General features: G+C 42.8%; 4 protein-coding genes across 9 annotated transcripts; 2 read left to right on the top strand and 2 right to left on the bottom strand.

The window, feature by feature from the left end:
* Positions 1-23029: 23029 nt before the first annotated feature.
* POLR1D (RNA polymerase I and III subunit D) lies at positions 23030-38142 on the bottom strand. Of its 3 annotated transcripts, none has more exons than XM_084539375.1 (4): positions 37951-38074; positions 36937-37200; positions 30229-30303; positions 23030-24393 (listed from the first exon to the last, which is right to left on the bottom strand). In XM_084539375.1, exons 2-4 carry the CDS (start codon positions 36972-36974, stop codon positions 24108-24110), a joined length of 399 nt encoding a protein of 132 aa, XP_084395501.1. In that variant the 5' UTR covers positions 36975-37200; positions 37951-38074; the 3' UTR covers positions 23030-24107. The 3 variants fall into 3 exon arrangements, with proteins under 3 accessions (XP_084395501.1, XP_084395502.1, XP_084395503.1); XM_084539376.1 differs by lacking the exon at positions 37951-38074 and adding an exon at positions 37728-37828; XM_084539377.1 differs by lacking the exon at positions 36937-37200 and having other exon boundaries at positions 37951-38142.
* Positions 38143-38170: 28 nt separating this feature from the next.
* LNX2 (ligand of numb-protein X 2) lies at positions 38171-97436 on the top strand. Of its 4 annotated transcripts, XM_084539208.1 has the most exons (11): positions 38171-38335; positions 63798-64952; positions 70745-71236; positions 79723-79958; positions 80798-80997; positions 84197-84592; positions 86127-86273; positions 88361-88538; positions 90194-90425; positions 92082-92240; positions 95001-97436. In XM_084539208.1, exons 3-11 carry the CDS (start codon positions 70836-70838, stop codon positions 95134-95136), a joined length of 2085 nt encoding a protein of 694 aa, XP_084395334.1. In that variant the 5' UTR covers positions 38171-38335; positions 63798-64952; positions 70745-70835; the 3' UTR covers positions 95137-97436. The 4 variants fall into 4 exon arrangements, with proteins under 4 accessions (XP_084395334.1, XP_084395332.1, XP_084395335.1 ...); XM_084539206.1 differs by lacking the exon at positions 63798-64952 and having other exon boundaries at positions 38178-38335; XM_084539209.1 differs by lacking the exons at positions 38171-38335; positions 63798-64952 and adding an exon at positions 55358-55522.
* A 28543-nt stretch (positions 97437-125979) lies between these two features.
* MTIF3 (mitochondrial translational initiation factor 3) lies at positions 125980-131285 on the top strand. Its single transcript, XM_084539350.1, has 4 exons — positions 125980-126058; positions 128351-128814; positions 130014-130159; positions 130998-131285. Exons 2-4 carry the CDS (start codon positions 128352-128354, stop codon positions 131208-131210), a joined length of 822 nt encoding a protein of 273 aa, XP_084395476.1. The 5' UTR covers positions 125980-126058; position 128351; the 3' UTR covers positions 131211-131285.
* Positions 131195-135841, bottom strand: GTF3A (general transcription factor IIIA; the record flags this gene model as incomplete). Its single annotated transcript, XM_084506436.1, has 9 exons — positions 131195-131492; positions 131744-131803; positions 131879-132108; positions 132514-132597; positions 133758-133831; positions 134694-134782; positions 134976-135072; positions 135437-135537; positions 135644-135841. 9 exons carry the CDS (start codon positions 135839-135841, stop codon positions 131331-131333), a joined length of 1095 nt encoding a protein of 364 aa, XP_084362562.1. The 3' UTR covers positions 131195-131330.
* Between the last annotated feature and the right edge of the window lie 7402 nt (positions 135842-143243).

Below are 143243 nucleotides of genomic sequence, written 5' to 3'. Positions count from 1 at the left end.
ACAAGGTGCATTTCTCTCCATTGTCCAACTGTGACTCTCAGAGCAGTGTATATAGCTGAAGATGTTGCCTTCTTGAATCTTTTATCATTCTCCTTCCTGATGGATGCTAGGATAAACATAATATCCTGTTGTCTGCAGTCCTACGTGATACAGGTGCTCTCTTGCTACCATACTTTGGCTGAAGTCTCCTTGCATGCATGGATTTGATAGACATACCGTTATCATCAGAATGAAAGATATTTATATTCTTAGCATTTTAAACTACTGAGTTGTTAAAACCTTCGGGTTTTATTGCATGGTTTGTGTTTTGTTTGTTTGTTTTTGTTGTTGTTTGGTTGTGGTTTTTGTTTTTTTTTTTTTTTTTTTTTTGGAACTTAAACTTGTGAATCTAACATTTTTGGAAAAAGCTCAGATTGTTAAGGAATCAGCAGGACACATCACCAAGCTACAATAGGTTCACTTTCATGTGGATGCTGTAGCAGGCAAGCCTTCATGGAAAAACTCTGAATGTGAATTTAGCTAGTTTTGGATAAAGACGCCTTTCAGCGTCAATAAACACCATGAATGCAGCCACGGTAGAGTTACAACTTAATGAGATGAGGGGAAGTGCACAGGGTCAGGCCTCATCTCCCGGCCTCTGTCATGCTAATCAGCTGGGCAGCCTGCAGCTGAAAAACTGCTGGAATTTTTATTTGCATTTCATTTAGTTGGAAGGAAATTGACCCAGATGGTCCACAAAGGCAATAGAAGGCTGGCAAGCAGTCTAGTGCTGCACACTTTTCAGAGGGGCTGCACTTGTCCGCCCGTCCCTCTTGGAGCCCAAAACATAAAAGATTAAAACAGCGTAAGGGAATTGATTTCATGATTTTTAGATAATTTCCCTAAGATTTCAGAAAAGACCTAAAAAAACTAATTTAATCAGCCAGGAGCTCAATAGTAATTAAAGAGAAGAAAGGCTGAGATAATGAAAGAGGTGGTAGGGATTTTTGCTGTTGCTGGTGGGAACCTTTCTTAATTAGAAAAAGTCTAAAATCTAAATGATGTTAATGATGACAAGCATGAACATTTACCGCAAAGACACTGTATCCTTGGTCAACTTAGATGATTGATTGCCAAATTTGATAAACTTCCTTAGAAAATGCTAAAATGATTTGCTATGCATTTGTCCAAGCCAAGTATTTCCATGCATTTGCTCAAATGAACAATATTGGTGTCACTATTGTTCATTGGGCCAAAGCTTAGATGTTTGTGCAAGTGATGTGTGGTTCCACACCATCTGCTCGTACCATCTCCTACTTTGCTTGGAAAGCTTAGCTAAAACTCTAACTTAAAAGCACTTTGGACTCCACCTGCTTTTGCCCTGTAGTCTTAGAAATGATAACATTTCAGAACAAGTGGAGCAACTTCCTGGAGGACCAGCCAATGGCATGTCTACTTAATTGGAAGATACAAAACCTAACTGAATACACAAAAAAAAGTTTTCAGCAAGCACTCTTATTTCGTGTAGCTTCTCCAAAAGGAAGTCAAACACCATGGAGACGGAACCTAATATAGAATGACGAAATGGTAATCACATTAAAAAGAGTATTTTGTAAAGGCAAAATTTCAGCCATAAATGGTCATGGCATTACAGAATTGTATGAAGCTGGAGTAAATGGCTGGGGATCCCTTATCTTCTGGTTACACCCACAGAAGTGCTGCCCTTTACCTTCACCCTGCTCTCAGAGGTTGGAATCTACTTTGCCCAGAGAAGCTGTGGATGCCCCATCCCTGGAGATGCTCAAGGCCAGGCTGGATGGGGCTTTGGGCAACCTGACCTGGAGGGAGGTGTCCCTGCCTGTGGCTGGGCATTGGAACCAGGTGGTCTTTAAGGTCCCTTCCAACTCAAACCTTTCACTGATTCTATGACTATAACTGGTCTTCATTTAGTGAAGTCAGTGTGAAGCTTCATCTCCTTGTACAAGCTGTCCTTCCAGATAGTTTCATTGCCTCAAACAGCAATGTGCTAATGCTTCAGGTTTAGTTAGTTGTTGAGCACATCCAAACTAGTGTTTCTGATGCAAGTCCTAGGAACCAAACTCTGCAAGGTCAGTGGAATTGCTTCTGATTTAGACTCGTATAAGAGCACACATAAATCTATACTAGTTCCCTTGATTTCTGGGCTCAGTAACCCATATTAGAGCACCTTACAAAGGCTACATTTTTCATGACAGGAATTCTCTCTCTGGGGAAATGTGATAAAGGGAGCTTGAGGTAGCCACTAAACCACACAATGACACGGGCAGTATGACAGGACTTGTGGGAACTGAATTGTATGGGATTTTTCAGCTCCTGGTTCTCTGAGGACTTCAATTGGTTCAACATGTGGCAGCTCACATGCTAAGCAGTGAGGGCTGCATGAGTACACCACCAAGGTAGCCCAAATACTCCTCCTGGTGCCTGCTACAAAAAACAGGTCTTTGTCTTCCAAGGTATCAGTGACTCCAGCACAAGCTATCACAAGGATTATTCCCTCCCATGGTTATGACAGTAACACTTGAGCTCTGCCTCTATAAAGCTTTCCTAAAGCACTGTCATCTTCATTGACTAGGACAATTTCTAGAACAAATATATATAAGAGAGTCAAGCTCTATGTCATTCTGAAGACCTAATACTCAAGACATAACACTATGAAATCATATTTAAGCACCATAAGGCAGTATGAGTAGCCACTATCCACACTTTAGATGCCTGAAAGAGGTCATCTTCTGGCACTGAAAGCACTTGAATTATCTTCTCTGAAAGACAGGAAGAGACCAGTACTTTCTATGTGGCTCATCACAGTACAAAGGAAGGATGTTGATTATGTGCAATGTTCTTCAATGAACATTAATGTTCTTCAAATATCCCTTTATATATATATATATATATTTATATATATATGAAATAGACTCTCTCTCTATATATATAATAGAATTTCTATTCTATTCTATTCTATTCTATTCTATTCTATTCTATTCTATTCTATTCTATTCTATTCTATTCTATTCTATTCTATTCCATTCCATTCCATTCCATTCCATTCCATTCCATTCCATCCTATCCTATCCCATCCTACCCTATCCTACCCTATCCTATTCTGTTCTATACAGCTCTTCCCATTGGGATTAGCAATGGCATCACTGCAGGATGCTCTCTTGGAAATAGCACTGGGCTCAGCAGTGAAATGGCATGGGGAACTTAGGTCTGGACGGATATTCAATATCAATGGGACAAACTTACAGATTTGTGTGGTTCTGTCAACTCCAGAGTCTTCAGTGAAGATGCAATCCAACTTTGAAGCAGAATATAGGCTCAGCACTAGAAGTGAGTGTGATAGCACCTAGCACCAAAGTTATGCCTAAACTTCTTTTTGACTGGTACCTGAAACCCAAATATAAAAATAAAATTGCCTTATCTTTATACTGACAAAACAGAATAACAAAGATGAAGGTCAACGTGCACCTTTTTCATGGTATCTGTACCTCTGCTGACCCAGTGCTGTCCCATCTGCAGAGTGGATGAGGTGCTTGCTCCCTACCAAGCTGCATGTTTCATATTTCAGCATTGCATGAAATTGTCTTCTTTCTGCACTCTCTGGGGGTAGCTGTTGTCTGTAGATAGACTGAATTTGATGTACTATATAGGAGGGCAGCAGTATGTTGTGCCTCACAAGTCCCACTCGTAAGTCCTGCAGAATGTCCACAGCTATGTGGGATGATGGACTGAGCTTGCTCTGTGGCCCATCATCCTCATAAAGGTCATTCTGGAAGAGTTTGGATGAGTGTAGTAGAAATAGAAGTTAAAATGAGAGGAAAAGAAAAGAAAAGAAAAGAAAAGAAAAGAAAAGAAAAGAAAAGAAAAGAAAAGAAAAGAAAAGAAAAGAAAAGAAAAGAAAAGAAAAGAAAAGAAAAGAAAAGAAAAGAAAAGAAAAGAAAAGAAAAGAAAAAAGAGAAGAGAAGAGAAGAGAAGAGAAGAGAAGAGAAGAGAAGAGAAGAGAAGAGAAGAGAAGAGAAGAGAAGAGAAGAGAAGAGAAGAGAAGAGAAGAGAAGAGAAGAGAAGAGAAGAGAAGAGAAGAGAAGAGAAGAGAAGAGAAGAGAAGAGAAGAGAAAGAAGGAAGGAAGGAAGGAAGGAAGGAAGGAAGGAAGGAAGGAAGGAAGGAAGGAAGGAAGGAAGGAAGGAAGGAAGGAAGGAAGGAAGGAAGGAAGGAAGGAAGGAAGGAAGGAAGGAAGGAAAAAAAGACATTTGTGAAAAACAGCAATTTCTTTAAAAGTTTTTAATATGGTTAATGAGATGGACTATCTTCTTGGTACACTCCTCAGCATCTAGCTGAGGTTACTAAACAGGGGTTACTAAAGCATAAGCAGTAACTGCTGCTGGAGGAAAAGGAAAGACTCAGGTCAAAGTATGAAGTGTAGCCCTCTGAAGAATGGTGAGGATTAAAACTTAAAGCCATCAGGGCAATTCTGGGACTTAGTGAGTCAAGTTGACTCACTGCAGGACCTTTATCAGTACTGTTTTCTGGATAGTCCATTTCAAAGCATTTAACACATTTTCCTTGAAAACTGTAAAAGCCAAAATTTATTGTTTGTGCTGAAACCCTGAGAAGGTCTTCAGCAAAACAAGAATTGTTTATTCCAACATCTGGCAAGGAGAACTACAGGCAGAACCGGACCCCGGCTCACTCCCTCCCTGCTCTGCACTGGTGTGTGCTCTGCTGGGGCTCAGGATCTAGCCTGGACCTCGCATATTTGGGGAGCTGGCAGAAGAAGACAAGATGAGTGAGAGTACATCCAGAAAATGTGCTGTACTGTGAAGGGACTGGGGCTGTTCTGGTGTATGCTAGGGATTTTCTGATATTTTCCAAATACATGTATGCCAAGAGCTGTTGCAAAAAAAAAAAAAAAAAAAAAAAAAAAAAAAAAAAAAAAAGGAGAAAAATACCCTTCATGCTCATACAGGACAAGCTGCAGTGAGGAGGTTCCAGTAAGACACTAGAAACACTTGCTAATAGGATGGGCAGTGAAGCAGCAGAGTTGTGCTAGAGATGGGTGTGCTCTCCATCATGGGAAGTGTTTAAGAATGGCTTGGAGAAAACTCCATCTGATGTGAAGGTGATCAGATCTTGTGGCAGTGGTCTGGACAAAAAGATGACTTCAAAACCCTTTCCAGGCTTATTCTTGTACTTGGCTTTTTTTGCAACCTTCAAGAGTGCATTTATTTAGTTTGATGACTTCAGTTCTCCAGATAGTTTTGTGTTAGTTATGTAGCATCACCTTATACCATGCATAAGGATATCTGCACTGGTTCATCTCTCTGAAAACAAAAAAAGTTCAGTCAAATGCAGAGCTACAGCGCATGGATACTAGTCAGCTGAATATAATGTCTGCAAATTCTTGTTCTAAGTCTGAATTTGATCTCTGTAAACCCTATAGAAAAAAAAAATGTTACAGAACTAGTAGATTAAAGGGAAATCATGTTAAAAAGCTAAAGGATTTTAACAGGAGAAAATATGTGCTACAGAACTCTGCAGATTAGTTTGAAATTCAAGAAAGTGAATTCATTAGCAAAGTCACTCATGCTTGACTAATAAGAGTTTGAGCCAGAAAATCTAGCAATTTAGAGTAAACCTTTAGTTGGGAGCATAACTTGATACATATGATGCCAGCTGCAGAAATTGCCATTTCAAACCTCACTCGGGTTGGCACAAAGGGAACAAATAGCTCTCAGCTGCAGGTGAAGCCTACCAGACCTTTCTCCCCAATCTCTGTATAGTGCCAGTTCTTCTCAAAAAACAGCCATTAAATTATCGCCATTGTTTTGGGGGAATGGTGATTGATGCCTCCTCTTTTATGCTAACTCAGCTTGTCTCTCTGCACTAAATGGCCTTGTCTTTGGCGTGGGTGTTGGTAGTACATCATTAGGTCGTGGTGCGTGCCGTGCCGCCCGCTCACAGCTTGGCAAACAAGGCAGTCGGACAACGTGGCATTAAACAGATTAATACAGCTCTCCTGAACCCCTCGGTACAAAAAGCTGTTGGCTCCCACCTGTTGGGGCTCGAACGGGGTGCTTTGTGCAGGGCGCTTTTCCCCCGTGGTGCTAAGGTGACAAGGTAGAATTGCTTCGCTTTGCACTGCTGCAGCATCTCTGGGGCTTCATCCCAGCTGCTGCAGGTGGACAGGGAGGATACTTATGGGGGAGAGAGCTCCCCAGAATGGCAGCAAAGCCTAAAACAGTCATTTCAGGCACTCGTGCTCACTTACAAGCACTGCTGCTTTGCTGTCGCACTGCAAATGTGAGCTACTCCCTTGTGTTTCAGTACTCTGCAGAAGATGGCCCTTTCTTCATCCACAGCTGGTCACAACCATATCCAACCATGCATCTTTGGAGAGAGAAGGACAGCAGAGAGAAGTGAAGCCCGATGACCAATCCTCAGCACCTAAATGAGAAAGCTGTAGGGGTCTGCAGAGTGCTAAAAGCCTGTTCCACTTGCACCAGCCCACAACAAGCCCCAAGGCACTGGTGGTGCATTTATTCCCATGACCACTGCCACTACATCTGGATACTCACTAGGTGATTTCTGAAAGCAAAGGAGCATTTCTAAAGAGCTGTGAGATGCTTTGACCAGGAGACTAGAATGGAACAGGGAGGAAAAGGTACAAGTGTTTATAGATAATTTTCTTGTGTGAAAAATCTTCCTTCTCCAGACTATAAACTTGGAAATTAAAGAGACTGCATCAGCATCTCTCTGGTCCCCATATATCATCACCCTTCACTTCTCTGCTCCTTTTCCCCTTTTCCTTCCCTGCCTATGCTGGTTGCAAGTTCTCTGAGTAGAGAAAACTTCCTGATGCGTTTGAATTGGTGTAATTTGTGTTTCGTGCTGACTGTGTTTTGTAAATATAAAATGAGTCTTAAAATGATTTAGCTTTTCCTTTCTGGTCCTTGATCAGCCATAGTTTGAATTAGCTATAATCTTCACAGCCTGTATACTTCAGGCTTCCAAGTAGAGATAGAAAATACTGAAATGAATATACATGGTTATCTTAGGTAGATAAAGGGTGAAGAGAGGCCTAAAACCTTATTTTTCCCATACCTTATATATTGGGTGTAGTTTGGGTCTCTGCATCTCAAGAAGGACGTAGTAAAGTCAGAGCACACAGAAAAGGACACTGAAAATAACTGAGGGGAATTGATGTGACAACTGTATGCGGAGAGTAAAAAGACCCTTCAATTTACAGAAGGATATGTACAAAGTTCGTAAAAGTTTGAGGGTGGAGGGAAGGCAATTGTGGAACTCTTCTTCACCAAACCCCTCCACACAAGCACTGGAGAGCGCTCGGTAGAACTCAAGGTAGATCGGTTTCAACAGTCAGTACATAGCTGATGGTGAATGTCTGGAAACACCATCCTGGGAAGGCACAAAGACAGGTGGTGTCAGCAGGTTCACAGGGGGTTTAGACACATTTGAGGAGAGCAGGTCCACGAGATGGTACCCAGAAGCCTGCTAGCAAGCTTCTCATCAGCTATAGGGCTGGGGATTCCCAGCAAAGCAGAGTGGTGAAACCCCTGTGCTCCCTCTCATAGCAGATCCTACCAATGCAGAGTATGAGGTAGGTGACCACTGCTCTGACCCAGTAGGGTGTTTCTCAATCTCAGCTTCCATGGTGCTTCCCCAGCAGCTGCTTGCTCTGCCCAGTCCCCAGAGAAAACTCTCACTGCAATGGGACCACCATGGGCTGGCAGGAAGGGGGAGCTTGCCATGGACTAGATGGTTCCCACACCACTGAATGTGGTCCTGGGGTTACTTTTATTCTGCTTTGATGGCCAGGAACAATACCCCTTTATTGGAGACACTCTAGTTTAGAGTGACTCTGTTTACAGCCAACTCCAAACAGATTTTCACAAATGTTTTCCCAAATATAAAATAATCACTCTGCTTTGGTGGCATTCAACTCCTTCATCTCATTCCCTTCCAGAGATGTGAGAGGATATGGTTTACAAGGATGCTCATGGACACAGAGCCTCTGGCAAACATGATCTTCCATGAAGAGTCACAGTAGGAAGGGATCATCTGGTAAATCTTCAAAGCTTCAGGAATTGCCCAATTTGACATCAGAAAAGAAAAAAAAAAAATGTTTCTCAGTTACCAATTATAGCTCAGTCACAAAACGTTAAAAAACATTTCAGGAATGTAGAAAGCAGTAGACAAGGAGTCTGAAAACAATCCAGAGATTGCCTAACTGCTGAGCAAATCACTACAGGTGAATAAGAAATAAGACAAATAAAATCCTTTTACAGAAAATTTTTCAAACAAGAAAAAGTCACATAAACTATCCTTGGCCAAGGGTCTTGTTCTAGCTTTCAAAATTTAATTTTTGCACAAAATCAGAATCATGGAAAATAATGGCACAAATGTCTGTTTTAGATCTGTTTTTCATTTTATTTTGGTCTGTTTTTTCTTTTTTTTTCGTTATGTTCTCTTTTGAATAAAAACTACGATCTTGGTCGATGTCAGACTGACCTTTCTCTTCTTTTTAAGGACAATTCACCCAAAAGCTAAAGAAGCCCTCATTTCCTACATTTTTTTCCAGCCAGCTTTTTTGTATGGTGACCCAACACTGAAGGCTTTCCATATGTCGTTTCTGGTGCATCTTCTCATCTACATCTTTTAGTTGGTGAGATTTGTAAAATCATAATTACATGAAACTAGAAATTATTTATATTTTCTTACAGACCTATTGCTAGGTGACAATGACTTTACCTGTTTCTGGACTTTAAAACAAAACAAAACAAGACAAAACAAAACAAACAAACAAACAAACAACAACAACAACAACAACAACAAAAACAGTCCATTGGAACTGCCATGTTTATGGGGTTCATTGTCTTGTGCTTTAAAGCACTTGGATTACCCTGCTTCTGCATCAGTTTGGAGCTCACTAAGGTATTCTGGAAGCACCTGAGAAAGTGTCTTACCCACTTCAAAGCTCCTGAGAACATTGATGCTCCAAGGGGAGCTTTAGAAGGAGATAACAATGTTCAGGGAGGAAGAGAAGATAGGATGGGACGGCCAAAGTTTCATGGAGAAGAAGGAAAGAAGGAAGGAAGGAAGGAAGGAAGGAAGGAAGGAAGGAAGGAAGGAAGGAAGGAAGGAAGGAAGGAAGGAAGGAAGGAAGGAAGGAAGGAAGGAAGGAAGGAAGGAAGGAAGGAAGGAAGGAAGGAAGGAAGGAAGGAAGGAAGAAAAGGAAAATTTCTCAACTTTTTGCAAAATAACCTTCACTTTGTCTCTCTGTCCAAAATTTGTACTTGGCAGCTACTGTTAGACTTGTTGAAAAGCTCCAGAAGGGATTTCTCCAGCAGTAAGGATCACCCACGTATCTTACAGGCACTCATCCCTGCTCGTCTTTCCAAGCCATTCCCACAAGGCGCTGTGTGCAGCTCCGTGCCAGCTGCTGGTGCTGACCTCCATGCAATGCACAGGAAAGTGGTTGGAAATGGGGTTTAAGGAGAAAATGGGACAGATGTCAGGATCAGACACACATACCAATCTGCAGATTCTTTACACAAAACCAGCCTTTATATTGTCTTTCCTTCTGTTTTCCCACACTTGTTTTCCCAAAGCACCTTGATCCATTTCTTTCCCCAACCTTTAGTCCTTCCTGCAAAGTCCCCATGGCAAAACTTGTACAATCCTAGGATTTTCTTCCCCCTCTTCCCATAATGAGTCCCATATCCACGTTGGCACTACTCACCCTGCAGTCTATAAAGTGGTCTGGGTTTTGTCCCAGACAAAACTCAGTTTTCTCCAAATAGCTTATTGGGGTTTCCTCTCCTGTCACTGTTCCTCTGTGCTTTTATGTGTTGGTGGAAATGAGCCTTTAATCCCATAACCTAGCACCTCTAGTCAGCCATTCCTAATGTTGGTCATGAAAATAACAGTTTCTGGAAAGCTGTACCAAATACCTGGATCATTCATGATCCTTATTTTTGAAATTGTACGTTTGCAGATCATCTCAAGGCAAGCTGTTCATTTTGAAGATCTGTGTGGCCTTTCTTTTGGCTAATATTTACTTTCATATTTGTATTTTTTTAATTCCACTGACCAGTGTGTCTCTGTCATACGTGTGTCAAGATAAAGTCACCAGCCTGCACCCACCTTGCACGAGTGCATCCCACCATCCAGGAGCCCTTGGACTTCTTCTTCTCTTCCCCATCCCTGCAGGGTAGGACTTGCCTGCCCATTCAAACTGGCCTGCCCCTGCTGTCTGACCTCCAGCCACTGGCAAGTTAAAAGCTTTACTAATAGTAAGGGAAACCCATCTCACACCTGCTACATCAGCTGGGTCCACCACAAGTAGAAACACCTCCTGCACCAAGACTCTTGACTGGGGATGAATAGAAACCCCAGGTTTTGAGCTTTTTGATGTCTAAATACTGGTTTAAAACTAAATTAAGGCTTAAAACACTGTTTTGTCTCTAAAGGCCTTGGGGTTTCTGCTGTATTCCAAGGAAGAGTACACGCTAGTTCTGAAACTTGGTCTCCAAATGCAGAAGGTTTATTCCTTCACGCATAAAAGCTCCTTACCCCCAGCAGTTCAAGTGACCACAATCATGTCAGGAGTCTAATGTATGGCACCAAACCTCATCTCTGTCTGTCATTGTGCTAGAGATACAAATAATATTTATCTGAACATTGCTACGCCCTGTTAAAAGATGACTCCAAGCAAGAAAAAACAGTAAGTCTGCAAGCCTCAAGTTTTTTGTCCTCATTTAGGAGAGAGAAAGCTCCGATGAATCCCTTTAATGCTCTTGAAAAAAAAAAAAAAAAAGTGGACAAAACTGCCACTCCAGCTATAGCCCACACTTCAAATGGCCATGCGATGGCCTTTTCTAAACGTTACATAGTTCAAGGAGGCAGTGAAGTGCTCGGTGGAAGATTTTGTATGGGAACTTTAACTTCCCATTCCATTTGACTTTTGGTCTTTAAAATACAGGTCAAATCAATGAATTTAATGAAGGCCGTGGAACACAAAGGCTTTGCCTTGCATTTTGACCTAGATAAAGGAGAGTCAGTCCAGGTCAAAAGGCTTTAGCAGCACTTTAAGTGGTTAGTACACAAATGTGACAGAATGTTTAGACTCTCGGAGACTTGCAAGACCCAGTGACAAGCCGTTAAAAGTATTTGAAATAGCTGCTTGAATGAACTTTGATAAGGTAGCGCTATTGTCTTCCATTGTTTCTTTCTTTTCATACCAAAACACCCCCAAAAGAACAAGAGTCAATGAATGTATAATGCAGTCCCACTTTTACTGGATTTGGGGCTTCTTTCGGCCCTTTGGACTTTTTTTGTGAACTGTTTATGCCATTTTCATTCATTTCCCCACATTAAGCCTTTCTCAGATGCTGGTGATTAATGTGACTTGTCAGTAAGAGCTTTTAAAGTGCAATGATACTTTCAGAAGCCATAATGTGTCAATCGAACCCAAGATTAAGATCAAATTAAGATTGAATTTACTCTTACTGAACCTTCTTGTGAGTTGGAGCTAACGTACGTGGAGGTGGTGGTGGTGCCTTCAAGCTCCCACGCTGCACTTTCCAGACATGTCAAGCAAAACAACCAGAGAGTAAAAAATTTGTATATTAAATTCTGGACTCACACCTTTCTTCTCAATGGGATAAAACATCCTTGAGAGACCGTCAGACACTTCGCACATGTTCACATGCTCCGCACAAGCATCTAAATTAGATGGTGGAAATCAGCTTGTTGGTAAAGGTAGATTTCTAGTATCAACAATAAACATATTTTAATGGTGGAAAGCATACTGTCAGAAAGCCCAAGATTGTAACATCTGCCAGAAAACAAATCTCCATTTAAATACATAATTATTCCCCATTACCAGAAAGCATTTGTCTAAGGAATACTGGTAAAATGTGTAACAGTTCATTATGCAGGGCTAAATTTGTGTAGAAAGACACAAATCCTGGTTAATTTGTGCACAGAGGGAAGGTTTAGTTTTGTTTTGCTTTTCAATTTTGCTGTAAAAAGTCTGCTTCTTGAAAGCTTTCCAGGCCAGAGATCAGGTTCCCCCTTTATAATGGGAGCTATTAATGCCTGAAATGGGCCGCTCTAAAGAACCACATGGCGGTTTCACATGGTTTGATAGTTCCAAGATTTTGCTCACTGTGCTTTTGGGACTTTTCTCAGTATTCTCTATAGCAAGATTTTTATTGTATTTTACTCTTTTGTCTGGTTTTTGTGTTTGAAAATTTTCCCTTATTCATTGACCAGTAACTTTCTGTCACCCATCTTTGACTTTTCTTCTTACATCTGCATTAAAGCTGTCATTTACTTCTGCTTTTTCCCCTCTCTCCATATTTGACAGCAAAAGCCTTCATCAGCTTTTATCCCTTTTTGTTCACATTATGACATAACCTGCGCAAAGTGGCACAGCTCCCCAATTCTTGTATATAAAATTTGCAACATTTTTTGAGACGGGTCAATGCCCATTTTTGGGATCCTTTTCTTTATCTGAGTACCGTGTTAAAACTTTTTGCAGATGTGAGCTATTCAGGAGCAGCCTGCGGCTGCATGCAGAGATGGGGAAAAGAAGAAAAGGCCTTCCTATTTTGTGATTGCCATAGTAACTCAAACATTGCCAGTGTGTTTGTCGGTTTGGTAGGGCACAGCCAGTGAATTTTATTTCCTGTGCAATCAAGCCCTCTACTGGAGATCATGGCTTGTATGACACAGGGTTACAGAGAGGACAGTGTGCTTGTTAGGCCCGGTATTAAGCATTTCACTTTAAAATAATACCCATTTGTATCCATTTTGTTCAACATAACAACAGCTGCTGTCCTTGGGATGACAGGCTTGCCTTTTTAGCCAAAGTCGTATGACATTTATGAATGAGGCAGGCTCCATTCATTTTCACTACGAATTTGCAGTGGCTGTTTTGGGTTGTTTGAGTCTTTATTTTTTTAAAGCATGTGGTGAGAGCCAACATTATCCCAAGAAATTATATTCACGGTTTATGACAGGGGAAAATTCAGATTTACTTTTTTTTTTTTTTTTTTGAAGTGTCAAGTTATCACTTTAATTTGCGCGGAACCAGGTTAACAAAGAAAGGAGAAAGAAGCAAAGAAAGCATCCTAGGTCAGTAGGCTGGAAGTCCTTCATCTGGCCAATAGATAAGGATGGAGAAGCCATACAAAAACCCCCAGGTCTGAAGCAGGAGCTATGGACATTTGGTTCAGCAAGTTTCTGCCTCCTTTTGGGGTCAGAAGGAGGATTTGCTGTTACAGGTGCCTGCTTGTGTTCCCTGGTTTGGCAGCCAGCTCCTCTGCCCCTTGAAGCAAGCAAAAGGGCAAGGACCACGCTCACCCTGGCAATGAGTTTTCCACACGGAGCTCTGCAGCTCTGTCTCTCATGGCCTTCAGCCCCAGTGAGCACTCACACTGCTGTCAGGTAAGTGCAGGACATTCATGTTTTTGTCAGACAGCAATTGCACTCCTACCTGAGACCATGCAAAAAAGCAAGGCTGGAGTGAATGATGCCAGAGGTTGCATTTTCCTACCATAGCTCCTGGTTGCCGCCCCTCACAGAGCAAGTCCCAAAGCTGAGGCTGCCCTGAAGTCCTGAGGAACTCAAGACATGGGCACAAGCCCCACATGTCCCACCAGCTCCTCTTCTGACTTCCCTGCTCCTGCAGCAGGGCTTCCAGAGGCTCCCAGGCCTTTCTTGACTCATCTCTGCAACCTAGGACTCTCCATTCCCTGAAGACTTCCAGCTCCACTTAAATACCCCAAAATAGTCAAAGTTCTTTTAATCTGGCACATCATGAAGGTGTAAGGAAAGACTCCCTTCTATAAAGCCAGAGGTGAAACTTGGCTTTTCTTTATCTTTTTTTTTTTTTTTCCTTTTTTTTTTTTTTTCCATTCACTCTGCACTCCACCTTGTAAAGCTGCCCTTTTTACAGACTAGACTTTCCTCAATGCCATGTCCTAATGTCTTCAGGATCCAGTTCCTGGATCACTAGTGAGATGTAGAGAAAGCCAGTGAAGACTACAGTTATTTTTCTGTCAAATATGGAAATGAAGTAAAATCTTTTGCTTTCATATAAAGACTGAAACAATGACGTAATACACCAAGTCATTATTAACCAAATCTTCTGGTTCAAAGAGGGATTTTTCCTGCAATTGTAAAGTTGTTAAGAGATTCGAAATCTGGTTTGTTTTGCTTTTCTATTCCAGAGTTTATTTACAACTGTGAGATTTGTAGTTACATCCCATACTTCCACATGGCTTCAACCTTTACCAGGTGGGAGTGCAACCACAGCCATCACCCAGATGAACTTTTGACAGTGTAAATGCCTGGACTGAGCTGACGTTACCCACTTGCTGACAACCTCTGTGGTTATTTACCCAAATAAACTCCAAGAAATACAGCACCACGTGCCACATGGTTATCCCCAGCTTGCCCTGCAGCCAGTCCTGAATTAAACTGTTGTAGAATGAAGGGGAAAAAAAAAATAATCATGTACATTAGATTGATGGAGTGGCTGATCTCCTTAACTCTCTTTCCACAAAGTGTCTGCTTACAGGTTGTAAAGGTTAAGTAAAATATTCAGCTATCTCCCTGAAACAAGCAGGATGTATTAATTATGGCCTTTTTCCAGCGTCATCAGAATTTTGAAGTCTTTGCAAACTATTTCCAAAATATTTAATCAAAACTAGATATTGTAATGAAAAAGAATCCTAGAGCAATCAGCAGATTTGAAGCATTCTCTGCTGTGGGTATGATGAGTAGGTTAATTCAATTTCACTAGAGATGAGGAGCACACTCAAGGACTAGAAGGACCATGGCAACACGGGTTTTGTAGAGCAGCCTGGAAGCTTTCTGGATGACAGGGTCATCGGTGGCACTGCACTAAGTCTGTGCTGGATTGCAGCACCCCTGCATCCCTTGCCCATTGCACTGTAAGGCAGGAGCATGCGAAAACACCACCAAGCTCACCACTATGACTGATGGCAGGATCTATGCATCTTAGCATCCAAATTCTGCCCTGGGAGAAATTCAGTTATCTCAAGAAATCTCATAAATAACTCAGATGCAGACTTTCCTCATTGACAGAAAGCTGTCTACATTTTGCTCTCCTTTGACCTCTCCACTTTTTTAGTACTTTCCATTTTCGTCTTTCCCTTTCCTCGCCCCAAACATGCAATCCCTGTGAGAGCCACCATTCAGAAAATAAACTTCATCATGTTATCATAGTTGACATTATTGTATTCTTTAAATGTTTCTCTGTTCCCACTTCCAGGAATTCTTCCTCCTCCCTTACTGCAGGTAAAAAAAAAAATAAAATTTTTTTTGGATTTGTGGTATCCATTGTCTACATTCAGTGAAATCAGTCCTATTGTTATCAGTACAAGTTTCACCTGTAATAAATCATCACAATATAATAATGTAAGACTAAGATGCTTGAAGTTACTCATATCTCCTTGGAAATACCCATAAGACATCTGGACATGGTCCTGGACCACTTGCTGAAGGTGTCCCTGGTTGAGCAGTGGGATTGGACCAGGAGACCTCCAGAGATCCCTTCCAACTTCAGCCATCCTGTGATGCTAAGTTGAATGCAGGCCATTATAATAATGCTAAAATCTCATTATGACATCAGTACACTACAGTAAACAGACTTCAGAAAGTAAAGATAGCAAGAATTGACAAAGGATAGTGAACTTTAAGTATAAGAGAGACTATGGAACTGCTTCACTTCTAATTTTCACCAGAATGAAATCCGAGTACTCTTCTGATGTCTATGGATTTGCTAAGATGTAGGAAGGGAATCATGCTCAACTCCCATAGTTCTCTGAAATAAGAATGCTTTTTAAAGGCCAGGAAAACACAGAAATTCATGAAAACCCATTGTTGTAGAAGATTTCACTTGCATGCCATGTCATGCCATGCCTACTTGCATTATTTGCAAAAGAGCTTCATATTTTTTTCATATAGGACTTAATTTACAAGGCCAAGAAATTCCAAATGTTGTGCCTAAATGCAGCTGCTTTCATCATGGTCAGACCAATAAACATGGATCAGGTTTGATGAAACCCTTTTCCTTTCTGCAGGGGGGTCATGATTCACTGGCCAGCAAGGGGTGGTGGGGCTGGGCCTTGCCCTTCTTCCAGGAGGATAGGGGTGTACGTCTGTCTTCAGAAATAGGTTAGAAATACTAACATCCAGAGGGTGGTGACCTCTGAAACAGTGATGTAATATGTCCTTTACACGATGTGATTTATATGTAGTGATGTAATATGTCCCTTTTTATGTCCTTAATACTTCACCATTGCTACTGAAGTAATATGTTCTTTTTTTTTTTTCTCATGACACCCCATCTGGAGTGCTGTGCTCAGTTCTGGGGCCCCCAGCACAAGAAGGACATGGACCTGTTAGACTGAGTCCAGAGGAGGGCCATGAGGATGATCAGAGGGATGGAGCACCTCTCCTGTGGAGACAGGCTGAGGGAGCTGGGGTTGTTCAGCCTGCAGAGGAGAAGGCTGCAGGGAGATCTTATAGTGGCCTTCCAGTACCTAAAGGGGGCCTACAGGAAAGCTGGGGATGGACTTTTTATCAGTGGGCACAGTGATAGGACAAGGAGGAATGGCTTTAAAGTAAAAGAGGATAGGTTTTGATTAGGTATTAGGAAGAAATTCTTCCCTCAGAGGGCGGTGAGGCCCTGGCACAGGCTGCCTAGAGAAGCTGTGGATGCCCCATCCCTGGAGGTGCTCAAGGCCAGGCTGGATGGGGCTTTGGGCAACCTGGTGTGGTGGGAGGTGTCCCTGCCCATGGCAGGGGGTTGGAAATGGGTGGGCTTTAAGATCGCTTCCAATCTTAACCATTCAGTATAAATTCTCAGATTTGCTCTGGAGGAACACCTCTGCACTGTCCCCAGAACAGAGAACTAGGAAATACTGAACTAGTGCATGGCAGGCTGAAGCCACTTCTAAGGAGGGCACAGGTGTGGTGCTGTGTTTGCCATACAGGTATGCATGTCTGAAATACTGGTGAAATCTCAGCCTTTTTCACTATGGTTCTCCTATGAAGATTATTACATGACACCTAAAATACTGCTACAGGGAAAATCAGCTCAGTTAAGCTCAAAATTTGTAAGACAAGATATCAGTCTAAGCTACTTCCCTCAGTTTATCCTTTACAGAGAGAGGCTGCAGTGGAACTTAACATCAGTAAAATTCTCCACTGGTATTGCCTAGCCTGATACGTTACATGATATAGGCACAACATAAGCAAAATAAAACCTGCAGCCAGCTCCTCGGTGAGGTCTACGGTGCACAGCTTCACTGCCCCTGCTTAGGAAGGATGCTCAGACAGGATGCCTAACGGCACAGGAGAGAGGAGAAAACAGCCCTCAGCAGCCATGGCATTTCTTTAGCTGCATCCAGCCCGGGAAGGGTTAAACGCTTTGTGGTGAGGTGGGACAAACTTCCCTTACGCTCAATTCTGTGTGGAGCAGCGATTGTTTTGACACCTGCACTATGTGAGGGATGGCATGGGCTCCTTTGTGGCGCATAATGGCACATCTTCATTATTGTTCTAATACTCTTAAAAAAAAATCCCTAATCTTTCTGTGGTGCCAGTGACTGTAACAATGCTGGGACGTTTTATTTTCTGCTTGCTCTCTCTTTCCCTTAACCCGCTATTGTTGCCATAGCCACGATGGTGCAGTACTGCTGGTTCGGGGAAGTTTCTGTACTGTACCGCCCTGAGCTTATTGTTTAAATCTTTATTATTCAACTGTTCTGAAGATTTACATTTTTAATGGCTCATTTATGTAATCCCATAAATAAAGTAGCAGAAAAGCATCCCACACAAATGAGTGAATTGGGGTTTGAAAAAAGCTGCTGAAGCAGGTCACTCAGGGTCTCAGCTGCGGGGCCTTGATTGGTATCAGCGATATAGCCACTGTGGCAATGGACTTAAGACCACCCAGTCAGCCCCAAAATGGTGCATTACCAAGGAATAGTGGAATGGTGCTATAGTTCAATCTCCCCTATTTATCAGGGAGCAGAGTTCTGCCGCAAAAACCATTTCAGTCCCAGACTCATTTACCTTATTGCTTTGACAGCTGCACCTCTCCCGCAGCAAAGTTTGGATGATTAGCTTTTCCCTGCTAGCAGCTGATGTTGATAGTTTTTTCTTTTTTTTTTTTTTTTTTTTCTTAACCAGTATATTCCTGGGGCTGATAAATTCTCTCTAAAGAGACTGTGAATTCAAGCACCTGCCCGAAGAATTTGTTTTATAAACCGAGCGCTGAGATGGAGATATGTCCGAACAATTCACTTCTAAAGCTTCTCCCAGCACTCCCCTCACAGCTCCCTCCCCACATACAAACCCTTGGCAAACTGCAAATCCTCTGAGAGGGTCCAGCACTCTTGTAGCTGAAGCCCTGATAATGGCACATGGGGAAAATACACTGTTTCTCACTTAAAAAGTAGATTTTTCATCGCTAGCTCCAAGAGAGGACGTACAGCCACTGTGCCTCCCGAGGCATCTTTGCTGTAGGACATTTACCTTCAATCTGGAGAACAGGGATGAGCAGGGAGCTGATGCCCCACACCTCACACCCTTACATGGGCTCACTGAGGCGTCCCACAGGAGAAGCCCACTCAACTGACTACAGCCAGCACTAGCAATTAGTCAAAGTAATTAAATAAATGCCATGCTGCTGGTATGTCATTTGTCTTAGGGTGGAATTTAGGAAGGTAAGGGAAAGCAGGATGATAACATCTCAGGTGCAGAAGCGAGGAGACGCTTCCAGACCTGGGGACCTGCCTGGTGTCCCCTCTGCTGGGACACATCGCCGCTGCTGTGCCCGTGCACGAGGGATGAGCATTTTAAGTGCAAAGACCTCGTTCTGCCCGGCTGCGTGGCGCAGAGTCAAAGGGAGCTGCTCGGAGGCAGCCAGCAGGAGAGGAGACAAAGGCAGGAGAGCACCGGCCGGCCCAAAGGAACAGTGGGGAAGCCGGTAATTGGGCTGCCTCTGCTCGGCTTTTGCCAGGCCGGCAGGTTTGTTTTTCCCAGGCTGGAGCCCAGGCTGAAAGAGAGGCGAAATTATTAAAGATCTCAGCCTAGAGAAGTGTCTAAAAGGAGGGGGAGGCTGGAGGTGGATCTGGTAACGAGAGCGCTGTGGGGGACGGCTGCTCTGTCCCGAGGGCAGGGGTAGCTGGGAAATTATTTTCAACAGGCAAGGAAAGATGAAGTTTGGGTAAAATTTATCCCTGTGGACTTTTATAGACAGTTTAACTCATTTAAAGTTAGTAGGAATCAACAGGTCCTGCTGTGGAAAGGTGGAGCCGTGCCTTTCCAGCCCCTTCCTCACTGCATGGAGCTGGTTGCAGGGATCCAGGTCCAATGGGACCGGCTGGAGAGACAGACCCAGACATCCCCTCATGTCAGGCCTTGCCCCAGGCAGACGAGTTTTCCTTTATCATTCTGGACACCTGAAGCCTGCTACAACCATCAGAGTCAACAACTGAGTTTCAGGGCCTGTGCCTTGAGGCTGACAGGCATGAAGGACCTTTGCTACCTCAGCACAGAGCGAGAACAGTCAGGATAGATGGGAAACATGGGAGATGGGCACCTTGTGCTTTATCTGTCCCCCCGGGAGAGCTCGAACTGGGTGGGATGTGGTAATTTGGGTTCCTCCCACACAAGGTGGAATGGGCAGGGGGGTGGGCAGGAGGCAGGCAGCAGCAGCATTAACTTGCAGCTTGATAGCAGGAGGCCCTTGGGGCTCACTGGGTTGGACTTTCAGCGTTACAGTCCAATTAAATCCTGTTACATTGGTTTTCTACCATAGTCTTCTCATTCCTACCGTTGAAGATAGCATTGCCTTCACTTTCTGGTGAAGCTTTTATAAGGATTTTTGCCTTTGTGACTGCTGTGTCATATCCCTGTAACACACTTCCTGGGACAAGTCCCAGCCCATGATGACACTAAAACAGCAAGAACACGAGTCTGTTTGTCATGTCATACCCCAGACCATAACCCCAAACCACAAGTGATACAGAACGCCTGAGATCATCAGCATGAAGCCGTGTTGCAATTTTCTGAAACCATCCCTTAGTAACTATGTTGGGTATTCTTACATTTCAAATCCCCATTTACAGAGAAGAAACTAAGCCCAGGATCTGTCCTGCTCACTGCCAAACCCACTGTGGCCCTGGCTTGCCCACATCCATAGTCAGACTCATAGCAGTGGTGGGTCTGGAGGAGAAAAGGCTGCACAAGCCCGTAGGACTTTGTTGCACACCAAACAGCAACGCTGGCAGGCTGATGGCCATCTGCAGAGCAGCCAAGAGGGCTGAAGCAGGGTGAGGAACACAGCGTACGCTATTTATGATCCTGCAAAACCTATACTCATCTTGTTTTCCCTTACAAAAGTTTATTCTTGTTGCATATAGGCAGAGATTCAGTTCTTTCAGTTTTGACAGATACAGCCTTCTGGAAGCATTTTAAAAGGCACAGGGTAATGGCCTGGGAGTTACTAAAACCATATGTGATAAAGACTAAGCAATACCAAACTGATATATAAATTTTTAAAAGACATATCTACAGCATTGATTTGAGACACTGAGAAGCTGCTAGATACTTTTCATAGAAGTATTTTTTTTTCTTGTATTAAGACTATCCTCTCTAGAAGTCTAAAAAATGAGAGTATATATATATAATTCACAATTTTTTAAGTCTTTTTTAAAATTATTTGGAACTATGCCCTCTTTAGCATTTACTGTTGACTATTTCCCATTGACAGTCAATAAAACAAAGACTGTATATTAAAGCAGAAAAGAGTTTCATTCATAGAGTGTGAGCTACAACGGGATTATTTGCAAGTGCAAAGATCACTCACATGAATAAAGATTTGGTGGATCAGTTACTCTACTGATAAAATGAATGAAGTCCGTCTCCAAACATAATCCAAATATGTTTTCTTGCTACTTATTCAAGCAAGTCTACTTTCATGTTGTTCCAGTTTAATTAACTGAAAACATATAATTATTAATGAGAGCTCTGATGGGACAGAAGCGGAAACATGCTTCTCAGTGATGAACTTGCAGCCAAAACACAAAAAACAGTTCTGTTTGTGCAGGAAAAGCAACCCCCTCCTGCTACATTATCCCATTGATCTAAAAACATTTACATCTCCTTTGTTAACTAGTTTTCAGTAGAAATTTCATAATCACTAAAGAACACAGTTACAAGTGTGCCTCAAGAAACTCCTGTGAAGTAAACTTCGATCTGTCTAAAAACAGGGTCTATTTTTCCTTCTAAGTTTTATACATCAAATCTCTTAGGCTTTTCTTGTACATTCATTGCTTTCCTGATTCATCGTAAATAATTCAAACTGGACTTACAAAAGAGATGAGGTTGTACAATGAACATAAGAGCTGCATGTTATATCCCTGACTTAGTCAAAACTAATAAAAGTACATCATAAAATTCGATCATAAAATGTTTTTTCCTCTTTTACACTGCTTTGTGATCTATATTCAACATCAGCTTGGTGAAAATAAGCCTTTTTTTTGAGGATTTCTGTCCAACATAATAATGAAATCTGATTAAACAGCTCTTGTGGCTATGGCAAGAGCAATACTCTCACCTGAATAAACTCTGTTATCTGTACAATATGCACTGAAACTAAACAAAGACAACATTAACAGCTCGCAGATAAACAAGAAACACCTTTGAAGTATTATTGCAGCAGCATTAACATAAGGTGCATTCCCCTCCGAAATGAGTAACTAGACTGCAATGCACTACTACAGGAAGCTGAGACCATGAATACACAAATGTATTTATTTTTTAAGGACCAGGGACTTCTACAAGTGTTCAGAATTACAGACGTTGAAAAGCCACGTTCAGCTTTACTCTTCAGGCTTTAAATCTTGTCTTTAACATACCTTATAAATGTAATGGTCACGGCACACAATACGAGCAGACACTTAATGCATACCTGGCCCTATATTTTAATTTTTGATTTAAAAAGCAATCAATAAGTTAAGATTTGCCTTGAGAACAGTTCATGAACTGCATTTTTTTTTTTAATTTGTGCATTTAGGAAAGGTATTGCTGAAAAATGGTGTCAACCAATGAAAGACTCACGTATGTTCTCTAAATGAGAAAAAAGTGGAATTGCATCTGAACCTACCTCTGCTGATGAAGACATGTTTTTTATCTGTCTGGTTTAGGTCGTGTCAAATCCTCTAGAACAGCATTGGAAGCACTGTCTATCAACTAGCCAGATTAGTTTTGAATGCACACATTCAAAATATGGAGAGGAATTTGCCACTGCAAAGCCACATATGCCATCACTGACATTGCAGCAGAAGCTGGCTGGAACTGTAAGTGCAATCCTTCAGATAAAATTATTGAGGAGAAAACAAGCAATGTCCAGTAAAACAAGGACTACAAATGACACCTGTTTATTTAAATCAAAGATAGCCCTAAATTTTCCGAAGATGCTACTTCTTCTTTGGTCCCACTTAAATCATTGGAAAATTTCTGAGAGGGTGGGACTTCTAATATAGTGCTATAGTTCCTGCAGGGAAATAGAGAAAAATAGCTTTGCTCTTCAGTGGAAATGTGGAAGTATCCCACTTCCCTGGATAATGAGCCTGGCAGCCACTGCTGGCCTCACCACCAGTTTAACTACCTCCCCATTATTCAGAAGAGTAATTCTCCGCTGCTAGATCAAAATTCAGTCACAGCAATCTCCACTTTGGTCTCCCCATCTCCTAGCTCACACGATCTTCCCATGAGAGACGACAGGTAAGTATAGCAAGACGAGGTAGAGCTGTGCCTATAGGTGGCACTCTTGCCCTGACACAGCATTGAAGGACCATGAAGTGCTCCTTTTCTGTTAGACGACAGAGACACGATTCAGATAAGAAACCCATTAAAAGCAAAACAGAAACAAAAACCACAAAACACTTTTAATGAACATTTCGGATTTTATTGTCAACACACATAAAAACTGAAACCTACATTCAAAACAGTCACTTCTGAGAACACCGAAATACAAAATATTTCACACAGAAGTTTGCTATCATAACATAAACAGAAAAAAAAAGGAGAGAATATGCTGATGTGGATTATATGTGCTCAAGGTCACACGTTTAAGAAGTGTACCGCTACAAAATCATCACATAGGTTTGGGAAGTGAGCATTTGATTGTGTTTAAGTATCTCCGCTGCATTTCTAGTATTACACGTTTACTTGGAAACTTCATAGCAGTGGACAAAAACATGATAATTGTCTTCAAGGATTGTTTTGAAAGCACCATGACAACAGACTGTTCAAACTAGTTCCTTACAGAGGGAAGTCTAAACAGAGACAATTATTGCAGTTATGGCTTCTTAGGGGTAACGTTTAATGTTATCTGTGACAAAATTGTGAATATACTACACGCAAAGTTGGTATTTCCTGGTAGCTCCTCCTGAAAAGTAAAACCAGCATAGCCCATTTTAAATTTGTTCTTTTTATACTAAAGAAACCAAACTCTTACATGCTATACAAAATAGATGTGCATTGACCAGTCTTCCCTTCTTCCAGATCCTGTAAAACTAAACTAACCCAAACAAGCAAAACTTCTTCATTGGTTAAGCAGCAAAAATAAGTTCTGCCAACTTTACACAATAAATAGACTTCTGATTAAGTTAAATTTATTTCCAAAAGGGTGACATGACTAAAGAAGTTGTATTGGACAGTGACGCACGTATCACGCTCCATTACCAAGACCCTAAGCTTAGTCAGAAGGGGAGTGAGGAAAGGAGCAACGGGAAGGGAATGCCTGTTCTCAGACAACTGAAAGATTTATGCTGCACTTTGCTCTTCTCTTAAAGGTCCCGAAGAAACGTTTTATAAAACTACCTCTAGCTACTTCTCACACAAGCAACTCGGTTCAAAAATCAATTCTGAACAGCATCTCTTTCTGGAAAAAAACTAACGTCCCTGCAGTCTGATGTCTAATGACATTTCTTGGCTAGTAACAGCACATACCCATCTCTCCTCATCGTTTGCTAGATCGCTTTTCATACTTATCCTTTGTGTGCTGGTTCCTGTTTCGGTGCCTAGGAGGAGAGTAGCTGACTCTCCTTCTGGACTGAAAGCTGGGTGTGTATGGATGAATTCTGCGTTTCTTTGGTTTTTCTTCTTTCCTGCTTTTGTTTGGCTCCGGCTCCTTACTGACTTCCCTTTGCTCACGTTCTTGGTCTTGTTCTTTTTGAGATGGTAACGTGTTTTTGATGGTATTAATAAGAAATCTTTTATTTGCACCAGCAAGAGGACATTTCAACCTGTAAAGACATTTAAGAGTAATCAAAATATGGGATAAAAACATCCTGAAAGAAATGTGAGAGTTTAACTTCAATAATTTTAAGACAGTTTTGTGTTTTTGGCTTTCCTTGCATGCCACCTAGTGTAAACTCTCAGTACAGAAAGATATGCTCAAGGTTGTCTTCATTCTCCTTTTATCTTACTCCTTATAGGATAAAAATTATTTTACTTTAACGGAGTGAAAGTTCACGTGATTTTCACAAGGCAGTGTGCAGGGAGAAGCAGATAAGGCGAGACTCATGGTTAACTCACTCTGTGTAAAGTGACGATATATTTTAAGTTTGTCGGTGCTTAACTTTGCTATTCAGGAATCAAATATTTAATAACACATTCTGAGTCATATGAGAATGGTGAACATGACCACAGTGCTGACCATAATAGATTATTTAATGAACTGAGATACTCATAAAGTAAAGGATACACTTGCATGAAGAACCCAAACAACTGTAGTAATAAATCAAAGGAGGCATACCAATTTTAACCTATGTTTAGCAACCACCAAATAAAACCCTTTTTCTTTAATAGAAAGGATACTTGATTAAACTTTTTTGTTGTTTCTGACTTTCCCCTCTTGCAGCTTAATGCTTTTGCATGTAATTTATCAGCTCCTCTTAGTAAACAATTACAGCGTGTTACATTTATCCTGTTGTTACCAGTTGTACTAGTTACTCCCAATTTATCATCTCTTAGGGAATGGAATGAAAATAACAGAAGTTTGAATACATTCCTTCAGGAAGCCAAAATCATTCCGAAAACTTCGTTTATTGTGGGAGCTACTGTGAGTTTGCCTGCTAGTATAGGACCTAAGGGATTGCTCAAAAAAAGCAGAGATGTTGGAAATCACAGTACCTCTGAATAACCAGACTAAGCAGAAAAAGAAGAAAATAGCATACTTCATGACATTGAACTGTACATGGAATTTACTTCAGATCTACTTATTAAGCATTAGTGATAATTGTTCTTGTTATAAATCCTCCAAGAAGTTAGTCATTTTAGAAACATACACTAAGCAGACACACTGTTTTATTTCTGCTATGTATTTCTTGATATTTCTATAGCATAATTACTGTTTGTAAACTTCCTGCATATAAATCTACAGTGTTTTACTCAAACCCAGGTTAAAAAAAAATCAAATTTAAAAAAGTAGATGTTCTGTACAGATGTTTTTTTGTAAACTAGGGAGGCACTCATGCATTAGCTCTATTTCTGAGTGAAAGTGCACAGCTAACATTTGTCAGTAGAATAGGGTTTCCATTTCAAGCTACACCAGCTATGAACGTGGCAATGAAAATGCCATGGCACAGGCTGCACTCGAGACAACACAAAACAGCCACCATTTAAGTCCTCTGTATGTCATAGGCCAGCATTACGCTGTTGTACCTCAACACTTCCAAGCAAGGAGCCCAACTTTCCCTAGGATGGATCCAGGTACAAACTATTTTATGTTCGTATTCTTCCTCTTGCTTTTTCTTAAAAGCTAATGTATTGATTAAGCACTTATATATATAGCACCAGAATGAGACAATCTGCCCTAAATAAATACACCTTGCTGAAGTATTTATTTCTTTTTGGCACTACAAGTGGTGCCTGAGCTATACTGAGAATGAAAACTGATGAGAAATGCAGGGCTTCAGAGTCAGCTAAGAGACGTCATTAATTCACTATCACACAGCAATAAAAGCGAGCCCCCGGGTTTTCAGGGAGCAGCAATAAGTCACGGCACCGAAGAGAAACGTCAGTCCTTGGTTTTATTGACTTCGGACTTCAGCAAAGCAAATTCTGCCTTTCAGTCTTGAAGGGAAATGAGATGTATGGCATACCCGCTACATTACACGTGCACACGCACAAATTCATAATGTTTTCATGTGTATGTGGCATATCTGGAGCTGTGAGGATTCAAAGCAAACTGTATTATTAATTCATTGATGCCTTTTTCAGCATTTCCAGTGGCGAGAAAAACTTAGGATACTTCTATAGCTCACTTCCCTGAAGGCAAGCCTTTGGCTTGCTGTAGGTCTGATCCTGAGATGGATCCTGAGATTGTTCACCAACAGCTGTGCCCTCGATGTGAATTCTGAAAAACTGCAAAAAAAGCTCAGTCTGCAAGGTGGATCACAATCCGCAAACCAGTGAACAGTTCCACACGACAGAGTGCAAATGCCTTGTTTGTTTTCAGAAGACATGTTAGGAGAGCATTACCGTTTCCAAATCAAGTGTGCCTGAAGCAGAACTGCAGGCACGGCCAAAGAAAGCAGCCTACCTGCAGCTCTGAAGCAATCTAGTTTAGAAAACTGACTCCAGTTTTGGAGTAACCTTTTCATTCAGTGTAATAGTTCGCTTTGTTTTGCATGTTTGGACAATCTAAAAAGCTATTTTTTCACGTAGAACCCCTTCCTCCTCCAAACACAGCCCCCCACCCCCACCCCAAAGTTCCTCTGCTGTCTAACAATGAAATGCCAACTCACCAATTTGAGCAAGAAAAATAACTAGAAACCATTCTTGCACACACAAATCAACGCTTAATCCCCCTTGTGTTGCACAGAAGTGGACTTAAAATATCAACCCTTTTACTCTCCAGCAATGCCTGCCACCAGGTTTGGCACTGTATTTCAGCACAGCAGTGCACATTAAGGCTTTTTATCAGAAGAACTCGCTGACACTGTGAAGACACTGGCGAACAGAACCACGAACCACAGTCTTTGAGCATGTCACACAGGGCTGGCACTGTCAGCCTCGGCACGCAGAGCATATCAGATCTTTCCAGGAAATGGTTTACTACTTACAAGTACATTTCCAGCACTTCCAAACTGCCACGGAAAACAGGGTATTTAGCAGAATAACGGGTGAAGGCACAAAAAGCAGCTACAGGTTGTTTTGCCAAGTGAGCGGCTGGCACAGCAATGCATGGAAACCTGTGCTGTGATCACTCTGCTTTACCATACTCACTTTGCAGTCTCTGTACCTCCTTCCTCCTGCTCCTGACATCCACAGGAAAAAGATGAAGCGGAATCACACTGCAGTGCCTGCCTAGCGATGCAACATCCATGCAAAGATGAGACACAACACAGCGTATCGCAGCTCCCATGCTCTCAAGGCTTTCTGCCTCACCCTCCTCATTTCACATTCTGCAGTGCTTCTGACCAGCAGGTTCGGTATTGAACAAAAAACCATCTACAGGCATGAGAGCAATTTTAGGAGTGCTTTGAAAGAAATAGGACTACGAGTAATTTAATGCTTCTAACATTTATCTGTTGTTTGCAACTTCATCTGCTCTGACAACGCAGAGCTGAACAAACTGTCCTAAAATATGCTGTTTTCCATAGCTTATTTTGGGTAAGCTTTTAAAGTAAAGCAGAAAAGACTATGTTCAGTTCAGCCCTAGCTCACTTGCTACCTGGTCGCAGCATCTACCCGTGCCGTCCACAGCAAGCTTGTAAGATAATGTGACAGTGGCAAAAACATTGCCAAACTGGAAAAAAATAAATACTACCAACACTGTTCTGTATTTCAAGTCTGAATCTCTGTGTTGGAGACCATGGGCTGAAGGATGACCACCTGGTACATGACTGTCAGCCCTGCGATGTTTGTGTTTGCAGTACAAGCCCAAAGAGCAGCTGACTATCCATCCCATGAGACAGGACTGCAAAAAGCTAGGCAGGGATGCGTGGGGAACTTCTTCAAGCTGTGCACTCGGGCTATGGAGAATTAATCACGCTGGAAAACAACGGAGCAGTGGCATGAACCTGAAAGCAGTCCCAGAACAGCGTTCAGAGGTTTGCTGGAGAAGGTTTTGCTGCCATCAACACCCACCAGGAGACTCCACTCTTTGTTACGGCACGCACAATATAGCTCCCTGTGAATGACGCCTTCCCACACACCTCCCTTTATTAACTAATTCCTGTCAAATACCACTGACTCCAGACATATTTTGCAGCATCAACTACTGCTGGAGAGCAACACAAACTGGAATCTGCGAAGTATGAGCAGTAGCAGCCTCTGCCTCTCCTCACCCAAAGAAAGATCCAAAGAAAGATGTCAAAACAAATCACTTTTCACAGGTCAAGTTACTTTCTCTACCTAAAGCCAATACAGGATTGATGGCCTTATAGTACTTTTCCAGGGTTTATGCATCTCTCCTCCCCAGCCCTCCTCTGACAAAGGGTTGAGGAGATCCCACAAGTCCTCATGAAACACACCTGTAAGCATTCTGAGTTTGGCAAGCAACGGAGGCTTTCAGTTTTACCTGTTAAAACCGTGCTTTAGTCAAGTAGGTGATGATCTTTGGTGGCAAAATTTCAGCCATAAATTGTCACGGCACCACAGAAGTCACACAGAAGAAGGAGCTGTAGTAAATGGCTGGGGATCCCTTACCTTCTGCTTACACCCACAGAAGTGTAACCTTCACCTTTTACCTTCACCCTGCTCTGAGAGGTTGGAATCTATGTTGCCCAGAGAAGCTGTGGATGCCCCATCCCTGGAGGTGCTCAAGGCCAGGCTGGATGGGGCTTTGGGCAACCTGGTGTGGTGGGAGGTGTCCCTGCCCATGGCAGGGGGTTGGAACTAGACAGTCTTCCAGATCCCTTCCAATCCAAACCATTCTATGATTCTGTACTTGTAGTTTGAGTAAGTAAGGTTATTTCCTTGTACTCTTCTGACTCCACTTCCTTGGCTATTGCCCCCTGACAGAGACAGAGTTGGATGGATCCCACCTTTGAGCCAGTACAGCTATTCTCATGTTCCTCTGCAGTTAAAAGGATCCTTACTTCAACAGTCTCAGTTCATAATATCACTTTTCCAAATCCCCATGTCAACCACCTTTCTCTTCCTGAAGCCTTCTCGACCATCTCTTCTTCTACATCTTTATCCCATCACAGCCAGCTGAGTGGGACCACTGCTCCTGCACAGACAGGGAATAAAAAATAGCTGGGAGCAGAAACCCATACGTGCTCCTGGAAAGTATTGCAGACTGCACAAGTGGCAGAGAAGTTGCACAGGGACACCTGGGTATCTTCCAGCAGAAATTTTTGGTTTCCACACCTGGAATTACCTTGCAAGTGCTCAGTAACAGAACACACACAACACTTCATGATGCTGATTATCTGCATTGGTTTACCTGGCCATTTTGCAAGGCTTGCAGAGAAAAAGCCTGCTGCATCAGTACAGCTGTAAGCACTCTAGGAGATTAAACCAATTTAATTATTTTCACATAAAGGGTATAAATTGTATCCCTAGCAGAAATACTGGGTAAAATATACACAAAAAGACCCCTCAAGTCTTGCTTAAAAAATATAAAAGATTAACTTTTTAGAGCAAGACACCAATTTCATCTCTTCAGAGCTACTAAAACAAACATAACTGAGAAATCAGCTGAGAACTTCATAAAGAGCACAGGCTTATCTTGTAATACTGCTGGTGAAAGAAGCCAGACCTTATCTACAAATGAGTTTAACAGAATGAATTGGTGCACTACTTGTGTGAACATCCTTGGTTTTGGGATGCTTCTTATCAGTCATATACATAATTGTGAGATGAACGACTCTACTCAGCATGTTAGTTCTCCAATTGCTTTGCCTTCTACACATTTGGTCAAGCAATTTTATGCAGGCAGAATTCTCTTCAACTTCTTTCTTATCTGGAGTTAAATTTTTGCCCAGACAAATTAATACCTGGATGAAGACAAATTATTTAAACACAACGCAAGTTAAAATGCAAAGACTTCTGTCACCCATTAAATGGGTGACAGAAATTTACTTTGGCATTGGTCGTAGAATTCATTTCCTCTTGGCACAACTTACCAACCCATCGCTCCCATTGTTTCAGCTCTGGTTCTCCCACGTTTTGCTTCTTTAAGCAACTCTTCCACAGCCTTCCTAAACATGAGAAGAGGAAAAAAGTTAGCACTTGAGGAAAACAAGAACTTGCCACTTTACACACTTAAATAAATAACGTGGAGAACCAATTGCTTAATTCATTACAGGGAATAAAGAGGAAACGTTGCAAATACAATTGTGATACTAATTTTCATTGGAGAGTAGAAATAAAGTGTGCAACACTGGTACACTACACTGAAAAGCACAATCCCTGTGCTTTTGGGGAATGCTCTCCCTTGCTATCATTTAGGTTCTTCCTAAAGTCCTTCAACCACAGCAGATCTATTCTGAGCACAGCCCAACAACAGTAGCAAACTACCAAGCAGTCAGTTGACAGAACTTCTACCACTGCATCCACCAGTAGTTAAACTGCCCTAGCTTTGGTTTAACAGGGGAAGAAAGGAGCTCATCTCTGTGGTTACGAAGCACTGTCGTTCAAAATGACTACATTACCAGGATCTTCTATAAAAAACAAAAACAAAAACAGCCACACTCACATGAAAGCAATTAAATAACTGTGTTCACTTAAAAAGTCAGAGAGTGAATTATGCAAATTGTAGATAATTCCTACCATGTTGGTCTTTCAGTTCTCTTTAGACATTAATTTCAATCTCAAGTAAAACTTTAATAACTCCTCTACAATATGTGGTTGAAGTTAATGGGAAAACCAATAAGCAGATAATGGGAGCTATTTATTATAGGAATTGAACGCGGAAGCTGACAATTAGGTTAGTTAACTGTAAGCAACTATACACGTCAAGCAACAGGAATTGCAAGACAGAAAAGGGAAGCTCTGCACCTGGCTCTAAACCCAGGACACAAAGCTCAGCGTTAACACTGACATGGGTAAGATTGAAGGCTCGGGGAATGGAAAGCAGGGGGTGACGGAGGGGGGCACGCGTCGCTTTGCTCTCCCAGCTGTGATGTGCCACGAGGGCTACTGGTGTTCAGGCTCCGTGAGCAGGACTGCCAGCATCTTGATAATGCAGAAAGGTAGCAGGTAACAGCTTTCAACCTGAAGGAAGTCGCATCCCATCGTGTCACGGTGTTATTAGCATAGCAGGGTTTTGCTGCTGTGCCACAAGATTACAAAAAACAACAACTGAGTATTGATCCTGGTGTCAAGCCAACATTGAGACTAGAGAAGCCAAGGCTCATCATTTAATGGAAGGAGCAGAAGAAAAGCAAGCAGTTTACATAGCAGGGCCACGTGAAGACCTAAGGAGATAATGCTGGGCTCTAAACAACCAGCAGTCATTTATTACCATTTCTACATCTGCACAGAAAACACCAGAGGTCTTAGCTTTAATTGCAGTCACTACACTTGTGTAGCAGGGCATGAACACGAACAGTACAGAATTTCTGTCAGTAGCTAATGAGAAAACTTTATGCTGTTACCCAGCAGCTTACATCTGTCAGTCAAGATCTAACCCTCTCCAGTTAATGGTCTTAACACGAGAATATTCTGTGTATATATCCCTTGGTTTCAGGGGGAAACCATTCCAGCCAGAAGTGAAATCTATGCCAGGCAGATGTGCAAATGCTCACAGATCATAACTTCTTTGATAGTTTGCATTTGAAGGGCTTTGAAAAAAGAAAGCATCCACAGAAACAACAGAAGAGAAATGCACTAAAATGTTATCATTATTTCTCCATTCTCTAATCTAATGGCACATCGGTTTAAGGTTCCTTTCAGAAGTGTCTCTGAGGTTATTACTATGATCTCAGCTGTGCTTGGGATACTTCAATTCCTTTTTTAAGCATTCATCCCTATGCCAGGACATTTTACATCTCCAGTCATTCACAAAATTGAGCATTTGCACAGGTAAGCTTTCATTTGTTAAGAGTTACCTGCATGCTAAGTACTGCTTTATCAACCCAGCCAGGTACTGCTGCCTCCCCAGGCAGTGGGATATGTGGCACAGCAATTCCCCAACAAGTGCCAGAAACACAGGCTCTGTCACTGGAACGTGGGAGATGTTACCTACACGGGTCTTGGAGAAATCAAGGCAATATTTTACTATCCAGACCCAAAATTTACAAACTAGTTCAGGTAGCAGTGGGCACGGCAGGAGCACACAGCCTTTTGAAAACTTCTCCTGAGCCTTCCAACAGAAATACCAGACAAAAGGCAGGAAAGAGGAGGAAAAAAAAATAATCCACCTAGCTTTTTCTACCATGGTTACCAGACTTTCTGATTCTGCTGTAAGAGATCTGTAAAGCAGTCAGATTAAAAGCCGCTATATCTGTCACTATTTTATAAACGAAATCATAAACCAAAAGATTTGAGCCATAAAACACTAGGAAAACATTTTAAACAGCTACAGTTCAACTTTACGGGAACCATCAGAATAAATTAATATGGTGACATCAGTTCTACAACTTTATGGCTTATCATTCCTAAGTTATTTGAGACATTATTTTTGCCATGTTTGTATCACAGAGCAGGCTGACTTGGCATCCACCTTAGCAAGCCCAAATCCTCCTTTCTTATCAGCAGTTGTTTCCTGATAATGGTCTTTTAACATTACTACTAATCACTGCATCTGTACAAAGCCCTCTGGACTTGCACAGACAAAGGGGAAAAACTGCTCAGATAATCTCTGAAACAACGCATTTCCACTGGCTGAACTTACATTCGCTGCACAAGTCAGTCAAAATCTTAAAAGCTATGCAAACGGGGTCACATTTGCTTTTAAAGGCCTCCTGGGACTCAGCATTCCTCGCTGTCTTCATTTGTACAGCTCGGTTACAACTCAAACATTCCTGCAGCCGCCTGATTCAGATCCAAGAAGAGCAACATAAGCAAAGGGAACACAACACACAACTTTCACATGAGAAAAACCCAAGCGGAGGGAAAACAGGAATGAAAATTAAGGGCAGGGGCACATTTGAGAGCACTGTCATCATTCTGGCATCTTTCATGGCAAGGAGAGCAAGCACCACTTAAAACTGGCCGTGGCAATCCCTTCCGAGCAATCAGGCTCTGCTAAAAAACAAAACACAGTAGCATGAAGATATGTATATATACATACATAAATTCTTTTTAATCTCCATTAGTATGGTCCAAGAATTATTTACATTTCTGTGGGATGAGATTTCTTCCTCCATATTCCAAGGTTACAGGCAGAAGTCCCATTTCATAACCCTAACAACTCGCATCACAAGTGCCTGGGCCCAAAGAATGGGAGAATGTTAAAGGCTCTGATGTTGGGCAAAAATCGTATCTGTTTTCCCTTCTTCGTTCAGGGACAGGACTTTATCATTTTTCTGAAAGAACAAATGCAAAATAGAGGCCAGACAAGAAAAAATTTGAAAGGAATGTAACAAGAAACAGGACAACCTGTGCTGAGCAGGCACGGGGCACGGCCAGACAAGCACGTCCCCACCAGCAGCCTGTTTGCAGGTGCCCAGCCCTTTCCATCCCCTGACTTCTGTTTTCCCACTTTTGCTCCTCCCCAAATCACCTACATCCAGTCCTTTCCCTGCCTGTGGTTCCTCCCCTAAACATCCCATAATGGGCGTTGTGCAATCTCCAAATGCTCCTTCCCCTGCATCTCCTGGGGTGCCCCACACCTCCAGCAGCAGCACCTCAAGGTCCCTCCTGGTGGTGGCTCAGCACTGAGTCATCCTGAGGGGTGTGACAGCGGGATGCTGAGCACCCAGGGAGGGGCCCGGAGGTGCTGGTCATTCCTGGTCCTTACCCTGGGTTCCTGCCTGTTGTGGTGCCCCTGAGATCCTCAGGGTCTGGGGAGAGGTGTCCCTGGTGGGCTGATGGTCCAAGGGTGGGCCTGGATCAGCCCCGGTCATTATCTGGGCTCCCCCACCTGCCTTTGTCCCTCTGAGCTCCTTCGTGGGTGTGCCCAGGAGCTTTTAGCTCATACCTACCAAGCCCTGCACCTCCGCCCATGCCATCATCTCATTAAAGATCCCAATCCCAGCGAGAACTGGGATGGCAATAGAGCTACAGGACTTGCTTCATAGCATGCAATCAGCTACTGAAATGCACACAGTCACGAGCAGGAAGGCACCATCCCCCAAACCCCTGAGCACCAAAACCTACCTCCTGAGGCTCCTGGTCCTGACACCTAGCTGCCAGCCCAGGAAAAATGAGCAGTTTTCTTAAAAAAAAACTTATTTTCTCAACGTGGTTTTATGCTGACTTCTATATATTTGACCACGCAATAGAAGCAGATGTTGGCATGCTGGTTACATCCAAATAATATCAAGACCCGCAATCAGACAAAGGTCTGAAGATATTGCCTCCTAAAATAGAGGAGTGCTATTTGCAATCAACTCCTAGGAGCTGCTTTGTCCCATCTTTGCACACTTACTAGGAAATTTGATGAAAAGGGATGTCAAAAGAAAAGCTTAAGCCAGAATACTGCAAGCAAGAATAAAGAAGGCACAAATATGCCACAAACTTCTTAACGTGTGTTCAGAGGAAAGGCACTCCATAGCAGGCACGTTAATGCTCACGTCTTTTGTGGATCAGGAGTCTCACTTCTTAAATATTCTGGCTGTCAGTCCCCAAAGTGCTATTTCCAGGACACTTCTGCGCTGATTTTCTCAACAGCTCGAGCAGTGAGGATACCACTCAGCTCAAACTACGATTTTAGCTTGCAGACGACTTTTTCCCATTAAGATGGGAAAGAACGACAAACACAATTCCGACACCTAGATTTTAAAAGCCAATGGTAAGAATAGTTAGAGCTCTCATTTAATTCCTCCAAGGGGCAAAGCCTACTTGTTAAGAAGTGTAACTGGGACATCTGTGCTGCAAAATATTAGGCTATCAATTTTCAGCAAAAGGCTTCTCGTTACAACACCAAGCAATAGCTTTCCTTGGAATTTAGTACGGTATCTCCTTAGAAAATGCTTATTTCTAAGTAAATGATGCTCCAAGCAAGCTTGGTAGGCAATTCTAATAAAGCATGATATTTAAGGTTGCGAAATATTTATAGCTGATGAGATAAAACTGATTATGGAAGAATGTGGATACATGGTAAAACACAAAATTTCTCTGAGAATATAAAGGAGATGTGCTAGAAACACGAGACACCGAGCGCAAAGACAATTTAGGAAGGGAAACATAAAAAAGTGCGGATATTTAATAGAAATTGCATAGGAAACCAAGTACACATCCTTGCATGGGAAACCAAGTAAACAGTTCCTAGGAGATGATTTGTAATTCCCTTCCTCCTGGATCATATATCTTACCAACAGCATTAATTATATATTAACAGTTCACCCTAGAATTTTCTTTGGGTAGCTAATAATTCACCCTTATGTTCGAGATCTTCACTGATGTACCAGCAAGTTTACGGGAAAAATGCCAGTTCATGCTTCCAATGCATGGAGGAGAGATGGAGGAGAGGAAATAACTCAGGAAAACGTAGCAAATAAGAATATTTTAGACACTCGTGATATTTCAGTTTTTTAGAATCACAGAATGGTTTTGGGTTGGAAAGGACCTTAAAGACCATCGCATTTCAACCTCCTGCCATGGGCAGGGCCACCTCCCACTAGGCCAAGTTGCCCAAAGCCCCATCCAACTTGGCCTTAGGTTTTTTGAGTATTTAAATCCATAGCATGCAACAGTCTCATGGTAACTTCCAAGTCAGTATTCACCTTCAGCAGTGACTACCACCCCTATTAAAGTGAAGAATGCACCAAACACAAGATCAAGCGTGAGTCAGATGCAATAATAGCAGGGAAACCCGGCAGTAAGGACAGGATAGAGCAAGTAGGATGAAAACACCTCTCCTTAGATGATCGCAAAAAAAAAAAAAAAAAAAAAAAGTAGGACAACTGGTTTCTCCTAGCACATCACTGTTTGGAATGCTGAGACACAAAATTCACACCCAAAAAAGCACGCACAAAAACAGTTACACTTCCACCACTCCCCTCCATAGATTAAATAAGAAGTCCACATACAGACTACTGAAAATACTCCAAAGAAAAACATTTTGAAACAGTAAAGCGAAGTTAACACTGTGGCTACAGAAGTGCCATTTTTTTTTAGACTAAAGCCATATTATAAATTATGAAATTTATAAAATAAAAATAATAAATAAAAAGCCGACAAATTATGAAACCTAGCTAGCACTGCTGTGCTACTGACCCGAGAGTATGGTGTGGTGGTTTTACTCGGGTGGGCGGCCGAGCTCCACCACAACTGCTCTCTCACTCCCCCTCCTCAAAGAGGAATTGGGAGAAAATACGATGCAAAGGGGTCGAGGGTTGAGATAAGGACAGGGAGACCGCACAGTAATTATTGTGATGGGCAAAACAGACTCTGCATAGGGAGATGCAGTAATGTCTGCCAGCCACAGGATAAAGAAAGGTCTGCTCCTGACTATTGAAGACTGCCTGGAGAAACATTTTAGAGCAATAAGTACCCAAGCACGACATCTAAACGCATGTAGCATGAATTGAAGTCAGGGTGCTAGTAGCAAAAAGGAGTTGTGAATGCTGAGGGTATGAAAAAGGAACTATCTGATGGTAGGCAGAACCAGGACAGAAAGTGATAGTTATCTGGTACACTACATGGGTTATATGGTGTGCATGGAGCCACCTCAACTCTTACGGCACAGTAGCACAGATTGAAGATACAGGACAGCTAAACCCTACTGTGTGTCACTCCCTAAGCCATGAAGTTTCATCCTCATATCCTACCACACTGCCAGGGAAAAGGAATGGCGAGTCCTGAATCATCTTGAAGCTACGTGGCAGGACAAAACTTTAAATCTGGTTCCTGGAAAGGAGAGCAGCAGCAGAGGACTCTGGAGCAGCCTGCTGCACCCCGGGGGGCTGCCTGAGCACCCAAATCCCCAGGATGCCAACAGCAGCCAGGGGCAGACAGCACCGAGGGAGAAATGGCAGAGAGTCAACAGGCTGTGAATGAAAAAGGCGCAGGTTGGGAATGGCACTAACAAAAATAGCATCCGTGCATATATAGCAAGAAGCTTTAATAATTTAACTGATTATCGGAGAGCCGAAGTGGCTTACCAAGAATTAAAGGCCTCTTAGAAAGCTTTGTGCTTTCTATCCTTTTTACTACCCCAGTGGTGCCACGTTTATCCCATCTTAATATACGTGCTAGATACAAGTAGAAACAAGTGGCTTTGTCTAACCACCCTCAGATATATTTTCTTAAAAGTTAGGGGACGGGACCATGGGAGCAGTTCAGCGAGCCTCTACTTATCCCTTCAGTGCTACAGAAGCGTGCTCCACCACAAACCAGCCGGCACACGCACACAAAATGCAGCCTGTACAACAGATATAATGGAAATATTACCCCCCAAAACCTGTAACATAAGCACCTGAAGTCTAATCCTAAAGCCAAAGCCCGCGAGGCCTGCTGCAAGCAAACATTCAAGCGCAGAAATGCGCTTTTTGGTTTTGACCCCAAAAGTGTTTACCTGGGGACACCACATTCAGTACGGATCGCAAAATGAACCACGTTACCCCAGCAAGACGGGAATTTGTGAAAAGTTTAAGTTTTTAGTAGACCAGGGACGAGGCCTCGGCAGCGCCGGGCCCCGGGCTGAGGGGACCCCCCCCCCCCCCCCGGGGGAGCCCGGCCGCCATCTCGGCGCTGCCCCCCCCCCCCCCTCCTCCTCCCTCCCTCCCTCCCTCCCTCACCTCTCCAGCTCCGGGTCCTCCTCCTCCTCCTCCATGGCGGCTGCTCTCAGAGCAAGCCGGGCGCCATGCCCCGGCCTCAACCAAGCTGTATCGGGGCGGAGCGGGGCGGAGGCCGGCGCCGAGGACCCCGGAGGAGAAGGAGGAGCCGGGGCGGTGCGAGCCGGGGCCGCCACCGCCGCCACCGCCACTCCCCGCCGGGGGCCGCCGGCGGCTGCGGGAGGGCTGCGGCTCCTCCTCCGCCTGACCTCGGCTCCCCCCTCACCGCCCCGGGAGTGCAGCGAGAAAAAAAAGGGGTGAAGGCAGCGGGCTGGGTCCCCTCAGCACCCCCCCGGGGCTCGCCCCTCGCCCTGCGGAGCGGGGGCACGGGCAGGAGGAGCCGCCGCCGGTGAGTAACTTGGCTGCCCCGCCGCCGGGCCTAGCCGGGGAGGCAACAAGTGCGGTGTTTTTTTTTTGGGGGGGGAAATTTGGGGTGTCCTAAAGCAGCTCGGGGACTCCTGAGCTCGGCTGCTGGAGGATAAGAGAGGGGAGGTGCGGCGGAGCGGGGCTTGGTGCCGTGCCGGGTCGCTGGCGGCTCCTCCAGCCCGCCCCGGCACCGGCTTTGCCCCCCGTTTCTCGGCTTTCAGCTGCTGGAAATGTGGTCGGGGAGCCCCAAATCCCGGCCTCTTGGCAACTTGCAGGCGGCGTGCTCGAAATGTGCTCGTCTCGCCTTCAATATTCAGCCAGCGAGGCGAGGGAACAATTGCTGCGGGAGTGCCAAACACGCCTGTCCCCTGTGACTTCTCCCACCGCGCTCCCAATGCGTGGCACCGGCTGTTTACCTCTGCCGAAATCCACTATTAAGTACTTCTGAGCTTCGTTTAATTCCTTTTTTAATTACACGACAGCCCGGGCTTGTTTTCCAACCCGCGCCTGCAAAGTAAAAGTGGTTGTTACGGCGTGGCTGTGGGGTACGGCTGATGGTCTCTGGAAATAAATCCCAAATCGTAGACGTGTCCGAGCTTTGGTTCAAAAGGGAAATCGTTCAGAGCTAGGCTCTCTTAAACAATCTGAATTACATATATTTTTTTATTATTATTATCATTCCTCTCCCCAATTCCTCTTAGCTCCGCGGTGCTTTATTCTAAGCTGCAATCCAGCAGCAGATCAAGGAGGCTTAGGGGGAAACATCAGATGGTTCCAGTTAGTGGCCCCACCGCCTGGAAAATCAGCCTGCTACGACCATATGCTGCCACGGCTTTATTAAAACAAATTTCCTCCGAGTGGAAACAAGGTATACAAGCTTACTTTCTAGGGCCAGGAGACCTGATGGGGTCCTTCTTGCATTTACTTTCCTAGCATGATGAGTTTATTGAGGGAGGAACCCGCTGTTTCCCGATGACAGTGCTGTACGAGGTGATTAACCTCAGATTCAGGGAGTTGGGAGGAATGCTGTTGTGCCCAGTTAGGGTTTTGATGTTGTTTTCAAGGAAAAACGTACGACATGTCATGGTTTTAAGTGCTTGAGTTATTAAAACTGGAATCTCTGAATAAACACAAATAAAATGCATGGTTTTAAACGAGGATTTTCTATAATGAAATTCAACCTGTACTTACTCTTACTCACTAACTCTGGTTACTGACTTCACGAGAGATAACCCATGGCCTTGGACTCACGTCTACGATTGGCAAAACCAACTCCATTTCCCAAGACAGGACTCAAACCTTCCCTGAAAAATAAATAAATAATGAAAGAAGCTGCAATTTAAAGATGAGTCTTTGCAAGAGGAATGCGAGCAGGTGACTGCGTGGAAAAGTTTAGCTCTCGAGAGAGAGAGTTGTTAATTTAAAAAACACGCCTACTGAAGGCAGCTTTTGCCAGTGTTTGGCATCTGCTCTCGTGGAAGCCTTCATGACCTCAGTAAAACTTCTGTGTCATAAGGCTTTACCAGTGCTAAATGGCCTTTGAACCTCGACATCAGTACATATTTATGGGCCTGAATCACTAAAAAACAGCAGAAGTTTGTTATCTTCTAGTAATAACTGTCTGCTTGAAAATACTTTGAAATACACCCCTTTTTTACTCCCATTTTTTTCTATACTCTTAAAAGATGTCTTAATATATGTGAAAGCATCTGTGAAGGAGAGGCAATACCAACAATATCACTTCAGAAGGGAAATGGGTAAGCATATGATGTGTATTAGACATCGGTTTAATATAAATTAATGTCATAAATCAGCAAGATGCTGCTTGTTTAAAGAGCTATGGGATATTAAGGGCCATAACTAGTAAGAAAACAGCATTCATGCAGTGATAAAATGCTCCCTGGTGTAAAAGGCACCAGAGGAAGCTGATTACAGATTAGATGTAGTCAGTGGCTTGTCTCTGATATTTGAAAATTCGTAGTTTGTTTGGTTTGCAGAATCGATTTAACGTGACATCAGTGAATCTTGTGCTTCTTAATTGCTTTATTGGGTCTATGGAGTTGGTTTAGGAACTGTGGAGCCTTTTGAAGACGAAAATTCACTTAAGCATCATTAATGATGTAACCGTTATGTCACGATGCCCGTGGGGCAATAAAAATAATGATGTTGCGGTGTGTGCTTCTTATGGCCCCAGCCCTACAGATCTGTCTCTTAGATATGTTTAATTGTAAGCATCCAGGTATTTCGCCTGGAATTAGTGGGCCTGTTCTTGGGCTTAACGTTAAGCCTGCATGTAAATGTTCTCAGGGTCAGGATTCGTATTCGCAAAGTTCATGGGCTAAGCCTGCCGTGTGTTTTCATCCTGACTGTGCTGTCTTTTGTGCGAGATGATACAGGTGATGACTTCTGGTTTGGGACTGAGGATTGCTTCATCTCCTGGCACGCACTGGGATGCTGCCTCCATCCTTGCAGTGGGCTTTGCAGTGCTGCAGGCACCTCCTTCATTCATCAAGTATTTCTGGTGGTACAGACCTACCTAAATGTCAGGCCTTTCCATGTTCTTAGCTGTTTATTTCAATTACTGAGAGTTTTATGAATAACTTGGGACAGTTTCCTTTCTGAAATTTGGTAAAGGCTGATAAAGAGGGCTCCCAAGCCAAGTCTCTCACTATTAGTTGTGCATTAAATGGTGAAAACAAAAAACCTTGTCTAAGTATTCAGATTGGTGTAAAATCAGATAACCTATGACATGGGTTAGTGGGTGACATTGGTGGTAGGGGGATGGCTGGACCAGATGATCTTGGAGGGCTTTTCCAACCCTAATGATTCTATGACTCTGTGATTCTATGAAAATAGATTTTAAATGACATTTTGCATTTCTGTGATTTTTTTCCATCCAGTTAGTAGAATGTATTTTTATTTAAAAAATTAAACTTTGCAGTAGCTTAGGTCAACATTTGCAGTCTCGTTTTTGTTTAAAGCAAACAAGTGGTGACGTTGCTCTGGATCTCTGGCACGTTGTTAGGAATGTCTCGAATTTTCTTGCTGTCATTACAGCAGAGCAGATCAAATCAGTCAATAAAGTGATTGTGAGGTTATAATAGTGTCAAATCAATGTTGTTTCCGAAGTTAATATCTGCCTGTCAGTCTGTGGAAGGGTAGAGCTGGTTTACTTCAGGCTGGAGTGGTGGATGCTGGGTTTGCCAGGCTGTTCTCCCTTCGTGCTGCAGAGGAAGATGTGGTTTTATATTTCCTTGCAGAGATTTGCTAATGCTTAACTACAGTTTGATGGAGTGTGCAGAATTGTTATGAAGAACAGTTGTTTGCAGAGCAAAATTCAGCCTGACTGAGGAATATATCCAGCATACGAAGAGATCCTGTTTTAAAATGTAGTAAACAACAGCAAGTGGTAGGTTTAGATCATGAAAAGGATGGAAATAGACTTATTTATCTTGTTCCTACTGCTGTGCTGCTTGGAATAGAGCACAGCTGACAGTGCTGTGCGTTAAGGGAGCACACATCTGGGCCAAGGAACAGTAGCTGTAGAGGGCAGAGCAGGGATTTGGGGTCAGGTTGACTGGGGGAGTGCAGTGCTGGCAAATATTGCTCAGCACACAAGGGGGAAATGAGTGGCCAGCTACCTGCTTCTGCATCGGGGAATTATTTACAGGGGGGAGCGATTTCAAAGCGTGCTCTCCCCATCCCAGCCCCCTGAGATAACATTGCAGGATTGCATTTTCCTGATTATCTCCTAAAAGCTTCCTCAAGCTCCATGGAACCTGTCAGGATGTTGGTGTTACCCATCCCTGTGGGCTGGCTGGTTGGAGAGTCGTCAGGAAGGAGCACAGTTCATCCTTACTGACTGCAGTCAGATAACTCTCTGCTAATGCAGTATTATATTCAAAATTTTCACCCTGAAAGGCCAAATAATATCAGAGGGTTTAAAATTCGTACTTTCCTGTGGCTTTCTTTGTTCTCCAGATTGGGTGTTAATCCTCATTTATGAATTCATACACAGAAAAAAAGACCGCTGGGGCAGCAGCAGCAGTATCTGATGTAGCAGAAGTGCAAATTCAAGCAGAGCTAACAGATGGAGGCAAAAATGTCTCTGAGTTGTATGCCGAAACCAGGCTATGGAAAGTTCTTTGCAGTGGCTGTTGCATTGTGCTTGGATAAGCTGGCGTGTTCTGCCACAGGAATTCTGTGTTTATTGTGAAAGGGCCAGTGCACGGTGGGTTTTTTGAATACACAAGCAACGTTTCAGAAGCTAGATTTTTCTGCCTATCAAGTTTTGGTTGGCATTCCTGATCAAAGTCTTCATTTAAAAATAAAAATAATAATAATAAAAAAGGTTGGCAGGTATCAGTGAGCCTTCTTGAGTCAGTGCGTTTATTTTGTCATAACGTGAGTGTGCATTTATCTGTGTACCTTGTGTTAGTCCCAGATGAAATTAGGTGTGTCAGCAAGTGTTTCCTATGACTGTCATCGAAATCATTCCCCTAATTGACATTGCTACCTGCTACACCAGCAAAAACAAAGCAAAACCAAGAAACCCAACGAGTCTCCCAAGCTCTTAAGCAAACCACATCTTGATTTCAACAGTTAGCTCTCTACCACCGTCAGGAACAGCCTGTGTGCAGAGCAACACATTCAAAGTCCATCTTCTGCCTGTTTTTACCTGGTGTGCCAGGCAGTGACTCACCCACCCGAGGAGGAGATGTGAAGAGCAGCAGCAAAAGCCCTAGCACGTGGTGCAGCGCCTCTGCCACTCAGTAAGTGCAGGGAGGGCTCTGGGGATGTTCATACCCGTAGGAGACTCATGGACTGCAGTAAGTCAGATCCCTAAGTATGGATGTTAAGCTGCTTCTACACATTTAGAGGCTCAAAATTACAGAAAAAAAGTTAACACCTATTGCAACCTCATGCAGGGGATGCCTTATTTATACTTATTTTACCTCTCTAGTTAATTTATTTCTCAATAGCGCACCCCTTAATACATTTCTACTCTTTTTAGTAGATCTCTTGCCCTGCCCCACATCATCATTTTCTCCTGTTGTAATTTTTTTTCTCTGTCAAGTTTAAAATTTGTAGCCAGACTGAAATAGCTGATTGATGCATCACAGGGCCATGTAGATCCTAACTTCTTCTATATGCTTTCTGGTCATTTTTAAAGGCTGTAAACTCCATTATGTTCATACAGCTTAAATTGTATCCTTCATACAGTATGGGGCTGCCCCTATTGTTAATTGAAATAACTTTTAAGAACTTTATTAAAAAGTAAAGCTTCTTCCATAATAGGTTGATTAGAATTGTCTCCTGTGCAGGTTCTTTTTCCTGTCTTTATTTCCTGTTCTAGAGGGGTTTTCTCAGCCTTTTATTGTTACAGACAGCAGCTAATGAAGCTCACCTAAAGTGCAGATCTTGATGAATTAGTAAAACAGTCCTGTATTTGTGCTAGCTCTTCCATTTATATTAAAAATTATACAGTATAAGTCCATTCCAGCACTGTTTTTACAAATAGTCCATTACTAATCTGTCACTGCTTCTTCTAATTAAGGTTGAAGCTTTGAAAATCACAGGGCTTCTTGCCTTATAGAAAAGGAATATAAAATGCTATTTGTGCAGTATTGAATGCCTTCAGAATTTTGGTTTGCTTCTTAACTATTCTGATATTTTGTAAGTGCTGAAAGTAAAACTGATCTCATCTAGGGGGCTAAAAAATGCAGATACATTTGTGTACTTGTGGGCCTGTCAAGCATTTTATCTGAAAGCCTTACAAAGATGTGTGTGTTGGATCTTCACTTGCACACTACAAAGCTTCATAAGAATTCAGTGACAACCAACCAAATGCGTTTCTTTTCTGAATCACTTGTAAAAAAAAAAAAAAAAAAAAAAGGTATCGTTCTACTTAGTCTGCCAAGTAACCGCTGTGCAGTACCTATTATCTGCTGGATGGCTCAGCACGCCTGTGCAGTGCTGATACTTTTATGTCCTACAGCTCGTGATATGTGTCCGTGGCTGGAAGTGAGACGAGCTGAATTAGGCTTCACCGTGTGTAGAGCAGCAAGCTGTCTTGGTGTATTTTTACAGTGTGGGCATGATTCTGTATAAATAATACTTGCATTTTTAGCTGTGGGGAGTTTTTTCCCCTCTGAAATCCATTTTGACTGATAGCTGCTGACTTATCTATTGACTGTGGCTCTCCTGCTTTCTGCAGGGAAAATAACTTTCCAGTAAAGCAAAAATGAAGGTGAATCAGTAGTTGTAAAAAGGAGAATCAGCAGCACAGCTTGTCTGTGCTCTTGACCTGGGCTGTCTTTGCCTTGTAAGCAGAAAAAGAGAATCTATGGGAAAATTAACACTGAAGTGAGTGGTAATGCAGAATTTTGGATTACTGGGCTGTGAAATGAAACTGTTATAGCTCTTTCTTCAGTAAGGCATGTGTGCCGTGCTAATGCAGAAATGCCACGGAAGTGTAATACTTTCCTAAATAATATTTTGAAAAGTTTGGAAAGCTGTGAAGCCAGGAAATGTTCATCGCTAAGAGTCGTGACATTATGAAGTGCCAGCTGGTTGATAAAGAACTTTTGGAAACAGCTTGACACGTTATTTCCTATAAATTATTGCAACAATACAGATCTCGCAACAGCTATCATTTGTCTTTAAATAACAATCTCGAGTTTAGCAAAGGCAACTCATTTCACAGCGCTCCAGTGCTGTTAGGATGCAGTAACGGCAACATCATGCTGTGATTTCTGGCCTCAAAGGGTCAGAGAGGAAATATTCCTGGTTTAGCTATGATACCGACTCAGGTAAGGATAAAAGATGTTTTATTCTAATAGGTGAGGCAATACATAGCTGAAAACCTGCTAAATTTTAAGGTTAAATCGAAATGGAGGAGATAAGAGACTTCAGTACAATGCAGTAGTGTTAGGAATAGCTGCTATCCCATATATGCCTGTCCCACGTACTCTGTTCTTCAGATGGTGCATCACATGCTGAATACTGCTCAGTCATCCCTACAACTTGATTGTACGATTTAATCTGCAGCTGTGACTTCATGGGGTCCTTTGTGGGCCTGAGAGTCCTTCTGCCTGGCTCTGCTTACAGGAGAGTAACCGAATTCAGCACAGTTAGGATGATGTGATTAGAGCAAGGCACCCATTATGGGATTTCTTTTCTGGGGCTGAATTGCTGCTGGTACAAATCTTGTTAGCATTCTACTTGTAACTTTATATATAGTAAGTTTCTACATATAAAAAAAATTCTATATATAAATAAAACAAAGCCTAAAAAAGGGGAAAAAAAAGTACTTAATCTTTTCAACATTTTTTTTGCTGACTTTTCTTTCTTTTCAGATCTTGACTAAGAAGTCTTTCCAAACTTATTTCTAGCAGAAGACACTTTATAGAAATCTGATCCAAAATGTGTGTTGTGTTTGTCTGTTTGTTTTTTGTTATTACCAATTTAACTGCTGTTCACTCGAGCTTTGCTTTTACTTGTTGGTTGTGGAGTAACTTTATTCTTCTGGTGCTATCAGCAGTTAGAGTGGTGAGCAGCTTGAGTGATGTGTTGTTTAGATAGAAAATCTGTATAAATGCTATCAACATTGATTGTAGAAAATGTCATGAACAATGTCTGGGTCTTACTGGGGGGATTTTCACATAAACTGACACAACAAAAATTTGAAAAACAGTAAATTACTGATGGAAAAGTAATAAACTTTTATAAGGTAACACATGAGTTATTGTCCTAATTTTCTAGCTGATGCATAGGTGCACGTAAAAGGACAGACATCAGATTGCTTTTGTTATCATCATATAATACATTTTAGTGTAATCCAAAAATTCTTTTTTTTTTTTTTTTTTTAAGGATAAAGTTACTTAGTTTTCTGACTTGAAATAAGCCCGCTTCTCAAATTTGAACTAAGATGGAAGCAACAACCAAAAGAAAAGGAATAACAAATTATTTTGTCAAGAGCAGTGATGAGATATTAAAACTGTACTTAAATATATTTAAATATTTATTCATAGAGTTGTATTTAAGTATGTTGATAAAACTCTTTAGTGGAAAAATGCTCTGCCTTAAACATGAATTGGAGAGGATTAGGATTTAATAAAGTGAATTACTGTTTCTGTTTGAGGGGGAAAATATTTTTCCCCAAGGTTTTGATTTTTAAAACTACCGGCTTTCTTCCCAGATGTTCTAGAATATATTATGCATTGTTGTAAAACAAGTCTAATCTCTAATACGATTATCTGTAAACTTCCTTTGTTTACTGAGGGATTTTTCAGATTATCAAATCATTCTGTATACAAATCCTACTTCTCTTGGTGCATACTTTGAAGTCGACACTGCATTCTCTAGGCAGCACCCCAAATGCAGCTTCCTAACGTAAATTAATGATGATTATTGTCCTCACATTGGGAAGGGAAATCGAGTCTCCTGTCTCAATTCATGGTTCACTTCCAACATAGGGTAATGAGAGCAGGTGCACACAGGCACCAGAGCGTGTGAATTGATTTGCAGTATAAATATAGACAAGTTATTTATGAGTGTATGGAATTCAGGAGAGAAAAGGGTTGGAGCCAAAGTTGTCATTTGCTTTTTAAGATTTCATGGGCATGTTTTTCATAATACCCATACACCGAAATGAGAGGAACTGTTGTCTGTTATCATCACGGTGGCAGCTGTGCTCTGGGGCATGGGATGGGGCTTAATAAGAGGGAAGGGTCTCTCAATCCCAGTCCTCTGTGTAAATATGAATTATTCAGAGCCCAGTGTGGAATTTCTTGGGACAGTGCAAGCTGTGCAGGCATGTGGTGTTGTGTTGTGTTTTTTTTTTTATTTTTTATTTTTTGCCTGAAACTGTGAGAATCTGCCATGGGGAAAGACATTCGGAGGTCCTCTTCCCCAGCAGCATCCTTCCCCTGGATGCACGAGATCGCAGGCAAGATGTAGCAGGAGAAGGGGAAACTAAGCAGAATAGGATGCGTCTTCGAAGGACAAATCAGTGCGGTGAGAGCTGCCTTTGCTGGCAAAATCCTGAGTAAGCAGGTGGGCTTGGCGCCGTGCCCCGAAGGTGAACGTGCTCGGCCGGCAAGCCAGCGGGGAGGCACAGCCCTCGCTTCTGCCTGTGATCTCCAGAAGCATCCTTTGTGAAAGCTCCTGGCTGCCCTCTGCCACTTCACCTTGGATGCTGGGAGAAAGAAATGGCCTTTGGTAGCTAGGACCGAGGGGACGCAAGGCTAACAAAAAAAAAATCAATTGGTGTAGTATCAGTTGCGTTTGGAAATGGCTTGGTTTCTTTTGTGCATGCTGAGCAGCAGCAAGGCTGGGATTTTATGTCTTTGTTTGGTGCTCCGGGCAGCAGGAAAGCTGGGCCAAGAGGTGTCATAGTGCCAAAGTGTCCCCTGGGCACTTCCATTCCCATTCCTTGACTTCCCCCCATGCCATTCCCCAGCTTTCCGGAGGCCCCTGGTGCCCCCCTGCCCAAGCAGGGACACCCAGAGCAGGCTGCCCAGGCCCACGTCCAGGCGGCTTTTGGAGCTCCCCAAGGAGGAGACCCCACAGCCACTCTGGGCAGCCTGTGCCAGGGCTCCGTCACCCGCCCAGCACAGCAGTGCTGCCTGGTGCTCAGAGGGAGCCTCCTGGGTGCCCGGCTGTGCCCATGGCCTCCTGTCCTGGCACTGGGCACCACTGAGCAGAGCCTGGCTCCGGCCTCTCTACACCCTCCCTTCAGGGGTTTAGGGACATGGAGGAGATCCCCCTGAGCCTCCTCTTCTCCAGGTTGAGCAGCCCCAGCTCTCTCAGCCTCACAGCAGAGATGCTCCAGCCCCTTCACTACCTTGGTGGCCCTCCACTGGACTCTCCCCAGTGTGCCCAGGCCTCTCCTGTACTGGGGGGCCCAGAACAGGACCCAGCACTCCAGGTGCAGCCCAACCAATGCTGAGCAGAAAGGATCACCTCTAAGCTGAGCTTCCCCAGTCTGTTTCAAAACGGACAGAAAAGGTGGAAAGAATGACCAAACTCACCACTTTTGGCTTCGTGTAGCTGCAGATCCACCCAGTGAGCTGAGGGAACCCCATACCCTGCGAGGTGCCTGGGCTGCCACGCTGTGCCTGCTGAGGTTTTACGGTGCCCCCGAGGCAAGTCCTGGATGTCACGCCTGGGCTGGAGAAATACTGCCAGAGGTACTTTTACTGCTGAGGTCTAGCCGAGTACAGACGGTGATATTCTTAATTTTCCAGGCTGTTGCTATCTTATTCTCAGCTGTCCCTAGACGTCCTCACCATTTTATGTTTCCCCTCTAATGGCATGAGCCAAGATGTCATAATATCCAAAATCAAATGTACCAGAAAATATAATAAATTAGAGTCGGGCTAGCAGAGTAATTGAAGAATAAACTGAATTTTAAACAACACGAGATTGCGTTATGAACTGATTGCTATGCACAAAATGCACCAGAGGAGTGCAACTTCATGTAGATTTACTATTGATGGCAGTATTTCCTAGATTGCTACTAGTAATAAGGAAATGAAAATGGTTTGAACTTTTGAGTTAGTACCGCTACATAATATTGCAGCAAAGGAGAAGTACCATTCTAGTTACACATCAAAGTGATTCTGGGAGAAAAAAATTCTCAGCTATTTATTTATTAATTTAAGAGTTTTTCGTGAGTTTAACAATCCTGAAGCTTCTGAGGCCACAAATTTTTGTCACGGAAAGAAGTAAATTCATCCCCAACTCTATTTTTTTTTTTTTTTAATAAGAAATTGTTTATGTAAAGTACTTGGTGCAGCGGATCCCTCTCAAGTGAGAAAATTGAGCTTAGGGACATCTGGTGTCCCGAAGAAATGCTAAGGTTGTTTGCCAGGTCAGTTTTATGGCAGGTAGTCTGCATATTTTGTTTGAATAATTTTCTCCTAATTTTTATCCCATTAAAAAAAAGGCAGCAGATAACACACACGTAGGACATTTTAAATATAACCCTCCAGCTGCAATACCAGTAGAGATGTTGGGAGACAGTCACGCTTATCTGAGATGGCATGAGAAGGTCTGGTTTTGTGAGCCAGAAGGCATCTCAGCTGAGACGTGGTGAGCATGTATGCTCTTCTGGTCTCCTGAAATCAGAAATGAGATAGCGCTAGTAAAAGCCATCCTGAGGCTGTTCTTATAACTCAAAGTTACGGGAAAGCTTGGGAAATGCAAATAGTCAGTAGCAGGTATTTGCTGAAAGATTACAAGTGGCTGGTTGAAGAGTTTCAGTGGGCTGTACAAAACTCGATTCTGTGCAGAAGAGTTGGTGTCGAGGCAGTTGGGCTGTTGATACGCAGAGAAAACTTGAAAAGCATTTTGGACTTTACTTTCTTTCAGTTTCATCCAAATTTTGAGAATATAAAGAGAATTTTGTAAGGATGAGATCTTTGGCAGCAGTAGTTCCAGCTCAAGTCAAGACTGATGCTTCATAAATTGGGCTCTCCAGTGACATACCAACTAATGGAAGGGCTGTTCAGTGGTAGAAATGAAACCGAAGGCTTCTTTGGTGGCAGGAAGACAAAAAAAGCAATATTAATGCACTGAAATAATGTCGTTGTATAGTGGTAAGCACTGTGATTTGTGCTTTAAGTGAGAATTTTTAATTTTAAAAGTTTAAGTTGTATTTTGGCATGAAATTGTATTGTTGATATTCATTAGTCTTGTAGTCTTGTAAAATTTCAGGAAGATTCTCTACCAGGAATGGTAATGAAATACATATTACTTGTAAACTAATTTTTTAGAATAGTGAAAGTGGTAGCTCGTGAGTTAAATACGTGAATATATTAAGTGAGCTTTATCATTGTGAAACTTATTTAAAGTGTCGTAAATCCCTTGATTTATGTTCCTTCTCAATGCCATGACCTAAAGGAAACTGAAATTTATCTAGAAGAAACAATTATTTCCCGTGTAATACTTATTTCCCCTGTGTAACTTGTAAAATTAATTATTTTTCTGTATATATTCTGATGACTTAATAACTTATCTTCTTGCATCCATCCTCTGTTTCCATAGAAATGGGTTCAGAGATCACCAGGAGGCAAGAGCAAGGACTTTTGTGTATGACTTCCCCTCCACTCTGCCTGTTGAGATAGTAAGTGGCACAAACAAGCCTCTAAACACCACTGCTCCAGCTCTTAAAACGTGTATGGCAGGAGGCTTGGGGAAATCAATCTGCCTATCACTTGGGGAAAACAGGCAGCCCTTAACCTGTTCAAAAAAAAAAAAAAAAACTTGAGCAGTGCAAGAATTCCTACAGGAAGGTTTTGAGGAAGATCATTTTCAGGATCCGGAGTTACATTTCCACTCGCTTCAATGGCAAGTTTGATGTTCTGTGAAAGATTCAGAGCTCTCTTGTGCTTTTCCTTTTTCCCTATTACACATCCCAGGTGACTTTTGATGACTTACCCCAACAGCATGAATCTTTGAGAATCCTCCCCAGTGGAATATGATACTTATAACAAATGTTTGTGTGGCTAAGCCTTTCTCTAGCTGTGGTCAGTCTCTGCTTTCTAGTATTTCTTACCCAGTTAACCCTAGTAGTGAAATCTGTGCACCGTGGCAGTTTACTCTAGGGAAGACCACTCAAGAGCAAACTGTTGGTGAGGAATATAATGGGTAAATGGAGTTCTTTAAAGGAGTTTTGGAGCATCGTTTTCTTTCAAAATATATTAGTGTCATGGAGGAAAGCAAGCATTTCTGATAAAGTTTATTGCAGTAATAAATGTTAGGAACGAGTCAGCAATATTGAGCAGTCCAGATCATTTTGGAGGCTGCAGGCAGTTGAATGATGCATTACAATTTAAGCAATATATTCTTTCTAGCGTTCAGAAGCAGAAAATCTAAACCACTTTTACAGGCTGAATACATCCTGAAAACATGCAGGAGTCATCAGAATTAACCATTGGAAAACAGCTCCGTCTTCAGTTCTGTAGTGAGGTGCCTAACAGAGTCCTCAGAGGGAGGATAAAGGAGTGAGGGAGCACTAAAAACGAGCACGGAGGAGCTGTTCCTGGGGCACGGGCAGAGCTGCTGGTTTGCTGGGAACACTTCTGAAGAGTTAACACTTGAAAGCTGGAAAGCCTTCAGGAAAGACTTACAAAAATGAATAGAGCGTATGCCGTCTGGTATTTATTTAAGAACCCTTCTTTCCTCATCTAACTAGTAAATAAACCACGGCGCATAAAAGTAACGGGAGTTTTCATCATTTTAAAGAGCTGTTTACATATCTGGCTGCGCTTGGAAGCTGCCAACAGGCAGCAAACACAGCTAGGTAGGCCTGGTGATGGTCTGCTACAGGCTGAGCAAATATCATAAAGGCTGGAGAATGGGAAACCTTCAGGAACAGCAAACACGGATAGCTAATACCGATCGGTAAGGATTTCTCTGTGAGATGCAAAATGGCAGAAATGTGTATTTAATGCGCGCAAGCCAACTAATTGCTTCAGCTAGACCCGGCGCACAGCGATCCCGTTGCCATCAGCACTTGGTGGCATAATTTATATCGAGGGACGCTTTTCCCATGGCAGGCGGGCAGAGAGCCAATGCCACGTAAAGTCATTCGTGTCATCCCAGGGACAGGTGGGACCGGCGGGCTGGGGGCTGGTTTACGAGGCAGCTGCATCCATCCTCGCATACCAGGGCTGCTGCGGGGTCAGGCCGCTACGGCTCGTTTCATGGCGTGTTGCTGAGTGCTCCCAGTCCAGTATTTTAGCCTAGTGATCGGCGTTTCAGTGGAGACTGCTATGCTTGAAGAATCTGCCCGGTCTGTTTTTTTTTTTTTTTAATTATGTATGCCACGAAGCAAGTGTAAATGAATGCTTTCCATGCGCGCATTGGATAAGGAGATGGACAGCTTATAAATGCACTTGTTACTCTTTCATATTCAGATAGACTTTGATGGCAGTAATGTAGCAGCACAAAGTTTTTGTGAACGCCAGAAGGAAGATGAATTCAGTTCAGTTTCATCCCTGAAAAGTCCAATAAAAAAAGAGAAAAGGCCTTTCACGTATTTTCTTGCCTTATTTTCCTAGCATGATAAAAGCTGCTTTTCTGCAGCCTTAATGAAGGATGTAACAGTTGAAAGGAAGCTTTTCCCACCTGAAGGAAAATGTTGAGAAATTGCAAAATGAGTTTACAAGATCCTCAGCAGAAATATTTCACGGGGCTTAAGGAGGATCCCATTGTATAAAAGTGGGAGAACCACAGATATAAACTAAATCCCTGCATCAGGCAATATTTTGTTTGAAGTGGCGTAGCAATAAAACTGGTTTGTTTGTTCTTTCCACCCTCCTGCTCTTCTGTGCTCTTCAAGAGAGCATGGGCTGGTGGTTTCAAATCAGGGATGGGGGTATTTTGGCATTTCTTCCTCATGTAGGATGAGACAAGTACCACAAGCAAATAACTTCAGGTGAGCTCATTATTTCCATATGTAAGCTGAGGGAAAAAAAGCCCATCAGAAGAGTTCGTAAAGGTTAAAACCTTAATAGTTACCGCTGACATTGAGGTTCTTAGGTAAAAGCATTAAATAAGTGGAATATATTGTGACTGTATCACGCTCATTGTCTTCTTCCCTCACACCTCACAAAGTTAGAATGTAAAGAGTTGAGAGCATTTTTCCTCATATTTATGCACAACACAGAGCAGTACAATTGCTTAGCTAAATCAACGGGACTTTTTCAATTATAAGGTGCCATTACCTTTCTGTGTTCTTGTCATTTATGAAATCAGCGGGTGGTTAATTAAATTGCTCCTTTGGACTCTTCTAAAGGATGCGTATTAATTATATTTTAGTGATGGTGTGGACATTTCTCAACTTTTTAATGAGGGTCAAAGTTGTTTACCTCTTTCTTAGGAAATAGCTATTTCTTTATTGAGGGTAGTATAATACGGGTGGTTTTGTTTGTTTGTTTTAATAAAATCTCATTAGCTGCTCATTGGGACGTTAAATGCTGTGATCACGTTACATGCTGGCTTGAAATCAAATCTTAAAATCTGAATTTTCCTGACTGCAGAGCACTGCTAGGTCTACAGAGTCCATGAGATAAACTTTGTGTCAATGAAGGGAGTAGGCTCATTGCTCAGAGAGGACGTGTTCCCCTAAACCATCCAGATCTTTTGATTTCGTGGCTTTGGAGAGCAATTTTGGGGCTCAAAACCAGGATGTCCATGTAGCTTGATGGAGGTGAGGACCCTGGTTTTACTCGCATTGCTGTGCAAAGTTTTGCTGGACTGTTTCACAGTATGGATAAGATCCATAAACTCTGTCCTAAAAATCCTAGAAAAAAAATAAAAATCATAGCAATCACTTACAGACATGGCTGTTGGGTTTTTTAGTTCATGACACTTGCGTGCTAAAGGAAGCCCCGAGAAGGTGTGCTAACAACTGAATGCTTTTGCCAGGATTAATTTATATTGGTTCCTGGATGAGATAGCGTGTTCCTGTCAAATGCCCAAAACCAAACAAAACCCCCTAGCCTGGCGTAAATACCAGCGAGGCTGTCACTTAAGTGCCGCTGTAAACGTCTCGAACAGATGTGTAAAGTTTCTGTAGCACTCCCTGGGTCTTTGAAATACCACTGCAGGTTTTATCTTACAGGAAGGAGCAGGATGGCCCTCGCTTCTCATCTGACGGGTTATTGACAAGTTATTCCACGGGGCTGGTGGCTCCACTGGGGCTGCTGTCTCCTCTAGACCATGCAGCTCTTCCCCATGAACCAAAAAACCATCGGTCTTCTTTATGCTGTTTATCTACCTTCATTTATTTAAGACCACATCAAGCCAAAAAGAGTTGAGAAAAACAGTTTTGGTACGGTTTCAAAATACAATTTGCTTTGTAATCGTGCTTTCTCAGACAGAGGATGGTATAAAGCCACCCTGAAGTCTTCTGAAGCATCCATTGAGGCATCGAGCTGAACCCTTCTCATCTGGAGCACGTTCATCTGCTCTTAATTTTTATCTCATTTGTAAGTTTAGGGCTTTTTTTTCCCCACTTGATGGAACAATATAAGTGAAGGAAGGGGACATTTCCATGAGGGATGTGGCAGTTACCATATTTAGGTGGCAGTAGACGGCTGCATGGCATTTCTATTAGGTACATTAAAATGGGATAATAATACTTAGGTATTCAACTTGAAAATGGGGTTACTGAAGCCCGGTATCCTGGATTTTATAGAAGTAGTGGCCACCGTGGAGCACAGTGGTTTGTAGTTTGTGGGTCTGCAAATATTCATGACATCTATCATTGAGGAAAAAAAAAAAAAAAAAAAAGCACAACCAACAGGGAAATTACTTTGAAAGAAAAATAGATTTTTTTTTTTTGGACAAAAGCAGAATAATTCAAGATATGCCCTTTCTGCACCAAACACCCATCTAGTACCGAGATACTGAATTATAAACCCACAGAAACTGAAAATTGTTAAAGTGTGCTTGGTGTGGGAAACATTTTAAAACTTTCACTTCAAATTTTATTTTCTTGTAACACAATTTTCTTCGGGAGGAGGAGATAGGAAATAACATTATATAATCCAGTTTGCTGTTTTTTCCTGGAAACGCCGTGTCTGGAGCAGGCTTTGCATACGGTTTGCAGCACAGGGACAGCGTGACAGGGGCTTGAAATGCCCTGCGTGTGCCGTAAAGCTGCTCTGCTCTATGCGTGGAGTTATTGGAACTATTCCTGTGTGTGTGATACCCACACATGCTCTCCGGGAGTGCTTAAAAAAAAAAAAAAAAAAAAAAAGTAAGGCGCCAGATATAGTAGCCCTGTTTCATTATGCATTCGGGAGAAATTGCTGACGACATTTCAGCCTGCAGTTAATTTTAATGTTAGGGTTGGTATTTGAAAAGGACACAGCGTAAGAGAACGCCTGCGGATCTTTTATGCTGGCTGCTGCTCCGGCCCCAGCTATTCACGTGAGGGGAGGCGAGCAGATGGATTCCCTGCTGTAAGTAAAGCAAACCCTGCGAGATGCTCCAGCGGTTGTAAGGGGCCGGTCCTCCTTTTGATTGCCCGCTGGCGAATTCATTTGGGTCCACCAGCCTGCTGACAACCTTTTTCCTTGAAGTTCTCTGTCGTCATGTGCTACCCTCCTCCTCCTCTGTGAGAACAGCAGCGTGGTCTCCGTGCCCTGTGCAGGTATGCTGGCCTCCCTCCTCTCCTCCTCCAAATTCGGGAGCACAAAGGGTAAGAAAAAGCGAGGAAGGAGAGGGGCTGCCAAAGGTTTTGTGACAGATCCTCGGTGCCGGCTGCCTCCCTGCTGGCCGGGGGCTGGCGAGGAATTAATCGTACCTGGGTGTTTCCAGGCTCTGCCTTCTGGAAGATGCTCTTCTCCAGAGGGCTTAATTGCAGGCTAGACCCCTCTGGCGAGAATTACAAACGAGAAACGCAGGAAATACTCTGAATTCAGCCCGTTTCGAGTGTGTAGGCTTCTCTAAGCCAAAGTGTAAAGTGAGTCTGTCTCGAATTAACTGTTTCATGCTTTCTGTTTATTTGTTTATTTATTTATTTTTACATTTATCTTTCCTAAATGGGATGTTTCTCTGAAATGTTGTGTTTAACAGGGTGATGTTTTGCAAAAAGGCTGTGGTCAGGAGTCTAAATTTGACTTGTACTAGGGTGCTTTTTGGTGATTTACATGTGCGTATATTAATTGTCTTCTTAAAGATTTAAGAATTTGAGCTTTGCTCAGTTGTAAGATCCAAGTTTAAAAGCACATTTCATGAATTACAAGGGATTTATGACATCCTTTCAGTCTGAAGGTGACAAAGATATAGCAGTGAAATAAAATAAACTGTTTGTGCTGATGCAAGCAAAGGTCAGTGCATGTTCTGGCTGAAATTAAAGCAACTCCTTCCTTTCTCACAGCTGTTTGTATCGGCTATAAATGCATGAGATGGGTATTGAGAGCGTGGCTGGGAAATAAGCTCTTAAATACGAAAGCTCTTTGGTCTCCTAGGATACATATGTGGTTATAGTTGTACAGTTATCCGTGAGGCTTTCCCATAGAAATCCTAGAAACCCCGTTAAACTTCCAGCTAGCCTTATAACCCCGCCTTACAGCGAGGACTCCTGGTTTCATTGTGCTTTGTGCAGTGCAAACTTTGAGAAACGGGTCCCCCTGGTAAAGACTTTTTTAAAACAAAAAGCTTCAAGGTACTTTTAAATATAAAACAAGAAACAAAAGATCATTCATGCAGTTTTTTTATTATTAATTCTGCTTACTTGCAGAATGTGTTGATAGGAAAAATGAAGGTTAAGAGCTATAGTGTATAGGTGTTTTGAATTAACTGTGTGTAATGTTGTACACACAGTAGTTCATTGTATGCTTTGACCCCCCAGTTTGCAGCTAAATGGGAGTGTGTTGGAGCAAAGGATATCCCTGTGTGCATTCCCACATCCTAAAGGAGTAGGGAGGGCAGTGGAGAAGGTGGGTCTCCAGCTAGCTGGCATCCCAGCAGTAGTGCTCTTCTCCAAACCAAGCATTAAAAAAAAATAAAATTAAAAAAATCCATCTTTTGTTAGCATATGGAAAAGTTGCAGTGATTTATTTTACCTTAATTGGTGAAAAATGCAAGACTCTTTGTAAACCCTTGAAGGTTCAGATTTACTTCTGCTTATTTCTGATACTAAGCATTGACTGAAGCCAAAGCAACAGAACATGCTCCAAGAACAAAGGAAATCTCAGTTCAGGCTTTAAACTTAGCGAAAATTTCATGTTCGGTTAAACCAGTTTGTATGGACAAGCAGTAGATCCCATTTCACATATTTCCAGTTCTGAAGTTCATAAAGGGAAATGTATGCAGATTACTTCCCTGAGCCAAAGCATGCTACATTATTGTAGTAGGTTTCTAGGGTAACTTCTAGGATTTTACCTTTTCCATGTTAAAATTTTTCAGCTGGATAGCCTCTTCAGGACCCTTATGTATTTTTTTTTTTGCAGCAGCAGCATTCAATACCTGGAGGCAGCCTAGTTGCCTTGGAATTTATTTCTTGTCTCTCTCTTCTCATCCCACATGACTGATAATAAGAAGCAGTGTTGTCTGTGGCTGAGTGCTGCTTTTACAGTAAGATGTCTCTTTTGAATGAAAATCTCATCATGTTCTTGACTGCACTTCTGGTTGTCAAGCTGCACATAAAAGGGGCAGAAAGGGCTTTTAATTATCTTATATGCCCACTTTTGGGTTCATTACATTTAAATTTAAATGCTTAACTTTTTAACTCCCAAAGCATGTGAAAATCAAGGTTGCTTTTTTTTTTTTTTTTTTTTTTTTTTTTTAATACTAAACAGCTGTTTACAGAAATGGGAGGTATTTTTCTGACCCCTAACTGTGTCAATATGGAAACTATAGAGCAGATCTCTGATGTGTATTCCCTTATACTTCTCTTATTACAAGCTTAATAGAGGACCTGTCTCAGGATGAAGTGCTCACTCATTTTCTAGTTACTCCTTGTCTTGTTGGTGACTGATAGGTGAAGGTGATCTGGGGTTGAGTCCTTCTGACCCACTGGACTATTTCTGTGAGGCACGAGACTGCTCTGAACCTGGTAGCAAGTTGGAGTCCTTTCTGACAAGACCTGGATTTTAGGAACTCGTATTTTGTGGGTGAAATTCTGACTAGTTCCCAGCCTTATGTAGTCCCCTGTTGCTCACAGGAGCACAAAAGCCTGGAATTTTGTTATTTTCACTGAATCAGGGAAACATCAGGATCATGAAGTCCAACCATCAGCAAGTCCTATCACTAAATCATGTCCCTTAGTGCCATGTCCACACATTTCTTAAATACCTCTGGGGATGGGGACACTGCTGGGCAGCCTGTTCCAATGCTTCAGAGTATTTCCAAATACTCCATCACCTGCTTATGCTGTTTTATTAAGCTAACCTGACATTATTAACAGAGCTGCTACCACTGTTTTTTCTTTTAAGAGGAGTAGGCTGGTGTCTACATCAGGGCTGGATGGTATGTGGCATTTCTAGGGTCTCATTGTCTTGATGCACAGGACTGCTCTTTTTTTATGAAAAGGGTTAGAGATCTCCCATGTGGATGTTGGTCTTTACGTCACGGAGACAGCATTCTCTTCTGGGTTCATTTCTACAGATACTAGTATACAAGGAGCTTTGCCTGTTAGGGTTTCTTGGATGATGTAGCAATTCAAAAAAAGGGTTTACAAAGTTTACAAAACGTTTCATCTAAGTGTCTGGCATAAAATACGTGAAAACATTTAGCATGGGCTGGGAGTAACAAAAAAAACAATATGAAAATACCTGAGAGTCTGAATTTTTTATTTCTGTGAGCCTAACCTAACTTGTTGAGAAGTGCTTGGCTTGGAAAATGAGCACTGTGGTTAGGGAATGCAAAGAGGCTAGGTACTCCTGAGGCTGAATTGTCTGTCTCTTAAAGACCTTTTTCCAAAAGCAATGCTAATGAAGTAATATCCTTCAAAGTGAGGCTGGTAGTTTAAGAGCTAGTTCTTAAGGGTTGAATAGATAGAATAAATGAGGAAGGGAAAACTGTATCATCCCCCACAGAATCTCAAATGTGAAATTTCGGCGTGCTGAGAAGAGATTGGGCAGTGACAAGGAGAAGGAGGAGGAGGAGGAGGAGAAGAAGGTTGGCTCCTTCCCAAGGTAGCATGCTTCTGTCAGCCTCTCTTGCTGGAGCCATTTTGACCACGGACACAGAAAACTGGTGCCTGAAGTTAGGCTTTGGAGCATCCAACTGTTGGGGCTTTTGAGCGTGTCGCTCCTTTCCCCTTCTCTTCCCAAAATGTGGTGAACCAGAGTTACCGACTGAAGTAAGTGCCTTCTATATGTCTTGCTAATTAATTATTAAGTCTACGAAAAACTAAGTGTATTTTTCTTTCATAATTCTAGGCCTTTGCTTTTTAATGACTTAGGTTTTGTTTGCTGGACAAGGGTTGTGGTTGGAAACCTGTCCTGTGATACATCCCAACCCCACCAGACTCCTCTTGACCCTTCCCCTCTTTGCTTGTAGGATGAGCACCCTTCTCGGAGCCCTTGTACTTCTATTGGACAACTGTCTTCTCGTTTATTTCTTTGTGTATATAAATCCCTAATTTCTGCATGTGGCTACCAGTTTGGGGTTTTGCATAGGTGCCACCTATTACATGTCTTTAGTGTCATTTTTTCCTTTGATTTTATTATAATTTGTATTACTGTTTTAGACGGTAATGATTTTGATTTGTCTGCCTTTAAGAATCCTATTTTTTTTTGTTTAAACAAAGAATGAGCCTACCAAGGAAGTGAGCAGAAATGCTTTAACAGCAGTTCAGCGCTTACTCCTCCACGTTTTTCATTTTGTAAGGGGGAGGTAGAAGATGATTGCTTAATATTTAGCCCCTGTCACTCATACCACTCATTGCTATGTGGTGCTAATACTATGCATCTTTGCTGATGTTTTCACTTGAATCTTAAACGACTGGATTTTGACAGTTCTGCCGAAGTAGTTTCTTTCCAAGAACACTGTAACAGGATTCAGGGGAGATGCTGCAGCAGCCAAACTGCACCTCAGGCAGATGCATAAATGCACTGTAAAAGGCTCTCTATTTGATCAGTGCTGAAAATCCATTTATACATATACATGTTTGTGTGTGCATATATATTTGACGTGCAGGCAGCCAAGATAATATGAAAAATAATTGAAATAAACATCCTGCAAACATGGTTAGAGACAATGGAAGTGCTTTAGGAAAAAATGTGGTTGTTTCGGGATTTGTTTTCATTCAACAAATGCTATCTCCAGTCTGTCCTTGTGGCTGTGGAATTACAAGGACTGAAGTGGAGGATATACAACTCTCACAGTTTAACTAAAAAACAAATGCAGTGTTGTCTTTTCTTCCATATACTTTGTCAAGTTTATTTGTATAACCAGCCTTGACTTCACATAGCTCCACAGCCACTTCCCTCCCTGAGCCCCATCTGAAGGCCCCAGATCAGGTTCTGGCACACTGTGTATGCAAAGAGCTGTTTACATACAAAATATGTAAATGATTTACTTTTTTTGTTCAAGGTAATGTTTGAGACTACAACTTCTACATGTAACTTGCTGTTGTTATGTAAATCCTGATTATGCATGGAGCCATTTGTTTTCAGTATCTCTGCACAGAGTCTGTGTCTAAGGTATGATACGTGTACATCTAGAGAGCTTAAGCAGAAGATCTTGATGGGAGGGTTTTTGTTTTTTATTTTTCTGACAGACAGATGTCCTATAAAGCAACACGGGGGTGTTTTGAATAAATATAGGAGAGCAGGAGGGTAAGTTGAGCTGCGAAGCTGGCTCAGGCTAATTGTGCCTAGGCAGGGAGCTTGAGATAAATGCTGTTTTGACTGCCGACTTCAGAAGGTGGATTCATTTTCCTTCTGTTTTGAAGAGCTGCCCCCGTCCTGGTGTGGTGATTTCTGTTTCCTGTTATTAGGGAGCATGAGGGCCGTCTGGAGGCCGGGCAGGCCGGTTTTGGTGATTGCCGTGGCTTTCCAAGCAATGCGGCTGGAGTGTGGGGGCTCTGCTTGGCAGGTGGAGGCCTCAGCCCCGGCCCTGCTGTCCAGACCATCCTCTGAGCTTTCTCAGGGACCTGTGGGTTGCTTCTCCTCATTGTTGGCCATCCAAAGGGCTCTGTGGGCTCCTGGAGGCCCTTTGGCACGCGCCGCCATGTGGGCGGGAGCCCTTGGCTCTCCCTCTGAGGAAAAACTCGTTTTGAGAGAAATTCTTTTTCTCTCGTTCAGAAGGGCACACCTTCATTTTTTATTTATTTGGTTGGCTTAAAGGGCTGCTTGGGAGCATCATGGTGTTGTGGTTGACGGGGGACATCAGATGTGGCATGTCAAATAAGATGGCATACCCCTGAAGGAAGAGCTTTGCCTCCCCGAAAATAGATAGCCCTGTGATTTAACTATCCCAAAAGCTCTTTTATCCTTCTTTCCTCCCATCCACCCCCAGCTTTTCTTTGTCATCAAAGCTGTTCTGAGAATAGTCCAAGAGCGTTGCTGTCTCCTTGATTTTCCTCCGTTCACACCCATAGTGATTGGGGCTTGCTGTACAGATAAGCAGGGAAAGGGAACATGGCTCACCTCATCCTTCTTTATGTTCTTTGAATTGCCTCAGCTCCTTAAAATTTATATTAATCAAATCAAATTGTATCTGTGCGTAGCCAGGAACCAGCTATGTTTAATCTAGTTAAGTGTTTTCTGTTCATCCATGGAAGCCCTCATTTCAGGGCAAAGAGCGCAGGGGAGGGCTTTACAGAAGGTTTAGCATCTTGATCGACAGCTTTCTGCTGCCTCCATCTCTCCAAACAGAAAGGGTGGCACATATGTCAAGGGCTGCTGGACAGATTGCACTGCAGAAAATAACCATGTTGGGTAAGCACATGTTCTGCTCTTTCTTGCCTTTCTCCTCTGCTCCGTAAGTGAGAAGAAATCCTCACTTATTGACTGCTTGCAGTTAATTTCTGACTGTTGAGGTATTTTTTTTTCACTCCCACTGGATGAAAAAGCCCACCTGTTACAGCAGTGGTAATGAAATACTGCTTTTGCTATGCTCTTCGTGCTGGGAAGGATATCTGTCTTTAGCTCTACCACAGGTAAGCATGCGTTATTCTCACTTTCATTCCACTTCGCTTCTCTTTGTTTATTTTCCACTGCTGTGAAACCCCAAAAAGGATGTATGTAGGAGCTTGGAGGAGGTTTTGTGCAGGATCAGGCCTACAAGCTTCAAACCTGTGTTGCCCACGGCTGGTGTGCGACCCAGGAGCAGAGAAGAGCAAATCCTTGTGCCCAAGGCTGCCAGTGGCTGTCCCTGCTGGCAAGGGAAGAAGCAAACTCAATTCCCATTTCCTTCTGAGGGCTTCCAAAGCCCCTTTTCCTGACCATCAGGAAACACAGGATTTGCTCTCCTGTAGCTTGATTTGTGCCTTTCACTCCGTTCCTTTTTCAGAGCTCCTTTTTTTCAGTATGAATATTCAAAGTTTAATCTCTGTATTTTTTTGATGTGTAGATGTGTCTTCATTAAAGATTCATGTTCTTGTCTCTTTTTCATCTATTTTGAGGTGATTTATCTGATGTAGCCCTGTATTTTCTATAAAGAATTGATTTTTCATATGGTTACAATCCTCATCCTCCCTGTCTCGTTTGAGACTGATTTGACTAAACTAAAGCTATTTTAATCTCCCGCTCTCAAAATAGAAACCATTCCATTTGTGCTGTAGAAAATGGCTGCTGGATGATCTTCGCCTGCTTTGAGCACAAACCTTCTGGCTCCTTCCTTAATCTTGCAGAGCCGCTTCCTCCCATTTCGTCCCACGGTCCGCTGGTGTCAGGGTTCCCTGTTTTTTTGGAGTCGTGGTTTTGGGAGATGGGCATCATCCATGTTCTGTCTAAAGATGGTCCTGCACATCCCATCGTGCACGGTTTCGCCTTCCTTTACATCTTTTCATTTGATGCTGAGATTGATGCTTGGATCCCTGAAATCTCCTCAGTCTGAGGACACTGCATGGGTGTCCTGTGCTGGCTTCCCTGCTTTGGCAGAGGCGTTTCGCCCACGACCGCATGCAGCAGGTGCCCTGCGGAGAGACACCCCTGCCGAAAGTGGCTGCCGTAATTAAAGCCCATCGTCCCTGTTGCTGTGGAAACGCAGGGAGCCCGACTTGCAGGCAGCTTCGTTTTCCCAAATAGTCCTTCTTCGCCAGATTTAAGCAGGGCTTCGTTCTCGGTGGGGCCGTGCCGGCAGCTGGCGTGGTGCGAGTGCTTTGGCTGCGTGGGCATTGCCCCTGTGCGTGGGACAAAAACCAAGCAGAGGGGTGGAAAATCTGCAAGGAGATGGGTTTGCTCTTAGCCCAGTGCTGCCGAATGGTTCAGTTGTGTTCAGGCACAACTGTATTCAGCTTGAATACAAAAATTCCACTCATTCTGCTGGATGCCTTCAAACGCAGAGGAAATATAATCAAGATTCAGTGAAAGTGTTGCTGATGCATTAAGAGAAATCCATCCTAGTCTAATTCCTGTACGCATGCCATCTCTCTGTTGTTTTTTATTTTTTTCTGTGACTTTGAGCTACCAGATGTCATCTTTTGACATCATAACATTCAGTTTTGTTTGTGTTTTCAAACAAGCAAGAGTCAAGCAGCACTACTTTCTCACAGACCTGCGCTGGAATCGAGTTGGGTTTTTTGTACTGGACGACAGCGAAGCCCTCAGACATCTGGATAATTAACATGGATGTTATGCAGTCAGTGCAAGTTGCTGGTTCTGCTCCACTTGTTTGCTGTATGGCTTTAATATTAAAACACAGATTGTATCTAATGAGCTAGGTCACGCTTATTGGAAGACGTGGGATAACATTTTTCCCCTCTAGTACCGCATGCCAGCTATTTATTCTCCTCGTATTTTTTATTACAGAGCTGCTGCTATCTTGTGTTAGTCCACTCGAACTATGGTCTGCTTTGAAAACAGTTCTGAATCATCAGCCTGATGCTGTAATTCCTGTGAAGGATGCTGGACTGGGAACAAAGGACTAATTTTTCATGTTATGATGTGGTTTTAAGCCATGAATGTAACCACTGTCTAGTTTCCCTCTCCTGTGGCTTGTGTTTATCCACTCCTGGCTGCTAAGAGATGATGTTCGCAACCCTAGCGTTTGAACAAGGGGAATTTAGAAAACAAGAGGTCTTCTCCAGCTGGGGTGCCATGGAAATCGGGATGTAGTGCAAGATTGAGAACAGACTTCAGAAATCCTGCAACATTCAGAAATTAAGAAAACCTTCCCTGAAATCCAGGGTGACGATCATGCTACTGTTCAGTTACTGATGGGTACATAGGAGCAATTAGGCATTGTCTTGTAAATACAAATCTGAGTGGCCAGAAGAGGATGAGTTCAGCCTTGAGAAAAGAAGACTGAGAAGGGATCTTAGTAATGTTTACAAATACCTGAAGTGTGGGAAACAGAGGGATTTGGCCAACCTCTTTTCAGTGGTTTGTGGGGACAGGACAAGGGGTAATGGCCACAAGATGGAGCCCAGGAAGTTCCTCACCAACACACAAAAGAAATTCTTCGTGGTGAGGGTGACAGAGCACTGGGACAGGCTGCCCAGGGAGGTTGTGGAGTCTCCTTCTCTGGAGATATTCAAGGCCCGTCTGGACGCCTACCTGGGCAGCCTGCTCTAGGGAACCTGCTTTGGCAGGGGGGTTGGACCCGATGATCTCTCAAGGTCCCTTCCAACTCCTACAATTCTGTGATTCTGTGATGAATTGTCTTTTCCTTCCTGTAAAGGAAATCAGAGATAGACTGTACCATCTTGCAGCAGCTCAGTTCCATTCTTTGACCATGTTCAGTGTGTGTTGTTCCCCCAGCTTCTCCACCAACATCTCAGACTGCCTTCCTCATTGACGTAGTCGCATGCCCTCCACTACTGGTCTGAGTTTGCTCATGGCTGGCCTGGGGATTCTTCTATTAAAAAAAAACACCTTGAATTTTTAATGTTATTCTGGCAGCACAGGCAAAAAAGAACAAATCTCCAGTAAATTCATCTGGTCCAACAATGTTTGGCATTCCAGGTAAGGCCAAAGTGACAGTTTGGCTTTCTAAGGACGTGTCTAAGAGCACAATAAAAAGATAATTTCAGATAGCTTCTAGACGCTTGCCAGGGTTCATCTGAAGCTGCCAGTAAATCTTAGGCTGGTAACATTTAGCGCACATTAAGTGTTTTTCTAGAAAAGTTATAACTCACTATTTCATTTTCAGGATATTTCAAAAAAGCGTCATAATTTTTTTTAAAGCTTTTCCCTTTTCAGTCATTCATATAACCTGTTTTTACTTTTCAAAAAGTTCTGCCAAGAAAATATAGTCATTTATAATTCTTGTTCTTCTTCTGATTCTGCTTATCCTGATTCTCAGTTTCTAAGCACAATAAAGCAATGGACCTCTCATGCCTTTTGATCATCATTCAGCACCCAGCTTGAGGTTCCCAGAGGAGGCTCCTGCAGGAGCAGTGGCCTCGTGGCCAGCAGGGACCTTGCTGTGGCCAAGGTTGCAGAGAGCGGTGGCCTCCAGGCAGAAGGCTCCGGAGGACCACATCCATCCATGGGGAGCGATGGGTGTGAGCATGGCCATCCACAAGGCGTGCAGAGCTCTCCCATCCCAACCCTTTAATTTAAAATCTTCCAGATTCAGCTATGCACAAGCATACTTGGATACACAGGTGACCTCAGAAAGTAGCCCAAGCACACGTGTCCAGCTTGGATGTGCCTGGTCCAGAAGCCCGTGGGTGCAGGAGGAAAAAGCAACCAGTGGGGACAGAGGCCATGGGGAGGCTCTACCAGGAGCACCCAGACACTGCCTTTGTCCCTTCACTGCTGTCAGAGCCAACTGAGAGCTCTGCACAGCCTTGAACCCCTTCACCCCTTCCACTGCCTGTGCTGGGGTCAAAAGGGTGTTTGCATGCACTTCATTAGCACCTGGCTAATTAGGTCCAGGGACATCTGGATCCTTCCCCATTAATGTGTCATGGTGGGGAGGATGAAACTGAGAACAAAGAGTGCAACTGTGGAAGAAACAAAACCTACAGGGCTTGGGGCAAATGTGTGACAGAGGCTGCCCATATGTAAGAAATGTGGGATCAACACAGCATACTTCCCTCTTGCCCCACACCAGACTCTCCAGAAGATTCTTGGGAAGTCACTTGTTTCACCCCATGCTTCAGGTCCTTATTTGTAACAGAAGGAGTCTCTAAAGCAGGGGACTTTCTAAAGCAGAGGGGTTATGAGGAGAAGAGGGCGGCAAAGTGGGAGGGGAGTGGGGAGTGGCGGCCCCCATCCTCTGTCGTGAGGGGGCTGAGGGTAAAAGTGAGGGGAAATGGAAACGTCAGGGTGTGGTTGGGCCTCGGGATGCGGGACCTACATCTCCTACCAGGAATAAATGTCCCAGGAGAGGAAAGGGTGTCGTCTTGAGGTGTTGGGACTAGAGGGAATGGCCTCAAGTTGGCCAGGGGAGGTTCAGGTTGGAAATGAGGAGACATTTCTGCTCAGAAAGAGCAGTCAGGCACTGGGACGGGTTGCCCAGGGAGGTGGTGGAGTCACCGTCCCTGGGGGTGTTCAAGGAGAGGTTGGACGTGGTGCTTGGGGACATGGCTTAGTGGGTGACATTGGTGGTAGGGGATGGTTGGACCAGGTGATCTTGGAGGTCTTGTCCAACCTTATTTTTTCTATGATTCTATGATTCTACAAGTTCAGGGTCATGTTTCATAGTAGTCGTTATACATGTAACTTCTTTCCACCCCTTTCAACTACAGGGAATAAGAAGGGGATATGCCAGGGCATCCCTGTGCTGTCAGCAAGTAGCAAAATTTTGAGCCCTCCCGGATAAGAAGAACCAGCCAGTGCACGGTGGCCTTGAAATGGCCACCATATGCTTTTGGAAAACTTTGTGAAATTTCTCCAAAGAATGTTAGTTGAGCCAATAAATCAGCCCTAGAGGAAGCCTATGAATCAGGCTGCTCCCTTCAGTCTGAAGTAGCTGTCATGCATGCTCTGCATAAAAAATACATAAATAAAAAAAAAAAAAGCACAGTTGGACGTCCAGTCTTGTCCAGTTCCCAAATGAATTGTGATTTAAAACTGAGAGCAGGGCACCACCTGCACTGTTCTGCTGTCGTAATGAAGTCCCAGGTGAATTCTGTTCTAGGGAATTACATGACTTGAAAACCAGTCCTGGCTGGCTCTTTTACCCTCCTTTCTTTTTTATTATTATTTTAATTCAGACTATTTTTCCCATTCACAGCTTTCCTGAGCTGATACCGTCCTGTGGAGCTGACAATCTGCCATGATATGAGAGATAAACAGTATAAGGGATGTATGAAGAGGGATGAAGCACTGTGTTATAAATGGTAATGCTCTGGTGTTGTGTATTTCAGGGGTACGTTGCTTTTACGTGGGGGAAGTTTAGACCCTGCTTGCTATCCCTGTTGTCTTTCAAACCATAAATACCGTGTGTGTAGGCTTGGTAAACTGATTGGTATTTTGCACTGGGAACAGCCCCTGAAAAGTCTTGGAACAGATAATTAGGCAGCTGTGGTGTACAATCGATACAAATCCCAGTGAATATTTTTTCTGTTATTGAATATGCTTGTCCGAAATGCAACCAGCAGCAGCATGGGAAGCAGGCAGTGGTGCTGGGGTGAAGAATTCCCCAGGGTTTTTTGGTTTTCGGTGCTCTGTCTGTGTATGTATGTATGTATGTTTGTTTGTTATTTGAATCCCTAAGTTGTAATGGACTTTCTGGCAGTGAGCTGTGCTGCAATGTTTGAACTGTTGTGGGGAAGAGAAGGGAAACTACCCTGTGAGATCCAGAGGCGAGCAGGAGTTCCCAGGAGGGGAGGACCAAAAGCACAGGTCTTTCTTTCGTGAGATGCTCTGCCGGTAGAGAAGAAGCAGTCCTGCACACAAGCAGGGCATGTTTGAGCCACGAACAGACATTCGTTTTGCATAGTCCCACAGGTCAAAGACACAGCCATCTGGCTGGCATTCCCTTCTGGCAGGGCACCGCCACCACCACAGCTCTGCCCGCAGAGAGGTGGTGGAAGGGCTCTCGGATCATCAGCTGCAGAAAAAGGGCTCAGGTTAGCTCATATGATCGTTATTGATCGCTGGCAACAGTGGCTCTGGGAAGCAGCTAGAGGCAACGTCAGCAGCCACAGAAATAGGTCTGGTGGAGCACGCCTGCCCACAGCCCAGGCTGCCACCCCCCCAGCAGAGCATCCACAGCCCGACTGCCAGCGGGCACATCGAAAATGTGATGGTGAAAGCCAGTTGTCTCAATAACTTTTCTTGTTTTACTTTTTGTTCACAATCTATAGTAACCATTTTAAAAGTTTAGCACACATAAGGATTTCATTACAGCCTCTCAAAAACCCGGTGCTGGTATCTTTAACCACAGCAGGTATCCCACAGGTGACTTCACGGGACAGAAGTGCTGGAAGCCTGTTCCTTTTGAAGGAACTGTTCCTAAGAGAGGGTAGGTTTAGATTAGACATTAGGAAGAAATTCTTTACTTGAGGGTGGTGAGGATCTGGCACAGGCTGCCCAGAGAAGCCATGGATGCCCCATCCCTGGAAGTGCTCAAGGCCAGGCTGGATGGGGCTTTGGGCAACCTGGTGTGGTGGGAGGTGTCCCTGCCCATAGCAGGGGTTGGAACTGGGTGGGCTTTAAGTTCCCTTCCAACCCAAACCTTTCTGTGGTTCTGTGAATTCACAGCACTAAGGGGTCCGCAACTGAAATGCACAGGATGGCCCCGGGCCATTTCTGTAGCCTCACTGATGTAGGACTTGCTCCTTTCTTGTCATCTTGGTTACTTAGAAGGAGGAGTCCTGTTCTTCATCAGCAGTAGGGGCAGTTTGGACACATAACACATCGTTGTCCACATGTATGGACAACACACCTTTAACACCAGCTTTCTGAGCCCCTTCTGCACACTGGTCATGCCGCCGGTGCCGCTGACATGCAGAGCATCAGGCAGCACATGCTGGCTGGCTGTGCTGGCTTGCCTAATGCTCCAAGGGGCAAAACCATTTGGCAAAGTCACAGATCAAGTGAAATGCTTTCCTAGAACACCAAGCTGGTTTATTTTGCATCTCATAAAGAGCCATTAGGTGGGTCGCCTTCCTTCAGTGCTTATCTGGGAGCCCCAACATGCAGTGGAGAGCTGCAGTTTGTGCATGAGAGCACTATGTGCTGGGCTCCTTATCTGCTTTCCAATCTTTGAATTTTTACATAATGCGTTTAAGACTGGTTTTGAGTAATCTCTTTTGGGGTCTCATTTTGCATTCTTAGTCTCCAGTAACAAAGAACTGCTGTGCTATTCCCTCCTGAAATCCTTTCCAGAAGGTGCACATTATCTGCTACGAGGCAGGGCAATGAAGAGCATCAATTTCCACAGCAGAATAGAATCCTGGATTACAAATTACTATTTAATCCTTTTTGCGTCAAAGGATATAATAATCCTTGCAAAATGTGCTCTAAGTCTTGTGCTTGGCTGTGTGAGGTTAAGGGGCAAAAACTAAAACAGGAATTCTCCTAAAATGTACAACATAGCGAAACGCATGTGTTCCGCATGAATTTGGGAATGTGGTTATGACTACGTTTCAGCAGCTAAAGATAAAGATGATGGGCTTGTGCTGCTAGAAAACTAGCAGTTTTCATTTCACTGTAAGCTTGCGATTACTCTGTTAGAATACAGCCAGTCTCTCGTGAGTGTTGCTTGGCTGTAATAAAGAATTCAGGCACAAAATAGGAATTGCTCAAATTTGATTTTTTTTTGTGATTGAGAACATTTGCTGAAACTAACTAATTAGCAGGACTCTTAAAAATGTGAGAAAGCTTGTTTTGTTTTCTAAATCATCCTGTTACAAGATTCAAGCGATGTGATTTTGTGTAAGAGAGAAGAATAAATAAGGTTGGGAGGGGTAAAGCTTCTCAAACTGTAGACTGATGGTTGTACAGTTTCCTGACCATGGAGCTACTTTAAGGCAAAGTTTAACAACTTTTAAAGTTTAAAAAAATAAATTCCACAGTGACAGATCTACGGTCCTTTGACTGATGTGATTATTGTCTCGTTGAGTATGTTGTAATTTGAATTTTGTTAGATACAAAGCAAAACAGGTTAGTTGCTTGGAACCACTTACTTCATATAATCAGTTTATTCCGTGTTTTTACTTCTGGCCTCTGTACTAAATCGAATGTGTCATGCTGCATAGAATCAGCCCCTTAGCTGTGTAGGAATGAATCCACAGAGAGAACCCGAAGGTAAGTGGTGGCATATACTCAATATATGGAAGTAACAGGGTAAGCAATCACTTCTGTTACATTTAGTACAAAATATTGAGACCTTTAATGTGTAATATTTGACATTAATACACAAAATCCGAAAGGAAGGGTAGGACCAGATTGCTGAATAAAATCATAATCGCATATTAAAGAACACATTTAATTACTTGGTCATATAACCAGTGTTCCTCAGTGGAGTGGTTTTGTGCTAGACGCTGATGGCATGCATCTGGTGTGACATTGCATAACGTGATGTCCTTGCTCTCAACAAGCTGCTCCTCTTGCAGGTGAAAGCTATGCAGTGGAGCAGCTGGCACAGAGCTGTAAAATGTTTGTTGTAAGACGAATCACACGGGTGTATTTTCTCATTGCTCTTTTCCACAGCAAATGTACAGAAACCAAAAATGTTCTCTTGATCTAACTGCTGTTCCTTAGTGGGTTTTGGTAAACCCCGAACAAGTCAATAGGTCTGACAGGAACTTTCATACTTCATTCGGTATTAATGATTTTTATTTCTTTATTTGCTGCAGAAAGTGACGCTTGACTGAAGAAGGGAAGCCCCCTTTTCAGAGCAAACCCATCCTATGAGGAGGAGGAGCACTCCGCGTTCCTAGCTGAACCATGGGGACTACAGGTGAAGAGATGGCTTCGGTGGAGCAGAATGCCTCCTTGAACCCCTTGTGCTTCGAGTGCGGCCAGCAGCACTGGACGAGGGAGAACCACCTGTACAACTACCAGAACGAAGTGGATGACGACTTGGTCTGCCACATTTGCCTTCAGCCCTTGTTGCAGCCATTGGACACTCCCTGCGGACACACTTTCTGCTACAAGTGCCTAAGGAACTTCCTGCAGGAGAAGGATTTCTGCCCGCTGGATCGAAAAAGACTCCACTTTAAACTCTGCAAAAAGTCCAGCATCCTTGTTCATAAACTGTTAGACAAGCTATTTGTTCTGTGCCCCTTCTCGTCGGTATGTCAGGAGGTCATGCAGCGATGTGACCTGGCAGCACATCTGAAAAACAGGTGAGCCATGCAGATGATGGCGTTGGTAGACGAATACTTACACACTTAGACTGATTCATAGAGTAACATAAACTGGGGGGAGAGGGGGAAGAGGGGTCATGATGGCTTTGAAATTTACAGTAGAGCAGTTTAGGAAATGAGCAGCTCATAACCGAGCACAGCCAGAGTACTGGATCCAGGTCTGGACGTCACACTGTGAGAATGGTGGGGAACACATGGAGAGGACAATGCAAGTCAGTGGAGGTCTTGTAAAGGTGAAAGAAAATGGGGTTATTTAAGGTAAGAGAAAACAAATACAGGGAGGAGGCAAGGGGGGGAATGAGAGAAATGCAAGCCACGCCTGCAAAGAGGAAGGAAACGGTGCAATAGGAACAAAGGAAATTTAGTTCAGATTTTAGGTCAAAACAAAACAAAAACAGTCTGGCACTGGCATAGATTGCTTGGGGGTGGTTGTGTATTTTCCACTTTCAGAAGTGTTCACAAACACATTAGACCAACCTTTGTCGGGAATAGTTATGGCAGCACTAATTCTGCCTTGAGATAGGCAAATGGACAATGTATCTCTTGAAACTCCTGCAGGACCTGTTCTTCTGTTGTTGTTTTAAGATTTATTTTTTAGAATCTGTTCACAGGTTGACTATATGTTGTGTATTTATGCCATGCTTTTTTTCTAGGATTTTGTTTTTTTGGTGGGGGCGACTTACTCTGAACTATTAATGATTTAAAGTTCTTCTCTTTTATGCCTTCCTACTCAAAGCACTTAAATACTGAAAGGAGCACATGATAGAAAAAGGGAAATAAGCTTGTCAAATTCAGATAAAGTAATATTTCAAACTGGGTAGACAAGTGCTCTTCATTCTTCCAACAAAGGAAAGCCTCCCTTGACTGCATGAGGTACTTTGCTACATGAAGATGTTTCACCCTTCTGCGGAAGGCAATGTCACTTTTCTCATGGTCAAACATTAAACCTGTTTTGAGGGGTGCACTTAACTGCTTTTGTTTTCTCTGTAGTTTAGAGGATATTTTATAAGCAAATAGGTTTTTTTTAATTATTTTATTATATGAGCTGTGACATACCATTGACATTGGGCATACCATTTATGTTAAATCTAAAGCATAATGGAATTCATGAGTCAGGGCTAAAAAATATTATGCACATCTAGACCAAGTAACACATTTTTAAACCGGTAAGAGATTTAAGAAATTACAAGAGGAGAATAGTGAAAAATTATGTAGGGAAGGAAATAATGTATTCAAAGGCAGTGCCTCTGCTTTCAAAGGATTCTGTTCAAGTGAATTGCATCTGATATCAGAAAATATTTCCTGTGCACAACTCAACATTATTTGTGCCTTCAATTCAGATTGCATATTGTGTTTAACTTTGAAAACCCGTGTTTATTTTGCAGAAAGAGGTTTCAGAAAAATATATACCTGTCCCTGCAAAAAAGCTTCAAACGCAGAAGAGTAGGCATTGTGCATATCTGTTGAACATACATACACAAAATGCACTAAAGAAAAAAAACTCAGAGAGGGAGCATTTGTCAGCAGTGATTGTAAAAACAAGCACAGTGCCTGGTGACTCTTGGCAAAAGGAGAAGGTGCATGTTCTAACCCTTCTCTTCTCAGTCACCAGGCTGAGACGAGGTCTTTTCGTTTCCATTCTGCATGAACTTCATCACAGGTTTTGTTGTTATCTTCTTTGTTTTATTTAATTATTATTATTTTTAAATCACCCTGAGCTTCAGAAGTTGCCTGTTTCATGTGGGACATTGCCTTGCTTGGTAGGTAGCTTTGTCTGCTCTTTGGCCAACGAGCCATCTCCACGGGCTTCAAACCAGAGGCCCAGAGGGAGAAACAACAGTGGCTGCAGTGTCACATGGGAGAGGTTTTCTTTCCTAACTCTTTCCCCAAAATGCAGGTAGTATTAGCTATGTCAGTCCAGTCCAGCCTTGTTCAAACAATTCATTCAGGTGCATCTTTACAGCACAGCCTTTTCCATCTTGCTCTAAGCCCCAGATGCTTCCAGGAGCTGAGAGGACCACGGACATGCAGGACGTGCAGCATCCCTGCAGTCTGTGGTGAGCATGGAGTTGCCTGGGTTTTGCTGGTTGTTGTACCCACAGCAAGGACATACACCTGTGCACTGTCCATGTCAGGGAAGTACAGGTATTGATGAGCAGCCTTTCTTGTTCCTTCTCCCACCCTTTCTTTTTCTTTTTCTTTTTCTTTTTCTTTTTCTTTTTCTTTTTCTTTTTCTTTTTCTTTTTCTTTTTCTTTTTCTTTTTCTTTTTCTTTTTCTTTTTCTTTTTCTTTTTCTTTTTCTTTTTCTTTTTCTTTTTCTTTTTCTTTTTCTTTTTCTCTTTCTCTTTCTTTTTCTTTTTCTTTTTCTTTTTCTTTTTCTTTTTCTTTTTCTTTTTCTTTTTCTTTTTCTTTTTCTTTTTCTGTTTTCTTTTTTTCTTTCTTCTTCTTTCTTCTTTTTTTTTTTTTTTTTTTCTCTTTTCTTTCTTTCCTCTTTTCTTTTTTAAATTTCCCAGTTTCCATGTATCATCTTAGGTTCTTGCTCATTTCCCCTAGGCAAATCACTTCTGATCTGTACGATCACTTGGAAGGAGGTGGGGGAGACAGCCACCTACCTATTTGTTAGGTTTATAACCCCAATATTAAACTGAATAGATTTTTATAAAACCCAAAACATGAGCAAGATCCCTGCTACATGTTTACTTCATCTTCTAGTTTCTCACTGCCATTTCCCTCACCTTTTCAGTCCATTTTCCTTTATTGGCATCTCTTTGAGTGACATTAGGGCTATTTACAGCAAGGACACATAACTTCTTTGTACACGGAACACTATGTATGCTCACTTCAGGTATATATGAAATACTCATTTACCTAATGCACAAGATTATCATGAAATCTGCGTGAGCAGAATCGCGAGATTTTCCTGTTTGTCAGCTGGAAAAAGCTTTCAGTCGCAGTCTGCTCATCTTGAATTCCTTCTCTTGTCTTGGGATGTGGATGTGCATTTTGAGTACATGGTGATTTTCAGTTTTAAATTAAGTTTATTTGCAAACATCTGAACACCAGTAATTATCATTGCTGCCATAAAAGATGGCATTAACTGTGTAGCTTGAATTTGATTTCGTGTGGATTAGTGAACCTAGCAAAATCCTGGTACTGATTATTAAATGTAGGAAAGAGATATAAAATTCAGTGCTACTGTAATTTTCAGTATAGATTAATATAAACGAGTCTCAGTAAGCACTTACATAACTTGTTTGCATTTCTAAGAAATGGAACATGTTTGGTTAGTTTCGGGAGTTTAAAAACATTCACACTCAGGTTTTCCAGTGTTGTTATAATTGGCTCCCTTTGAGCATAGAAGCTGGAAGAAATGTCATAATATCCACCAGGCAACCCAGAGTGCAAGGTTACTGCAAGCTACTCTCGAAATAAGAGGCATGAGACACAAATGTGATTGCTTCATGGTCACTAATTGTATTTCATGGTACCTTGTTGCTCAAAGAAAATATTAATGATTTATCGATCTTTCAGTTTAGTCAGGTTCATTTGGGAAACGTGGCTTTCAAAGTTGAACTCAGTGAATGTAATATGTCTTAAAGGAAAAAATGCATAATGATATTGGGTTGTACTGTTTTTCTCTGTCAGTTGAAATAGAAAACTTGGTAATGTTTAGTAAAGTGGGTGCCAATTCCACTTCTAAATATCAAAGGCAATTTATCAGAACAAAATCCGGGAAGATTAGTAGGGCTTTTTCTGTGTGATTTTGATTCAGTTAATTCTTACAGATGATTCAGACCTGAACAAATTCCATTGTACAAAACCATATTCCTAAATTTGTACGACTTTTTAATAAGAGGCTTAAGTATCATGTTTATGTATTCCTTTTGAGTCAGGCTTCAATTTTCTCCTATGTTCTATTCTGGTAGTTTAAGTTGTGATTTTGGATAGGGACATTTTTCCAAATGTTTTGATGTTGAGGTTAACATTCAAGCCAACTTTGTTAAAGGCTAGATTTGAACTTTAAAAAAGATTGTATTTTCTGAAAATGAAGAATTTTTTGAGCTACTCACTGTGTGTCAATTAGCATGCTAAATATACAGGTTTAGATTTAGAAGACCTACAGGCAAATTAATTGTATAAATGCAAATACTTATTCAGAAGCTTGGAAATCTCTCTTATTTTGGTGTTTATTATAGTGCTTCTAGGTTATTTTCCTTTCTCCTGTTCTCATGCCAGCTACAAGCACTATCCCTACACTTCTGCTTTTAACACCAAGAGAGTTGAAGAGGATCTGCGGGATTTAACCCTCTTTTGGGCTGTCCTTTCTTATACATAAGTATACAACATATTCAGGGCTTCTCCGTATTGCCAAGGACTTTTTCCATTGCTGGAAAAGAGAAGGATCTGTCTGGGGCTGGTTTCTGCTCTAAAGCCCCCTGGCACCTTGTAGGCTCCTCGAATCATTAGATGTGAGAAACAAATAAGCAACAAAAGCCCTCTTCCTTGTGTGTATGGGTTTTTGTTTTGGTTTGGTTTGTTTTTTTTTTTTGTTTTTTTTTTCCCCAAATCCTCTTGGTTCCCAAATCTAGTTAACTCCTAGTGCTTCTTTATTTTTTTCTCCTTTTATTTTCCTCCCTTGGCAAAAGAAACAACAAACCCCAAACACTTTGCTTTCCAAAGAGGCAACATGTTTTACTCTGAATTGCAGCTGTAAATCTTGCCAAAATTACTGTTTAAGGTCACTTTGCGGGCATAGTTTTTTTGAGCGATAGCACAGGCATTTCAGCTGCTTCTCTGCAATCTTTGCTTAAATTCAGCTCGTACTTGGAAAACGATTTAGCGCAACTAGTTTGAGGCTGTTTGGTGTGTTTGCTTTTATCAAACCTCTAGACTGGGCAGAAACTGATGGCGCAAGTTACAATGAAATCTTTCTTTTCAGTAGGCAGTGAGCAAATGTGTTTTTCAAGCCCCTACTGTTATTCCACGGAATACACTATAAACTACATCTTAATTTTGTATGAAAGCTCTTTTTATCTGCAGAGAGGGATTGCTGCTGGTGTTCCAAGAAGTCAGCTTTTAAATGAGAAACCATCAGGCTTGGCTGCTTTAAAATACGTATATAAACAAATAACAATCTGGTATGGATTAAGTGAGGTTGAGGATAAAAATTACACATACACGCAGAAGCTCATTTTACATCCCAAGAACAGCTACCCTTAAAGTTCCCTGATAAATTACATCACTTGGGTCCTTTAGCTGGTTGTTTCAGCATTGTAACTCTCAGGCATCTGCGTTCATGAAAGAAATAACTTCTGCATGTTTCAGAAAAACGTGCCTTCTTTTCTTCTCACTTGTAGCCAAGTTATTCTGGCGTTGCAGGTAGATATGAAATGCCATTCCTGGGAGAGACATTTCAGTCTCAAGTCCTTCTTTATGCCATTTGTTGTAAGAGAATGCATTCCTGTACTTATAAAAAGAATCTTTGATGCTAGCTTTGATTCCAAGATGTCCATCTGTGTACAGAACTTGTTACAGGATTTTGTCAAAAATGCTCTTTATCCCGAGCATTTGGTAAAAACAGTGTTAGTGAAGTTGTGCACCTTTAGAGATTTATTGGCACTTGCTATCTGTTACAGCTGCTGTATGGTTTCACCGTTTGTGAGTAATACCTTCCTACTGCCAATAAATACATTTTTATGTTGCAAGAGGAAATGAAAAATCTTATAAATGTGCTTGAATACCAACACCATCTTTTGCTGCTCAGCAGGTGGAATATCATGTTTAAAGAGCTGGGAACTGGCATCCCGTGAGTTGATGTCTCCACCAGACAGCTCCTTTCCTGGCTGTGCAGCTCCACTCTACCAGGCTGAAAGTCTTAGCCTGTTAGTTACTGTTTCATTTGGGGCAGAAGAGAGGAATCTGTTACCAGGATTAATTATTTTTTTATTTTATCTTTTATTTTTGTCTTGTCAAGCGTTGCATTAAAGGGATCCCGTTGAGCTATGTAGGTGCACTCAGGAGGTTGTTTACATTTCTCGATGTTAGCCTTTGAAATGATAATGAAATAGCACTGGCAAAAATAAACCTCAAACCTATTTATATTTCGCGTGACGGCTTTAATCAGCTGCCAAACAATGATGGGGCAATGTGCTCTGTGAACGAGGGTGGGGGAGAACCTGTCTGTGGACTGGAAAGCTTTGACAGAAACAGGACGCTGCCAAGGGTGGGTTTTGTTCTGTCCTGTTTTGGTACAGCTTAAAAAAACAACAAACAAACAAATAGACAAACAAAACAGGCTTGCAAGGTGAGCTTTGCCACCTACACCTGCTCCTCCGTGATCCACAGGCCTTGTTTTGATAGAAGATGCATAAAGAAGTGTCTGATCCACAGAAATAGTCCAGCAAGGCTGGGCTGCAGCCTCCAGGCTCCGTGGGATTGAAGCGTTGTCATCTGACAGCATCAATTTTGAGCAATTCATTCACTTCTTAGCCTAAAATCACCACACCTGAAGCAGGGCAGTTCAGGGACAGCAAAGACATGCAACGCAGGGTGGTCTTGGCCTAACCTTGTCAGAGCTCCCAGTAAATAAGGTGTTTCCTCCGCAAAAGCCTTTCCCCTTCCCATGTTGCTCAAAAAGTGAGTTGTATTGAAGTTTTTTCTTTATTATTTCTTTTTTTTTTTTTTTTTTTTTTTTCCTGTTGCCAATGCTAAGATTTTGGAGGAGTGTGAGGCTAACCCATCAAGTTAAAGTACTGTAGAAGTCAAGCATTTGCTTTGAGGGGTTGCATCTTTCCTTTTTTTTGGCCTTTTGGGATTCTTGATTTGAGGTTTCTGTTGCAAAATGGTCAACAATAAAAAATTCATGCTGAGTTTCACCTGCAACTATATGTCTCACCAGATTAAATTGAGACCAGCCTGATTTTTTATGTTTTTTTCAACCCTTTTTGGCCGATCAGTCTCTCTTTGCCAGATTTTACATAGTAATAATTGCCTGAAGCAAGCCCAAGAAGCAAATTTGTGTTCCTTCATTAAAATCAGATAAACCTTTTCACAAAGCAACACCTTTCAAGTAATTTTCATCTTTCCTGCCTGCACTTTCTGAAGTTTAAAGATGACTAGCAGGTGTAAAACGCGTCATCTTGGGGAAAGCTCCAAGAAGTGATTTCTGAAATGTGTCATTTCATAATGTGAATTGCCTCTAATTTATGTCGTCAGGCACATTTCACAGCACATTTTGGTTATTTCGTTCTTCAAAACTTACATATCATGATTGTTATTATATATATATATGTCAGTCTTACTTTATGTATGTATAACTGCTAAGGGGGTCACAAAATCTGTACAGGTGTTTTTATCAAAATTCTTTAGAGCTGAGTAATTTTGTTAGCATTTCTTCAAAATCCCTCATGTCAAAACAGTCAAACCATGTAATTATCAAATCCCCCTCGTGGAATATCAGCATGTTGTGATTCTCAAAGCATTCCAGTTTAACAAGTTAGGGCATCATTAGACTTTTGGCGCCTTTTACTCTGTTAACACATTTCTTCTCCTGTTGCAAACAAAAAATTTCTTGAGTGTAACAATCTGTCAAGATGCTAGACAAGGAGTCCTTTCAAGAACGTGGTTCCTTTTTTTTTTTTTTTGGCACTGCTACAGTATGAGCATCCTTATGTGGTCAGCAGCTCCAATAGCAGAAGCTATAAGGAGGATGTCAAATACTGTAGGGCATGAAACAGCCTTAAGAATAATATGAACTGATGGAAATCAGTTTACAATGGGAAGAATGAAATCCTGATGGTGGATTGTTATTTGAGGGGTAAGCAAAAAAACTGGACCTTCCATGTGAAGTCAGGAAGAAATAAAGGGAGGATGGAGAATGAAAGGCTCTCTGCAGATTCAAGAGATCATGAGCAGAGCTGCTAATTACTTTAAACTTTTCGTGCAAATGTCGGTTGTAATATTTTTCAGTATTTTAATACCTAGATTGCAGTGTAGGTAAACTTCTCATCTCTCTCTTTCCTTCCCCAGGTGATTCCAGGAAAATGCAGTGTTTCTTTCTTGGCGTACTAAGGTCAAGGGTGATGACTTCAGGGGGTGCTCAGATTTGTTTTGGAGCAGGGCTCCTCTTCTGTGGAATTTTGTCCTGATCCTGTTCAGCCTTTTCAGAAAGATTTATCTTCCAGAGACTGAAATACACATAGCAAACAAGTCCAAACTCAGAATGCATCACAGCACATGGAGTTCAAGGCCAGAAAACAACATAGTGGAAATTTTGTGAAGAAGGCAGTCTATAGATTTGGGGTGCTGTCCACTGACATGCATTTTGGCTTTAAAATCCAGTGTGTTTAACATCTTTTATGATTCCTTTAAAGCTATGTCTTTGCAGAAGGCTGATTTTGCTGGCTGGAGAACTGGGGTGTTTCGTGCTGCAGACTTGACGTGTGGTGTAAATGTTTTCTTCACAGGTGCCCCGGGGCTTCCCATCGAAGGGTGGCTCTGGAGAGACGGAAAGCGAGCAAGCTGCAAGCAGAAGCCGAGGGCGAGACGGGTCCCGGTGGGACGGAGCAGCCCAGCAGCGTGTCTCCGGACGCGGATCAGGGAGTGGTGCCAGCCGAGCAGAACTTCACACCCGCCCTCTCCACCTGGGCAGACGAGCCCAGCATCGACAATCCTCCTTTTGAAGAGAACACAGGAACAGACAGTATGTCATCAGCTATCTTCTCAGCCCTGTCACGGGTTGATTTTACCAGATGTAGAAGCGGTTACGGTGTCAGAGCTTGTCTCGTTGCAGACTGTGAATGCACATCTTCATCTTCTGCTCTTTCTCTTGCAATTCCTGGAGAAGTGCTAGTGGGTTTCCATTATGGGCAAGTATGCAGCTGGGCTAAGAGCAGGCTTCCTGCACACAGAGTACTGTCCTGCTCAGATGAAAAGGCAGCTGAGTAGCTCCTGGACCCACTGCATTGAACTAGCAGTAATGCCTCTAGCATCTGGGATTTTAGAGAGGAAGCACTGGGCCTGACTGCGGAAGAAGGCGGTCTTTTCCCCTTCCTTTCCTTGTGTATTTGCTGTCTCTTAGCATCCCACTTTTTCCTCTGTAGTTGTCTCCATGTTTGCTTTATAAACAGGCTCCTCCTTGTCACCTGTTAACACTTAATTCAGGTGTAAGAGCAGCCAACAAAGAAGCACAGTGAAGACATGCTCTGTGGGGTGCACCCCACAAGTGATCAAGTTGGAAAGGAAGTATCTGAAATTTATGATACAGGACAGGACCCAAAGGGTTCAGAATATCCTTTGCAAAAACAACCCCATTTCACAAAGCATGGGTGCTACTAAGATGCTGTAGATTACTTCAGATGACATAGGTGTCCCAACAAATAGTGGAATAATCCAGTCACACTTATTTAGTTTGTTATTAAACCATTGTTGTGTGTTGTGCCTATCTTGTCCTCTGGTGATTTGCTTTGTTGAAAGTGAATGCGGTATAAAAGACATTAATCTTCCTTTTCTTTTTTCTTTTTTTTTTTTTTTAATTGACAGCAAACCAACAGCCACCTACCTTGCCTGAAGGAGAGATCACTACTATTGAAATTCATCGGTCCAATCCTTATATTGAATTAGGAATTAGCATAGTGGGTGGCAATGAAACGCCTTTGATCAACATTGTTATTCAAGAGGTTTATCGGGATGGGATCATTGCCAGAGATGGAAGACTTCTTGCTGGAGACCAAATACTTCAAGTATGGAATCTCATTGCATATTCTGTCTGCTTCCTTTCCATTCAGTTGTTGCAGAGCTGTCTGTTAAATGAGATGGGAGATTTTCCTTGGCAGACTTATGTTGTGTAAATGTTAGCTTTGCAATTATCAGTTGGAAGGCCAATTAATATTCAGAGCAGAGCCTGTTGTTCTAGCACATTTGGCTGTGATGCTTGGTGGGGTTCATGGGATCAGCCCCCTGGAATCAGTTTTCCTCCTTAGCATCTCTTATCAATTTTTAAAACACGAGCATATTTTTCTGTTTTTAAATGTTGTGGGCCTCATTCTTTATTTCAATTTTACACATGCTTTCCAAGGAAAGCAGAGGGTACTTCTGGGTAACAAGTTGGTATGATTTGTCCCATGTGAAAAGCAATTTGTGGATTGTAAGACTGCCTTTATCTGAATTGTTATTTTAATCTGTCTTCGGTGTTACCTTCCAAAAGCCTCTGCAGCTCATCTGCATCTTTCAGTATTTATAAAAGAGAGAGTCAGTGATGTTCCTCACTGGCATGATTTGAAGCAAAGCGCTCCAAATATTTTTCTGAAAAATTAAACTATTAGAATTTATTTTGGTTATGATAACATGCGTATTTTGTTGTTGTTTTAAATTCCTAGCCATAGGCAATGTAAAAAGATCTAATCCTATTGATTTTATGTCGGGAACAGGGTTAAGTACAGTACTCTGAAGAACAGCAGTAATTGAATTCTGCATAAACAAGATAGTCCTCCACCTTTCTTCTGTTGTTGAATCATTCCACCTGAAACAGATATGTTACTATCATTTCAAAATAACTTCACTAAAAATGCTTGCTTTTGATCTGATAGCCTAAGATCAGTCCAAAAGTAGCATCGGCCTTTTTCATTTCAATTTTTTTGAAACCCAGGAGAGGGGAGTAGCTTAAGTATTGTAGTTACACTTAGAATAAAATTAGTTTGCACTTCAGAAAATAGTCTCTTTTGAGAAATGTGCCTTTTTCCTCTCTTTGAGTGTTAGGAGAGTAGCTGGCCAAGAGAGTAACCCAAGGGGCTTCCAAAATGTTGCCTTTTTAACAAGCAGTTGCAGACACTGATTGAATGCTACCTAATTTATTCCCATACTCAAGGGCTCTCGTTGGTTGCAGAATAGGGACCTTGTCACTGAAGCTTTGGAAATTCTTGCCATTTGGGCAGGTGTCAATTATAGTTTCCAAAGCCATAAGTGGCGATAAATTGACTATAAATAGGATTTATAAGCTGCAGTGTGTTCTCCCTATCCATGTGCTGACACTGAGGCTGTCAGATGCTAGGAAAGTGCTCGTCGGAGTCCTTTTGTCGCCGTGAGGATGAGGTGCGGGAGGTAAAAGTGAAACTTTTTGAAAGATAGGATATTTCTGTTGCTTCAGATTTGCCTGTGCAGGTGCTGAGCTTTTGTATTCAAATTACCAGGCTTGGTCTGTGCAGGTGTAATTAGGCATAGGGTTAGACACAGCTCAGTACAAGCTTCAGTCAGTTATTTCTGAAAACGTCTTCAAAGACTTTTTATGAGCAGTAAAGGACTGAAAGGAAGCCAGGAAGGACTACGGGGTGAAACTGGGCGTTTTCTTGCCCAGTCAAAAAAGATTTGACATCTAAGATCCCCTTTTAAGATGGAGGGGAGCAACATTTAGTAACTGCTACATGCAAGTGCATGTTGTGTATGACATGCAGGTAGGTGCCTAAAAGTGCTCTAAATTGTCCCTTTTTTATGCTGGACTGTGACAGCAATTTATGTAAAATATGTTCTAATGAGAATCTGTTTTCACAAGGAATGCTAAGGCTGTTTTATTCGGGAGCTGTGAACTGCCTTGTAGAAAGAAGAATTAAATTTTATTGCATATCTTCTTGTATGCCCTTTGCAGGCTTCCATATTTTATGTATTTACTTTAGCTAGCGACAGCTAAAAATAAAACTAAATTTAATTTAAGGGCTCTGACAGATGAGCCCTGGTGGATTTCGCTGGTGGCAGCTTTACATGTTATTTCTTCAAGCTGTGCCTCCCCTCCCTCTGCTCAAGGTTACATCTGGTCTGGGGGCAGCAGCTGCATTGCCCAAAGTCCCTCAACTCAAATCTGTGATGTAAACATGATGGTTATTGCACATAGATTTTTGGACCCTTCTCTTCCTAGTTTTTGTTGGTGGTTTGTTGTTTTATATCTTGGTTTGTACAGATTGTAATTTTCGGATCAGTATTTGGAATTAATTTTTTATGATTTTTTTAAACTTTGGTATAGATATTTGGCATCATTTTTTGTAATTTAGTATACATTTATTTATTTTTTTTTTGGTATTTTTTTTCTACTTAAATCATGTGGGCAGGGGCTCTTCCATCAGGGCACAATAATATGTGCCAAGGATGATGTTTCAGTGTTAACCCCAAACCCCTTCTTACACCTCAGAACAAGGCAAATAATGCTTTGGGGCTAGTTTTTGTCATGGTCCTGTTTTCTGCTAACTCCCATTGCACTCATTTTTTACCTTAACTTTACAATGGAAGAGATGACTGAAGATAACTGATCTTTGCATCAGTGGGCCACATAACAAACAGAATTCTTGTGGATAGGGAGGGAGAGCTTAGTTTGGTTTTCATTTACAACTGGATTTTGAATGATACGTCTGCTGAAGTCAATGGAAAAACTCCTAAGTTCATACTAAGGCTTCAGAATCATAACAACTGCCTTGTTTTCTGTCTTGAACACATTTAAGTATTCTGGTTTTCATTTTCTAATTTTTTTTTACATCATGGAAGTACCGAATATTGTTAGATGTAAGCTTTCCTTGGAGATTTGTGTGAGTTCTTTTTATAGCTATTATTTTTATAGATTTAAGTGAGAATGAGCTTGATGCTGAAAGTACATATGAAGTTCTTGTTCTGGAGAACAAACTAGGTAAAGATCTAAGGAATACAGGAGACCAGGAGAACAAAAACCACGGAGTATGAGGATGGGGGGCATTCACCATTAGAGAGAGTGGGTTTGCAGAAAAGGATGGAAGGAAGAGAGCAGAAGCCCAGTACAAGCAGATAAGTAGGTTGCTCCTGGTAGGTTTTCTTGGATTTTGCAGAGACCTCTGAATTTAGTTTGAAGAGGACTTTATGTCCATAACGAGGAACAATTAAACACATGAGAAAAATATTCTGATCTTTTTTTATTTTTTTTTTCAGGTGAATAGCTTTGACATCAGCAACGTGTCCCACAACCACGCTCGAGCTGTGCTGTCGCAGCCTTGCACGGTGCTGCACCTCACCGTGCTGAGAGAGAGGCGCTTCGGGAGCCGCACGCACGGCCACGCCGAGATCACCACCACCACCACCACCACCTCCTCCTCCTCCTCGAGGGAGGACAGCTTCCAAGTCACGCTGCACAAACGCGACTCCAGCGAGCAGCTTGGCATTAAACTCGTACGCAGGACAGATGAGCCGGGAGTCTTCATTCTCGACCTCTTGGAAGGGGGATTGGCTGCTCAGGATGGCAGGCTCTGCAGCAACGACCGAGTGCTTGCCATCAACGGGCACGACTTGAAGCACGGGACACCAGAGCTTGCTGCTCAGGTTATACAGGTAAATTGCATTCCCTTCCTGAAGCCATGGCTCAGCTCTTTGTGCGAAGCCTGGGGTCGAGTCTGTCCCATACAGAACAGCTTGAGTGTGATACCTAAAAGCCTGCAGCAGTGCAGTTTGCTGTGATATGTGTGCTGGAAATAATGCTGCAAAACAGGGTCTGCTTGGCACCTTGCATATGAAGATCATCTCATTAGAAGTGAAAAGTGCCTTAATCTTCCCTATCATGCAGCCTGAACGTTAGAAGGGTGCTTATGTGAGTATCATGTAGCCTACTGCTTAGCCAAAAAAAAATAAAAGGAAAAAAAAGACTATTATTATATTTGTGTATGCAGGTTTGATTTTTACACTTAGTGAGACCTATAAAAGTGGGCATTGTTTTATATTGATTTACCTGTGCATTGAATTTGGGGGTTGAAATAGGAAAGTGGTTTGCCAGGCTTCATAGGAGAGGTGGCAGCTAGGAACACAATCGGTCTTCCATTAGTCCCATACAGTAAAATTCATTTCCTGAGTGTTCGGAAAGGGCTGTTCCAAATGGCTGGCTCGGCTCTGATCACAAATATTACCCAAAGCATTACACAATCAAGCACGTGTCCCCTTCCTATTCCTGCAGGAAAACCTCAATGCCACACCTGTCTCCTAGTCTATAAGGAAACAGCTGCAGCACGTTGCTGCTTCCCACTGATGGGATGTTAGGAAAAAATGCTCTGTTTTTGGTAAAGTTGGAATAGACTGGTAGCAGGTTCTTGCAGTCTAGTGCAGTTGCCTTTGTTTAACCCAAGTTTCAGCACCAAATAGAGAACCACAATTCAGATGAATCATTAATACACGTTTCAGGTATCATTTTAAGAGCTTCCATTGCAGTTAAAGGAAAGTAACAATGATCCTGGGGATTTTAATGCCAGTTTCGCAGTTCCAAGATACAGTGAAATGGTCAGAATTTTACAGTGGGTAACTTTTTTTTCTCCTGAGGTATGTTTTTAAATCAATGGAAAGAGTTGATACTTCATTTAACATCTATTATCTGAGTCTCCTGATATTCCCACATCTCCAGAATTTGTTGGTCTGCTGATATGTAACATCTTTCTCTGAAGTCTCTTTGGGAAATACCAAAGGTGTTCAGAGCTTATGATGCATATCTGCAGATCCTGGAGCCATCACGTGTGCATTTCTTCTTTTATTGATAACACATTGCACAAATTCGTAGAGGTTGCAAATGGTTTTTTGTTGTTGTTGTTTTTTATGTTTGAAGCTTCATAAAACAGAGAGAGTTGGTCCTTTTTGCAAAGAACTTCCAGGTGATGCAGAGGTAACACTAGAGGAAAAAAAGAAGAGTGTTACTGTCCTCTCTTTCTAGGGGGAATTGCAGCAAGAATCGAGTAAGGGACTGTGCAGTCTGAGAAATCTGTGGCACCCCCAGGAATTGGAAAACAAGTTCTGCTGTCTTCTTGTTTCATCATATAATTTTCTTCCCCTCTGCTAATTATCAATATCCTACCAACTTCTTTATTTTGCTTTATATATTTGACAGGCTAGTGGGGAGAGAGTGAATTTGATCATCTCTAGACCCACGAAGTCACAGACAGTCAGTATCATCCGAGACACCGGGACTCACAACAGCAACCCACACCAACACCAGTCCCAGCAGCTGTTCCACAGCAGACCCAACTCGCATAAGGTTGGTGTTTCTCTTTTAAGAGATAAAAATAGAGTTTTTGTCATGTGATGGTCTAAGTGAGTAGCAAGGCAAGACTGGAAGAAAGGGTTACATCTTCTTTTTGACCTACTTAATGAAGATTTCCAAGTTCTGAAGTCCTGCATCATGTCTGGAGTAGGAACAAAAGATACACAACTGCATTTCAGTATTTTTTGGATTTGCTGACTGCAGTCATTCAAGAGTGTTCTTATTTCTGCCCCTATGCTGGCTGCAACCAGCAAGGACAGGAGATTTGGTGCACATCACCCAGTACATAAAGAGCACGTTGAGGAGATGTGTAATTTCTTTCATGAGCCAACAGTGTCATTTGCAAGACTAAGTTCTGCAGGGTCAAGATAGGAGGGAGAGGCAGAATGAAGAGACATTCATGAATCTAGTATCAAATTATCCATAAGACTTTAGAAATAAAGCCTGGGCATCAGGTGTTCCTGTGGTTAGAACAATATGATTTCTCAGTGTTCAAATTCTGTGAAATAATTTTCACGTTGACCATGTCAACCAAACCACCTTTCCTCCTATCCACTCTGTTGGCATCACTGTTTAATGTCACAGTTCTGCTGGGGGGATTTAAATGTGTTGAAAATATGTATTTTTTTTAAAGTTTGGGTAATTTCATAAAGGCATAAGGCGTAAAGGTGAGGCTCTTTACCCTGAGGGGTAAAGGTGAGGCTCCCAAATACTGTTAGTGGCCATTAGTGCTTGCCACAACGATACTCCATATCAACAGAATCATTACAGCTCATCTGTAGCAGAGCCTGAACCCACTTTCCATCTACCAATATATCTTGCATTCATATTACAATTCCAAAGCCAATGAATTGGCTGAGCTGATTTCCCTAGCATACCAGTACCATTCATGGGCTCTTTCGAAGTAGCAAGTCTCATACAACTGAAAGTGACGACCAAGCTAGACTTGTCCTAGGTTTCATATAATTTATCTTTGCTTCCGTCTCATTAATCTACAGTTAGTAGGAAAAAAAATGTTTTTATAATTGCGTGGCACCAGCCAGTTAGTCCTAAATCCTGAAAACTCCAGGAGGAGTTGTTCTTATAAGCTATGATACATATATTGTGTGATTAACATGGATATGCAGGCAGAATACTCAATCAGAAGGAACATGTGGCACTGGAAGTGGAAGAAAACAGTTTCCATTTTCTAAGAGAAAGTGGGAGAATAATGAAGTGTTTGTATTCAGAAGAATCTTCCAGGTTCTTTCTAATGTTATTTTGGATTCTTTCCAAGTATTTTGTTGATTTAAGATGTTAGTGCAGGTGTACGTGCAGTGGTTTGAATGTATCACTAAATATCCTGAAGGGGAAAGGCTTGAGCGAGTGAAATACACTTTGATTCAGGTCTAAATCCTCTAGATAGGGAAGAGCTAAATAGGGGCTAAACTTCGTGATTCATGTGTTAGAAAATGAAATGCAGTGTTTTCTTCTTGCTTCAGGTTTGGGTTATCCTTACAATCATCAGGGAGTCTGCACAAAGCGTCCATTAACAGCCTAGAGCATTGATTGGCCTTAGCTACTCCGTGCTCTGAGAGAGGCTGCACACCAGCTGTGAAAGAAAACATGGCACATAAGGGTTTTAAATGGCCCCTCTGTTTGATCATGAAAACATGTGTTTTTGTTTCTTATGGAGCTTTTTTGTAGTTGTGGGCCATATTCTACTTACAAATGAGATAATGCTGATATTCACCAAGACATCAAAAGTTTTATTTCTGCTTGGTTTCTAATCTTTTGACCATACAGTTTCATGGCACAGTCCTAAAATTTAACCTGTTCCAGTGTAAGAGCTAAAAGAAACTGTAGTGAGATTTTCAAGAAGAGCCCTTATAAACTTTCTGTCTATACTCAAGCATCTGCATGAGTGGCTTTTTTATTTGATCTGATGTAGAAGGAATCAAGATGAAGCTAATTTACACTGTGGACTTGGTGCTTTTACACCTTGTCCAAGTGCCAAAGTATAGCTTTGGGGTGTATTTAGTTGTGTTCTTAGTTTTTGTTTTGTTTAAGTTTTAACAACATTATTTATTCTTGTCAAACAGGATCTCTCCCAGTGTGTTACATGCCAAGAAAAGCACATTACTGTGAAAAAAGAGCCACATGAATCTCTTGGAATGACAGTGGCAGGAGGCAGAGGCAGCAAAAGTGGCGAATTGCCCATTTTCGTGACAAGTGTACAGCCTCATGGGTGTTTGGCAAGAGACGGCAGGATTAAACGAGGTAGGGCTTGGCTTTCCTGGTGGCACGGGTGGCCTCTGATTGGTTTTTGATGAGTGCATTCACTGAAATCAGGTGGTGCCATAATGTCTTTTAACAGATGTAACAAAGCCGTGATGAGTGCTTGTCTTCATGTTTCAATAATGGAAATACAGTATTTATTATCGCGCTTTTAGGAAAGGGATGTTTAGAGAGTGATAGGAGGGGAAGTGGATGAGATCAGGAAATGTCTGGCTAAATTCTTTACAGCTGACTGTAATCCCCTGAGCTGAGGGTCTGATGTGGTGCTTTGTACTGTAGTACACGCATCCTGTTTTTGTGTTTAATTTGGTGGGGTGGGCCCCATCACTGTTCGAGGAATCTCCAGTCCTCACTATAATATCTGAACAGCTCAGCTGATGGCAGGTCATAGCTCACCCAGGTGAAGTTTACCCCCAAAGCTACTTCTGTAATGATTGTGGTACTTGAATGCTCTCTTGTCCTTTCTCCAGCGCAGCTTGGACTTACTGATCTTCAGGTGTGCTGCTGCATCCATCCCTGTTCCTTGGCTTTGCAGAACAATAGAGGGAACTGGGAGGTGGAGGTTAGACTCAAATGAGTTTAGACTCGATGAAGAAGACAGTCCTGAGTGATCAATATCTAAGCAGTGATGATTAAAACATTGTGCCATATGTGAAGCAAAGACTGCATATGGAATCTTTGCAATTCAGAGTTCACAGAATCTCAGATCATTTTAGGAAAGAAATTCAGGGGAAAAAAAAACACCTTCACAAATCACAAATTTAAAAAGAACAGTGTGGGAACCTCCTTATATGCTTCTGAGATGAATTACACCCACATACCAATGTGTAGTCTTTCTTTTTCTGTACTACTGTGAAAAGTACAATTGATGGAAGAATCACAATTGCTCTTTCATTATGTAATATTAAAGTAGCCACAGCAAAAGTGAAAGTGATTTAGAGTTAAGCTGCACCTCAACTTTATCTTTCCTTAGGAGACAAAAGCTTTCAAAAAAAGAGTCTCATTCCAAAGATGACTCAGTTGTTCACGTTTTTACTTTGAGATTCCTGACTTTCACCAATAAGTGGACATTGTGTGAAGGAGACTACTGTTTGGACCATAAATTACATGCTTGCTTTCACCCTGAGGCGTTTAAAAATTATTCTGAAATAAAATAAAAATAGTGGATTTTTTTTAGTGTCTTGGACTCTTTCCAGATTATTATCTTCCCACAGATACTTTCATTCTTCTAGTGGATTGGTTTTTGCACCAACCTTTCCAGTAGTTTTTGAATTGCTTTCTCTTCTCCCACATTACAAGCTAAAAAAAAAGCAGACCTAGAATGCTCTATGGAGCCTCGCTTACCTTTAAGATTTGGTTACGTTGTGGTGCCTGAGTTGTTCTTTTCCGCATTCTTCCTTCCCGTGTAATGTTTGGGTGAACCTAAGATACTCCACTGGGAACAATTACACGTTAAAGTTTTAAACAGACAGGGTAAAGCTTAAAAACTAATGATGCTGTTCACATTCCCAAGGTGCTAGTTCAGACTGTCTCAGCTTCAGAAAAATACAGTATTAGATGAAATCCTGGTGAGAGAGGTGCCACAGGTATGAACAATCCTGGCAGACTGATGTGTTCTTATTTGCACCTCTCAACAGGTGATGTGTTGCTCAACATCAACGGCATCGATTTGACTAACCTCAGCCACAGCGAGGCGGTGGCCATGCTCAAAGCCAGTGCTGCCTCTTCAGTAGTTGCCCTGAAAGCACTGGAAGTCCAGATTGTAGAAGAACAACCCCAGGCTAATGAAGAACAACTGAGTACCATCAGTGAAAATGAGTACGATGCCAGTTGGTCACCGTCGTGGGTCATGTGGCTGGGACTTCCAAGGTACTGAATTAATTAATACGATAATTACCAAAGTTACCAAAGCAGAGGTGTTTTTAGTTGCAGCACATCTGCCCTTATTTCTGCCTGCCCAACCATCTCGTTCTCTTTGCCTTGTGCTCACGATGAGGACCATGAACAGGAGCAATGTTTTCTTAGGCAACTGAAAGATGAAGAGACTTGGTTTGCTCCCTCACAAACCATATTAGCTGCCCACGTGGATTCTTCTCATTGAATAAAAGTAATCTTTTCCATTGCTTAACCGTATCAAAATTTCCAGTAGAGTATCTAAAACCAGAGAGATAATTAATAAAAACCCGAAGCGTTTGCCCATGTGTCTCTGTGCTAATCTACTACTTAAATTTAAGAGGCCAAATATATCATGTTAGAATAGTGGATCAGACTTTCCATTCTCAGACTTTTTACGCATCTCTTACACACAAACAAGCCTGTAGTTACAAATCCTCATGTATTTTTTTTCAAAGAACCCACTACCATCTCTGCCAAACACAAAAGCTCTTGAAGATTTGCAGCTCCCTCCCTCCTCTTTCCTAATCTGCAGTCTGCTTGACATCACCATGCTTCATTTTTACCGTTCTGTTTTTCAGTCTCTTGTGGCTTCAGTATAAACTCATTCTGGCATTGCTTGCTATCAAGAAGAGCTCCCACTGCAGTGAATAGTGTTACTAACTTCAGCCAGAGTGGGCAGGTTAATTCCTCTCCCTCTGATGGAGTTACCAGGCAAAGGCCAGTTGTTAAGTGTAAAACAACAAAAAAGGAGCGTATTGGTGGCAGAATACATCTGAAGATAACAGAACCATGAGTTACCTAATCTTAGTAAACAGCTCTCAGCTTTGGTAAATTTTTGGCTTTTCATGCCACAGCAGTGGTTTATTGCTTACATGCTGCAGAAGACCCTCTGTTGCTCCTAAACTTATGTTATTCATTGTGCTGCTGTTCTTTAAAGAGTATTGTACTTCAGTAAAGAACGTGGCGTCATTTTTACCCAGAAGTTAATCTCTAGTTCCTTTTTTCTTTTTTTTAATTACAGTCTCTATGTCACTGGCAAGAATGAATTTTCACTTAAGAAGTAAATATATACACACCAGTACAGTTAGTGGAACATGATCGGGATTATTTACCTTCTGCCTAACAAAATGGTTAATCATTTATGTTTTCATTACTGGTGATGCATTGGTTCACAGATAAAGAAGGTGGTGCATGGACTTTCAGATCTTTTCTTTGAGTAGCAAAAGCCTAAATTGGCTGGGGGTGGAAGAAAAATGCACTGTATATTTGACTTGCAAAGTAAACATTGGATATCCATTTTTCCTCCACATTCTTGCCACTTGTGAAATCCCTATAAAGCCATATTATTGTCAGTGTGCAGAGTTAACTGCGTTTAAGTCATTATTCTAGCACCGCATTATTTCTTTTTAAACACGTTTCTGTCTCAGGAGTGTGAGGTTTTTTGGTAATTGGCTCGAATATCACAGAATTACCCTGTCTGGGAACAGAACTGATTACCATGCCTCCCCTTCTCCTCCCTGCTTATTGCAGCGGTGATGGTGCGAGAGCAGGTGTTCTGCCTAGCATGGAAATGTCTGTATGAGGTATCCACGGCTTTTTCTCTTGCTGCCCTGTGCTTCCCTTCCACAGCTGCCTCCATAGCTGCCACGACGTAGTGCTGCGGCGGAGCAATTTAGGCAGCTGGGGTTTCAGCATCGTCGGTGGCTACGAGGAGAACCACACCAACCAGCCTTTCTTCATCAAAACCATTGTTCTGGGAACTCCTGCCTACTTTGATGGGAGATTAAAGTAAGTTAAAACACAAGTAATAGTAATAATCAATGCTTGTAACTAGTTAGGTGCTGGTGCAGCTCATTGCTTAGTGAAATATGCTGCAGCACCTGGTGCTTTGCCTTCCTCGGGGTGTGATGCAGGGCAGCACAGGCTGCTTAGGCAGAGGGCAGGGTGTTTGTCACAGAGGTGATGCTTGTGCTGGCACCTCTGCCATCTCCTGTCCTCTGCCCCAGCTGCGGTGCTGATGTCCCCTACCATTTCCTTCTCTCCTTTTAACTCTTTTTAGGCATAAAATATTGCGAATATCCCCATGTGCAGGCCTGGTTACTTTGTAATATATTTGTCTTCCTAGAAAAGTGTTGAAAAAATAAAGAACTTTCTTTAAAATAGGGGAAACAGCCTTAGCCTTTCATAAAGCCTTCTGAAGCCACCACTGAAAACTCTGGTACTAAAGATGGGTGCTGCTGCTTCAAGAGAAAAGTGTGAAAGTGGATGGAGGAGTCAGTACCTCTGAAGAGATCGTTAAGGAACAGTGCCTTGAGAGTTATTCGCTGGTGGAAAAGACAGGGATAAATAGGGCAAGTTCCATGGAGGCCTCTGGAGAGCTGGAGGAGAGGCTGAGGGAGCTGGGCTTGCTCAGCCTGGAGCAGAGCTGTCTCTGGGGCACCTAACAGCCCCTTCCAATTCCTGCGAGGAGGTTATCGAGGACATGGAGCCTGGGCTCTTCATGGTGGTGAAGGAGAGAGAACAAGGATGGCAGGCACAACTGAGCCAAAGAGGTTGAGACTGGGTGTCAGGAGAAGCATTTTCCCCATGAGGATGGTGATGCCATGGCACAGGTCACACAGGGAGGCTGTGCAGACAGGAGGTTTGTGACACCCAACTGGGAAAGCCCTGGTCAGAGCTTAAAGATGACCTTGCCTTGAGCAGGAGGAGGGACTAGAGACTTCCTGAGGTCCTTTCTGGCCTTAAATATTGTATTATTCTACTTACACGTTACATTGGATGCAATCCCCAGGTCTAGTATACATCTATGTATCTTAGCCTCGTGTAGGGTTTCAGAATTAGGACTTACAATTCCTATTAAAGGAACCTATTAAAAGTTCTCTTGCTCAAAAACTGATCTTTATTTTTTTGTGCGTGAAGGTGGGAGTGAAAAATATGCCATAGGTTTGTGAACATTACGTGGCTTGAAGTTTTATGGCATGGTTTTCACATGTAGGTTTACTTACCAAGTAACTTGAGAAAAAAATGTGCTTATGCCTAGAGCCTTGCCAGTAATTGATTTTTCAGTTCAATGACTAAATAAATAAATGAAAAAATAGTTTGGCTGAACACAAAATTAGATTTTTTGGCCAGCTATGAAACAGTTTGGATTAAATGAAAGATTTCAGTTCAACCCAAAGTAAATAATTTCAGATTGGGGAATTAATAACTAGAAGTCTTAACAGAAATGGAAATATATTCTTAAGAAGGGAAGAGTGCTTGTGGCCACACTCACCCCGTGTAAGGAATGGAAAAGATACTCGTCTGCAATATTGTGATGTAGTACCCTCTGTTCAAATCTATTCTTACTGAGACTATGGACTTGGAGCTGGGCCTCTCCCATCAACAAGGGCTATCGTGGGACCGGTCTTTCTGAAGCTGTTCCACTGTTGAAATGTTCTGAATGTTTTGTTAGGCTAGAGAGAAAGCGAGAAAATAATTTCACAGACCGGTAGTTAGGACAGTTTTCTGCCTACAGTATCTGTCTGGTATGATTTTGTAGAAGGTGAAAGGACTTCAGCAGAAAGGCTGAGGGAGACCCCACTCAGTGAATTGTAGGGTTTGATGCTTTCTTGGGTGATGAGATACCTTGGTTCAAGCAGAGAAGGGCTTTTGAATGCCCGTTTGACCAGTGTTGGTCGCACTGCTTCTTCCTCCGTTCTGCCCTAGCTGGGGGCACCAGGAGAGCTCAGGAGAGCATCTTTTTTGTCATCCACTTTTGGTGCCTTCGGTAGTTGGGAGGATCAGTGTCAGGAAAAGTCCCGTTCAGTCTCCAGCATCTCATTCCACTGCATTAGGGGATCCCAAACACACTTGGGTTGCAGAGATGCCTGCACGATGGAGCTTACCTAATGTAGGAAGAACATGTGTGCTTTTTTGAAATTTATCTTGAACTTAAGTAAAAACTGAAGAGTAACCCTCCAAGGCCAGTTTTCTCAAGGCCAACATACAGCCCCCTCCCAAATTTCTGTTCCCTGCTTTAAAACACAGAGATGCTACAGCTTCTCCGCTGAACCATCTGCTGTAGGAGATTTCAAGCCAAATGGTTACATTTCAGAAAATCATAAGCCATTGAAAACAAGGATCTTGGTTGGAATGTGGTTGGTAACCATCAGTATCTTTACTTACACCTCCCACAGTAAAGACGTGCTTGGTGTAAATGTGTTATAACTCACACAAACAAACATAAATGCTCTGTTATGCACATGTTATCTCATTATCTTCTCCTGACTCCAGGAGATCTTTCCAACTCTCTCTTCTCACATTTCCCTGCAGGTCCACTTTTAATACAGAACTAATTTGGTATTAGTGTTGAAATCCATTGATTTGGGAATTTCCCAGATGAGTTTCATTAGTAAAAGAGACTTAAAAAAAAAAACACACAAAGGGGTTCAATTTTGCTAAACTTCCAACCTGATGGAAACCTGCTGCCCCACGTGCTGTTTGTCGGGGTGTGATGGTTATTGCAGAGCCGTTCTCATCGCTGGGTTTTCTTCTTGTGTCTTTTAGGTGTGGTGATATGATTGTTGCTGTAAATGGACTATCAACGGTTGGAATGAGCCATTCTGCACTTGTTCCAATGCTGAAGGAGCAGAGGAACAAAGTAACTTTAACCGTGATTTGCTGGCCCGGAAGCCTCATATAGATTTATGAAATCATTTCGGTTCAAGCAGCTTCATTTTCTAGATAGCTGGCACAAAAATCTCTTTCTTTTTTTTTTTTTTTTTTTTTTTTCCCCCTATTGATACAGCTGGTTATAAGCAGGGCCAAAACTGCTCTACTCACTTTCTTTGTTCTTTTTTTTTTTCATGGGCCTCTCAGACTCGTTGTATGTTCTCTTCCCATCCTGAAATAGCCATTTCTGTTCGCTACACCCATCGCTGAGGCGAATGCAAATTCACACGTGCTCACACAGAAACTCCCACTGCAATAAGGCTGTCGTTGAGCTTTCCCTGTCAAGCAATAGCCTTGGACAGCCGGCAGAAGAACTTAGTGGTTCTCTGGTTTCCTCTGAGCAGACCTAAATTTCTATATAATACATAAGCCTAACAGCCATGTGCCCATTCATCCCTGAGATGAGAATGTGTGTCGGTAAGGCAGAGGCACATCCACCTGCTGCTCTGAATCAGTTTCCAAAGGTACACCTTTCCATTTTGTAAGCCTTTCCCTTCGAGTCAGCATTTCAGACTCACTCAAGGAATCCATCGTACTCGCAAGAAATTATTCAGCCCCCGTATTTTTCCTCGCAGGGCATCAGTGTTCATAGAAAAGTAGGACAAAAGCCTGATATTACTGGAATTTTTATAAAGTGCAATAATTGGACTCTTTGTTAGGAAACTTTAATATATTACAGAGTTTGTATCCTATAATGAACAGAAATGTGGAAGTAATTACTGTTGCAATGCTGGCAAGAATACACATGCCCAGGGTCGCCTTTGAGTGAATGGCTTGCAGTATTAGACTTTCCTTTACAAATGAATGTTTTGCTATGTCAGAGAATTTTGATGAACATTTTTACTGAGATCATTTTTACCGTTTATATTGTAGCTGTCAGCTCTCTTTATTCACGTGTGGAAGCGATGCTTTGACTTGTACTTTGTAAATGAGAGAATTACTTGCAGAAGCAGCAAGCTATTAAGAAAACTCACGTTCTGGTTTACAGGTGGGCAGGCCAGAAGGATGGCTCTTTTTGTTCAAGTCCGACTGCAGAGAAAGCTGCAAAATTCACTCGTACTCTGTCACCTCCTGACAAATGTGCAAATGCCTTGATATAAAATGCTGAAATAATCTGTCTTGCATTTCAGGATTTTATTTTTCCTATAGAGAGCACCTGCTATTAAGTTGTCAGTAAGAATAATACTGTTTATCTTGGATTGTATTTAGTATTTTTAAAAACAAACGTGTAACTTCTAGACTTTGCCTTTCCATGAGATTTGCAGGCTAAACACCCATTTGTTTAAAAAAAAAAAGAGGTGTGGGGCACATCAAGGAATGTGCTGACCTGGAGCAAAACTTGTAAGTCGTCAGTGTTCCGCATATTGGAAAAAAGAGCTTCATTTGTAGACCAGGTTCACAACCTGAGCTGATTTTATGAATGACCTCTGTATTGTATTATTCATTACCAGAGAATGTATTTGAGAATCACGGCATATTTCGATTGTGAAGCATGACCTTTCTTTTCCAATTTAGTCATTATAATATTGGGGCATATTATCGCATGTCATAAATTCCAGTAGCTTTGTTTTAAAAAATAAATAAAGTTACTCTTTTACAAAAAAGAAAAAAAAAAAGAAAAAAGTAAAAACCTTGTACGAAAGAAGTGGTTTTATTCCTCTCTATGATGTACAATATTAGTTTAATTTCATAATACAAACGAATGTCCTCTACAGTATATTACTGTATTGAGAATCTTACTTTCTGAAGCAAACACCAAAACGATTTGATACTTTAGCTGATTTGAGTTTCTTCCCATTCCAAAGTGGTGATTAACTGTATACTTTGCTCCTAATGCAGATTTTTTTGGTAAAGTATCTCTTACTGTAGACTTTAGGGAAGATCTTGACATATGTACTAGATTTAACGTTTTTTTTTTTTAATTATTATTTTAAAAGTAACACTTTTCATTCAAAACCCTGCAAAAAGCTTTTTTTTTTTTTTTTTCTATGTGTATGTAACAAAAGCATGGGTTAGCTTAAACTGTGCAGTTTTGTTTCAGTGTGTTGTAGCTTTTGATCAGAATGCTTAGTGAGAATTTTTTTTTTTCTGAATGAATTCCTTTCCTGAATCATTTTGCCCCTTTCTCTTGTAGCTGCATAGTTTGTTTTTCCGTGCCTTCTGTTTTAAATTATTTCAAGATTAATTTTTTTTTCAAGATATTGCTATCTAATTGTATGGTATTAATGAAGGATGAATGAAAATAAAAGTTCATTCTACACATTGTAATAACTCAAAGTTTTGTCTCACTCTTTACAAAAGTTAGGGGTACCTAAATGCAGATTCAGTTTAAAGTTTTGGTTTTTTTTCCATGTGATTTATCACAAATCACATCCTCATCCAACCAGGGTTACATATCAGCTGTTTAAATAGTAATTCAAGCCCTGAGAAATGTCTGTAAAGAGGAGGTAAGATCTGTGCCTTCTGGTTCTTCACCACAAGGAGCATTTCCTCCTCTCCCTTCCATGCCAGCTGGTACTGATCAGCTTGAGGATGTTTTCACGGCACTGATTTGATGCAAGGAGACAGTCTTGATGGAAACATCACTTTTTTAGGATCCCAGAGCTGAAATGTGAGCCTGCTGGTAATCAGTTCCCATCTCCATCTCCTGCAGGCAACTGTGCTCCGTCTTAAGATGTCTGCAAAGCTGGAATGAGCCTCGAAGCAATTCCGTGATAATTTACCATAAAGCCTTACGACTCACGTTGCCCAGCTTCCTGTTCTCTACAGTAGTTAGTGGGTTAAGAATAGATGAATTCCTCTAAAACAAAAACATACTTATGTACAAAAATACACAGGAAGCCTTCTGTAACACAACACACTGTGAGAGTTTTGATTTACAGGCAGATCCATGATCTTGTTGTTGCAGCTGAATGTGCACAGAGCTGTTTTGTGAGGTGGTGGACCTAAGCATATGCAAGCTGTATCTTCGTGGGAGGAACACCTTCCCCAAACAGCCGTATGAATCCTCAGCAAAGAATATAAAATAGTTTATTCTGCTTCACTGCATGCCAATGAACCCGCATCTGAAGACATAAGAGTTCATTTGCTGCTCTAAACTTTCTTTTTAGACTCAGTAACAACAGAGGGGAAAATTCAGTATTACAAAAGAATTTAGAACTCTTTTATTCAGAGATTCCCTGATGTATTTGGGCTGGGCGTAATGAAAGCCTACGCGTGGTTCTCAGATACATTGTGGTAGATGATATTGGAAGCAAGGCAAGTCCCACTCAGTCAGGAAACTTGACCATTTTACTTTTTTACTTTACTTGTACTTCAGGCTGTTTCAATAGCTGGTGGAAACTTGTTGACCATCTGAAGTGTGAGACCCTGATGAGATGAAATAACAAATACACCAGGCAGGGCAGCAACGATGGCAGATGTAGAGGTAAGCCCACATGGTGATCACATTGCACTGTCTGACAGCACACAGCCCAGCAAGATGTTGTAGCACGAGGGCAGGTCAGTGAACATCCTCACCCCAGTTGTCTCAGACAACTTTTAGGCAAGGTTTCCTACTCAAAAAGTGGATCTCCTCCAACACATAGATGATGGAAGCAGAGGGAGGGACAGAAAATGATTTGCAGTGACCTTGTCTTCCCAACACGTTGCCTAAAGGATGGGGAAAGCTTTAGACTTCATGCTTCCATGACAATTCCTACAATGTTATATGGGTAGGACAGCTAAATGGTGATGCCGTCCTTCTATCTGTTGCCTTATCATGTGAGTGGATCACCTGCATGTTAGCACTGCAGTACGGATGCAAGCGACTTGGGAAACTTCATCAACTCAGAAATCAAAGAGGTGAGTGCAGCCGAAGGCGCACAGCCTGCTCGGCATCAGCCCTGGGATTTGCAGTGCGTGGTTGAGAAGGAGAAAGAATGCGTTTGGGTTTGGGGGCTGTTTTTATTGTTAAGCTCTGCTGGTAAAGGCTGGCTGGCGGAGTCTGTGGGTTGCGAGTACAGCCAAGCAGAAACAGCACACTGCTCAGCGGGGAAACCAAATCTGATTTTGCCAAAGGAGGAATGAGAACCAGCCACTCCCATCACAGGCAGGAGGAGGAATTGGGCACAGGATGGGAGGGGAGAGCCCCCAGTTGGGGACTATCGATCACAAGGGCACATGCTGCATCTTTGGGCTGCCCCAATTCACCTTTCTTCCTATGCAGCAGCTCTGAACTATTTCTTTGTACACACACACACACATACATATATTTCTTTATAGCTTTCATCTGCACATCTCATCACATTTCATCTTCCAGCCAGCAGCTGTGGTCTCATTGATAGCTCAGCCCTGGATGCTTTTCGGAGAGGCAGTCTGCAAAACAGCCCGTGCTGCCTTCTGAGCTGCAGCTGCAAGGTTTTATGTGACCAAAGCAGAAGCATAAGTGTTTGCTCACCCTCTGTAACCCTGAGCTGGGGTTGCCCAATGCTGTGGGTCCATTCAGTGTCATGCACAGAACCTCTGCTGTGTAGGGGTGCATCTGGCAGCTCTGCTTTGCCCCCAAATCTTAGCGTGTGGTGGTACAAAAGCACCAGCAGGTAAATTTGGACTTACACAGTTTTTTTGTCATGCTGGTGTTGAACATCATTGGAGGAACAGCTCAAGCAGAGGAGATGAGTTCAGTAACATCAAGCTCTTTCTTCATGCTTTTGCCTATATATGTGGACTGATCACATTCTCTGCAGTGCATTTTGTGTCCTGTGCCTTCAGATTTGTAATAAATTGTGGCATATGAGCACTAAATGGCGGTGGAAATTAGAGCTGGATGTGTTTTGTTGCATTAACTAGTTTACCACTGGGCTGGACTAGGTACTTCACGTACAGGAGATGGTATCATAAGCAGAGGGAGAATTTAATTACAATGATGAATTTAATGCTGTGATGGGTTTTAGATGCAGCGGTGCCATCCACTACTTGCAGTTACTCCATTGCTTAGCAACCCCGGCGCCAGGCAGTGAGCCCCAAAACGCCGTTCCTCGTCCCTTAAAGCATGAAGACATCAAAACCTAAACATCCTCCCAGGGGATGCAGGCAGTGGTTCAACATCAGACTGATACCATGAGCTCCTCCTCAGCCAGCAGCTCCACTAACACCAAGCAGACCCAGGTTTGCAGTTTGGGGCAATGTCTGCACATGAAATAATGAAGTACACACCTAGGGAACCTCTTTGGGTTTTCTTCTGATCTGGGGCAAGCGCAACTGCTGGTGGCCTGGCTGCCAGGTTTGGGTATAAAGCGATTGCGGAAAGCTACTGAAGAGAAGCATTTTAATCAGATTAGAATAGATAAAGAGCATAACCCCTCGGTTATACAATTGAGCTTTATAATCATATTAAACTTTAATACTGGCATTAGTGCCATATTGGAACAACAATCGCAAAAAGCTGCAAGCATAAAATATTACAGATCCTTAAACATATTACAAAATGTCATCCACTGAAGTTAAAAATGTTATCATGTTTGGGGAAATGTGCCAGCTCAAAAAAAAAAAAAAAAGAAGCCCTGGAGCCCGAAGCCCTCTGTCCATGTGCAGATTAAATACAGCACAGCAGAGGCAAGGCTTGACCTTTTCGTTTCTTACTTTTTTTTTTTTTTTTTTTAATTAAATTGCTTCCCAAACAGCTACTTCTGCTGCCCCTATCCCCCACCTCAGTCCTCATCCACTGAGGATGGGCCAGGAGCCCCCATGGCCCTGCAGCCATCACCCCACTCCTGGGGAGCAGCCTGGGCCCCTTCCAGCCACCTGGCTGTGTGGATTTTCCTTCCCTGTGCCCCTGCAGTGATGTTTTATTCAGCCGAGTCCTCAGCACCTCACAGAGGCCTTCTCATCCTTCAATTCCCACAGCAGCTCCCAGCCCCCTAAGGCTTCTTCCAGGACCAGGCTTGCCCTTCAGCATTAGGCTCGCCCTTCCAGCAGGCCATGTGGGCCTGGTACCCTGCACATCCCAATAGCTGATGCTTTCCACCCCAGCCTAAGTCACCGCAGGCTTTCTGAAGTAGCAGGGGGACCACACTGTCCCCTCAGTGGAGGATGGTGGGCCCCTGGAGGCCCCTGGTGCCCCCCTGCCCAAGCAGGGACACCCAGAGCAGGCTGCCCAGGCCCACGTCCAGGCGGCTTTTGGAGCTCCCCAAGGAGGAGACCCCACAGCCTCTCTGGGCAGCCTGTGCCAGGGCTCCGTCACCCGCCCAGCACAGCAGTGCTGCCTGGTGCTCAGAGGGAGCCTCCTGGGTGCCCGGCTGTGCCCATGGCCTCCTGTCCTGGCACTGGGCACCACTGAGCAGAGCCTGGCTCCGGCCTCTCTGCACCCTCCCGTCAGGGATTTAGGGACATGGATGAGATCCCCCTGAGCCTCCTCTTCTCCAGGCTGAGCAGCCCCAGGTCTCTCAACCTCTGCTGGATGCCCACAGGCACAAGCACACACACACAGGGAACAAACCAACACAAGGAATAATGCCACAAAGCCATGGCAGTGGGCTGGGGGAGGGGGGGCGAATCCAGCCCCAAGGGATGGGAAGGGAGCAGTGCCCCTTGCATGGGTGTCACCATCCCCTACTGCCCACCCCACAGCACCAGGAGGGTGCCATCAGGTAGAGACCCCCGAAGTTTGGCTCTTTGTGTTCCTTCCCGGTCGACACCCTGGTAATTACACACCTTATGGAGATATGCGGTGTAATCATACCCTTCTAAAAATGCCTTGGATTAAAAGCTTTTCCTGGGTCTTTAGGTGATGGGCCCGCAATTACAGAAAATGAATTGCATTTTAGCTTTCCCCTGAAATTAATAACAGTGGTTCTCCAGTTGACTCCGTGAGTAGTTAATGGAACAAACTGGACGCTTCGCTGCGAGATGGGTTTTAAAGCTATTTGAGAGAGATTCTGCGTTTCAAATAGGAAAATAATTCACACGATGCAAAACCATTTTGTCCACATCTCTGCAGAATAATGGCTGTGTGCAGCTCTGGGATGTGACTTTATGGTGGGGGATTTCGGCATGCGCCCCCATCCCTCGCTGCCTTTGGGGGAGTGACCCGCCTGCTCTGCCCTGGATGAACTTCGGGAAGAGAAAAACAAGGCAGGGAGTTAATGATGCAGAAAAGAGCTACAGCCTGTCCTGAGCTGCCCAAATGGCTTCTACCATCAAACTCAAAAAAATGTATTTGTGGGAGTTCATGCCAGGGCACGATAGCAAATATTCCCGGACTTGTTGAGTTCCGGCCACCCAATTTCGCACTCAGCTCAGCCAAACCATGACCATCAGCAAATTTTGCAGTGCTGCCAGTGGGCTGCAACTGATCCCAAAGGATCTGAGGAAAGAGAAGCTGTTGGCTGCCTTACATGCCTGTTCCCCTGCCCCATGGTACAACCACAGCATCAGGAAGGGCTGCGTTTTCCAGGCACATATCTCAGCTGCCTGAAGCAACCCGAGCTGCAATTGAAATCAACTCAAGTTTGCAGGGAGATTTTTTGTCTGTCTAAAGGCTTCTGCCAGAAATCTAGTGACGCATCAAGCATCGAAAAATATTTTTCACCCCCTGAAGTTTCTCCCTACACACGCAAAGGAAAATCTTCCCCTAGAAAATGGCCATATTCATGATGCTGTCCCTCCACAGCATCCTCAGGCAGCTGCCCTGGGGTTTCTTGGCACTGATTTCCAACAGTGTGCTCCAAAAGCCCCAACCTGGGGGCCTTGGCCTCTTCCAACACCAGTGCTCACACCAGTTCTGGTTTGGGTATCACCCCCGCTTCCCAGCCTGCAGGGGAGACTGGATGCAGTCAGGAAGGAGGGCGTGCAGTCACTCAAAACCATGGGACAGGAAAATTGTAGGTGGTTTTCTAGTATATTTCACAGGTAATGAATATATTTGACAATCTAGATATCATCTGTTAGCCATAAATTAAAATCACCCACATAATTTACTATAATTACCTGTACATTATAGGTAACAAATTGCAGATAATTGCCCACAAGGTTGCAGCCTGTTGGGTGGCCCAGCTTGGGGAAGGTTGAATTTCATGTGCTCGCTCCCACTGACAGGAGCTCCTCAAGGCATAGCTCTGCTGCCTCGCAGAACTGTAAATCACTCAGGTGGGTAGAAAAACTATTTTTTTTTCTTTGCTTCCATCTCTCCTAATTCTCCTTCCCTTAATTTTTACCTAATCTAAGTGGAAGCTCTCTTGCACTGCATGCCTTGACTATGTCAAGGTCTTTGCGGGTGTTATTTTCTCGTGGGCTCTGTGACTGCACCATGCAGGGGTTATTGACAAGGGTTGTCCATGACAGCTTGTCTACACCTCACGTTGTGCTCTGTTAGCACAAGAGGCCACAGCTCTTCAGCTATTGCTGCTTATCATGGCTGGGGAATTCAAGTTTCCTCTTCTTTGAAATAAAGTTAAAACAAAAACTCGCTCCCTGACGGACTGAAGCCAACCAAAGCCACTAAAGCCAACCAAATTGGATACGATGCAAGGCTGGTGACTCAGTCTTTGGTTGTTGTTTAATAAATGAAAAGCCTGATGGACATCGTCAATGTTTAAGGGTGGATATTTCATCAGCTCCACCCTTCATGCACTGGGTCGCTCCGCCATGGTCTCTCATTCATGGTGGAGAGTAAAGAGAGCTCACCTGGACTTTCAAAGGGGTTTCACTTTTTGAACCAAACGTGACGTTTTCATGTAAACCATTGACTTTCTCATGAGGCAGGAAGGCTGAGCACAAACACACATCGTTGTAGTGCAGCCTTCCCCTTTGGTGTGATTTAATTTTCAATGTCACACAGATCAAATTTAAAGAGTAAAAATTTAAAGGTAAAGAGTAAACCTGGCATGTTGTGACAGAGACTTCCAAACAACAGAAAAAAAGCCCCATTTCCAGCGTCATCTAGGTGTACTTGACTGTCATCTGGTGAGTCTTTGGAAGCTCTGAATATCAGGTATCTTAGGTATAAATGCTCAGGCAAATCAATATATTTTTCAGTGCAGGAGCAATGACAAATAAAAGGAGTTTTCTGAAAATTCAGAGTGCACAGCTACAGCCCCAGAATTTAAAAATAGGACTAGCACATCTTAAAAAATAAAAGTTAAAAAATTAAACTCATTTATATGAAACAGGAACAGCAAATATAGACATTTGGGAAAAACAGAACTAAGCTTCAGCCTAAATACTGAAAGAAACACAAGTTTTGGAAGTCGGGAAAGGCTTCATAATGTGTAATTATGTTGTACTTTCATACCTCGAAGTAGAAATATAGCTGTGACTCTGCAATTTTTGAGCTGTCCATGAGCTTCTCCATGAAGGAGAATTTCACCTGTAGAAATTCACCCATAACGTGCCAGGCGTGGGCATCTTTCCCTCTGCCAGCCCTGATTGTAGGCACTGATGCCCTGCCCAGGCAGACATCCATCACGTTGATCCCTAATGTTTGCACCAGGGAGCTCAGGCTCTCCTTCCAGTTAATGGAGAGAAATTGACACTTTTAGGTGCTGTTCATCTCATCCTAATGCAGTCGTCGAAAATAAATCAGATGACTCACACTGTAGACGTAGCTATTTCTTTCCCCTGTCTTGAAAAGGAGCCCAGGATGATGAGCTGAGGCATGGGCTTGGGGACAGTGGTCTTCAGCCCACGTGTGCCCAGAAGAAGTTGCTCCAGACTGATGAGATATCTCCCCAGAGATATCTCAGTGAGATATGGCACCGAGGGGACAACTCGTCCCCTTTCCATCCCTCTGTGTCCCTGCACCTGGGCAGAAGAGGGGCGAGGATGCGGGTGTTGGGTAGACAGAAAAGTTAAAGAAAAGGAAAATCAACCAAAATACTTCCTCGCCGGTGGGAAGCTCTCCTGTTTGCTCAGATCACTACCGTATCAGCAAACCCGCGTGAAAGTACCGTTAATTTTAATACACTCCCAAGACTAATTAGGTTCAAATTGGGCAGAAAATATTGTGCGAACAAACAGCCCTGCACACAGCCCGCTGTGAAGTTTAAACAGGAGTGGCAGAAAAAGGGAAAAATAGTTTTTATTAATGCATTTACACCTTCTTAGAATCTCCCTGAATTGTGTTTTACCTTTGCTATAAAAATGAAAACATTTAAATTTCTTTAAAATTACATTTGACTTAATTACAGCCAATCCCTAATACCAGCAAACAACCCATTTTGCCTACTTTCCAGCACAAATAGCCACCAGCCTCATCATTTCATAAAGAGTTGTTTTTCTACATGATGTTCTCTATGTGCAGAATGTTAATAGCTACTATAGCTGAATATGAATAGGCTTTGTAGCTCCACTTGAAATATAGAAAAATGGCCCAGACATTAAAAAAGATAAAAGGGAAAAGGGCAGTAATGAATTTAGAGGAAAATGAACATTAATGGTACTAGCATTACCTCATGTTCCACATAACAAATTATTGGAAATCTGTCAAGCACACCAAATTATCTACTCATCTGCTGTTGTGGGGCCCTTTGGAGCCATCCAAAACCAGCAAAAGCAAGACAATTTAAGCTAATTTTACTATTTATAACAATAGAACAGACCATTAAGATAAATTAATGTCATTATCAAGTTTCTATGAAAATGACAAATACCGCTATTTCAAGCAGCTTTAGAAGCTGTTGACTATAATGAAATCTGCTGTACAGGTACTAAAAAGAAACACTCCAAGTAATTATTTTCTAGTAGCTTGTTTGTTTCCTTCACATTCATTTACTTTCACCACAATTAGTTCTGTACACAATATATGGTAACTAAACAGTCAACACTACGCAGCATTAGGACTAATTGGGCAATTAGGATGCAGTTTTCAGCCTTTTAGGTCCTAAAGAGAGCCAGGAGTAAACATTTTAGAGGCAACAATAGCAGCGCTGCCTCGATTTGTGTTGTTGGAGTTTAAAGGAATACAAAGCAAGGTGATAAATAAAGCCAAGGAGAAGGCTCTGCTCGGAGCTGCAGGGAAGGAGGGGTATATTGGGTTATTAAATGATCCCACAGAGGGGTAAGGCCATGGGGACCCACGGGTGAGGGCTGAGGAGGGGTCCTGGGGGTGGATGGTGGGTGTCCCATCTGGGGGAGCTGGGCAAACATCTGCCCCAGGAGGGCTGATCCACGTCCCGTCCAAACTTTCTCCTTGCTGTGAGAGTAATGGCAGACACCACGTAGGCAGACGGGGGAATTTGGGGGGGTCTCGGCCCGGTTTTTCCCTTGGCCGGCTCCCACAGAGGGCAAGAAGAGGAAGGGATGCTCGCCGCCCTGCCTGGCTCCCGCTCGCCTTCCCGCGATGGCACCGAGCGCTTCCCTGGCTGCCAAGCTTTCATCTGCCCTGGCACTCGGTGCCAGCCTCGTAATGGAACAATTTTCATGCTCACACATCATTCCCACACCGCCTCCAACCCCTGCATGGCCAGGACGTGCTGGTGCTGCACAGGGGTGTCAGGAAAACCAGGCTTTGCATGGGACAACTCGGGGTGAACTCCCTGGGGATGGGGACAAGACCCACCAGCAGCAGCCACAGTGCCCCACATTCCCGTGGGGTCCCAGCTCTGGGGGCGCATGGTGGCCTCTGGAGCAGGGACACAACCCAGGGAAGGTGGCAAACAGGAGCATCCTGCATCCTTCCTCTCCTCTCTTCCTCCTCCTCCTCCTCCTCCTCCTGGCCGGCCTCCGTCCTGGACCCGCGATGCCACCGCAGCACGGTGGTATCGCAGCCCGGGTGCTGATCAGTTCCGTGCTAATGATAATGAAAGGCAATTAGTCTCTAAAAGCATTATCACAACATTCATTGCATTTATGACGTTTTATTAGGACTATCAGTCAGAGATTTTATGAAGCCGGGGTTTGCTTTTTCCTTAATTAGACATTCATGAGCGAATATCAAATCTGACAATCCATTTAGTAATTTATTACAGAATAAAGAGACTCCAGCTGAAATTCAGCTCTGGCTTACACCTCTGTTTTTTCGCACCGAGTTTAATGGGAGCCACATCTGTTTGCATTGGAGGGAGTTGGGCTCGGTGTCCTTACGATGGACTGAGCGCGTTCATCAGTCTGGGAAGCTGGCACATCAGTGACACGAATCCTACACCCAGTTCTGGCCTCCGCAGTTTGACAAAGCATTAAATAATGTTAAAAATATAGAAAAACGGGAAAGCATTTCAGTACCGAGAGCTGACCTTGCTACCGTTTGTAAGGACTTGTTCAGAGAGGAGACGGGTGACACAAAGCAGAGGAGAAAGTCACAGCCAGAGCTAAGGAGCGAGGCTGCAGCCACCCAGATTGGGCTTGGAGACGGAGCGCAGACCTTCCCCAGCCAGGGAACCTAACCCCGAGCCCCCAGCGCCAAAGGAAACAGAGCTCTCCAGCCCAAGGGCGGATGCCTCTGTTCCCACACAAGCGGTTGGGCTCCAGACAGAGGTAAGCAAATGAAATGTAATAGCCTGCGATAGACAGGCAGTCTGCCCGGGCGGCTCGAGCTTCCCATCTGCCTTAAATCCCCTGAGTTTATTACAGGGACCTGCAGGCTGACGAGGGAGGTCGGTGGGGAGCCAACCTCAGCACACACCTAGGGTGTGCATCAAAAAAAAACCACACACAATGGGGAAAATGCTTAAATAACAAGTTTGAATATTTTTTTTTCCAGCCATTTTTAGTGCAGCCTGCTTTGTAAATAAAAGGCTATGCTGCAAATTTTTGGAGAAAGCAGGACTGCTGGCGAGGTACTCTGAGAGCCTTACCCTGGGAGCCGGTGACATCCTCAGACACAACCCTTCTCGTGCCATAAGAGAGGAAAACCCAGAGGTGCCCACGCTCGTCTTTGTGCCCGGTGAAGGCAGTGCCAGGTCAGCTCCAGCTCTGGGAATGACGGGGGAGCTTGCTGCAGATCAGCAGCTCCAGCCTCAAAGTGCCAGCCGCTCCTCAGGCGGCCAGACCCACGTCTAGCACCGCATCTGCTCTGCCGCAGGCCTTTCTGCTGCTTCTTTCCCTCTTCCACCGATGCTCCTTAGTATTTGTTTCATGCAATATTCATAAAAAAAAAAAAATTAACACTTTGGTTTTGCAAGGAGAAACCCAAGCAGGGAAAGGGACATGCATTTAGAGGCTTTGCCCGCCTCTTGCCAAAACTGCTTTTATCTGTGTGTGTGTGTGTGTTAAGGGAAGAGGCAGATGGGCAGATGGTGGAAGAGCCACAGGCACACTGGTGAGGGCACACAGAAAGACAGGACAGAGATTTTTTTCCCATTTCTTCACCCTTTAGCAGGAAATGCGGGGCAGCAGCATCACCACGGCGGGCTCTTCCCTCCCGCCCCTACCACCAAAGCCCCTTGGCAGGGCTCTGGGGGGGTGATGAAGAAATCCCCACCTTCTCCCCCAAGTTTTCTCCTTTTCCCCCTGCTGGCAGAGAGAGCTTTCAGCCCCGATGTGAGCACGTTAAGATCTGGGCAATGAGATCTCAAGGTGCCTGAAACAAGCTGCTCCAAGGTGCGGGCTCCCACGGTGGCTTGGGAAGCAGCAGAGCAAAACCCAAAGCAATCCACCTGCAGCCTGCTGAAAATGGAAGTTTGTGAGCGTAGAGATAAACGTATTGGTGTGCTGGCAAACCAAGTCACACCGAACTCATCACATTACATATTTATTGGCAGAAGAATTCCATCAAATCTCTCCATTTTAAGAAATGGGGATTTTAAAGGATTTTTCCACTAATGGGGTGCACGACGGAGGATGCTGGTGCAGAGCTGGATGCTACCAGCTGCTTACTGTGCCCTTCTCCAGGCTGGATGCAGAGACCCAGCCTCTTCCCCAGCGAAATTATTTGGTCCCAGAGACTCTCAGGGCAGTGCTGGGTGAGATGGGGGTTGCATGAGGACGATCCCCTTCCCAAGGGCTCGGAGGTGGTCACGGGGCACCAGCCCAGCACAATTTACCTGCCACGTGCATGCCCTGAGCTCACGGGGAGGGCAGGAGCACTGACTTATTTTGGCCCAGAGCGAGGAGAGGAAAGCTACGAGCACACACAGACACAGGGATTGCTCCTGCACCACGTGTTTCAAATATATCCGTACTGCACACCTTTCTACACTGCCAGGGACAAGGCTGTCAGCTGTATTTCCTCCCAAACCTATCTCCAGCATTGCTCCTGCTGCACTCCACCCTCAGTCATTTGTGCAACATATGGAGAGCAGGACCACCGTGCTTACCTGGGGGGAAAAATATCCCACCTCTCTGCAAAGCCGTCTCTCAGCTCCGCCAGCTCTCTGGCCCCGCGCCGCCACGAAGCCGCTCGTGCCAGCACAGGTGGCAGCGTGGTGGGTGGGAACAGAGGGCAGGAGAGCAGTGACTGATGGAGAACTGCCTCCAAACAAGGCTGTGGTTTGTGGAGAGCAGCAAAGCAGCAATGCCTCTCCTCCCCCTCACCCCTGCAGAGCGTTGCTTCGTGTGCCCGGTCCCGTGCCGCGTCTTGGCTCTGGGGCGGCCACCCCAGAGTCATATCGTGAGTCGGGTCAGGGTGCTTGCTCTCACCTCCCAAACACCTGCAGAATATTTATTTTTAAACCAGATGAGATTGTCACGGATGATCTGCAGCTCAGAGGCAGCTCCTGCACAGCTGGAGGGGTGGCGTGATGCAGCACAGGCTGGAACGAGGCAAAGAGCTGCTGGGGCTGCTCGGAGAGGTCACAGCCCCAGGCAGCGTGAGTCGGGACCAAAGGGGGACCAAGGTGTCCACAGAAGGCTTCACAACAATAACTGCAACCTTTCTCAACCCTCCCTTTAAGCTTAAGCAGTGCAATTTATGTTGAGCTGCCAATGATGTAAGATGACTTCTTAAAGGAGTTGGGTTTCTTGTAATGTCAGAATGCAGTAAGCCATGTCCATGGCCACGCTTTCCTCTGTGATGAAAACCGAAGAGATAAAAATGGCATGGAAATACTTTTGTGATGTTTTGGTCCTTTATCTCCAAGTAAATTAAGCTCTACAAATAATAAAACAAATGCTGCAAGCGAAATTCTAAAAGTGAGCATTTTAGTTATTTGAAGAACGTGACGGATATGGATATATTTTTGTCCCCCGAGACTCCAGGTCTGGGATGTGTGAGCAAAGCTCTGACTGCAGCAAAGCAGAGGACCCCGGGGAGGAGCAGAAAGGGGGAGCACGGTGCACAGTTGCCTGAGCTTGGCTCGTGTTCTTGCACTGCACAAAGGGGAGTTTTTGTCACGTAGGGCGTGCAGGGAGCACGGATAATCCATCAGAGAAGAGCCGAAGCTCCTTCCTCGGTGGGCTATCTGCTCACATTGCTGTGCCCTTTCAGACAAGGAGTAAATCACCTTCTCCATTACCAGGTGTAGCGGGGTGAGGAACTGCACCCTGGAGCCCCAGTTCCTCCCAGGGAGCCAGCTGCATTCCCTAGGCAGCGCAGCTCCTGCTTCACCTTTCCCGCTGGCCTGAAGGACACAGGCAAGTCATGGCTAAATCACGAAATGGCAGCTTGAATTAAACGGTGATTCACTTTTTTTTTACAGCCCATTAATAGCAAACCATCTCTAATTACAATAATTTGCAGTCATAAATGACTATTAATATCAGGTTCGTCTGGGACAAAGACAATTTGCTGTCTAAAATGAGGGACGTGGAATGGTTTTGTACCCAGGTGCTGCTTAAAGGCGTGATTTGGGTTGCACATGGGGGCTGTCACAGCAGGTTACACCAACTGTCGTGGTCTTGGGTCAGGAGAGTAACAGGAGAACTTGACAAATGAAATATCTGGGGCTGCGGTCTCTGTGGCTTTGCACTGAAAGCATGACTTACAATTTTCCCATTTTTTGCTGGGATGGGAGCTAACTGGAATGGATACAAAAATTGTTGTACAAACAGGGCGTGCAATAGAGATACACTTCAGCTCCTTTCCACCCATCCAATTGTTTCCACGGAATATAGGCATAAATTTCCCTTGTTTGTTTGCTGAAGGTCAAAAGCAGACTCCATTCATCTATCAAAAGTTATGTCTAGACTCTGGAGTGCCTACAACACCCTGTACAAACACATACATCCCTCGTATGTGCTTACAAACATAGGATCATAGAAAAACTGCTATTGTATGAGACCTCTGGAGCACCAGTCCATGCAATCCAAACCTCTGCCCAAATCAGGACCAATATCAAAGCTGAATCAAGTTTCTTAGAGCCTTCTCCAGCCAGAGTCTGAAGCTCTCTAAGGACTGGGATTCCCCAGCCTCTGGGGCCATCTGGAGAACAGCCCTGACCCCGGAGGGTCTTTTAATCCAAAGAGCTGCCTTAGATATTTCATATCACCTTTGCCTGCATCTTACCTTCAGGTTTTAGCACACTCACAAGGTCAGTAGGAACTTTGCCCACTTCCATAAGGATCTTTTCCTCCACGCACAAGGAGCTTTGTGCTGTTACTTCTTTTCCGGTTTCCAAAAAGCTCTCAATCAGGCCCTTCATGAAGGCTGTCGCGGAAATGGAGCTGTCATGAAAAATCCTCCTTCAAGGATTAATAACTAATCCAAAGTGGTTAAAAGATATGAAACAAAGGATGGAGAAGCTGAGACCGTTTGTCACAATGAAGGAGATAACCACCAGGGAGCTGCGCTGGCCAACATCTTCATAAGTGATTTGGATGAGGGGCGAACAGCGAGGTGAAAAAGTTTGCTGATGCTGCGAAATTGTCGGGGAGTAACAATGACAACTGGCTCTGAGGAGCTGCAGGAGGATTTTAGGCTGTTGGAGTGACTTTGAGGATAAAATGGAAGATGAAATTCAACATTGATAAATGCTAAGTAATGTGCATGGGGAAAACAATCCTAACTATGTATGCTCGGTGATGGGCTCTAAATTAGCTATTATCACTAGGGAAGAGATCTTTGAATAGCTCTCTGAAATACCAGCTCATTACTCAGTGGTGGTCAAGAAGGTAAATAGGATGTCAGGAGTTATTAGGAAAAGAACAGAGAGCAAAATAGAAAACACCATTATGCCATAATACAGATGTACTCAAACCTTGAACACTGCACGCAGTTCTGGTCCCCTGTCTTGAAAGCGTGTGCTAGGGCTGACAAAAAACGAGGGGAGGGGAGTAAAGGAATGGAAGGACTTTTTAGGGGAAGTAACTGCAAAAACGAGGACGCTGAAGTTTGCAGAAAGCATGATTGAAGGGGAATACAGCGAACTGTTAAATTATGAACGGCATTTAGAAAACAACAACAACAAAAAAGAACGGTTATTTGCCGTTTCTCAAAGACCAGTTAGGTGCGCATAAGCTTTAAATGAAACAGAAAGGTACTTTTTGTACTTATCCTGTGATAATGACTTCCACAGTTTGGGATTAGATATATAAAATATATATATATATATCAGGTTAAAAGCAAAGAGGGTAATGCAACCTCCAGCTTAAGTTTGCATTGGAAATATGGGCATTTTTCCAATGGAAAAAATGGAAAATCGTGTTCAAGCATGAATATATAAACAGGAATGTATATATAAATATAAACACGTGCAAGAATGCACACAAACACTATTCCTAAGCCAGAAGAGGAGAACAAGGAAGAACAGCTCTACTTGCTCTGTTCATCCAGTGTTCACACACTGCCAGTCTCTCCCAAGACCCACTCACATGCCCATCACCTCCTTTTAGGATCGCTGTCAGAGATGCCGAGCACTGGTCTCTGCTTTCAGGTCCCCAGCCGGAGCTGATGCTCCAAACACCACCAGTCCCTGGTGTTGGGCTGCTGACAGCCAGCTTGAGCTTTCAGGAAGAGAAGGTGCACGAGCATGTGAGCATCTCTGCTCAGAGAACGGCATCTGTGTGCAAACAGAAAGGCAGGGTTAAAAATGTCATCCACAGTTCGCATCACTCTGTCAGAAGGAATCTAAATTGCAAAATCCTGAAATCTTTTCACATGTAAGATTTTTTTTTTCCTCCTGGCCTTGTATTAAGATTGGGAATGTAGCATGAGAAAAAATATATATATTAAATAGTATATTTATGGAGGAGCTTGGACTGGTGAGCTGCTGGAGCAGCTGTGGAGGAGCTGCTATGTACACTGGTTCTTATGCATCCTATGGGAATGCTTTGAGTCCAGCCATCGTGTTGTGATGCCTAACTTGAAGAGAATAGCAAACATTTCACTTTTCCAGGACTGCAAGACCCTGACTGCCTCTAGAGTCAGTGACATAGCCCAACCCAGCACAGCCCAGCCCTCCTTCACCAGCCCAGCTGCGCTGCTTGGATCTTACACGCAAGGGCAGGATGGGTGCTTGCCACCCAATGTTTTAATGGATGTGGTGCTCCTTAGCTTGTGTTACAACCCAAGCGAGGGTCCTGCTGCTGTCCTTCACATTCACGACACAAAATAAATGGAAGGAGCAGGCGTGCAGGGCGTGCACGTGTGGACCTGCTCTAATGGCACCGGTGCATGCGTTCCTGCCTCGTGATTCAATGGACAGGGCTAGGAACAGCGAGCATATAAAAGGACGCCACATTTTCAGATGGTCGAGAAATGAATAATGCATTGGGAAGCAAACATAAGCATTATTTCTCTTCTAATCAGTATCATGAAGCATTTTACAAATTAACCACTTTCCCCAGACACTTACCATATTAAGTAGCTCTAGGCAGAGCCCCTATCCGGGTGGACTGTGCCATCTGCATTTAGAAAATTGCCTATACATTTATTAAAGTGAAATTCACCCATTAATTAATCCTGTCAGCATTTTCCCTGGAAACTCTCATTAGCACATTGAGCTAATTACTACAACTAGCAGTACTAGAGGTGTGTGCGTGTGAGGGTTGGGAAGGAGGGATGGTTATTTTAACATAATAAAAGGTATAATATTCTTAGATTTACATTAAATCAATTAGACAAAGTCAGAATAACTTTGTACTGAGATAAACCTGCCATGTTATTTTCCTCCCATATTGGATCTTTGATTGCTGGAGGAAAAATATACTCAAAATATGACAGAAATCTGAAGCTGCTAACAGTTATAATAGCCACAGCTGCATGCTGCTACCTATGTAATTACGTGATGTTAGGTATATTTTGACCTAGTAAGAGGAAAATGCATTTGTGTAGCAATGCTGCTCAGTTCCTTTTCTACTCTTTCTTTGCTTGGCATATTTTCTTACTGGCTTGTAGGACAGCAGCACCTACAGACCTTGGCTGGACAGGAGGGCTTGGAGGCACAGAGTTACCTTGACCTGCCCTGTCTCTTCACTGAGGTGAGCCAGGGTGAATGTGATAAGCTCTTGACATGCCCAAACCAACAAACTGCATTAACTTGAGCCTTTTGCATTGAGGTTTATGTTAACACGCTTTCCTTGTGCATCCCATAGGTCGGAAGCAGCTGCTCAGCCAGTGCCTGAGGCTGTTGATGGACAGTCCTCTTTTACACCACCATAACCACAACCCAAGGACCAACATCACTGAATGAACATCGAGTGAAACACAGGGAAAGCTCCACAGGGAGCCTGCTGGCTACCCCAGCAAAACAACAGGTGGGAAGGGAAATGGCAGCACAGAAAAATGAAATTACTCTTAGGTGTCTTAGGGTAAGAGGAAGCAAATACTAAATCCAGGAGTCTTAACTCCTCACTGAGTCATCTTGCTAGCATGTACAACTGCCCTCAGCCGAGCATCTACTGGGGCAGATGTATCACAGCAGTCTCAAAACCAAGGATCCTCTCTTCTCCAGATACTGCAGAGCTCAGGACGTGTTTTGTAAGCGAGAGACTCTACACAAGGTCATTGTGAAAAACATCCTATCTCAATTAAACGCGATTTGCTCCTACTAATTTTACTGTAGTACAAGCCTTGTAACTATAATTATCCAAAGCTCCAAGCAACAGTACACAGACACTTAACAGTGATCACATCCACAGCCCCAATTCTTTGGTACTCTACTGCATATATAACTTTTCTCCAGCCTTTTATCCTTTCAAAGTCAGTAGGACAGTCCCCATGTGTAGAGCAGCTCTTACACACACACGCCTTCAGAATCAGACCTTAAGTAACGCTTTGTAATCCCAAAGGTATTCTCTATTTAATGAGGAATAATAAAAAGTGTTCCCTGCTCAAAAAGACAAAAATACTTTTAACGACCTCAGATAAAAAAATGGGTTATTTCAACTTGCTAAGGCTTTTACTTAGCATTTTTTTATCACATCTTTCCTTGCCTTTTAATCTTGATAGATTTCAGCTGTATTCCTCCAGCAACAAATGGATTCTCCTGTGGCTAAAATAATTGTATAAATAGGGATGCTAATGCCCCCTTTATCTGATTAGCATCAAGTTGGGAAGACTGAGAGTTCAGATTGTATTTGTATTATAATTTCTATTAACTTCTGTCCCCAGTCCCCTTATAAAGATACTCTAGCAGACATAACATGAAATAGGCACAGGATGTGAAGCAGTTCTGGTGTTAAAAATGAAAAGGAGAAAATTTTAAAGAAAAACTTAATCTCTGTCACTCATAGCAGATGGCTGCTTATTTAAATAATCAAGTTAAGTAAGATGCATTTAGGACTATCTTGTTTAATTTGGTTATTTAAATGAATAAACTGCCTGCAAGGCACTGGTTTTTACAGACCCCGTCACGTCTTGTTCAGCTCTGGTTCGTATTTGCTGATTTGGATATGGTTAGATCCAGAATGGATGAGCTCATCATTTCTCCCTGTGGCTCAACTGCTTTGCTTACATGGGGAATGTTTTAGATCGGATGAGAATCACCCTGATGTGCTGATTGATATTATGTTAATGCCTAGCAGATTAATGCCCTGTCAAATTTGCATATAATGAGCGCGGCCCGTAACCCGTTGTTGAAGTGCGCATCCCCGCGTGCCTGCCCCAGATAACAGGACCTTTCCGTATCAACGGGGAGCCAAAAGCTGGTTCTGTAATTCCTCTTTTCTGCATTTACCAAAACTACTACTGCACCTGCAGAGTTATCAGGTAGTTACAAGTACAGGAATGATTATGCAAATGGCATTATGCAATTTTAGTGACTGATCTACCACTACCTTTACCTGGCAAACGAACGGTGTTGTTCTGCCCTTTTAACTGGCTGACTTGGGCAGCGCTCATTATTTACAGCTTTGTCTAGATTTTTTCCACTGACACTGTTTTTGTGGAACGCCTCCATTTAAAACTGCACAGCTTTCCATTGTTTCTGAGAGGATGCCTTCTGCCTGTGGAATATTCTGCCCCTCTTGTCCCAGTGAGCTGGGTTAAAAGCAAAGCACTTTTCATACAGGGTATGTCAGCCTGAATGCTCACCAGGATCCTTTCCTGGGCTCAGCTTAACTTCTGAGGCACAGCTTCATCAGTAATCAGTAATTTGTGCACTTTGTGAAAAGCACTGTGCCTAGAAAACCCAGCCTGGAGAGGGCAATGAAGGTAGGAATCACCTCAGGGCACATCCAGGTACAAGCATGCAGGCCTATAAGTTGGCAAACTCATTTTAAAAAGCCAAGGGAGTATCAGTAGCTTTGTTCACTAAGCAAAAATATCTCGACTGCCAATGAAAAGCTAATAACTTAATGTCATTGAAAATACCCAGATTTGGAAATTCTGCATGTATTTTTCTGTCTGTCCTGTGGTCAGTTTATAAATGGCTGGGGAGGCCTGTATGGGAAAGTGGAAAACTAGGATCTGGAGTGATGTGAGATGACAAATTTTGATATGAATTTAATGCAGAGAAGACTTGGACCTGCCTTTCCCTCCTCTTGAGCCAAGATCCCACAGCAAAGCCTTTGGCTTCAGTGAAATGCTACATTTTTTCCAAAATTCAATTTTCATTAAAACGAAAATTTTCCAAAGGGTCTACAATAAATACTTATAAAAATAATATAAGGAAACAGGGGGATAACCTCTATATACTTACTTAGACATTGGTTAGAGTTACTCTATATAAATCACTTTACTTGGCTTATGAATGTTTTTAGACATAATTAAAAGAAACCATTTACCTTTTAGAGCATCAGTTAATTATATTTCAAGCTTACAAAGTACAGTTGTTTTTCATTACCCACACATGTAACTGTAAAAGCAAAGCAAATGTTACTGTTATAGCCCAACATTCCTCTTCAAAGTTTACAAAAACAGGGTGAGCTAATGGAAAAATAACTACTAAATAAAGCACCAACTGGCCTGGTTCTAGGCCTACTTTTATTTTTTTTCCCCCTTTTTGGCTTTTTAATAAAAGATACCGCAATTTTTCCACTTCATTTTCACACAGACATGAAACAGCTAACAATAACTCTTATCTTTTTCAATAGCACGTTGAAACATATTGGTTGAGATGAATGACTATGAGATTTGGATGTTAAAAAATGTTCCACCTCTGTTGTTCTATTTCCTTCTAAACAAGTGGACAAACAAGAAGCTTGAGTTCCTGCAGGTATGCTAACTGCCTTACTTGTTAGGACCAGGCACAAATTTCATACTGCTTTGAACATGGAAAAACACTACAGAGCTGCAGATTAGTACATTAATTTTTTTTAAGATGGTTTTATGTTCAATTATACTTACCAAAGTTCTCATTAGAACATTTTGCAGAACACTTTTTGAAGGACTTCAATATAATGAATGCATCTGAGCTTTTGCAGTATGAAAAAATTTTATTCAGTCTCTCTACTACTACATTTGTGAGTTACCTGATCATAGTGAATGTGGGAATAATTCAGTCCATTTCTGAGCAGAATTCTATGTGTTCATGCAGAGCTGGTTTCTGAATTTCTCATCAAAAACAATTACCTCCTGCTGCTCTTGACAGAAAAAAAAAATAAGATTCATTTCTTTTGGTTCCAGCATCTGTGTTTAATTTACGTAAATAACTTATGGTCTGATACCATGTAAATAAAACTGGTATATAAATCCAAATAAATACAAAAATTGCTTAGAATGTAAAGACGTCTCAGCACAATTATAGTGTTTTAAAATTACTAACAAATAAATTCTTAGACTGCCACTCGAATATGTAATAGTTCTTTGAATTTCAAATGGACTGAGCTTTTTAGGACTGTAATTGCTTGAAGAAAATGTAAACATAAAAACCCCAATCCTGCATCAGAATGCAAAAGAGCACAACCTGAAAATCATTGGAGTCCTGCTGGTTTCTGAAGTTATTCATAGCAAAATAAGGGTTTTTCACCATTTTCATTCATAATGCAAAATTCTGGATATGCCATTGGAGTAGATGACCCCCTGAGGTCCATTCCAACCTGACTTAAGCTGCGATTCTATGCTTCTATCACAAAGTAGTAAATTCTTTCAGAAGCCATCCTTCCTGGAGCTAAAAAAACCTTATTCCTGTTACCCTAGAGCATGCAGAAGAATGACAGAAGAGAATGGGAAGGCTATTGGAATTAAACAAGAAGTTGATAGCACACTGTGGGGTCTGGAAGTCACCAAAATACCAAGTCTGGGAACACTCAATTTGCACTGGACACTGAGATTTAGCCTAGCTGTGAAAGGTTTGTTGGATATGCCTGCTGAGAGTAAACCTGATATAAAGATGAAAGACAGAGAATTGTAGGAATGGGTGAAATGCAAAACTCTGGATGATGAGTTTTCCTTATGTATCTCCTAGAAGAATCCAGTCTGAATTCTGGTTGGAACAGGAGATGTAAAGGAAAGTGTGGATTGGTATGAATGCTTTGTTGTTGAAGGATGTCAACTTTTTATTTTTTTATTTTTTTCCCTAGGATATAGTTATTTTATTTTATTTTATTTTATTTTATTTTATTTTATTTTATTTTATTTTATTTTATTTTATTTTATTTTATTTTATTTTATTTTATTTTATTTTATTTCTTAAGATGTTGACATGGTGGACATGGTAGAGGAGCATCCACATTATGCATAATGAATTCAAGAGGAGGTTTTGTCCCTCATTTCAGACACACGAATTGCACCTACACAAAAGAGCAAAGTAAAGGAAAACATATCAAAATAAGTAAGATATAAAGCTGCAAGTTGTTTTACAATTCAGTTTGACAAAAAATAATGCACAGTGAAGTGTGGAGGCTACCACTGAGATTTCAGGAAGAAAAAACTTGGTGCCAATAATTCAGAAAGAATAAAATACTATAAATCATTATTTTCTGACAAGCCAGTTATCATAATTGATACTTTTCCATGTTCCAGATGCTACACAAAAAGCAAGCAATTGAGCATCAGGCAAGAACTCTCAATCTTTTGAAGGACTTTTATTTTATTAAGGCTGCCAGCCCTGAGATAACAGGAGAGCCCCGGTGAAGTGCCCAGCGCAGTATTTCTTTATTGTTCGTTTAGATTATAGCAGCACCTAACCTGAGAGCACAGCTCCATTGTGCTCGGCATGGTGCAGACATGTAATTAGGGAAAGACCCTGCAACAAAGAGATTTTAAGTGGGTGAAAAGATGAGAGGAGCGGCACGGAGGTGAAATGGTTTCTCCAAGTCCACAGGCCAAGGCAAAGCATGTAGGGGAAATTCAGGCCGTATGGATCAGAGCTCTTTGGGCCACTCTAACTCTTCCTCCCTGCTGCTCTAGCATTAATAAAAAGCCACGATCGGTGACTCGCAACGAGCAAATAACCTCGCTTTGGTGTGTCTGCGGCCTTCATCCACACAACTTTCTTTGTAGTTCTCCTCTCCAAGCTTCCTCTCACCCTGGGCCATCTGTCTTCATGCAGCTTTTGAAATTATTGCTTTAAAGCCTGGAGGAGCACCTCAGAAGGAAAAAAATATATGGCATTTTTACATTTTTAAAAAGATGTTCTTATTCTGCTCACAGCTGAGTTTGGGCCACAGCTCATGAGCAGAATAATAAGTAGGAGTTTGTGTGTTTTTTTTCCAGGCCAGTTTGTCTGGGTTGTAGCAAGTCACACCTTTTCTTGTTTGATTTTTGTTTGTTTGTTTGATTGATTGATGTTGTTGTTTTGTTTTGTTTTGTTTTGTTTTGTTTTGTTTTGTTTTGTTTTGTTTTGTTTTGTTTTGTTTTGTTTTGTTTGCTGCAGGCAGGTCATGAGGAAGTCACCTCCTCAGTGGTGGTTGGCCTTGTTCATGGGTGGGCCAAAGGGATAAAGCTCAGCCATCTGAGCCAGATCATGTCCCCGTCTCCAGCTTTGGGGATAGAGAGGGCCCCTACTCCCCTTCTTCTCTCCTCTATTCCTTTTCCAGTCTGTACAGTATGCCTCCAAAGTCCTCCTTTAGGACCAAGCACCACCCACTGGTGTCATCCTAATATACATGTAAATACTAGTGCCTGTGAGCTGAACAGACTTTCTCCAGAAGAATTCAGCCCACACTGAATGTTGTCTCTTGGTTCCCACTGTAACAATTCCCACTGTTCCTCCTATCTTTTACAACAAACCACACAATACTGAACAACAACATAAAAAAATATTGATACCCCCCAGCATGTCCCCTCTCCCTTGTCCTCGAAATGTCCTGGTTCCAGCAGTTCCTTCTCCTGTCTCTAAATCCCCCACTGCAGCACTCTCTCATCCCGTCATATCCCCTGCACAGCCCTCTGGCAAGGGACACTCTTGAACCGTGGTTGATCTGACGAGACCTGGGTCGGACGAGGAGACCTCCAGAGGTCCCTTCCAGCCTAAATAACTCTGCAGAGCCGTGTGGGATAACTGGGCAGTCCATATACACACTCCGCCTGGTCAACTGGATGAACAAGATGCTAGTTTGAGGGTCTTTCCTCTGTTTAATCACCAATTTTCACAAAACTTGTTAGAAATGTATATTTATATTTTTTACAAGTGTACAGTAGCTTTGAGGGGCCACCATCTCTTCAGCAAACTGGGCAGAAGTGTCCAAGAGATTAAAATTATACTGGGTGAACTTGTAGAAAAACAGATAGACAGGCAGATATGATGATCACATAAGCTTTATTTCCTTTAGAGTAACATGATACAAAGAAACGAAAAAGAAAAATACAGTTTGTACTTAAGAATTCTTATCAGATTTAATTATATTCTGTCTTCAGATCTCTGTTCTTTACTTTGTAGCAAGATAAAACAAAAAATTGCAGTGATCTTATGAATAAATTTTGAAGAAAAGATAGATTGGCAGAAGATAAGCTAATATGTATAAACATGTGAAACACCCTACTGTTCTTATTCTTTCTATTTTTCTTCCACAGTTTTCAGAAAGATTTTGACTTTCCTCCTCTTTGTATTCCAAGAAGCTGAACGAGGACTTCCTGATGGAGCTATCCACCAACTGCATTTTGTAGTTTGTGCTTGTTTACTAAATTGAAGAAAAAAACACCCACAAAACTCAAAGAACTATCATGATGTGCTGTACACTAAAATACCTTGAAGGGAGATGATCAAGACTGTTCTAAAGGGCATTTGACTTTTATCATCTTTAGAGGGAGATAAAAAAGAAAATAAGATTACCTTGGGGAAAAATAAATAAATAAATAAATAAATAAAAATACAAAACCAGTCCATTGTAGTGCTTCTGATAAAGCACTTACTCTTGGCAAGTTAAATAATTGAAGAAGAAAAAAAAAAAAAAAAAATCGGCTCCTCTGTCCATAATGTGCATTTTTTTAACATTTACAAATTATTTTTGACTTAGCCAGGCAGGGAGCCTACTTTCAACCCTCAATTTGAAAATCATGGAGGCTTTATAAAGTCTTCCACCTGCATCTCTTTTTTGCATCACAGTTCTTTATCCTCTAAAGGATGAAAACCCGGGCATATAAAAACTTTGTTAAGCTGTCACCATCAATGGAGTAAAAAAAAATAATGGTTGACAAAGAAGAAACAAATTGCATCTTCGAATAAGTTTCCTTCATGCTCTTGTTAAAAGCTATAACCTCTGATGTTAACTAAATTTAACCCATTCTGACCCTTGTGGTGGCCCTTAACCTTTTCTTTATTCTGCTTCCTGTGGTTGCTGAAGAAAACTGGCCCAGTCCTTGGAAAAGCGCTCTCTGTTGCACACAAAGACCCAGCCTCGCTGCTAGTCTGTCAGGAGGGATAGAATAGACGGGGAGGTCAGCACCTGTGCTGAGAAGCAGGTGACAGGGAACTGCTTGGACCATTCTAGGGCAAGTTGTAATAGTTTCTACCCTTTAAATATCACACTGTAGTTTCGGGTATTCAAGGCAGCGAAGTTCACGTTTTCTTTGTGAATGCAGACTTTAAACAAATTAATCTATTGCTGTTCAACTGACTGTAAAATTAGTAGATTTACTGTTGCAAAAAAAAAAAAAAAAAAGAAAAAAAAAAAAAAAAAAAAAGAGAGAGAGAGAGAGCTTTCATTTCCACTTTAATAAGGTCACGGATGTGTCCTAGGCTGCCAACAAAAGCAGCTTTTAAAATCTTCGCAGCTGAACCCAGCAACTTGCAAAGGCTGCAGAACAATGTCTTAGATGTACAGTGGAAACTCCTCTCCCTACAGTCAAGATGTAAAACTAGGCATTTAAAAAACTTGCTACACTGGGAAGTTTTAACTTTAATTGTATCTCGCCACAGGGACACCCAGGCTTGCTTTATGATTACCATTTTAATAAATTCAGTCAGCCTCCCTTTTCAGGGAGAAAAAAAAACAGTTCCTTGCCTGGCTTCAGTTAATCAGTCTAAGCAATTTACTGTCAGAGCACACATCTTCAAAAGATTTATTTTAATTCACATAACAGAGGCGGATTTCTGAAACCAAACAAAACCTCAGCTCTTTTGGCTATCCTGTGCAGGGCTCAGTTAGCAGTGACCATTTATGATTCAACACAAGTTTTGTTTTTTGCCTTAATTTTTTGCTGTCTCTTGTAAGAATCAAAATAGAGAAGAGTGTCTATTAAACAGCTTTCAAAAGCTGGGGATGAAAAAGGAGTAAATGAACTACTGGAGAACCCAGGAATCTGTACCTGCGACTTACCCAGAATGTCTGTATCCTTTAAATATGCATTTACTCCAACGTGTTCTGCAGCATAAGGCAGGGCTCAGCTCAGCACAAGGGAGTTTTTCCTTCAAGTTACATGTATATGAGAAAAACGTTTATGAATACTAACAGGAAAATATATACTAAGGAGCACATAGGGGCAGGTACAGCCCCTCTGCAAAACAGGGCTGCAGAGCCATGTGGTCTTGGCTGTAGTGAAGCAGGAAGGTGGAGGCAAGCTGTGCCAGCTGATGCCTGAGAGTAGGACAGAGGAGAAGAAAAACACAATCTCTGAGACTTTCCCAAAGCTTCCCCACCAAAATGCCCTATACAGGAGGGAATTATGCAGAAAAACAGGAAAACAGAGGTGCGCAGGGTGCAGATGCATGGTATTTTGGCAAGCACGGCTGTGCAGGAGGCTAATCACAGATTTAGTAATACGGCTTTGGAAAAACTGCTGTCCCACCCTCTGGAACTGCTCCATAACCAAGAGCCCCAGGCTTTGCATAAAACTAGCAGTATCAATAATAAATTCCTGATGATCTTGTTTGGCCCTTGAAATGTTTTGGACAAAGTATCGAGAATGAGAGCTCCAGTTTAGAAAGCAGCAAGATGCTCACCGTGTGCCACTGCAAGATCCGTCCTCTGCTCACAGCCAGCAGGGATGAGCCCCCTAGCAGACGCAGGGTGCTCCAGCAGCTCACTGCTTCCTTCCCAGAAATGAATGATGGAGTTTCAGTGGAAATAAGTACCAGAGCCTTGAGTGTCCAGGTGAGCACTGTCATCCAGCTAAGGGCATTCTCACTGCCAGCCATCACTAATAGCTAACTGTACGCTAAGCAAATGGCAACAGGGCCAGACCTACCCAAAAGACAGAAAGACTGGAGCCAGTTTTCCACATCCTCAGGGGACAGTCAAACCCTTGGTCCCCCAGAAATCAGTTCTGAGTGTGAAGAAAGCTTCCCAGCAGCATCTTGAGTCTTGCAAGAGCATGTTGATAGCACCTGTGCTGGTGCTGGTGCTGTTCATGAACCAGGGAAAGCAATCCCTCCCTCCACCACCCTTCCTCCTTCTCATTCACTTCCACTTTGAATTCTCTGTGCCATGAATTATCTGTGGTTTGGCATGAGGACGAGCAGAACAGGCCTTGATTTGGCACAAAAGAAGATAGAGTGACTTTGCTAACTAGTTTGGGAAACTAAATGTCAAATGGAAAAAAAAAAAAAAAAAAAAGCCAGATGTAGATTTAAGAAGGAAAAAAAAAATCCACAAGTAAATAAATGACTAAGAATCTTGTTGGGGTAGGCAGAGGATGATGTGCATCAGACAAAACAGAAAGAAGAAAGTTATTATTTAATGAACTTATTCTGATAGCATCTTTCAGATAATTAAGACTGCAGTCCCAACTGTGATAGGCACTGTATAAAAACACAGCCCCTGGACTATTACAGGGTAAACAGACGAGACAAAGGACAAGGCGAGCGAGTACAATGAGCCCCCAGAAAGATCAAGTTAATTGAGAACAAACAGCATGAGAAGGCTGCACTATTTCTTGGCAGACTAAATTTAATTAGAAAGGCATGAAGTAAAACAAACATCAGGCTTAAACTTAACAGAATTAAATAAAGGGTAGAGAGGAGGAATGCAAATACTCCGCTCTGAAATATCTTGCCTTCATGCAGGTAGTTTTTATCACAGTGAGGAGGATTATTAACTTTATTGCTCCTACTAACATTGCTGAAAATTATCTGTCTTGTGGGGACGGTTCTCAGAGAGGCAACAGGAGCTCCCTGCATCCCGGGCCCCTGAACAGCTCTCCTCCAACACGTATTGTAGGGTCTGAGGATGAAAAATAGTATCTCCAGGATTTTTATCTGCCAAAACTTCACCTCACAGGCATTCAAATACCACACTTGATTTCCAGACCATCAAAAGACTCACATAAAACTTTCTTTTTTTCCCTCCTTATTGTGGAATTTTACACTCTCCACAACTGGGTACTGTATAATTTCAATTATTTGTTTCAAGAGCATCAAACCGAGATCTGGTTTTGTTAGGCACTCTACTGCTATACTGGATGGCAATCCCCACTCCCAAAATGCTCACAACTGTAAAGGCACAAAGAATGAACGAAATCCAGAAGTGAACTAAAGGACTAAAGGATGGAAAAAGGAGGAGCCGTTTGCACAGCACAGGTGAACCTACACATCTCAGCCCGGCTGTTAACACCGTCTACCACCTACATGGGTAATTCGGATAATGGCAGGTTTCCATAGCCATTACTGCAGACAAGGTGTTTAAATGAGAATATGGTAATGTGAGTGAATTTCTGATTTTGTGAATTGATTAGTGAATTTTTTTGGTTTCACAGACAATTCAGTCAGCCCCTTCTCACACCTCATTGCTCTCTGCAGCTGCCTGAAAGGAAGGTGTGGGGAGCTGGGGGTCGGCCTCTTCTCACAGGTAACCAGTGATAGGACCAGAGGGAATGGCCTCAAGTTGTGCCAGGGGAGGTTCAGGTTGGCAATGAGGAGACATTTCTGCTCAGAAAGAGCAGTCAGGCACTGGGACGGGTTGGCCAGGGAGGTGGTGGAGTCACCGTCCCTGGGGGTGTTCAAGGAGAGGTTGGACGTGGTGCTTGGGGACATGGGTTAGTGGGTGACATTGGTAGTAAGGAGATGGTTGGACCAGGTGATCTTGGAGGGCTTTTCCAACCAAAGCACACAAAATGAAAAAAAAAAATAATCAATTTTCCTGCGAGCAGGCAGGGTGACGAGGTCTCCCTCATGGCTGCTTCCTGCGGGCTCGAACCCACAGGGCTGAGGGGAGGGCGGGCAGGGGGCGGGCAGGCGCAGGCGTGGAGGGTGGAGGAAGAGGAAGAGGAGGAGGAGGAAGGGGAAGGGGAAGGGTGACGGGAAGGGGGAGGTGACCCCCGGGGTCCCGGCGGGCCGGGCCGCCAGGTAAGGGGCGCCCGTGGGGCCGGTACCTGGCTGCGGGTACCGGGCGCCGCGCACCGGGCAGCGCCGCTGCCGTTTTCCCCGAAAAGCGCCGTTTTCTCCCCAAAAAGCGCCCTTCTCGGCAGGGTTTTGGCGGATCTCAACGGCAGACGGGGAAGAAAGGCACGGGCAGGCGGCCAGCAGAGCGGGGCCGGTGGCTCCCAGGGCTATAGGGCTGCTGCCCGGCTGTAGGGGCGGCTGGTGCGGGGGGGTGAAGCCTTGGGACGCGGGGTAAATGGGATTTATTTATTATTTATTATTTATTATTTATTATTTATTATGATTTATAACGCACCCAGGTGGTGCTGCGCCTCCGACAGCCTGCAGTGAGTGTCCTGCAGCTGCTCTGTGAAATCATCGTAATAATTGGGACCTTAGAGCAGCCTGACAGCACCCAGAGGGGGCTGCAGGAAAGCTGGGGAGGGATGCTGTCAGGGGTCGTAGCGGTAGGACGAGGGGGAATGGCTTTAAACTAAAAGAGGATAGATTTAGATTAGATATAAGGAGGAATTTCATCCCTCAGAGGGTGGTGAGGCCTTGGCACAGGCTGCCCAGAGCAGCTGTGGATGCCCCATCCTTGGAGGTGCTCAAGGCCAGGCTGGATGGGGCTCTGGGTGGTTTGTATTGGCTTTGCTGCGGTCGCTAAATTTTAAGTCTGTTCCAGGCTGTGAAATTTCCCCATTTTTAGGCTAAGTTTGTTCCCAGGCAGGTCATTTTAGCTGTTCCTATTCCAAACTTTGCTTATACTTACAAGTAATGCCTTATGCTTGCTGAGTGTTTGCACCTTTCCACAGATACGTGTGTACAGACATACGTATTTATGTATGCACATGGAAACACATCTACACGGTGATATACACATGCATATATATGCTCACAGAGTGCAGTTACGTTCCTTCCTAGGCAAAAGAAGTCACGCTCTTCCCAGCTTACCAGGCAAAACACACTCTTGTTCCTGTATCATCTTCAGACTTCTCAGTCCTTGCAGCATTTTAACCACAGAATACCAAACCTGCAGATCATACTCCACAGTTTGCTCTTTGCATCTAAAGTTTTTTGCAGCTGTTAAGAGAGCAGATAACTTCTGAGGCCTGGAACAAAATGGGAGTAGTGGTCAGGTGCACCAAGATTGCCAGGGAGATTTCACAAACCAGGCAGGAATGGGGAAAAATGATCATGGAAGGCGTGTTCAAAGAACAGTTTCACTAGTTTTCAGATTTCAAGCACTGGTGTATTTTGAGGCTTGTTTTGAAAGCATGCAACTCCATGAGTACCGTGCCAGGATAGATGCCTGTAAAAATGCATTTAAATTTTGTTTATGGGGATCCTAGGCATATGAATTTGTTGCTTATCTTCTGTTCCGTGTATTGCAGAGAAGTCTTCCTTGTGCTTTTCAATTTTTCCCTCTTTCCTGCGAGCTTTTTTCAACATCATTCAGGAAGAAAAATCTCAGTATCAGGGTTTTTACTAGGTGGTTCTGATAAAATGTCTACAGCAAACTGCACTTTCCAAACAAACAACTCATGCTGCTTAGGTGCATCTATTCTGTATGTAAGAAATCTAAAAGTTTTGTTAACTGGAAAAAAATCACCTCAGCTCATTATAAACAGGATTATGCCACACCAAATTTATTTTTTTTTGGAAAGGGCAATCGATACTTTAAATGCCTGATAAAATGGCATTTTGAAGTTCCAAACCCATACAAAACACAGCAGCAGAGTCAGGCCGTAGATTTTGGGAAGGCTGAGTACTTAGGGTAAGTCTGAAGCAACGTGGCTTGAATAGTACTTTACATAGAGGAGTACCAGAAGCAAAAAGGAAGTCCTAGTGTTGCATGTTTAATGAAAAAAAAAAAAAATCTGGACTGAAAATACATGACTTTAAAAGTGTGACAAGCCTTTTTATTTGACAAAAACTTCTCCCTTGTAACCATTAGCTAATTTCTCTGCACAGACAAGAGCTGCGTCAGAGAAGAAAGGAACTAGTTGTTCTGGAGTCTTCAAAGCTTAAATGTTAAAATACTAAATATAACATCAATTCTACACATTCTGTTCCTTTGTAACATTTTCTCTCTGTTTTGAAGCTCCCTTTGTTATTGTAAAATTACTGTTGATTGCTTGTTCTGTGTAACAATGCGATACATCTTTTTCAGAGTGGTTTAATGGATGGCTGTTTAGTGGAGTTAGGTCTAATGACAAGTAGAAGAATCTGACTGATGAAGTTAACTTGTTTTTTTCTTCTTCCCTGCTTCCTCAGAATGACCACCTTTTGTGTGATGAAATTTTTATGTCATGCAACCAGAAATGAAAATGGATATGCAAAAAGATTCTTTGGTACTCTCCTGACACGGACAGCACAAAAGGGAGTCTTTTCTCCATTCTGCTTGGTGGTACCTGACCCTAAAAAGACAACAGTGTTCGGACTTGCTCAGCCATTTTGTACAGCTGAAAAATCTCACAGAGAACCAAAACAGAAAGCAGCGTTTGGAAGTGTTGGGCGAAGAATTCCGTATCGGATTTTGCACGTCCTCAACCAGGACGGAGAGAGCTTAGGAAATATGCACCGAGCGGATGCACTCAGACTTATGGATCAGCATGGCCTGAAACTTGTTCTGCTTCGTGAGAACGTCGAACCTCCTGTGTACAGGCTAATGAGTGGGCAGCAGATTCATGAAGAGCAGCTTAAGCGTGCAGAGAAGAAAAAAGCAAGTTCAAAAGCAGGTACGTATACTGTTAATGTTACAACAATGAACACTGAAACATGCTGTACTAAAAGTCGTTTCAGCAGATTAAATCCTCTTACTTGCATTTGTGTAAATCCAAAGCCATGCCACTGCAGTCCGTGCTATTAAGGATTTGCACTAGTGAAAATAAAATTTTGGATTAGTATTGTCTTCTCCAGAGAAGCCTTCTATTGCTTTCTCAGGATTTACTATTTTGGCATCAGCTGATTTTTTGTTTGTTTGTTTTATTTCAATATCTATTATTAATACAACTAGATTCTGGTTTTGTAAGACTCGCTGAATTTCTGTTCTTAATTAAGGCATAAATGACAGTTTGTAAAAACTATGTGCACCAGATACACAAATTTAGTTTCATCACCAGGAATTGCGAAACTTTCTCATCCTGGCCTGCTTCTAGGAGGAGAAAGTCTGGAGCCCTTTCATTTACGGAATAAGAGAACAACTTTTTTAGTCTTGAACACTTTGGAAACTTTTGTATCTTAAGTTCGTCTGCTCCAGCAGTTTAACAAACTGAGTTTGGGAAGAGTTTTAGAAAAAATATCTGACTTTGTCTTTTGTTACCCTCAGGTTAAAGAAGGGATTTGTGCTTTGGTAGTGATTGCTGTGGTAGTGATTTTTTTTTGTTCCAAAAGGTACAGAAAGATTATTCACATAGTAACTACTTTGCAGAATCCTTAAGGAGGAAGAGACCAACTTGTTTAAATGTATTACAAGGTCTTGTACTTCCACTTTAATATCATACTTTACCGTGTAAGAAAATGGGCTTGAGATGAATAGGTGCCTAGTTTTAAGGCTTTCACACTCAGCTACATCACGAGCAAACTATAGGAATTTGTACACTTAAAGTCCAGATCCAGTGCTTACCTATTTGTCTGTTAGGCCTGCACTGTGGGTGGTACGAACAAAATTGCAGTTGAAATAAAAACACTTGAATGTTCTGACCCTGAAGAGACATTCCTGTGTGCCCCAAACATGCAGCCACTTTCTGTGTTACAGCAGTGTGAGGTAACAGTTTAACCACCACCACCAAGGGTGAATTCTGACACAAGGAGACTGGGTAATCTATGAGAAATCAACACGGGGAAGGGAGTTAAGCAAACCACCACAGGTTATTGAAAGAAAGCAATGCAGGTTTGTCATGCTACACCAACACAATCTTAGTTCTGTTTTAAACAGGGCTAGTTCAGAAGGAGTTATCCTTTTCTTCAGCTATTGCTAAGAACGACTTGGAGACCAAGACTAAGCAGATAGCACACTGGATTGAAAAGAAGTACCACGTTAAAGTTACCATCCGCCAAGCAAAGGACAGCAATACAGACATGGTAAGTGGACAATTTCATTACACAGGTGTACTGGTATTAAGTTCCCCTCTACAGGGCTGCTTTCTTCTTTTAACGTATTGTTCACTGCTAAAATAAGTGTAGGTCCCATGAAAGCAGTGGTTGCTACATCTGTTCAAACACTGCAATCCTGTATACACAATTCTAGTACTACACTTTGTTAAGAATGCCAGTATAAAATTGGTCTTGACAGCAGAATTTAAGCAGTTCCTATTTCTTTTCAGCACTGCCTTAACTGGGCTGGTAAAATTCTCCCATCTATACCTTAAGCCAGCTCACATACTGAGATATATTGCAGTAAGGTTTTTAATAGATTCTATTTTAGCTGGATTATTTCAATAACTTAACTGCACTTTCAAAGACTCATTTGTGCATCCCGTGGCTAAGGTTAGTTTTCCATTGCTGTGTTCAAAGCTACTGGAATGGCAATCGAGTAGTATAACTGCAGGGCCTTCTGATTTGTCACCTGCACAAATGGCTTTTTTCCAAAGACTTTTTTTTTTCCTTTTAACATGTGCAATGAATTGGTAAATTGCTGGGAAAAAAAAAAAAAAGTGATGCCACTTCACTCAAAAGGAGCAAAACATTTTTGTAGGAAGCTGAATTTACAAGGAAAGGGTATCATGTGGAAGAATTGGATAGGGGAGGGAACACTTCATGGCAGTCCACATTTAGGTTTTCCTTAAATTTAAAAAACCTAACTATGAGCTGAGAGTTCATCTTGATAAATTAAACTGCTCAAACTAGGGCTAACAAAACAGTCTAAATGTTTTTCTACCCGTGTTTGTGCATTTTACCCAATTTCTCCCCTTCTTTTCAGTTCATCCTTTTTGATCGGATTTTGGAGACTGTGTCTGACAAAGCCACTTACCTTTCCAAGCCAAAAGCTATTAAAGAAGGAACAGGTACCTGTATTTTGAGACACATGTCTGACAAAGAGTTGCAAGCACACCAGAAGGCGGAAAAGCAGAAAAACAGTACAGTAAACCAAGATGGAAATGAAGATCAGAAGTCAAGTGGGGTGTCTCAGTGACTTTATGAAGAGGTATAAACAATATTAATTTCTTATTTAAAAAAAAAATAATAATAATAAAGTGTTTTTTGTTGAGCTTTGCACTGGTCATTCCACGAAGAAAACTGTCTCAATTAACCTTTACTGCAGAGTCAGAATTTCAACAGTTGGTATTTCATTTTCCATGGGTTTATCCACTGTCTTGCTCTCTGTCACAGCCACACCTTTTCCTGGCTGCGTTTTAGGAGGAATGTATCCGCTCAGACGAGAGGCTAAGCTCCTCTTAGGACGAGAACGCTTTGTCTGGCAGAAATAAATACAGAATTAGCAACATATATATGGTGCCAAGACTAATGATGGAGGTAGAAGAAAAAACAATGAAAAGGCTAGCACTACTTCTAAAGGAACTTCCAAAAGATCAAGAATCCCTCAAATTAAATAGATAGCTGACCTGTTTTCCCACTTGAAATCACATTCTAAAATACTTAATATTAACCCTCCTCTGTGAGGTGGCAGGATATGGATGAGAGGATTTCTTTAAGAGTACAACTTACTTTTAATTTCAGCTTTCTCTTTTCAGGATCGTGGTCAACCATGTGCCTTGCTAGGCTCTGCTACAGTTGCAAAGGAAAAAGAAAGTTTAATTTCAGATCATGTAATTCAGGTTAGGGCAGTGTAAAGATACATACCTTCATTGCAAACACTTTTCCGCAGCCTGGATGATCACAAGAGAATGGCTTTTTTTCCTCATGAAATGAGAGAATATGGCTTTGAAGGTTAAATAAAGTTGTGTAAGTTCTCCCACATCCTTCTCTTGGGCAGCGGCAGACTTCCCTCTCCACAGCATGTGTTTTTTGATGCTGCTTGAGGTAGTCTTTGCGTTTAAAAGTTTTTGAACACTCACTGCAAACTATTGGCCCTGAGGAGGAGTAGAGGGGAAAGACATAGAAGCAGAATATAAGTTGACAGCCTCTTGCAGGAGCTTAGAATTAAACTATAGAATCAAACCTCTACCACTAAGCTAAAACTCATATGAAGTAGGGAACTCAGATCACCACAACATGAGTTATCTAGATCCCAAATCCAACATTATACAAATCCTCATTAACTGGATCACAAAGCAAAGTTAGCATACTGAGCAACACTTCCATCAGTTAAAGGTCTAGCCAGACTAATAACATTCTACCAAGAGAGTGCTAGTGAACAAGTTCGTCTAGGTACAATGACGAGGGGGCAAGTTAAACAAGGACTAATTTTCAGATGAGCGCTTTGTTTCCTAATTATTCAAAAGTAATTTTGGTTTACTGAAGCATTTGGAGTTTACCTGTATGACTTTCTTTATTATGTTTCAGAAGCTCAGTCCACGTTTTTCCAATATATGAGCAGTTTTCTTTCTTGCATGCATAGCCTGTTCGAGACAACAGCTGTTTACAATCACAAAGGGTCTGGCAAACAATCCACTTTTGTAAGGGCAAACTCCACCCTTAGTGTTTGAAAATCAGAGGCAAACATTCTTCATCTCCTCCCATACTGCACGGCAGGACAGAAGGCCACAGACACAAGTTGTTCAGAGAGGCTGTGGAATCCCTGCCCTTGCAGGCATTCGAAACCTGACTGGATGCAGCCCTGAGCAAGCTGGTCTAACCAAGCGTGGATTTGGACCAGATAACTTCCAGAGGTCTTTTCCAATTTAAAGAACTTCATGAAGCTCTACCGTTTCTTGTCTTCAGAAAGACTACTTTCTCATCAGCCATACACTTTCATTCAGGTATATAGCTGTAATAATGTATTTCCATATAAATACTTGTATTGAGTATTAAAAAACAGAAGAACTTTACCATATAGTAATACTCAAGCCTAAAGAGACCATCGTGTTATCAGACAGGATGGCTTTTAAATGAACCACAGAAAGCCAATACTGTTCTTTGACTGGAAAGGTCAAAGAACTGTAAGCAAATCCCTGCCTTAAGAAAGGAATGCAGTACAAGTCATAGCTTCTTGGATATTCTTCCTAGCCACAGTTTTTTACTAGCACTGGAAAGCAAGTTAGCTGACAGGAGTACTAAAAGAATGGGTAGCAGTGTAGCAGAATTAGCTCACGCACCTGTATGACCACCTCCTGACAATTCCACTTAATACCTTTCACATAAATACATTAATAACTTTAAATATGCAAGCCTGTGTGGTTTTACCAAGGTTACATGAGAAATTTGTGGCAGAACTGGGAATTGTTCCTAACCAATAGGATCAAAACAGGCTAGTGGCTTAACCATTAGCCTATACCTTCTCTCCAGGAGATGGGTTATTGACAAGGAAGCATAACAGGAGAAAATAAATAACTGAAAGGCATCCTGAGCTCAGTTCAGCCTGCCACCAGTACATCACAACTGAATGCTGCAGCGTCCTGCAATTGTAGCCCTGCTGACCATTCAGAACAGGTATTCTTACTTTGTCTGTCTGGATCACTAGGCCCAGAGTACTTTTACATCCGTGCATACCATCCACACCAGAAAAAGTCCTTTTTATTCTGCTAAAACATAATAGCAGCAAGAGGAAAAACCGGATTACCTTCATGTATCTTCTCGTGCCGTTTTAGTCTACTTGGAGTAGAAAAGCTCTTTCCACATCCTTCATGACTACATCTAGGTATAAAGTATGCTGGTTTAATTTCTTGCACTGCATCCACGTATTTTTTGTTAAGTCAGGCACAAAGTGTGCCAAATAACCCAAGTTTCCCCTTGCCCAGAGATTTGTTCCATTTCCCCCCTTGTAAAAGTAACTTACATACAGCTTCCCTTGTATACAGCATATTAAGCTTTAGCTAAAGAATCAAGCTTCATATCCTTCATACTCCAGCTCTCCAAATATAGAGATAGGAAGTGGAAGGTTTAAGAGATTTGTACAAATCTAGCAGTCAGGGCAGTAGCAGAGCAGCAACAGCATATTGTACTGGTGACCCAGCCACACTACTGCACTTAAGTGGAACACTCCTGTGAAGTGTGTCCCACTTGTAAGAAACACAAGATTCTTTCAGCAGATTTGTACCAACGTGTGATGTAAATAATGGAGTTGCAATGCAGTGTCTCAGACTGGTGTCCAAGGCTCTCACCTTTTTTTAAGCCACTGCTCAGTTCAGCGTTAGCCAAGTTCCTACTTTTCACTGGAAAACAGAGGTAACTGCATTTTTCATTACCATGCAATATTTTATGTTTGTGTTTCAGACTGTGTGAATTCAAGACTATTTTGTTTTTCCTGTGAACCTGTAATAAATACTAACATAATACATGGAAAGTTGAAGTTACAGTGCACCATGATGGTTGCTCAAAGCAGACTACTGAGCAAACAACCAACACAAGAAATGTACTGGCAATCACACCTACATTCATGCAAGTTTTTTTCAGGTATTAAACGCCACATCAATGAAAAGGCTGGGAGGAGGCACATGTTTTCATCTATATCATTTAAATGGAATTCTAAAGTTTATCAGTAAAATTATTCACCTACTTGAAGGGAGGTTCATTGGTGTGGTGACACTGGTGCACTTTAAGTTGCTGATGTTTCTTGAAAGACTTGTTACAGCCTTCAAAGTCGCACTATTTAGGAAATTAAGTTGTCATTAGAGGCCAAACAATGACAGAGCCCAGTCCACCTGTGTTTGCTGAAATCCCAACTGCAGTATTTGGACACATACAAGTTCTGCGTAATAACAAGTTCAAGAATCTCAATGGACATCCCACGAGGAGCTTGCTTAGCCTTTGTTTTGCAGTACCAAAGGTAGTTACTCACCACATATTGCTTCTGCTGATTTTCATGCTTGCGTTGAATGTGTTTCTTCAGGTTTGATTTTGTCCCGAATTTCTGATTGCATCCATCAGCCGTGCACCTGCAAATAAACTAAATCATTATCACTCACAAGAGGAAGAACCACCAAAATTCATAGCCCAAACGTGAAAATTTGGCTTAAAGACATGAAAAGCCTGAGGTTGTCACCATTAAAAGCCACTGGCAAACATGGTAAGAGGGAAGGATTTTAGTTAAATATATAGGAATTTCTAAATCTTAGTCCATGGCATGCAGCTATTAATTGCTAAATCATATGGGTTGATTGCTTTTCCTTCATTTCCTCTCCCTTTGAGGCAGAGATCTGCCCACTCCCGTATCCCCCCCCCCCCCCCCCCCGGCCTCCCTCAGCATCCCCGTGCCTCAAAAAACCCAAAATCCCCCCCAAAAACACCCTTGGTCCTTACTCAAAGGGCTTTTCCCCGCTGTGCGTGAGGAGATGCCGAGCCCGGTGGAACTCCCTGGTGAAGCCCTTCCCGCAGCCTTCATGCCCGCAGACGTACGGCCTCTGCAAGACACCACCGGGGATGGCACCGGGGACGGGGACAGGGACGGCACCGGGACACCCCCACACCCCACCACCACCCCCGGGGACCCGGCAGGGGGCTCCTCACCTCGCCCGTGTGCCGGCAGAGGTGCGCGTCCAGCCGCCAGCCCTTGCTGAAGGCGGCGTCGCAGCCGGGGAAGGAGCAGATGAACGGCCGGGTGGTGCTGGGGGAGGCGGCGGGCGCGCTCCCGATGCTGCTGCTGCCACCGGGCGGGCACGGGCACGGGGACGCGCCCGCCGCCGCCGCCGCTCCCTCCACGGCCATGCGGGAGGGTCACGTGAGCGCGCCGCCGCGGCCGGGCGACGAAATGGCCGCGGCGCCGCGCGCGTGCGCGATCTGTCACTAGGGCGGGTGATCAGGGGGAGCCATGAGGGGGGCTCACAGAGAGGGGCAGTCCCCTCTGCTGCACTCTTCCCACCAACTGCCCTTAATTTAGGTATTTTCAGCCCAAACGGAGTTGTCTCCGCTGTTCAGGACCCCATGGTGCCAGTGGCTTGTCGCCCCTGTCCCCACTCAGCCCGAGGTCACCCCTTCAGGAATCTGTGGGGCCGCACGGAGCTGGGGGTTCTGAGACCTTGCGAAGCCATTTTCACATTTCCTAACTTGTGCAAAATGAATCGTCTGCTCTGATACGTATTATTGGAGCCACCACCTGTGCTTTACTTCAGGAGGCGCTCCATGTCAGATACACCCCTACCCCCCAAGTGTGAGGGACAAGGGGCAGAGAACCAAGACAGGATAGTGACAAGGGAACCCACCTGGGGGGGAAAACTCCCAGTCATTGAATTATTCAGGTTGGACAAACCCTCCAAGATGATCTGATCCAACCATCCCCCTACCACCACTGTCACCCACCAAACCATGTCCCCAAGCACCACGTCCAACCTCTCCTTGAACACCCCCAGGGACAGTGACTCCACCACCTCCCTGGGCAACCCGTCCCAGTGCCTGACTGCTCTTTCTGAGCAGAAATGTCTCCTCATTGCCAACCTGAACCTCCCCTGGCGCAACATGAGTCCTATCAATAGTTGAGGGAAGCTGCTGGGCAGAGCAAGCAGTCCCTGCCCAAATTCCCACGGCCCTGAGGGACTGATCTGAGCCTGGTCACCTGCCACAGGATTGAGCAGAGGGCTGAATCTATCAGTCAGAGCCTCAAAAGCAATGTCAAGAAATGCAACTTATTTTCACCTTGTTTTAGGAAGGGAAGTCAGTCTGAAAACATCTCAGTTTTTAACAAGTACTAGCCCAAACACTTGGAAGTAAAAACTGACACCTTTTTTTTTTTTTTTTTTTTTTGTCTCAGGTTTACAATGAAAAAAATTGAAATCTAAAAAATGTTACAAATCTTCCTTTTTGAGACTTTGCCTGTTAAAACATGCTATTACTTCAGTCTAACAAAATTGAAATCTAAAAAATGTTACAAATCTTCCTTTTTGAGACTTTGCCTGTTAAAACATGCTATTTCTTCAGTCTAACACACGTGAAGAAATAGCATACAAGGAAGAAAACGTCTACTTTGGAAAATGTCACTACTGGCTACACTGAAAGCAAATATTCGTCACGTTGTGGGTGGCTTTTTTGTTTGTTTGCTTGCTTTTGTTTGTTTGTTTTTGTTGTTGTTTTCCTACATAATACATCACAACATTTTGTGAGCAATACATATACATGTACATTAGGCTTTGAAACACAGACCTTGGCCAGCTCTTTCTGGGGGGGCTGGTCACCCCAGTTAGAGATTTCAGCAGAGTCCTCTGGGAATTTTCATCCAATTTTGGATATATGTAAAGAGAAAGACGCCAGTCCTGAGGGATTTTCACTGTGTTATGCTGTTTATGTTTTCTGAGGTGACTACACAGGGAGGATTTTGAAGAGTCCTTCAGAAGAGCTGGAAAGAGCAGTGGGTTCCCACTGAGGTTTGATCTCACATGTCGGAGAGATCTTCTACAGTTCCCAGCTTTGGAGACTTCTAATAGGTAAAAAAGTGCGGTGGAGAAAAGAACATCTGAAGATGCAAATTTCCAACACGAGGACCACTTTTCCACTGATAAATTTTAATAATCTGGAAGCTGAAAAGATGCAAAACCAACCAAAGAAAGAAAAACAAACAGAATTGAGGGTTTTTCCCCTCAAGAAAAAAACATCACACAACTCCCTTTCCCACACACACACACAACCCAGAGAGTAGTAATCCCTCAGACTGATTAAAACTATTCCTCTAAGCCATCACAATCTAGCCAGAATTAAGCAGCAATCTCAGAAAGACTGCACGTGGGGCTGGGGATATCTATTTTCCTCCAAAGTGAAATGCCTTCTGAGTGAATGCCATTCTGCAGTAGTCAGTCATACTGACTTTATGTCTGACAAGAGTCATTTCTCTTTATGTTGAACCATTGAAGTCCAAAGATTTTATGTTTCTTTATGAAAATTGCACAGAAATTGTTTCACTGTGTATTAAAACGATAGATATTTTAAATGTGCTTGCAGAGTAGCTCTGGAATTGCAGGAATGATTCCCCCACATGAGGAAAAAAAAAAAAAATTAAAAAAAAAGGTTTTCTGCTTTCCAGGGTAAGTGGACAAATGGTATTGAGTATTGGTAAGTGGACAAATGATATCAACAAAGCTGGCAAAGCTGGCAGGAGACTTTCTTCAGGTTGTGGAGAAGTTTCTCAGTTACGCAGCGTGACCTGTCCTGTGCAGGGGAGGATGGAAGCAGCATGGAGAAAGAAACTACTGAAACATTTCTTTAAAAGGTGAAACTTTGAGGTTGTTCTTAGCAGGAATGTGAAAATATCACTGTAGCAGATGCGACAGGAACCTGTGGTAGTACAATCCATAAGCACTCCAATGGATTATGTGATTGCAAAAACAAAGGTGTAGGTTTCCCTGATCCACCTACAGGTAACACAGTTCATCTTTGTAGGAAGAGAGCTTTGTGAATCCCAACAATATATTAGATCCTCTCTTGCAGAGAAAATAAGGACTTAGCCAAAAAGGACTTAAATGACTTTTTTTTCCACTCTAGGCCATAGATACCTGAAAACATAGAAGCAACAAAGTTTTTTGGTCGTTCATTTTCCATAATTGAGAAGGGAGTAGACCACTGTCTGATCATTTCCAAGATTGCGAGGAAGCTGTGAAAGGTAAAATTAATGTCTTGCAATCAAATGATTTGACTTTAACAGTGTATGGTATTTGCAGCTAATGGTGCTCGAAGTTCGTGGAAAACCAGAAGAAATATTTCCTCCTACATAATTGTTCAGCTCATCTACTGCGTATTGCAGGACAAGGTGTCACAGGTAATTCATTTTTGGCTGCAAAAGCTGTGAAAGAAGTTTTCATTTGTTTTTCCTGATTAGCTACAAGGTTTCAGGACAATTCTCTTTTTTGGCAATAGTGGTAATGCGTAGGAATGTTGAGACACATGCCCTCAGGATGATTTCCAGAGTTTTCAGCTGAATGGATGTCAAAATTACCCAGATGTTGGTGCTCCTGGAAAACATTTAGTGTGAATGCCTTGAATGCCTTGTTGGAACTGTTGTGTCCTTCAAGGCTGACAAAGGGGGAGGTGATGAAGAGACTTCCAGTGAAGCCCTTCTCCTTACATCTTTCCCTCAGTGTGTTCATAAGCCTGAACACAAAAGCAGGTTTTGCTTCTCCTCAATTTTATGGCAGTGCATTAATTGGAAGGTACCATACAGGAACTGTGACCATTTTTGAAGGTTTCAGGCTTGATGAAAGGCAGAATTTGGATAATTTGAACAAAGAGTACTGCACGGTGAGTGGTCAGTAAAGCTCATGCTTCAGGAGCCTGGCTGCAGGAAATTAGCTATAGCACAATTTAAATTCCAGTTCTTGAAATTTCTTAAAAATGGTGGGATTAACTATGTATGTCTGTCCAAAATGTAGCAGTGAAAATATGTGTCCCCTTGTGCTATCAGGGACAAATTTGTCACTTGATACCAGACTTGAAGTTGATGCCGGGGAGAGAATAGAAAGGGCTGTTATTCTTCAGCATTTTCATCCCACGGGATTACTCAAAACACAAATGAAGGAAGACTAAAATGTTAAAAACGATCAAGAGAAAGCCCCAAAAAGCTGGCTGCTATCCCTCTTGGGGTGAACGTGGATGAGAGGAGCGGGGGGTTGTTCACATTGAGCAGCATCAGCCCGGCCACGCTGGAAAGTGCCTCCTGCATCCACTATATTGCTTTAATCTTCTCTGTCTTTTTCCCCTGCTCCAGCCTATTTCTTCCTCACAACATCACTTTTATTCTCTCCCCCATCAGAGCCTGGGCTCTTCCTCTCTCCCAAAATTAAAGCTTATCCCACAGCTAAGGGAGAGCAGATGCAGTAGGTGTGAATTATGCAACCTGGATGCCAGAGGTAAAGTGCAGCTGGAATAACGTGCCCTTGATCTCCCTGTTTACAGAATTATAGCTGGCTTTTACTGGGGCTGATGTCCTCAGGAGCCCTTTCTGGGGATTTCTGGTCGCCACAAAAACATGCTAGGAAGAGGATGGAGTTAATCAGTTGGGCTTTCCTGCTGCTATATTCAACCTAGCAAGCTGACTCCGACAGATGTTTCTGCTTTTAGGCCACGAGGAACTTTACTGACCGTCTTTCCCTGTGCTCAAGAAGCATGTAAAGCTAGCTATCAAAGACTTGATTTCTGTAAGAGCATTGTCTTGTCACTTGATGCTTTTTCTATTTCTGGCCTAGCAGATTTTAATGAATTTCTCAATGGACTGATCCCCCAGCAGAAGAAACAGAGGAAATCCTCATTGCCTGATTTTCTCTCCTGTCTGCAGAGGGCACAGGCTGCAGATGACAGCGAAGTTGCAGGGCAGAGCTGTGTGAAGCAGAGTTCAGAGCCCCCTGTTCCCAGCCAACCTCCCATTGGCTTCCCTTGACAATTTTATGTGGTGAGGAGTCAGACCTTGTACAAAATTTCTTGCACAGCCATTAGAAATCAGACAAGACCAGGTTAAACCAAAATAAACCAGATTTTCTTCTCTATTGAACCTCTGTGTTCTCCTCATGTGAGCAAAGTTGCTCCAGGACAACTCCAAGAAGGAGCTGCCTGCCCAAAGGACATCTCAGGGGTATTGGTCGTTCCTGGCTCACGGCACAGCTGATTTTCAGAAGGGACACAATGCCCCGAATCACGTCTGTCCTCAAGATGGTACCTTTTTTTAATCAGTCACAATTATTTGTGCTCACAACGCAGGCCTCTCAAGGCATCAGGTTGCATGGGTCAATAAGGAAGGCGGTTATCTGCCCAACCAAAACTGCAGGTGCAAAATTACGCCTGCAGCTACCTACAGCCATAAAAACCAGGCATCCTCCGAAGGCTGGTTACAACAGAAGTTGCCACACAGCAGCTGTGGGAGTCCTTCCTCCCCTGGCCAAGCCCTCGGGGCATTTCCCCAGCACGTAGTCTGTTTACTTGGAAGAAGGAGAAACACCATTTCCCCCATCCTCTACGGGATGGCTATTTTAGTGGACCATAATGTTATTGTAATAATTGCTGCTTCACCAGACAGAATTATTAGTCTGCCGGGAACGTGTCACGCATCAATGCTCATCTCAAATGCCTGTTAATTATCTAAATAAGCAAATTTGCTTCCTTTCCCACCATGGTCACTAGTTCCATGTATCATTCGTGCAGCGGAGGCTGTGATCTTGCAAAGAACCCTGCCAGAAGCTGTCATTACCAGGGCTGTCTCATCGAAGCTGCCGATGTGAAGAAGGACTCGTTCCCCAGGGCCTGATAGAAATCCTTTTGAAATCAGTAGAGAGTTGCTCGCAGTCTTTAACAGGTTTGGATTACATCCTCAGATAGTAACTTTTTCCGGGCAGGAATTTTGCTTCAAACATCTCTTGAATACACTTGAGAGATCTGTCAACTGATAAAATACCCAGCCTTAAGCCAATACAGCCAGTGGAGCCCCTGAATATGTTGTATTTTCTTTCAAGATATAGTTTTTTCTCCTTGGAAAAGCAATAATCTCATGTTCCTTCTTGCCCAGAATCAGACCTGCAGTAGCTTTTTAGTTGCATGGAGACATCCAAATCCGAAAACACTTTTACTCTGAGTGTTTGAGGTTTCAGACATCCCCAGGGCTTCGGTGTGTGCCCTTTGCCTCTTGTACAGCAAAGGTTTGCCTTCCACCCGCCTCCCTGCACTCCCCCTGTGCACAAGCATCCCCTCCACAAGCATCCTCTCCTCCCTCTCCTCCCATGCCAGTGGCGAACAAGGAAGGCATGGTCCCACCAGCTGGATTCACCTTATCTTGTGCTGGGAGATAGTCCACCTTTGCACAAAAGACAAAGAAAAGGCAGCTCCTGACTCTCCACCGGTCTGCACCCGAGTTAAACATCCACCAGATGTCCAAATTCCCCCCCTTTTTGCTTCAAATCTGCACAAGTGCAAGGGCTGCTGTCCCCAAGAGGACTGTTTCGTGCAAATCTCAAAATGAAATTTCTCACAAGTGTTAATTTTATTCAGGGACATTAACAGGAACGTAATGAAAACTGTCATCCCAGCCCAGCTGAATTTTCCCACCCACTGGAGATTTGCCTTCCCATGGTGTGGCGTGTGACCCCACAAGCTGCTGATTTGGGGATGTAAAAGGAAAACCGTGTGTGTTTAGTGAAAGCAGATAGAGCCATCTAGTGACAAGAGAAACGCATTCTTCATTTCACAGAGTTCAAAGCTTCCACAAGCCCCCAAAGGCCAATGTTCACCACCAGCAGGCCAGAGGCCCCTTGCCTGTGGGTGCATCTCATGGGGTTCACGCAGCCAGAGCTTTGTCTGGTTCCCAGCAGCCTGTGGACAGCAAAGGTTTGGGGAGCTGGGAGCAGGGATGGCAGTGCCAAGAGAAAAGATTGCTCTGGGTCATCAACAAGGTTTGGGTTTGGGCCCTATGGAGGTGGGAAGAGTGTGGGATGCCAGGCTTGGCCAGAGCTTGGCCTCAGCTGGAGAGCATCCTGATGGGGTGGATGGGGCTCTTGTATTTCCTGGGAGAGTTTCCCCAAACTCATTTTGAGCTGCTTGAGCCACACAAGGGAAAAAACAGGACAGTGGAGATGCTGTTTTTATAAAATGTTATTAAATTTTTAAAAGGTTCTTTTCAGGTAAGGAAATATTTGAGGTTGGACTGAACACTGCCTCTGATCAAAATGAAAAACAAAATGAAACACTTTCATAACTTTCTATCACTAATGTATTGAAAAAAAAAAGGGGGGGGGGGTTGTAACAGGGAATTTTTGCTTTTTTCTTCTTCCTTTTCCTTCTTTGTCCAGCAAACTCCCTCTCTCCTCTGAAGCAGCCACACAATTCAGTTCATTATCAGTCCAGCTAACTGCATTACTGCACTTCCCAGCCAATTAAGATCCAAAGCCTGATGTTTTACAGTAAACTCCCCAAACGACGGGATAATGAGGTTACTGAGGAGGTTTTGCTCCTCGGGTAGTGTCCATACACTTTGTGGTTTATAAAGGGGAAGATAAAGTAGGCAGCGTGGCTTTCATGTGAGCCTTCCCGAGCACCCTCCAGGCCTCGTATTGCTTCTGGGAAGGAAGGGATTCTCCTGGAGCACAGAGGTGAGACCATTTGCCCTAGGGCAGAGAGGGACCAGAGTCAGCCCTGTCCCTGTCTGTGC

The sequence above is a fragment of the Aythya ferina genome (assembly GCF_964211825.1).
Source record: "Aythya ferina genome assembly, chromosome: 1".
NCBI lineage: Eukaryota > Metazoa > Chordata > Aves > Anseriformes > Anatidae > Aythya > Aythya ferina.
This window is presented reverse-complemented; position numbering and strand designations above follow the sequence as displayed.

Excerpts from the sequence above, each read along its gene's own strand:
- POLR1D (XM_084539375.1), bottom strand. The coding sequence starts at position 36,974 with ATGAGGATGAAACTTCATGGCTTAGGGAGTGACACACA. Across the intron at positions 30,304-36,936 it reads GGCTTAGGGAGTGACACACA|GAAGGCTGTGGAAGAGTTGC; the intron begins GTAGGGTTTAGC and ends TCTCATGTTTAG. Across the intron at positions 24,394-30,228 it reads ACAATGGGAGCGATGGGTTG|GTTGAAATGTCCTCTTGCTG; the intron begins GTAAGTTGTGCC and ends ATGTCTTTACAG.
- LNX2 (XM_084539208.1), top strand. The coding sequence starts at position 70,836 with ATGGGGACTACAGGTGAAGAGATGGCTTCGGTGGAGCAGAATGCCTCC. Across the intron at positions 79,959-80,797 it reads AGAGAACACAGGAACAGACA|CAAACCAACAGCCACCTACC; the intron begins GTATGTCATCAG and ends TTTAATTGACAG. Across the intron at positions 84,593-86,126 it reads TTGCTGCTCAGGTTATACAG|GCTAGTGGGGAGAGAGTGAA; the intron begins GTAAATTGCATT and ends TATATTTGACAG.
- MTIF3 (XM_084539350.1), top strand. The coding sequence starts at position 128,352 with ATGACCACCTTTTGTGTGATGAAATTTTTATGTCATGCAACCAGAAAT. Across the intron at positions 128,815-130,013 it reads AAAAGCAAGTTCAAAAGCAG|GGCTAGTTCAGAAGGAGTTA; the intron begins GTACGTATACTG and ends TGTTTTAAACAG. Across the intron at positions 130,160-130,997 it reads AGGACAGCAATACAGACATG|TTCATCCTTTTTGATCGGAT; the intron begins GTAAGTGGACAA and ends CCTTCTTTTCAG.